Source organism: Onychostoma macrolepis, chromosome 19, assembly GCF_012432095.1.
Source record: "Onychostoma macrolepis isolate SWU-2019 chromosome 19, ASM1243209v1, whole genome shotgun sequence".
In the NCBI taxonomy this organism is placed as follows: domain Eukaryota; kingdom Metazoa; phylum Chordata; class Actinopteri; order Cypriniformes; family Cyprinidae; genus Onychostoma; species Onychostoma macrolepis.
In genome coordinates this window covers 4,808,132-4,952,310 of record NC_081173.1, presented here as the reverse complement: position 1 = coordinate 4,952,310, position 144,179 = coordinate 4,808,132, and the positions used below count along the sequence as shown (strand labels likewise).

General features: G+C 36.9%; 1 protein-coding gene across 1 annotated transcript; it reads right to left on the bottom strand.

Moving 5' to 3' along the window:
• Positions 1-66,543: 66,543 nt before the first annotated feature.
• On the bottom strand, positions 66,544-135,395 carry epb41a (erythrocyte membrane protein band 4.1a). The gene is given in 22 exon segments (XM_058752952.1): positions 66,544-68,883; positions 71,004-71,120; positions 71,394-71,474; positions 71,832-71,930; positions 73,359-73,487; positions 84,452-84,622; positions 89,164-89,226; positions 91,613-91,651; positions 92,895-92,969; positions 93,416-93,660; positions 97,817-97,992; positions 98,091-98,188; positions 98,685-98,837; positions 99,618-99,705; positions 99,927-100,145; positions 102,024-102,099; positions 102,208-102,250; positions 102,701-102,805; positions 104,635-104,730; positions 104,733-105,149; positions 111,015-111,406; positions 135,252-135,395. Coding segments are annotated over 20 exon segments (2,856 nt in total). The 5' UTR covers positions 111,399-111,406; positions 135,252-135,395; the 3' UTR covers positions 66,544-68,883; positions 71,004-71,021.
• Between the last annotated feature and the right edge of the window lie 8,784 nt (positions 135,396-144,179).

The window sequence follows — 144,179 nt, the reverse complement described above, 5'->3', positions numbered from 1 at the left end:
AACATATACAGAGGTTATCAGGAGCAGTGTTGGGGGTAAACTATGTAATGCAATTAGTTACCTTTTTAGGGAGTAACGCAATATTATAATGCATTACTGATTAGAAGTACACTACTGTTCAAAAGTTTGAGGTTGGTAAGATCTTTTTATGCTTCTGAAAGAAGGTGCTTTGCTCACCAAGGCTGCTTATAAAAACTGTAAAAATTACATTTACTGTACATCAAAATGGCAAATTAATCTATAATTTGTGTAATTACTATATAAACAGTCTACTCATCAGTTCGTTCATCACTCAGATTAACTCACATTATAGAATAATGCTGTTTACACAGGCAGTGTAAATGCTGTTAACATGAGCACCAAAATCAGCAGACAACACTGACATACTGCTTGTTTGTGAGGTGTGGACTGTGAGGATTTTTCTCCCTTTTTACACAGAGAGGGCCAAGAAAGCACAGCCGAATGGAAAGAAGTCAGTGGATTGGTTAAGGGCTACCCAGAGAAAAGAGTCGAGGGAGAGTTTGCTGTCAGTGTCTGAGAGATTGAACAGCTTCTGAAGAGCCTCTTGAGGGGGACGGTGGGGTGTTATGTTTTGGAGGAGTGAATCTAAAGACATGTGAGAGAGAAAAGACATATAATGAGACATGGGAGACTGACATGAATGACAGAACGAAGATAGTGAGCAGAAGGAACTAAGAGAGGCGAACGATAACCAGAGATGAGTTTTGATTGAGCGGGGATGAGAAACTTAAGGAAAGAAGCAAATTCAGTGACTACTGCAGGGTGCTATGTGGACATGTGGGTTGTGACTGAATAAAGCCCTATTCTAACATGCTGAGCTTGGCATCTATCATATACTTCCCACCCACTCGTGCTAAAGCAGAGCACAACCTTGAGGTGTGCTTTTACTTTCTTAAGCCTTTTAGATCACTGATTTCATTAATGGAAAAGTGAAGCACAGACAGAATCTGTCGCATGCTGTAGATTACAGAAAATGTCCAGAAGAAAATATGAATAATGTTTACAATAATGCACTTACAATAGTAGTCAATGGGGAAAAGTATTATGAGAAGCTAAGAGAATGTGAAGCATTAGTAACAGAATGAGATGAAGACAGTAAAATAAAACTGCGCTCATAACATAACATAAAATTCATGTACAATTATTATATTATGTGATATATTCATAATATTTTTAGTTATCCAGGCAGATAAACTCTTTAATTTGTTGTACTGCATGTTATATGAACTTGACACCTCTGACATTCAGTGTGTATTCTATTGTTACAACAGCTTGTACTTTCATTCTAAGTGCATTACCTATGATTTATGCTTGTTTTTACAAACCACCCATGAATAAGTAAAACTCTGATATAGCACCTTTCCAAACTGTTTACAGAGTGCTTTACAGAAGAATTACCATCCACGTGAATACATATGGCAGCAGAGAAAGTAAAACCGACAGAGAAAAGTATGAGAGTACATAAACTGACTGGATTTTTAAGGTGCAATCTGTAATTTGATGCTAATTTAAAAGTTTTTTTATTGTTGTTTTGGTGTACGCTCACATGAGATGAAGACTGTACTAATGATAGTTTTCTATAAAAATGTTGCAGTTCACCATGTGAATCTTCACGCTCACTGGCGGCTGCCTCTGATATTATATGTTATTATATGCTGATACGTCTCTGATGTTTATTAATTAGACAGTGGAACACACTTATTATCATTCTTTAGTGCTCAGTGTAGTTGTAAGACCAAAAAAGCAGAAGTGGTCCAAAGTCAGAAGAGAGAAATACAGACAAAGACAAAAACAAGTGTAAACATTGGTATGGCTTATACAAGGTGTAAAGATTTAGATTTAGATTTTTAGATTTAGAAGTGATGCCCAAACTGCTTCTTTTTTTCTGTTGTTTTAGTAAATCTGAGGTGTAGAGCTGGGTAGTAACTGATTATATGTAATCTGGATTACGTAATCAGGTTCCAAAAATGAATACTTGTAAAATGAAAAATAAATACTTGTAATTAGGTTGTTACATTTTTAAGTGAGAATAACATCATAGTACAGAGTCAGCTTTGCTGAAGGTGCTGAATGATCTTTTGTTAGCTGTGGATTAAGGTAATTCTGCAATTCTAGTACTCTTGGACATCAGTGTTGCTTTTGACACAACTGACCATGCTATTTTGCTTGAAAGGTTGAGCAATTGTGTAGGAATTCAGGGTACTGTATTGAAATGGTTTAAATCCTTTGTTTGTGTTAGAACATTTTCGGTGAAGGTTGGGAATTTTTCTTCCTCTTCTGTACCTCAGGGATCAATTTTGGGCCGCTTTTGTTTTCACTTTATTTGATCCCTTTAGGCCTACGTTTTTCAAAAGCATAACATTCCTTTACCATTTTTATGCCGATGACACACAGGTGTACCTTCCTTTGAATCATGGGGATAATTATGACATACTGTACATTCTCTATTGAAATGTCTAGTGGAGGGTAAGATGCTGACTGGCAGCCAATTTTCTAACATTAAATGACATTAAAGTCCTCTCTATCACACCTTCAATTAGTTCAAAATGCTCCTACCAGGCTTCTTACTGGAACTAGAAAGAGGGAACACATGTCACCTGCAGGCTATACCGGTGGTCAATGAGAATAAAGTGCAGATATGCTGTTCTGAAAGGATGTCGGGAACAGGATATTGTTAAACTGCTCGCTCCCGTTCAAATTACCGACCGCTGCCGCGTTTTATTCGGTAATTTAATCCCGTGTCGCAAGAAATCTGGTCGGTCCCGCGGATCACGCGGGAGAGCCGCGGGAATGCAGACCTCTACTGCACATGTGTTGTCAAACTGATGAAGATATTTTTTAATTTGCATGTGTTTTTTTTTTTTTGTTTTTTTTTTGTTTTTTGCAGTGGCTACTTGCACAGTGTAAATAGCGATAGAGGCTACTTGCACTTAGTGTAAATAGCAATAGATGCTATTTACACTAAGTGAAAATTTGCATATTTTCTTGGCAGCGGCTTGTCCCTGTTAAAAAAAAAAACAATAGAAGCCCAGGAGAAACCAACACAGAAATTCCAGTGGTTTCCATTAAAATACCATTATGAACCATTAGCTTTTTCCAGTAAAACCATTACAAAATTCCTTTTTGTAGTGTGTTTTGGGCATTTTTGCAAAATCCCACCAATAGAATCCATCACATACCAGTAGACACCATTATAGTTTCCATTCAAACCAATACAATTCCCATTATAACCATTAAAGTGTAAATAGCAATTCGATTCTATTTACACTAAGTGCAAATAGCATATTTTCTTAATGATAGATGCTATTTACACTAAGTGCAAATAGCATATTTTCTTAATGATAGATGCTATTTACACTAAGTGCAAATAGCGATGGATGCTATTTACCCTAAGTGCAAATAGCAATGGATTCTATTTATACTAAGTGAAAATAGCAGTATTTTTTAAAGATGTGCTTTAAACTAAGTGCAAATAGCTATAGATTCTATTTACACTGTTAAAATTAAAAAGATTTTCTGCTATTTATACTACTTATTGCAAATAGTGGCAGTTATCTGCACCTCAGTATTGCAGTACATTATAAAACAGTACGCAATAATAACGTATTGAGTGCAAATTATAGTTTTAATTCAAATTAGGCTATTGAACTCCTTCTGCTCTGCCGGACAAACAAGGATTTCTCTCTATGGAGGGAATTTTGTGCCAATATTCATCAAACAAATCCAGTGTTTTGCAAATAAACACAATCTGCTTTGCAAAGAAAACTCGTCTTTCAAACAAACGCAAACCGATTTGCAAATACAAAACTATTTGAGAGAAAATGCAGAGGTATGGACAAATATGTATTGTGTGTTATAACTGTGAGACTCATTTGCTATTTTATGAGGAAATGTGACTTGATTTTCTCACAAATGCGTGCAGTCGAATTTTCTCACATGTGTCCAAACAGATTTTCTCACAAATGCAATCCAAAAACGGCAGATGGCGCTGTTGGTCAATTTACGCTAGTCTCTCGAGACCCGAAACACCTTTTCAGGGAATACAGCAGACCAACATGAGTGGGAAACAGGTGAGTTTCTGTCTTACTATATCTATAATTAGCCATTTAGCCTAGGTGTTTTCACAAATTTCCCCACTACAAAGTTAGTGAAATTCACAATAAGTGCTGTAAAGTTGTTAACATGATTGTTTAGTTCAAAAATCAGTAGTGGCATGGTTAAACATTTAAGTAGGTAGTCTTTCCTTATAAAAAACTGATCCATTCTCTTTACCTCTTATCCTCTGTTGGATTGCGGGATATAGAATATATAGGCTACATATGTTGATACAATTGTTTAACATTCAAAACAATGCAGGGGTATAACAATAAATTGTGTCACAATATATAGTAATTTTAAATGCAAATGTATTATGGATAGCGACAATATTGTGTACCAAAAATGAAAGCTTAGACAATTTAATTTAGTATCAGATATAGTAATATCACCCAAGAGGTCATTAATTATTAACAAAAAAAAAAAAAAAAAAATTGAAAACAAATCATTATTTAGTGCAATATCTAAAACTTTTTAAATGTTATAACACTGTGCAATTATTTGTGTCCAAAATAATTATGTAATTTTGTAGCTAAGCAAAATGATGAATATTTCTCTTCTGGTGTCACTCTTGTCATGTGAATTGGGGAGAAGTTCACGCTGATATAATACTAAATTCAGCGTTTTAATAAATAGTGGTTTACCAGTATTTCAGAATGATTTTAACAATGGAATGATTAGAAAATAATCTTTGGGGTCGAAGGCCGTGGGTTTTGTCACGTTTTCATGATGACCACGAAAATAACTAAAAATACAGATACGAGTATTGCATAGTTTTAAACTGCAAATGTTCTACTTTTATTTGTGTATAGTCTTAATAACAACAGAACAATGTGCTTTTGTAAAATAAAGAAAACAAACAAACAGGGTGTGTTCTCTGCCGTCTTCTGGGAATTTTCTTCACTGGCACATTAATAAAACAACCTGAATCTCAGTGAAAATATGCCTCACATACATGATACATATATGTATAGAAAGCTTGACATCTCTACTTTTTGTTGAAAACAAATATTCTCTGATTAGGCCTATATAATCTGTATGAAAGTAAGGAGAGGGACAGTTTCTCCTGTAATGTGATCCCGCCTCACACTGAGCGCTCTGATCACATGTTAATGATCTGAGATCAACCAGATAAACATGTAGATGCCCCTGAAAAATGGCATCAAAATGTCAAGCTTCATCATAGAATTTAGCCTACTTTCTTTTTCTGTGCGTTGGATGATGGCACGCTACACGGGTGAAGACACACTCTGGACAGCGAGGACTCTTCTTGGAGTGACTCAGATGACGAACGTTTGCATTTTGAAGAGCCACTAATATAATTCCTGACAGTAGCCTTTTATTCTTAACTTCATGAGTTAAAATGTTGCTCGGCCATATATAAAAAGCTACATATTTTGAGTTGGGCTTTTCCAAACAGGCTATCGTCAGACTAAAATCTTCCAGTATTCAGAGTAAAATATTGGTTGAAATATGAAATATCTCCTTACAGGCCACTTTTAGTTTTAAATGTTGTACAAGGCATGTATATAAACTACTGTTTGCTATACGTACATAAACATAAATATGATAATAAACTATGATATCCCTTTTCTGCAAATACCATGGTATTTATTTAGTAAAACCATGGTTAATTTTCTAAAGGGATATCGATGTTTAGATAATATTTTGTATAGTTGAATCACAATAAAGCTCATCTGAACTTAAACTAGTTTGATTATAGTAGCCTATTTGTAATTAGTTTAGCCTACTCCTTTCAGTGGGTTCTCTATGTGTAGTTTTATACTTGTTTAAACTTTTACTGCAGAGGTAGCCTACAACATTTCTCTCCACTGTAGGCTATGTCACATCATATATAGCAGAATGACAATAAATCTTACTTGACCTCATGTAAAAATAAAATTCATTTTTCGCTATCCAAAATACATCTGCATTTTAGTATTACAATATATTGTGACAATTTATTGTTATACCTCTGCATTTTTTTGAATGTTGAACAATTGTATCAACATATGTAGCCTATATATATTCTATATCCTGCGATTCAACAGAGGATAAGAGGTACAGAGAATGGATCAGTTTTTATAGAGAAAGACTACCTACTTAAATGTTTAACCGTGTCACTACTGGTTTTTGAACTAAATCATGTTAACAACTTTACAGCACTTATGTATATTTGTATACATAACTTTACAGCACTTATGTACAACTTTGTAGTGGGGAGAATTTGTGAAAACACCTAGGCTAAATGGTTAATTGTAGATATAGTAAGACAGAAACTCACCTGTTTCCCACTCATGTTGGTCTGCTGTATTCCCTGAAAAGGTGTTTCGGGTCTCGAGAGACTAGCGTAAATTGACCAACAGCGCCATCTGCTGTTTTTGGATTGCATTTGTGAGAAAATCTGTTTGGACACATGTGAGAAAATCCGCCTGCACGCATTTGTGAGAAAATCAAGTCACATTTCGTCATAAAAAGGCAAATGAGTCTCACAGTTGTAACACACAATACATATTTGTCCATACCTCTGCATTTTCTCTCAAATAGAGTTTTGTATTTGCAAATCAGTTTGCGTTTGTTTGAAAGTCGAGTTTTTCTTTGCAAAGCAGATTGTGTTTATTTGCAAAACGCTGGATTTGTTTGATGAATATTGGCACAAAATTCGCTCCATAGAAATCGCGCGGCGGCCGGACATGCTTTTACATCAATGAGAGGTGGTGTACAGATGTAACAGTGATAAAGAAGATGTGCTGTTCAGATCTAGAAGTGCTCTTTTGCTTGTTCATTCTCATGAGTGTTTACATTCCACCGTAATCACATGTGAGCTCAGCTTTACAGAAACTAGCTGATCTGATCACAGACACAGAACAACAACACCCGGACTCTGTTTTAATCATTCTCTGAGACTTTAATAAAGCCAATCTCTCCTGTGAACTGCCAAAATACAGACAGCACATCACATGTCCCACCAGAGATAGTAATATATTGGATCACTGTTACACAGCAATAAAGGATGCATATCACTCTGTCCCACGGGCAGCTTTAGGACTCTCTGATCACTGTTTGGTTCATCTTATACCAACCTACAGGCAGAAACGGAAATCAGCTAAACCTGTTTTAAGGACTTTTAAAAGATGGACTAATGAAGCAGAGCGGACTTTACAAGCCTGTTTCTTTCTCACTTATTGGAGTGTTTTTGAAGCTGCTGCTGCAAATGATCTGGATGACCTCACAGAGACTGTAACATCTTATATCAGTTTCTGTGAGGATATGTGCATTCCTACCAGGACTCATTTAACCTACAACAATGACAAACCGTGGTTCACTGCAAAACTCAGACAGCTCCGTCAGGCCAAAGAAGATGCTTACAGGAAGGGGGACAAAGTCTTGTATAAATAGGCCAAATACACACTGGAAAAGGAGATCAGAGTGGCAAAGAGGAATTATTCTGAAAAAATAAGGATTCAGTTCTCTTCCAGTGACTCAGCATCAGTGTGGAAAGGTCTGAAAGAGATCACCAACTACAAGACACCATCCCCCAGCACTGTGGAGAATCAACAACTGGCAGACGATCTGTATGAGTTCTACTGCAGGTTTGAAAAAACACCCCACACCCGCTCTGAACACCTCTCCACACAACCATTAAGACCTCCAGCAACCCCCCTTTCCCCACACCTGCAATTCAGATCAGCGAAGATGAGGTGCGCCAGGTCTTCCGGAAGCAGAAAAGGAAAACAGCTCCAGGCCCAGATTGTGTTACACCAGTCTGTCTGAAATCCTGTGCTGACCAGCTGGCCCCCATCTTCACACAGATCTTCAACAGATCACTGGAGCTGTGCAAAGTCCCTTCATGCTTCATTTTAAAGAGGCGGCCACCTACAACAACCACACAGACCTGCAGGAGTACACTGAAACTGTGACTGCTTACATCCAAAAGTGCACTGATGATGTGACAGTCACCAAGACCATCACCACACGCGCCAACCAGAAGCCATGGATGACAGCAGAGGTTTGTGGGCTGCTAAAGACCAGAGATGAAGCATTCAGATCAGGAGATAAAGCAGCCCTCAAAACAGCAAGAGCCAATCTGTCCCGCAGCATCAAAAATGCAAAACGGTCATATGCTCAAAAAATCAACAATCACTTCACAGACAGCAGTGACACACGGAGCCTGTGGCAAGCTATTCAGACTATCACAGACTACAAGCCCCCGCCACAGGCCTGTGATGACGACACATCCCTCCCAGATACACTCAACCACTTTTACTCACGGTTTGAAATGCTGAATGACACACCTGCACAAAACTGCCCACACCTCCCAACGACCAGGCGCTCTGTCTGTCTCCAGCCGACGTAAGGAAGTCCCTATCTAGGATCAACCCACGCAAGGCTGCGGGTCCCGACAACATACCTGGCCGTGTACTGAAAGACTGCGCTGCACAGCTGACAGATGTCCTAACAGATATCTTCAACACCTCGCTGAGCCAGGCAGTCGTCCCCACATGTCTCAAATCCACAACAATCATACCGGTACCAAAGAAATCACCTGTGTCCTGTCTAAATGACTACCGTCCCATAGCACTGACTCAATCATAATGAAGTGCTTTGAGAGGTTAGTCATGCACAACATCAAAACCAGCCTCCCCAACACACTCGATCCGCTCCAGTTTGCATACCGTCCGAACCGCTCTACGGACGATGCAATTTCCTCCACTCTCCACCTGGCTCTTACCCACCTAGAAAATAAAGACTCTACGTTAGAATGCTGTTCATTGACTTCAGCTCAGCATTCAACACAATAATCCCACAACAGCTCATAAATAAACTCAACCTGCTGGGCCTTAACAATTCCCTCTGCAATTGGATCCTGGACTTTCTAACCAGAAGACCTCAGTCAGTCCGTGTCGGCCACAACACCTCGAGCACTACCACACTGAACACAGGTGCCCCACAAGGCTGTGTGCTCAGCCCACTGCTCTTCACGCTGCTGACCCACGACTGCACTGCCAAGTCCAGCTCCAACCACATCATCAAGTTCGCTGATGACACAACAGTGGTAGGCCTCATCAGCAACAACGATGAAACGCACTACAGAGAGGAAGTGGCACAGCTGGCTGAATGGTGTGGCACTAACAACCTGTCCCTCAATGTGAGTAAGACAAAGGAGGTTGTGATGGACTTCAGGAGAAACTCCGGTGATCACCCCCCACTGACCATCGACAGCTCGCCTGTGGAGAGAGTCAGCAGCACTAAATTCCTGGGGGTGCACATCACAGAGGATCTCACCTGGTCCACCAACACCATGTCACTCTCCAAGAAGGCACAACAGCGCCTACACTTCCTCCGCCGGCTGAAAAGAGCAAGTCTCCCTCCACCCATCCTCACCACTTTCTACAGGGGCACCATTGAGAGTGTGCTGACCAGCTGCATCACTGTCTGGTACGGGAACTGTACTGCAGCAGACCGCAAGACCCTACAACGGACAGTGAACACCGCTGCAAGGATCATCGGTGCCCCTCTCCCCTCCATCCTGGATATTTTCCTCACACGATGCTCCAGCAAAGCCAATAGTATCGTGAAGGACTCCACACACCCTCCCACAGTCTCTTCCAGCTCCTACCATCAGGAAGACGGTACCGGAGCATCAGAGCCCGCTCTGCCAGACTGCTCAACAGCTTTTTCCCCCAGGCTGTGAGAGCCCTGAACTCAAATCACCCCGCCCCTCTCTGAACCCCCATACAAACCCCCTACCTCCTGTAACATGTAACGTGCAATTCAAGTGTGCTACACACAGGTGAGTGGGCCTGTACAAACCACCTGTAGTAGCACACTCTCCTCCTCTATGCGCACTAGTCACTTTTCACACACACTGCTGTGTGTACACAAATCCACAAAAGAACTCCGTAATATATGTATGTTTACATGCTCATGCACTACAAATCATCCTGCACTGTTCCCCAGCCAGCTGCTTGAACTCAATGTTTCTCCTTGCACATGTACAGTACTTATCTGAAGCATTCGTATAGTTTGTATAGTTTGTATTTTTTAGTTTGTATAGGTACTTTTTTATAGATAGTATATTTATATTTATAGTCAAAATCTATCAGTAGGATAGTTGTGTATAGGTTTATATTGTCTTACTCCATTGTTGTATGCCTGTATTTATGTAGCACCGTGGTCCTGTGAGGCACGACATTTCGTTCCACTGTATGCCCCCGCATGTAGCGGAATGACAATAAAGCTCAACTTGACTTGACTTGACTTGATTACTGGACCCTTACTGAATCCTCTTCAGTTTGCATACAGAGCAAACAGGTCTGTGGACGACAAGTCAACATGGGACTGCATTATGTTCTGCAACATCTAGACAGACCAGGGACTTATGTGAGGATCCTGTTTGTGGACTTCAGCTCGGCCTTTAACACTATCATTCCAAACCTTCTCCTGCCCAAACTAACTCAGCTCTCCGTGCCCACCTCTGTCTGTACGTGGATCAACAGCTTCCTGACAGACAGGCAGCAGTTGGTGAGGCTGGGAAAATACACATCCAGCACCCGCATAATCAGCACTGGAGCTCCTCAGGGGTGTGATCTCTTGCCACAGCTATTCTCCCTCTACACCAACGACTGCACATCTAAAGACCCCTCTGTCAAGCTCCTGAAGTTTGCAGATGACACCACATTGATTGGCCTCATTCAGGATGGTGACCAGTCTGCTTACAGACAGGAGGTTAAGGAGCTGGCTGTCTGGTGCAGTCTTAACAGCCTGGAACTCAACACGCTCAAAACAGTGGATATGATCGTGGACTTCAGGAGAAACCCCCCTGCACTCCCCCCACTCACCATCATGAACAGCACTGTAACGACAGTGGAGTCATTCAGGGTCCTGGACACCACAATTTCTCAGGACCTGAAGTGGGACAATCCCATTGAGTCTGTAAGGATCCACCCGCCGGTCCAAAATGTGGAATCCAGCGGCCTGGTTGAAGGTATGTCTTATACGGTGCTTCTGCAAGAAATTATCTTAAATCATTAAAATTTCTGGTTCCCAATCAAAATCTGACTCCATGAATAATTTAATCTGACTCCAATTGTAGACGATTCTTTAATTTTTAATTTGTGTTCTTTAATTAAAAACTGGCCACAGCTATCGATCGTGTAATAGTTTAGATATTTGAATATTCTGGAAATCCCATACTTTCAATTATTCTTTCATTAGAGACCAGGTATCGCACAGGAATTACACTTCAGCCGATAGTGAATCTACGGACACAAACTCAGTTCTGAACTTACTCAGAGGGTGCAGAGTGGCTATAATACCTTTAAGCGAGCTGCGCCTGCATACTCATAACAAAAAGTGTATTTTTTCCTATAACCACGAGAGCTACACCGTGTTAAACCAGTGACAGTCAGAAATCCAAAGTCTCCTTCATGGAGCTCCCCATGGCTCATCCATTAGTGCTTTGGTGTGACCTGTCCTGAACACAGATTTGCGGAAATACCTCTACACATTAATCTACTTGAAAAAATTATTTCTAGAAAGTCCAGAATAAATCAAAATTAGTATTTTATTCTTGCCAGGCATAATCAAACAACAAGAAACAATAAAGAATAAATTCAATCAATCCAAAAGAGAATACACCAATTACAGGAAATTCATTAAAATTTGGTTACACAACTGACCAGCATGAAACACAAACCTAGAATTAAAATAAAATAATGTCAAAGAGTCAGCATACCTGGCAGATAGAGAGACACACGGTAATCGTGCGCGAAGTTCTGATTACAGATGCTTCCTTGAATGTTTCGCCAATCATCTTTAAATACTCAAATCAGAACAAAACAATCATAAATTTAACATAATAAAAGCTTCACAGGACCTTTTGCTGGGACATGAAATGACCTGAAGGCCCTATCTGACCTCGGGTATAAAAATAACAAAAGACCTTATCAGGGGCGCAACCCATACCATAAGAACAGAATTTCTCTCAGATTTGAGATCTTTATTTTTGGTCGGTTCTATTGATATGGGTCTGAGATCACATTTCCAATCGCACCGAGACTGTAAAATTGATACCAAACATGAAGAGTTTACACTCATGACTTCTGAAGATATAGTAAATATTTTATGTAAGAGTAGCAGCTTGAGTTCTTGGCATTTCTTTGTCAGCTTTCAGTGATCAGGATCATGTGCCCAGGGGGGAAAGGATGGGTGAATGGACTGATGAGCAAATGCTCTTTCTCTCAGATCTTCTTGTCTGATTAGAGAGTTTATTGTGTTGCGGCATGACATTTGCATTGTGAGAGTTCCTGAGTGTTTGGCTTCACGAGGAGATCAAAGCCTGATTAAAGAGTTTATTGTTTTGCGGCATGACATTTGCATTGAGAGAGTTTCTGAGTGACTGGCTTCACGAGGAGATCGAAGCCCCCCTACAAGTCCATTGTTAAAAAGGCCCAGCAGAGGTTGTACTTCCTTCGCCAGCTAAGGAAATTCAACCTGCCACAGGAGCTGCTGAAACAGTTCTACTCCACCATCATTGAATCCGTCCTATGCACTTCAATACCTGAGTCTGGTTCAGCTCAGCTACCAAATCTGACCTCAGAAGACTACAGAGGGTAGTCCGGACTGCTGAGCGAAGCATTGGTACAACCCTCCCTGGGTTCTTCTGTCACGAAAACAAATTCCTCGTATGTGTAAACATACCTGGCAACAAAAGCTCATTCTAATTCTGAATCTGATAAATGGATGCCACCTTATTGGGACAATAAAGCCCTCCCTACACCTACCCTAAACCTACCCGATACTTCATTTTCAACTTTTTGATTATTTCCTTAATTTTTATTGAAAATAAATGCCTTTCCAATGCAATATGAGATTTCAAAAGGGAAAAAAAGTTGATCGCGTCAAAAAGCACGCGCCTTACCAACTACGCGACTAAAACTGATGTTGAAAGAGTGTCTTTTTTCAGTGTTGACTATCTCAATCACACGTTGGTGGGCGGAGTTAGTGTAAATAGCCTTTGCAAACAAGGCAGGCTATTTGCCCTTAGTGTAAATAGACACTCCGTTTTTTGTTTTGTTTTGTTTTTTTTCATTTGAAGCGTGTTGAAATTTCTCGGCCACCATAATAATCAGAATACAGTTACTTTTTTGCTGATTACATAACATATTACTCACACAACAGCAATAAATTATTCATATTTGACTGATTCTCTCTAATTGTTCTTTTCATCTTTTAATTTACATTCTAAAGTAGTATACTGTATATATACGTTCAGAAGGTCCTCCAGTTTTGTGGCCACTTTCACTTCACAGGACTTTAATTGCTGGACTGGAGTGGTGTGGATTACTTCTGCATTACTGTGATATTTTGATCAGCTGTTTGGACTGACAGCACGCATTCTGACGGCACCCATTCACTGCAGAGGATCCATTGGTGAGCAAGTCGTGTAATGCTACATTTATACAAATCTGTGAACAAACAAACTCATCTACATCTTGAATGGCTTGAGAGTGAGCAAATTTGGGCGAACCATCCTTTAATCATCCTTTTTTTTTTTTCTTTACACAGGTAACATTCCAATAATTACTTTAAATTAGGGATGTGCAAAATTTTATATTTTCATAATAGGCTAGTTGATGAGCTGTCGGAACCACTAGTTATCTAGACGACCTTAATGAAAATCTGATTTAGTGTCATGCCCACCACACACCAGATGTCTTTACGAAGAAATCTAAGAGAAGACACATTGCATAGAGCTGCACAACACTAAACGAGCACTGCAGATTGACTTTTTCTAATACGTTCAAATGCATTTGATTAGCAGTTTAATCAGTCTGAATGGTCAGCCTGGCACTCGCTGCCGCCCAGTTGGCAGAGGGATTAAATCCAGAGCTGCGATATAAAGAGAAATGTGTTCTCTCAGTTAACGGCACATTGGTCTTATTATCTGAAAACCTAAAAACGTTTGTCTGCTGGGGAAGACAAGCAGGTGATGAATGGTGATTGTGTTTAATGCCATCTGGGGTCACAGAGAGCTATCACTGCGGTATTGCCAAGAACTGCATTGTCAACACAATATTACTAGAGATGGAAAGGGTGGCATGCAAGTGTTCAAATATTATGTGTCCTCCAGTGCTTTGGGAGAGCCATGACACAGGTATGTTGTTCCCTGCTTTACAGCAGCACATTTACACTTACAGCTGACATTATTCTTGTGTGAGACATAAACAGAGGCCTGTTGCAGTCATTTAGAACAGGAGGCTAAACACATCACATTAATATCAAACAGCCTTCAGCTGAAGCCTATTCCAGCAGTTCCAGGTACTAACATCTGTAATAGGTGCTGGGGCTTTCATTTATGTTAAAGGTTACTTTTGGTTACTTGTGTTTGTTACATATGTGTTTGGTACTAAAGCTTATTTCCACTGCAGGAATAATAATAAAATAAAAGGTAACTTTTTATCTCATCAGTTCAGACTTTTTTCTTGCAATTCTGAGTTTATATTTCACAGTCCAGTCTTTTTTTCCCCCATAATTGTGAGATATAAATGCTGAATACCTCTGAAATGTGAGATTTGTGACAAAAACTTTGAGAAATGGGTGAAAATTGTGAGATAAAAAGTCACAACTGCATTTTTTATTCAGTTGTTATAAAAAACAAACACAGATTTCAATATAATTTCAATATACAGTATAAAATCAGAAGTGATATAAACACTGAAAAAAGTCGCAATTGTACGATTTGTGACAAACTAACAATTTTGAGAAAAATAGTAAAAATTGTGGTATAAAAATTTGCATTTACAATTTTCTTTTTTTATTCTGTAGATGGAAAAAAAATAATTGCAAAATATACATTTAGAAGTGCGAGATAAACTCACAATTCTGTGGAAAAAGTCAAAATTGCGAAATAAAAATGTAATTACAATTTCTTTTAAATCCATGGCTGGGGAAAATAAATAAATAAACTCACAAGTGTGAGATACAAACTCACAATTCTGGTAAAACAAGTCAAAATTGTAAGTTTTGTATTGTTTTATAGCAATCTTGTATGTCATATATTTAAAAATATTTGTAATTACACATTTGTAAAGATAAAGATGCAATTTAGTACATTACATTTATCTATTGACTTTAAATGAAATATTGCATAACACACTTCAGTTAAAATTATATTTTTAATGATTTATTTTGTTTTGTTTTTTACAGTTAAAATTATAATTTTTCAAGTATATTACTTGAGCTTTAATATACTATAATAGACAACATAAAAGTGTACTTTTGTAGCTGTAATTTTGTGTACTTCTGTAGCATGACACAAGATTATTACACATGATATAAAATGTACTTTGAAGTTCACTTTAAAAAAAGAAAAAGTTTACTAAAATATGTTGAGAAGTAGTCATGAAAGTAAACTTAAGTGGCCTTTTATTTCATTCATATTATGTCTGCAAGTACTTTTTTTAAAATAAACTTTTTTTGTGCCGTAAAAGTGAACATTCAATACATTTACACACTTCTTTCTCACAAGAGTTATATTTTTCTTCACTATAGTTATAGGGTGGCTGCTTTCCCAAAAGTACAACCCCAATTCCCGAGAAGTTGGGACGTTTTATAAAATGCAATAAAATCAAGAATCTGTTATTTGTTTATTATCTTTAACTTTTATTTAATTGAAAAAAGTACAAAGAAAAGTTTTCCAAAGTTGTCACTGACCACTGTAAATGTATTTTGTAAATATGAACAAATCTTGTTTTTGACGGTTGCAACACATTCCAAACAAATTGGGATAGAGGCTAAATAAAAGTGAAAAGGTTATAGAATATCCACATTAAAATGTTTTGAAACAGTTCACAGTGAGCAGGTGAATTGGCAATAGGTCAAGGTATCATGTTTGTATGTAAAAGGAGCATTTCAGTCTCTGCAAGCAAAGCCGGATCATGGCTCATCACTTTGTGCCAAATTTCACAAGAGAAGTGTCAAACAAATCAAAAATCACATTTCGCAATGCAAAATTGCAAAGAATTTAGGTCTTTCACCAAGTACCATACATAATATTACGAAAGGATTCAGGAAATCCAGAGAAATCACAGTACATGTAGGGCAAGGCAGGAAACCTCAGGTGAATGTGCATGACCTTTGAGCCCATGAGAAACCGTCATGCTGCGGTGTTACATATAGCCACATGAGCTCAGGAGTACTTCAGAAAACCACTGTCATTTACCACAGTCTGCTGCTGCATCAAGAAATGCAACTTGAATATGTGTTATTCTAGGAGAAAGCTATACATCAGTTATTTGCAGCGATGCTGCCAGGTTCTCTGGGCCAGAGCTCATCTCAGATAGTCAAAAAGACAGTGGAAATGTGTGCTGTACTCCGATGTGTCCACATTCCAACTTGTTTCCGGGAAAAATGGATTTCGAGTTCTCAGTCCCAAAGACCAAAGGGACCATCCAGACTTTCATCAGTGACAGATGCAAAATCAAACGTCTGTCATGGTAAGGGGGTGCAGCAGAGCAAACAGCATGGGTGACTGTCATATGTGCAAAGGTACTATTGACATAGAGGCATATATTGGAATTGTACAGAGATATATACTGGTATACTGGTTATTAGATCAAGAAAATGCCAGCTCTCATTATGCATGTGCTACAACAGCGTGGTTTTGTAGAGACAGAGTGAATGTGTTAGACTGTCCTGCCTGCAGTCCAGATCTGTCTCCAATTGAAAATGTATGACCAGTCATGAAAAGGAGAATCAGACAACGACAATCACAGACTGCTGACCATCTGAAATCTTGTATCAAGCGAGACTGGATAAAAATTTTGCCTGCAAAACTTGAACAATTAGTATCCTCATTTCCCAAACAATGAAACATTGTAATTAAAAGGAAGGTTGATGTGACATAGTTAAACATGCCTCTTTCCCAACTTTTTTGGAGTGTGTTGCAGCCATCAAAATCAAAATTTGTTAATATTTACAAAATACATTTACGTTGGTACTTTGGAAATCTTTTCTTTGTACTTTTGTCAATTAAATAAAAGTTGAATGAGAATGAATAAATCACAGATTCTTGATTTCATTGCACTTAACAAAATGTCCCAACTTCTCTGGAATTGGGGTTGTACTAAAATAATCTTTAATGGAATTGTTTAGTAGTAGAATTGATATCAGAAGCACCACACCTTACACCAGCATTTTATAGGTAGGGCACTTGAAAGGGTCCAGTCTTTATCTCCTCAGCTTAAGCATGAAAAAGGATTTATACCAGACAATTGATTTATGATTTAACTGCATCCTCGAGCATTACTGCAAATCTCATCCCTTCAGCTACATCTTTGCACCCAGCCCATCAAAAAAATAAAAAAAAAATAAAAAAAAACTCCCCCTCTCTTTGCACTTTTCACACAGTGGGTCTGCCTGCCACGAATGCCAAATAGGACTGCAAGATCTCAGAGCCCCAGAGACAAACGCCACAGGAATCAGACAGCAGAAGCACTGAGGAGAGAGAGGTGTAGACCCTCAGCACAGGATGGGCAGGACCTCTTTGAAGACTTTTAATAGGCCTGCTTTGTGCGCTAGCTGCCAGTATCTGTCACACTGAGGCCAGATGTAGGAACACGCTTCCCTGACTCAGACTTCCTCTGTGTAGATCTCAGCACGCTGGTTAGTTGCCATCTTAGTTTCTTATAATCTACTACAGACAAAAGAAAAGAAAACCTTACCCTAAAACCAACATTTAAGTAGATTAACAACATAACCAACTCTAACCACCTGTAAACAAGATTAAAACTTGCTCCAGACTTGCTTGGTGATTTAAAAAAATCTATCACCCATAAATATTTTTAACAGCCAGAAAACAGTCTTTATTAATCAAATTAACACACAGGAGATAGCTGGAGGTTACAGAAACACAACCACATGAAACATAGACAGGATCGGACACAGACCAAAGAGAACAGAGGGTTTAAATACAGAGAACGGTAATTAACTGGAACTAATGACAGGTGAAAACTAATCCAAAACTAAAGATAGTAACACAAGCAAAATGGGAACAGGGAAAACCAAAATGCAAAGAAACTAAACAGACAGAGACGTGACTCACAAAGTGTCATAATGGTTTTGTTTTTTTATTTGAACAGTGTATCGTTTCAAAATTTGAAATGTTCATATTTTTCAAATGTTTTGTCATGTGATTACATTGTGATTTGAAAGCAGAATAAACAAGCTTTCCATTGATGTATGGTTTGTTAGGATCAGACAATATTTGGCCGAGATACAACTATTTGAAAATCTGGAATCTGAGGGTGCAAAAAATCTAAACATTGAGAAAATCGCCTTTAAAGTTGACTAAATGAAGTTCTTAGCAATTCATATTGCTAATCAAAAAATATGTTTTGATATATTTAAGGTAGGAAATTTACTAAATATCCTCGTGCAACATGATTAATTTCCTAATGATTTTTGGCATAAGAGAAAAATATGTAATATTGACCCATACGATGTATTGTTGGCAATTGCTACAATATACCTTTGACTTAAGACTGGTTTTGTGGTCCAGGGTCACACATATGTATTTGTAATTTTATTGGTCTGATATACTATGAGATGCATACACAACATTTTTAAGTGTGCCTTCCAGCAAGTGTTAAAAAATAAAATAATATGGTGTATTAAACATTGAAACATAAAAACACTTTCAGTTTGTTTTTCAATACATTTTTTGTCTTTGTATTTTCATTTTGGTGGCTTAAGTTGCTGCTTGAAATTTTAAATGAAAATTATTTGGCTTCCTATTTCTTATTCCTATATCTCTTTCACTGAGGTAAAGGTTATTAGCAGATGCATGACAGTCACTGAGCATTCCCTTAGGAGATTGTAATGTTTGAAATGTTTAAAACATTATTTCTCTGATATAAAAAAGTGGGTTAGAATATCCTTCTCTAAACTGATATTAGGCCTAATGACTAGCAGCTCTATTTTATATTTGTGCCAAGCAGCACATTTTTACTCGTTTTGGCACATGGAGGATGTTCATTTTGGAGCTGCTTGTAAATCACAAAGTAGTCACAGCAGAGTCCATTATCTGAAATGTTATATGATTTAGAGCTATAGCTCAAATTCTATATATTCATATATAATTGCTGAAAAAGAATGATCGCTGGGAGAAGTGAAGAAAAAAGCAAAAACCCTTTCTCTATGGCTAGAAATGTTATGCTCAGGTCATATAACAGCAAATTCTTAACTCTAGACAAAACAAAAGAAGATCAGACTTCCTGTAAGTCTCAGGACATCATATTTTAACAGAATAAGTTTAGGTCACAGTTCCAAGAGAATTCACATACTGTATTTACGTTTTGTATGTCATTTAAACAGTATAAATTTTACCCAGCAGACACTGTGCATAGATTTGTATATGTTCTAGAGAGAATATGAGTGGTTATTTCCAAAGCAAGACTTGCCACAATTATGCAAGAGCGTTGCATTAATTCTCCTCATCTAAAAAGCCCACCCCAAATCACTATATATGACTCGGGTCCCTCCATCAGTGCAAGTCTATAGGCACCAATTCTCACTATTAACTAGTAACTGGCATACCTATTATTAACATAGTGGCTGTTTATTAGTACTTATAAAGCACATATTCTGCATGGCCATATTCTACATCCCTAATCCCAATAAATTTAACAACTACCTTACTAACTATTAATAAGCAGAAAATTAGGAGTTTATTAAGGCAAAAGTCATAATTAATGGTTTATTAATGGAGTGAATTGGACCTTAAAATAAAGGTCCAATTCATTGTGACTGGATTTTCCACCAGTTTTATTATCATCCCCAATCATAATTCTGATTGCTTTTTAAAGTAATATGTGTCATTCATTGTTTGTATCACAAACAAAATCAAATGTGATGAGAGGAAACTTATTCTCAGTAATTTAAAGGGATCAATGTAAATTGCCATTATTTAGTCATCCTCATGTCATTCCAAACCTGGATGATTTCATTCTTCTGTGGAACACAAAAGAAGATATTTTGGTAACTATAGATTGCCTTTTTGTGTGTGAAAAAAAAAAAAATCCTCAAAATATCCTCTTTTATGTTCCACAGAAGAAAAAAAGCCACACAGGTTTGCAGCGACATGAGAGCAAGTCAATGATGACAGTTTCCATTTTTGGGTGAACTTTTTTTTTAAACAACAAGCAGGAAATATTAAGCTGAATAGACGGAAGTACAGTACTTCTCTGCTTTCATTACAGTACAAGACAAACTGTGAGGATTTATATAACAGTTCATTTTACTGTAAAAACAATACTCTTCACTTTTCACTGACTGCATGCCACATGAGCTGCTCACCAGGGTATTATTAGCGCTCTGTCTGCCATTCGTTAAATATGATTTCTGCTGATTCAGGCCATCAGCAGAGAAAGTGAAACATTCAATACCAGAAACACCTGACTTTCCACTTCTGCATGTAGCAAAAGTTTGACGCCTTCCTACAAATGTCTGGAATTCCAGCTGTTTTTGCATACAACGCACATACTCTATTAATGCATGTTTGACACAGGACCTAATGTGTTTCAGCTTGATAATGATCCTGCCAAACACGGGAGCAGTTACGGATTCCATAATGGAGTAGTGCAGGCACACATGGCATATTATTCAGTCTTGGTGGACAGATCTGTGATGCAGGAATAGCCTGAGACATACATGAGCAAGGCAGGAGAGACACTGAGCTTTGAAGAGAGGATAGGGAATACATTAACTGCTCAAAAATTTGGACTGAAAGAAAAAAACCTTTGGAGTTTGGGGAAAAAAGAAACAGAGTGGGATGAAAATGTGAAGGAATGTGTCAGGGGTTGATAAAATGAGACTTATCAGTGGTGCATTCCTCATCTGAGAGATAGAGGCCAGGGAAACATTAAGGAGATGAAACAAGAATATTTGCAGCTTACAGCCAGCTGGTTTCTTTTATTATTGTAGCTAGTGCTGGTTCACAGTTTGTAGTTAAAGGTGTTTGCAAGCATCGGTATTACTATTCCCATTTTAGGATTATGGATTTAAACAACCTCCCAACCCCTCATATTAAATTTTCATCTATAACTCGTCATGCAACGTTTATGCTACAGATATGAGTCATAACTCAAATGTTGTGGCTTGTTGGGGGGATATTATTACAATCAAACATCTTTCACCTTGGTGAATTATAAAACAGGTGAAAAAAATAGCCATAGACTTACAAGGAGGGGCCCAAGCCATATCAAAAGACCAGCATCCATTTTGCAACCAACCACAGCACTCTAGAAATGATATAGCAACCACTCAACTATGGTCGTAAGTACAGTTCTAACCAACTTACTGTAGCTCAGCAATTAAATAATTCCTGAAATCATTCTGTAGTTCCAAAAAATGCATGCAAACTTGTGTGGTTAGAAGCATAACAACACTTATTGTTAGTACAACTTAAAGACTTAAAGATCATGCTCTCGAGTACATGCATGCAGCAGATTCTACATCTTTCATTAAGAGTATGACGTAAGAGGGAACCCATGCATCACGATGGAATCAAACATCAAATAAGGCAAAACAACCAGTCCCAAAAATAGTAAAGTAGTCCTCAATTGCCATTTTTATTATTTTATAGCAGCATATGAGAAATTTGTTTGTTGAAAAGAGCTGCTGACTGACTGAACTGTATATATATATGTATATATATATATATATATATATATATACTGTATATATACACACAGGAGTAAAGTGTATGCCAATTACATACTACATAATAACATGACTAAAAAGAATGATTTTCTCTTTTTCATGCAAATTAACAGTTATCTGACATTAATTGTGATCTTGAATCATAGCAGAAGTTATTACTTCACCACCTCCATGATGATGGTTCAACAATCCTATATAATTGTACCAACATGGTTCAAGCAACGAAGGGGCATCAATGCTACTACTACAATGCATTGCGCTGTGATGGTTATGAAGCGAGTTTCCTTGTTGCGTGGGAAACACTGCTCTTACCAGCTGGCCTCTGCAACACCTACCCCTGAAACCTCACTCCCACCATGATTTCGAACCATCATAAACGCACCACTTTTTTGAGACCCTTCCATTGGTGTACCTAGTACAGTAGTTCGATACCTAAAGGGTAGGGGTGTAAATCGGATGGTTCGTCACGATACGGTATCGATTCTCATACCCAGCGATACGATATTTGCCAATACCCCCAAAAAATTCTACGATACGATTACGATTCGATACAGGAGTATATCGATCGATATTTCGATATTATGATATTATACAGGTCTACCTATTTTAAACAACCCTCTACATTTTTATTAACTCACAAATGCAACCAAAATATTTAACATGAACATTTATCAGAATGTTTTACATCCTGTATCTCAATTGGGACATTCACAACAAAAAATAGGCCTATACACTTTTTTTTTTTTTTTTTAAATAATAAAAAAAATAAACGATTGGAAAAACAATTTTGGCTGCTACTATGGGCTCAGTGCTAAAAGTCTTTTCTATATAGAAAAATCTGGTTATATTGGTTATCTGGAAAAAGTCTTTTCCAGATAACCAAATTACAAGCAATAGCAGAAAATAAATACAATAGAACAAAGACACAAGTTCAATAAACAGTGCTTTTCAGGTTTTTAGGTCAGTCTAAAATACATTTTCAGAAATATAATAATCAAATGTAAAATAACTACATAGTCTTCACTGTATAAATTAAATATAGATTAATCATTTTTGATGTTACAAAGGTTATTTAGTCAGGAGCAGTAAGCACTTGTATTTTTCTTTGACAGCATTAGATTTATTATTAGTTTGCTTTCACATTAAGAACAAAAGCACGGATTTAATATAGCTGTCACGAATCTGGTCTGCACTTCCATTCACCCTCCACCAGAGGTCACTCGCTCACCACATTGACTCACACCATACATAACACTGGACTCCATTTCCCATCATTCATTGCACTGATTGCACTAATCACACGCACACCTGATCCCACACCTTATATAAACCCTGGACTTTGTTTCCCTCACTGCCGAGTATTGTATGTGTTTACCGCTCCCCTTGCCGTAGCAACTCTACAGAGCCCGTGTTTCCTGGATTAACCCTTTCCGTGCCATTCCGTGTTTCTGTTCAGTTCCTGTATTGTCCTGCGTTTTTCACTCCCCTAGTGTCAGCTGCTTTACGGAACGTTTGTTATTTTCTAGTCTGTGTTCCCTGTATTTACACCTGTCTCACTGTTCGGACTCTGTTTATTCCCTTGCCTGGATTATAGCCTGTGTTCCCTGGATTATCTCTCTGCCTTGCCCACTGGATTCTGTTCGCTGATCGTCGACCTTCGCTTGCCCTAGGATTACTCTTTGTCTTGTCCCTGCCATACCTGTTTGCCATTGCTCGACCCTGCCTGTATTTATGACCATGCCTGTAAATAAAAGCTTGCACTTGGATCCGCACGTCTCATATCTCGTCAGCCCCATTACAGAATACTCGGCCACACGAGGATCCAGCGGCTTTTCTATAGAACCCTGTCCAGGTATCGACCTTTTTGACCAGCTGCTCGACCTGAGACAGGGGAATTCATCCATTGAGGATTACGTCACTCAATTCTGTGAGTTGTATTATAGGATACCCTTGGATGAGGTCGTGTTTAAGGACATTTTTCACTTTGGAGTAAATGAGCCCATTAAAAGTTTGATTGTTTGTTAAAAGACTTTATGGACTATGCTTTACTGTGTGCTAACTCTCTGTTTACTGTGGGTGTCGCAGAAGAGGAACGCGACACCGCGTCTACGACGGTAATGGCGGATGCACCAGAGCATGCTCACAAAATGGCGGCCACAACAACACCCGGTCAAGTCAAAGCTAATCTTCACGAGTCAAGCCGAGTCACAGCTGATCTTCATGAGTTAAGTCAAGTCACCGTTGATCGTCACGAGTCAAGGCAAGTCAAAGTTGATCTTAAAGAACCAAGTCAAGTCACAGTGGATTTTAAAGAACCAAGTCAAGTCACAGTTGGTCGTCATCAATCGAGTCACGTCTCAACTGACCTCCCAGAGTCTTGCCCCGTCTCAGCTCATCTCTCAGAATTGCTTCAAATCTCAGCTGATCTCCCAGAGTCACAGCAGCACGTCTCCGCTGCTCGTCCAGAGTCACAGCAGCACGTCACAGCTGTTGGTCCAGAGTCACAGCACGTCTCAGCTGACCGTCCAGAGTCAAATCACGTCTCAGCTGATCTCCTAGAGTCTCGTCACATTACAGCTAGTCATCCAGAGTCACGTCATGAGTCAAGTCACATCTCTGTTGATCTTCCAGAGTCACAGCCCGTCACGGCTGATCTTCCAGAGTCACAGCCCGTCACGGCTGACCTTCCAGAGTCACGTCACGTCCGGGCTGACACACCCAGATCATCAAGGTCAGTCTTCCACTATCCCAATTTGATGTCTAGTTTGAGGGATGTACCGCTGGTGTCTGCATGCACGGCTGGTATCCCCAAACCAACTCACTCTAATCCTCCTGTTATTATGCATATTCCCCTTTCCGAGGCACTTCCCCTGATGGGAGTCGCTTTGTGTTGCGTTTGGGCTGCGTACACCACCGCAGAATTGCCCGAGGTGGCGGCGCCCGCTGTAGCTTCTCCAGAGGTGGCGGTCCACGCTGCAGAACCTCCAGAAGCAGCGGGGCTCGCGTCGACCCCTTGTAGTATGGTGGTGGCACCCAGCAATGAACTCTCCCTGTGTCCTGAGTTTACTGCTGTAGAACCTCCAGAGGTGGCGGCAGCTGCTGCAGAACCTCAAGAGGTATCCATCGGTGAACTCTCGCTCTGTCCTGTCACGGCTATGGAGGCCGTCAATGAACTCTCGTCCTGTCCTGTCACGGCTATGGAGGCCGTCTACAACTCCTCGTCCTGTCCTGTCGCAGCCAGAAGGGCTGTCCCTGAACTCTCGTTCTGTCCTGTCACGGCTATGGAGGCCGTCAATGAACTCTCGTTCTGTCCTGTCACGGCTATGGAGGCCGTCAATGAACTCTCATTCTGTCCTGTCGCAGCCAAAAGGGCTGTCCCTGAACTCTCGTCCTGCCCTGTCACGGCTATGGAGGCCGCCTGTGAATTCTCTGCCTGTGCTGTCGCAGTCAGAAGGGCTGTCCCTGAACTATCTGTCATGGCTAAGAAGGCCATCTCTGAACTCTCGCCCCGATCTGACCCAGCCATGGTGGCTGACTGTGAACTGCCTACCTGCTCAGTTGCCACCATGGAAATTATTCATAGACTTCCCATGTTCCCTACCTCAGTCCTTGTGTATGTTCTTTCTCCTCCTTGTGTCTCAGTTTTCCCTAGGTCCCAGTCTCTGCTGTGGAATCCTGATCCGTCGTGGTGTGCTCCACCTGTTCCGTCTGCTCCGCCGTGGTGGTCTGCTATCTGGCTCTGGTGGTGTTCTGCTCCGTCCTGGCGGGCTCCTGCACTGTCTGCGCCGCTGTGGAGGTCTTCTGCCCCGTCTGCTCCGCCCTGGTGGGCACCAGTTCCGTCTGCTCTGCCCTGGTGGGTATCAGTCCTGTCGGCTCCGCCCTGGTGGGCTGCAGTCCCATCGGCTCCGCCCTGGTGGGCTTCAGTCCCGTCTGCGTCGCCCTGGTGGGCTCCTGTTCCATCCTGGTCTCCGCCTGGATTCTCTGTTTCGCCGGTTCTGCCTGGGTGTCCTGCTCTGCCTCAGTCCCCGGTCTTCTCACTCCCACGTGGACCTGGCCCTCCGTCCCTCCCCCTGTTCCGCCTCTACTCCACCACCCTCCTGGATTGGGTATGTTTGGAGCATCTGGAAGCCGCTCCTTGGAGGGGGGGTCTGCACTTCCATTCACCCTCCACCAGAGGTCACTTGCTTACCACATTGACTCACACCATACATAACACTGGACTCCATTTCCCATCATTCATTGCACTGATTGCACTAATCACACGCACACCTGATCCCACACCTTATATAAACCCTGGACTTTGTTTCCCTCACTGCCGAGTATTGTATGCGTTTAACGCTCCCCTAGCCATAGCAACTCTACAGAGCCTGTGTTTCCTGGATTAACCCTTTCCGTGCCATTCCGTGTTTCTGTTCAGTTCCTGTATTGTCCTGCGTTTTTCACTCCCCTAGTGTCAGCTGCTTTACGGAACGTTTGTTATTTTCTAGTCTGTGTTACCTGTATTTACACCTGTCTCACTGTTCGGACTCTGTTTATTCCCTTGCCTGGATTATAGCCTGTGTTCCCTGGATTATCTTTCTGCCTTGCCCACTGGATTCTGTTCGCTGATCGTCGACCTTCGCTTGCACTAGGATTACTCTTTGTCTTGTCCCTGCCATACCTGTTTGCCATTGCTCGACCCTGCCTGTATTTATGACCATGTCTGTAAATAAAAGCTTGCACTTGGATCCGCCCGTCTCATGTCTCGTCAGCCCCATTACAATAGCTTACTGATACACGTGTTTTCTTTCTCAATTGTTTACATTCAGACATATGCCTAACCGACTGTATTTACTTGGATATTCGCCAAAACGCGCATTTTGATGTAATTGTGTCTGTATTGATTCATCCACTGATTCATCATCAGATGTGTGCGAAAACTCAGCGCTCAACTGTTCAGCCAGTAATCCTGAGCCTCTTTTATGCTCGCCTTGTTCCTTCGGGCAGTCCTTATATTGAGTCCTGATACATGAGTTTGAAGGAGAACGCACGCGTTGGTGGTAATGCATAGACAGACATTATGTGAAAATATCTACCTGGTCTCATGGCATTTACGTACCTGGGTGCACTTTTTAGCATGACATGAAATACGTACCAATAAGTACATATCACTGCAGTTTCCAAAATAAATGAACATTTTCACACAAATTTACAGAGTTGCGATTAATAAAGCGTAATTTTCGCACAATTACTTGAAGAATATCATGCTATGACTTCAAAACAATATTAATATGCTGGGAGATTTGAAAACTGATGCTTTTGAACGTTAAAATCGCACACATCCAGCTTCATATCTATGGGTTTTCATACATGATAAGTTTGTTCGGTAGCTCATGGAGTACGGAGACGGACGGAGACAAGAAGCACCGGTTCGAGTGCTGTGTAACGGTTCGACAAAGCAGTTCAAATCTGCGTAAAAGGGCGTTCAAATAGCACAGTTGCATTAGCTAATACATTTTTATATCAGTTTTGCATTTGTTAACACTACCGGGTAGGTTTAGGGCTGGATTTGGTGTAGGGCATATTTCCAACACGATAGAGCATTAACCTTTAGCGACAGTCCCCGGATATTTGAATTCTGAACTGCCGCAATACGTATCTGTATTAACGTAATAAAACAAACAGCAATACGTACCAATATCTACATAATAAAAATGTACCAGGGTTCACATATTGCACCTGTGTTTTAGTGCCACTCAGTGGACATTTCTATTTGAAACTGCAGCGAAAGGTGCAGCAAGGTACATAGATTTATACTACAGATATCAATATTTTACACGTGGCATCGATGCATCGTATCGTTAGACATTGTGTCGATGTATCTATCGATCCATATCGATGAATCGTTACACCCCTACTAAAGGGTGGAGCTAGACTCACTGCTGAATGTTGATTGGTTGACAGAGTATTGTCACTTGTGTGTGCTACAAGGGGAATGAAGTGTCTCCTTCACTCGTTCCACCAGCTCATGTGTGTTGGGCTTGTTTACATCAGAGTGCACAAACACAAAAAATATATAAGTGCATTTTATAATTTTATATTTTCATACTCATACACTATGTTGCGCTTCCTTCTTTGTGCAAGAATGACATCGGTCACTACTTTCAGGCATACACTACCCCTATCAAGTAAGGGTCCTGTTGGTGTTGGAATTGCAAGCAGGTTCAGGGTATACTGTCCCAAATTGTACCGTACTGTACTGTACTGAACCGTATTGCTCGGTGGAAACAATCCTTTAGAAATCATCAGAACATCCCAGGTGTAGAAATCACCCAGAACAATCTAGAAAATGCTTAGTTACCACCTAGCAATTGCCTTGCAACCATCCAGAACAACCCTGTGAAACCACCTAGAAAACACCAAAGCATAGGCACCATAAACTGCCCAGGAAACACCCATAATCACCTTATAAACTCACCAGAAATGTCCTATTGATCTCCCAGAACAACCAAGCAATGCCTTAGTAGCAATCTAGAAATGTGAAAATCCTTAGTAATCATTCTCAACACTCTAGCATTGTGGCAGCAAGCTGAGCATATACAAAGAGCACTCACATATTCCCCAATAAATGTGAAAATCTGATTCCTCAAATGTTTCCCATATTGCCTTGAAAGTAAAAGCATTAAGGACATTCACCAGTCCCTCCAGGATTTCACGATTTTTTTGTGTGATTTTTGCGATCAAAATGACTGATTTTGTGGTGGTAATTTCCATAAATTTGTGACAAATTTGCGATTTTTTTCTTTTCTTTTAAATTATGATATCACATTTACCAGATTAACTCAAGTGAAGTCACCTTTATTTATATAGTGCTTTTAACAATACAGATTGTGTCAAAGCAGCTTTACAGTATCAAATAGGAAAATAGTGTGTCGGTAGTGCAGAAGGACAATAGTAAACACTCAATTTTCAGTTAAAGGTATTTCATTACTGAATTCAGTGATGTCATCATCCAGCTCAGTACAGTTCTAATAGTATTTGTGCAATCATGTAGACGATATCGCTGGAAATTAAGTGTCCCCATAGGGATTTTGAACCAGCTGGAGTTTATTAAACGTGCAGATTATGTATTGTGTTAGATGCACAATATTCACAAATGACAAACAAAATGCATAAAGCTGGTTTATTTTGGTCTCTTAGTCAATTCTGAAACATTTTAACTTTTAAAACAACCTTAGGACCCTTTTTCCACCTTACCTATGTAAACATTAAAAAATAAGTATTGTAGCTGTACATACTGCTTGTAAATCCAATTCATACATTTGGTATGGTCTCTTAATAAAATCTGATATATTGATATATCAGAATTTAATATAGATATATAAAAAATACAAAGGGAAAAAATTAAATAATTAAAAAACACTGCGTCGTCAGCGTTGGTATTGTATCAGACTTTACTGATCAGTGTGCACTTAATGCACTTAACATTATATGAAATTCAAGTTCAAATGGAGTTAACAAAGTTTTTGACCAGCGAATGTCGGAGATGGAGTCTCATTAGAACGGCTGTAACTGAGGCAGCAAGTGCATTGCAATATGCTTTCATCAACTTTTACAGGTTATATGACGTTTATTGTAGCTAGATGGGCGCTTAGTTTTTCTTGTTGTTTAATACACTTGCTCAGAATCTCAAATTAAGCGCTTATGCACAGGATATTTAAAACGTACATTGTATATTGGCTAGACGGCAAATAACCTCCCAGATAGCACACGTACGTCTGCAAGATGTCTGTTAAAGATCTTTTGATCTGGAAAGCATCTGCTGTCTATAAACGTCTGACAGACCTCTGTAAGATGTCAGTTTTACATACATTCTAAATCATAAACATCTTAAAGACATCTAATAGACGTCTATTTGACATCTAAAAGGAGACGTCCTATAGACGTATTGCAGATGAGCAAACACCCTAAAAAATACATCTTGCAGATGTAAATGCAGACGTCAAATAGACGTCTCAGAGATGTACGTGTGCTATCAGGGCTACTTCTTCTCCGCTCTTCAAGCACACAAAAACATAGCCTTTACAGACGTAGTGTTTGAGTAATTCAAACATCAGTTATTTATTTACCCTTTCATTGCGAAAAAGCCGAGATCTGTCTCCTCCAGGCTGTGCGCGGCGCGTCAATCTGAATGGAGGCGGGTGAAGTTACGAGGTCTCGCTGAGAGCTTGATGATCCTGGCGTTACGAAGTTTTACACGTGAACAACATCTGAATCCACGTAACGTAAAATAATTAAGTTAGATGATTATAATTTTATGTTATGTGAGGTCTTTTATTATTTTTTTGCGATTATTTTGCGGTTAAATAACGAATTATGCAGGATCACAAAAAAATGCGACATTTTTCTTATTTTGCATTGTATTCAGCAATCGCGGAATCGCGAAAAACTGGAGGGACTGATTCACAGAGACATGAATGAACATCCTGCACCAAATGTTCCGAATGTATTGTTAGATGTCAAAGGGTTATTCTGTCCTGAGAAGAAACCATCATTTGTGGTGTTGAATGCTTGTGTTGCAGTGTTCCACTCCTGAAATAAAACCATCTCTGGGCTTCATTCTCTTGTCTCGCTATAGCCTGTGTAACAGCACAATCTCAATGGAAGCCGTCTATAGCTGGATTGATTGCTGTGTGCATGATTGTGCAATCCTTCCAGAAGCTGTTTTGCACACAAAAGGCTAAGAACTATCGTCTGGCTTTTCTCTACATCCTCTTCTTTCCCCAGTCATGCGAGGTTGAAACGTCTGTACACTCAGTAAGAGGCCAGATAAGCCTTCCCATCAGCCCTCTCACCCCCCTCACCCATGTTGGGGAAGATTTTGTTGATGCAAAGTCAGAGCTCCCCATGGCACTTCCACACTGGCACGTTTCAAGCCCTGTGCTCGGGCAAAATATCAGTGACATTCTGCATTCATGCAGCTTTTGTTTTGTGGGTCCAAAACAGAAGGGCAAACATGTTCATGTGTAACCTATTTGTTGTTAACACGTGTTTATTTACATGAACTTACAGTAATGCAAATTTAACATGAGATGTGATTGCTTTATTTTAGCCCTGGGGCTCGGTTTATTTCCATGGAGGACTGACGCAACAGGAAATCACATGCGGAGATAGAAAAAATATCCTAGACTTTACTTCCTGTAAGCGATATGTAGGCAGGGTTCCGGATAACCCACAGAACCTGCCAGCAAATATATGCAACACATTCTTGTGAACACATTCATACACTCAAACATTCACGTTGGATTTATTATGGCAGTGTTTGACTGAATACTCCCTAAATTCTAAACTAAAATAATAAATAAATCTTGAACTCGTAAATTGTTTTAAACTTCATGGCAGGAGTGTTTTCCCTCAGTAATAACATACTAATTGCAGGGAAAATCCACTGAGAGCAAACTGGTTGTTTTTTTCGAGGGTTCAATGGTGGGAAACCAAGTGTGTCGGTGTGATTGAGGACAGACGCGGTGGGTGCAAAGTCAGTTTGTTTTAAATAAAAAATGAACATAATATATTCAAACAAGGAAAATAAAGTGTCCGTAGAGATGCAGTTACTGCAAGGGGGTGTGGCGTCCTTGCTTGGATATTGTGAAGGACAGGGATCGCTGGAAGGTTTTCTTTTGTCTTTTGAATAACATGCACTGATGAATACTGCACAATAAGACCAGAAATCCTTGAGTTAGCATGCAGTCCATTATCCAGTCCAGTCCATTTTCAATCCTGGTCCACCGCACATTTTATATGTCTCTCTTATCTGACACACTCAGTTCAGTTGATGGAGGTCTATATTAAATCAGGTGTATTAAATAAGGAAGACTTACAAAATATGCAGTGCTGTCGGTCCCTAGGACAAAAAGATTTAAACTAAATTAGTTTACTTATCCATACTGCTCCTCAGGCACAATAGTAAAGCTGCAAGTCGTCTTTAACTCCTCCTGTTATTTCTGCAGGACTTTGACTGAAGATTTGTACAGTATACATAGAGTCTCTAAACCAGAAGGTTGTAATAGACAGGTGTGAGTAACTTAACTATGGCTTTATATTTGATTTCAATGCACCTGTGGACATAAATATGCACCAAAAGCTGGAAATGTCAAAATTATTAGGAATGATTTCACACAAATGGCCCTGAGGGGCTGATAAAGTGCTTTGTAGAGCCAGTTAAACTCTGACTCACAGAATTCAGGCTGTTTGTATCAGCATATTGCCAAAAGAGCTCTTATATAACTCAAGCCGGCAAGCTTAAACATGCAAATTGCTGAAGCTTGCAAGATAATGTTGTCTCAAGGCCATGGGACCTTCAGAGACATAAAAGTTTACACAAATTCACTGTCCTTCCCTTTAAATTTGTAAAGTGAAAATAAATAGTTTGAACTTGTCAGATTGGCTCAACCACATTAATCTTCATAAAGCAATTATGCGAAGGTGGCAAATAATTGTATTTTCCCCCATTTGTCATATTTTCCATGTTCATACAGCCATCTATGATATTAGCGATGTGTAGTTGACTTCTGAAATGAGGTAAAGTCTCACCTTTGCATTTACTGTGGGCTTTTTTAGTCCAATGCAATTTCATATTCCATTTGATGTTTGCAAGTAATGCTTTTAAGTGTGTTAAGCCCAAAGTATACTCTGTGTTTTAACTCTTTCATTCAAACAAACAAACAAATAAATAAATGACAGTATTTTTGATCATTTTCACAAAACTTTCATGGCCCCCAGAATATTTTGTTAAAGAATATTTGAATAAAAAAATAAAAAATAAAAATAAACATTTTATTCTAGCTTCATGCATTCTTTATTTTTGTCAACATTTGACAAAGTGGGTGAGTTAAAAAAAGGGTTTTCTTTCAAATGAAGCCATTTTTTTTTTTTTTCATTTCCTCCATTGTATGTGTGCAGGGTAAACATTTGAATTTGAGTGTGAAAATTTAGGCGAAAATTCCCCCAAAAAACCCTGAGCTTCAGTGGTTAAATATTGCGTTGTTTTATGCATCTGCTTAAAATTGCATGTTTCTGCTTCTTCTTTGCGGTGTTTGATCTAGACATTCAGTACTCTTTCACAAGATGCGCAATAGTGCCTTCTACTGTATAATAGTGAAAACATGCAATGCTGGAAAATTCTGTCAATGGTGGGGAAAGAGTAAAGGTCGTTTCACACTGAGCGTAACGCAAAAAATTGAGGCAATTCGCCGACAAATGGAGTTACAAAAAAAAAATAAAAGTAATCCACTACAAATTACTAATTACTTGTTTAAAATTGTAATTTGATTACATTACTGATTACTGCATTTAAAAAGTAATCAGATTACTAATTACTTTACTTTGAAGTTAACTTTACTTTTCAAGTTATCAAACCTAAAAAATACACTACAAAGAGAAACTCATAGTTATTTCATTAATTTCATATTGACTGAAAAAAATACGTAAGTAGGCCTATTAGTTGTATACCATGATTCACTATGAATATCAACAAAACTTTTCTTTCTTTTTTTTTTTTTTTTTGGTTTTATAAAATAAAGAAAACAAATAGGGTGCGCTTTCTGCATTCTCAGTCTCTGTGAATATCTTCCTGAAACGAGTCACTAGAATGAACGAAAATGACATGAGAGATACAGTATATCTAATGAAAGCTTGAAGTGCCTATTATTAAATAAAGTAAATCATGTCGAAAACAAATATTCTCTGATAAAATAATCCGTATGAAACCAACGCGAGGTCCAGTCTTTCCCGTCTGAGCTCATAAGATATAAGATAATATATAAGATAATCATCCGCACGAAACCAAGCTTGAGACGCTCAAGTCACCTCTGTAGAAAGATTCAAGTTCATCTCGGCTACTTTTCGTTTTCGGAAGAAGATGCGGCTGTGAGGAATAAGCCTTGAATTGTGATGCCGATGCGGTTTAATCCAGCGGTTGATCTCATTCTGATGAGTCATTTATTTTTTTACTTTATTAGTGTTGCTGTGAAATAAACTTGGGTCCCACTTTATATTAGGTGGCCTTAACTAATATGTACTTACATTTGAATTAATCATTTGGTACAATGCACTTATTGTGTACATACATGTTTTTACATTGTACCTTATATTTTTTAAAATACCTATATGTAATTACATCTGTAATTAATTTCTGTAATTACATTTATAATTACACTGTTGACCCATCACTTACACCTTAACCCACTCTTAAACCTACCCATACCACCAAACCTGTCCCTAACCTTACCCATATCTCACCTCAATAGCACGAAAACATGTTTTTCAATACAATATGAACACAATAAGTAATTGTACTTATTTTTGTATGCAAGTACATAGTAGTTAAGGTCACCTAATATAAAGTGTGACCCAAACTTGTACACATTCACTTGTTGAACTTTTCCCAAACTATAATGCCAGACTAAAATATGTAGAGTGCAACATTTTAGCTCGCATTCTCCGGTGATTTAATAAAGGGCATACTGTTACAGTTTTTGATTTTTGCAAATGATTTTTTTGACATGACATGATTTTTACTTCGTTTTTTTAAAACACTGCATTTGTAACTTAAGTAACATCATTTTATTGACATAAGTAACTGTAATCAAATTACATAAATTTAAAATGTAACTCATTACTTCACTGCATTACCAGGAAAAGTAATTAGATTACAGTTACTGAGTAACGAGTTATACCCAACTCTGCCTGCTAATTCACGCCTGCACACTAGACTGTGGCATCGACCAACAACGCATTTTTCCTCAGATATGTATCTGGTATATGGATTTAACATGGTCCACTGCCCAACAGAATTAAATTAAGATAAAGTTTGGTTCTACACCAGAAAGACAAACTATCATGCTTACAAGAATGCATCTTAAAATATAATTAGAGTTACAATTAGCATCAAGCTACACTTGAAAATTTGTGATTATTAACATTTTTTTTTCTTAAAACCCACTTTAAACCATTATCGAGTGCTTGAAATAACTTCTGATTGTGATCTATAGTTGATTTTGATTCTCTAAAAGGTAGACATGCACTCTTTGTATGTTTTATAATGGATGAACGCTACACCTGCTTCTCATGAACATCCTTTTTCTTATAAAAACCATGAGCATATACAGAAAATATATCTTCATGATCTATTTGCTTTCATATTTCATGTGTAGAAAAATCTTCTCTCATTTTTTTTTTCATACGGAAGCACAGGAGCTTGACAGATCTAGAGTGAATGCGCTCTGACTCATATTACTCGCACACGTGGAAGAAAACGGACCACATAATTCAGTGGAGAATTAATAGAAATTATATTCTGCATAAAGAACATATGAGAATAAATCAGATACCAATGACTCTTTTTCGCACCACGAATGATCACACCTGGTTTGAATAGCCCCATAGGGATGTACTGTTTTGATTCAAAAGTGTTGTTGCGCCGAATTTTCACATTCAGTGAAAAGGCCTTTAAGTGTACATACAATCTGCGTGACATAAATTTTATCATTAACATTGTATTTGCACAGCCCGTTTTCTCTTGGTTGGTTGTATGCATGAACTAAGCGTTTGCATCAAAACTGTAACAGCAATTTCCTTTAGATCATGGCACAACTCAGCAAGCTTAAAAGAGACACTGAGATGCCAACACAGGAAGAACATGCAAACACAAACAGCCAGGACTCAAACCAGTGACCTTGTTGTGAGGTGACAGTGTTTCCCACTGAGCCTCCATGCTGCCCCAGAAATGAACTCTTCACACACTCTATAATCTCGTATTTTGTTTTCTCATCCATTTTTTGAAGAGACACTGCTTCCCTTGCCTCCTTGGAGAAAATGACTCAGCTCTGTATGCTGAAAAGACAATCCAGTGAGTCATACTGTAAGTCTCCCTGGTCACATAAATTCCGTTTGGTGTGCCATGATCACTGATTTTGGGCAGGCACAGACGATGCAATCAAAAGCAGATGGTGGCAGTGTTGGATATGTCTGTGATTGTTCCTATAGAGTGCAGTGGATGTATTTAGGGCATCTCTTAGTGGTCATACAGAGAGAGAAAATGAGTATAGTTACCACACACTGGTATAACATCTGCAGCTTATTAAACATCCTACACAATAGCTTTTGGGTGTGCTAGTGTTCACAAAGTTTCTGTTAAACTTTCCAGTCATGGCAATGCCTAATTGCTCTGAGTTTGTTGTGGAAATTAAGGTAAAATATATAGTAGTCTGTAAAAAAGCTGAATTTGAAAAACAGTATCGCTCAGCATAAACTCTTTATTATCCTAAAAAATGCAGAGGTACGTTTTATATATATATATATATATAACTCATAATATATCTTTAGGTGTTCTGTCCGGCATCATCCAAACCCACAATTCTGCACAGCTGAGCTGAGTTTGGCATTCGTCACCAGAGTCCTGAAGCTCAAAGCCGTGAGCGGCGGAAGACAGACTCTGTTCTCCTCCGGAGAATCACTGACTCACCCTGTCGCAAGGTGAAAAAAGCCAAATTCAGCCGACACTGCTGGTGAACGGAAGCTGAAAGCGCTAAGTGGGTGTTACTATGACCGCACAGGCTACACACGACTGTCTGAAACCATCAGTCATTCCTGAGGAGCCACCGCTTCAAATAGACATTTTATCTTACTACAACAATAGTTAGGGGGATTTATCGAGTAACACAAGCATAATATGTGCTGCATATTTACATTTACTGAAGGGCTTTTCACACTTGATATAGTTAACCCTGGATATTCTTAACCCCATCTTGCTTCACATTTAACACTGCTCATAATTTACCCAGGGATAACAATTAATCCAGTATATTAATGAGCTGACGTTTTCATACTGTACATTCCTAAACTGTGGATTAACATTCTTATTTGCATGTTGCCCCTGTTGAAAAAACAGCATATGCTGGTTAGGTTAGGTTAGGTTAGCAACTGTTTTGAGCTGGTTTAAGCTGGTCCTTAGTTGGTCTTTAGCTGGTCATGAGCTGGTTTAAACTGGTCCTAAGCAACTAGCACCTGCTCAGGACCAGCTCATAACCAGCTTAAATCAGCTCACAACTCCTAAGGCTTTTAAAAAGGTGCCTTTCAATGTGCAGTCTGTAGTGAAAGCTCCACCTACTGATGTCATAGTTTCCCTTGTTCAAGACCAATAATGTTTTGGGGGCCGGTTCAGAACCAGGATCTGGGCACTCGCCAATAGGATTTATTTTGAGTGGAAAAGCACAGCCCGGTTCCCAATTCTGCTCTGGCTCCAGCACCAGTCCCAGTGGAAAAGCAGTAATTGACTGCACAAATGCAGCATGTAACGTGTTTACACAAAGGCTTGAGCATTACGCATCCTCATATTATACTGTGTATTGCTGACTTTACTACAACCCAAATTCCGGAAATGTTGGGACGTTTTTTAAAATTTGAATAAAATGAAAACTAAAAGAATTAAGTGGGTGTTACATTAAGTATGTTTACAGAATTACTACAGGTCAGAATTAAGTATGTTTACATATGGCTTCCTTTTTGCATGATAGAGCTTTAGTTGTCATCTGCAGATGGCACAGAGGATTGTGTTTACCGACAGTGGTTTCTGGAAGTATTCCTGGGCCCATTTAGTAATGTCAATGGCAGAATCATGCCGATGAGTGATGCAGTGTCATCTGAGGGCCCAAAGACCACGGGCATCCAACAAAGGTCTTCGGCCTTGTCCCTTACACACAGAGATTTCTCCAGTTTCTCTGAATCTTTTGATGATGTTATGCACTATAGGTGATGAGATTTGCAAGGCCTTTGCAATTTGGCATTGAGGAACGTTGTTTTTAAAGTATTCCACAATCTTTTTACGCACTCTTTCACAGATTGGAGAGCCTCTGCCCATCTTTATTTCTGAGAGACTGTGCTTCTTTAAGACATCCCTTTTATAGCTAATCATGTTACAGACCTGATGTCAGTTAACTTAATTAGTTGCTAGATGTTCTCCCAGCTGAATCTTTTCAAAATGTCTTGCTTTTTCAGCCCTTTATTGCCACCCATGCCAACTTTTTTGAGACCTGTAGCAGTTATCAAATTTCAAATGAGCTCATTTAGTGGATAAAAGTGAAAAATGTATCCGTTCAAACATTTGTTATGTGCTCTATGTTCTATTGTGAATAAAATATTGGCTCATGTGATTTGAAAGTCTTTTAGTTTTCTTTTTATCCCAACATTTCCGGAATTCGGGTTGTATCAAAATTTCCAGAATGGACTTTTCAGATTATAAAGGTAAGAATGAAACCTCATCTTCACTTCAATTCAAGTGGATTCCATAACCATTTGACATTTTCCACTCAAATGTTAATACGACTGTTTATACAGGGCACAGTGTTTCCGTGACTGTCCAAAGCATGTGAATTTGAGGCAGACAATTGGGTATCTGTTGCTAAACATCTAGCCGTACCATTCTAACACTGTATTGTTTCATAAAGTACAAGTTTGGCAATGCAGTGTGGGGTTAACTGCTGCTAACCTTCTCCGGAACTAGGTTTCTTAACCCTGGCTAGAAAGCAGTGCTAACCCTGCTAAACTACAAGTGTGAAACATGCCTTTATTTGGGGTTAAAAGTGGGGTTTAGAATTAGGGCTGCACAATATATCGTATGCGATATTTAATGCGCATCTTGTCAGCGGCTCTGTGTAGTAAATGCTGCTCGATGTGAAACCACACACATGATGGAAATTACGGCTGATTACAGAACCGGCTTTACTGACAAGATGCACATTAAATATTGCATGCGATATATCGTGCAGCCCTATTTAGAATGGTGATAACCCAGAGTTCAGCTCAGTCTGAAAAGCCCTTGAAAGTTTTATGCATTTTGGTTTTGTTTTCGGAGCAGGAAAGCCTAGGATTCAAGGTCTTCTGTATCTCCACCCACTCATTAACTCTTTCAGTGATGCTCATGACAGTAACACACAGAATCACTTCGTGTTTGGCAATGAACAGTCACTCTGGAGAAGATTCCATTAATTATACAGTGAAATCATGTGCTGGTGCAACCCTTTTAAGACACTGGTGAGCGTTTTTGACTTTTACACATGAGGTCATGTGTTTAGGTCTTGACAAGACAGATCGAGCATCTCTCCTCACCAGCCCAAAGGGATTTCTCATTCATGTATCAGCAGTTCTAGCTCATATGCTGTCCCAGCCATGCAAGTCATGAGAGGAGAAAAGGCAATATTAAATACGCAGTTAAAAAAAGCTCATGAGCCCAGGAGACAAGATGGTAAGAAGTCATTAAGCAGAGGCTTGTATCCAAAGCAACTTACAGGAGAAATCTTCCATTGAGTAACCTACAGTATATCTTGTTTAATGGCGCAACAGTGTTATCCCACAGATCAACGTATGCACGAGTTCAACACTGCACTGGCTCCCTATTAAACATTGTATAGATTTTAAAATCTCGTTAATTACTTATAAAGCCCTGAATGGTTTAGGTCTTCAGTACTTGAGTGAACTCTTATCGCATTATAGTCATCCACTGCCACTGCGTTCTCAAAACTCTGGCCATTTGATAATACCTATAATATCAAAATCAACTGTGGGCGGCAGAACCTTTTCTTATTTAGCACCCAAACTCTGGAACAATCTACCTAACACCGTTCGAGAGGCAGACACACTCTGTCAGTTTAAATCTAGATTAAAGACCCATCTCTTTAACCTGGTGTACACATGACACACTAATACGCTTCTAATATTCAAATCCGTTAAAGGATTGTTAGGCTGCATTAATTAAGTCAACCAGAACAGGGAACACTTCCCATAACACCCGATGTACTTGTTACAGCGTAAGAAGAATGGCATCTACGCTAATATTAATCTGTTTATTTCACCGTAGCCATTCAATCCAGTCCGTATTCAGATCAGATGGTCGATCAGCACCTTGAGACGACCTCTGTTGACCCTGAACATCAACAGAGACCAGGACACCTAGATGAGCCCCAGGGACAGATCTCCAGTGAGGACTTCGTCACCTAGACGGCCATCGGGACAAGACCTCGGGAACCAGATGAGTCCTTTACACAATCTGACTTTGCTGCGGTTGGAATTGAACTGCGGGTTTTGTCTGGTCAGAGTAGAACTGTCCCCCCGACTGAGCCTGGTTTCTCCCAACGTTTTTTTTCTCCATTCTGTCACCGATGAAGTTTTGGTTCCTTGCTACTGGGCTGGCTTAGCTTAGTTGGGGACACTTATTTTCCAGCAATATCGTCGACTTTATTGCACAGATACCATTTAAACTGAACTGAGCTGGACGATGACATCATTGAATTCAATAATGAAATGCCTTTAACTGAAAATTGAGTGTTTAATCTTATCATTATACATTATTGACACACTATTTTCCTATTTTGATATTGGAAAGTTGCTTTGACACAATCTCTATTGTTAAAAGCGCTATATAAATAAAGGTGACTTGACTTGACTTGACTTGTTGGTTACCATCCCAGATCTTTAACCACAACACCACTTAAAAACAGTTGGCCGGACTTGATTTTATCGATCGGGGATTGAGTGGTTTGTTGTCTTTTGCTAATTGCTGCAGTCGTTTTATGTAAGTGACAGGTAAGTGAGAGGAGGGATTGATGCGTAATTGCCCAGCTATAAGGCTGCAACTTTGCCAATACCTTCAATGGAAAAAGAAGCTTTGGTAACACTTTAGATTAGAGAACACATTCACTATTAACTAAGATTTTTTTTCCCTTAATAAACTCGTAATTTGCTGCTTATTGACAGTAAGTAAACTAGTTGTTGTAAAAGTGATGTTTAGGTATGGGGTCGGGTTACAAGATCTAGAATATGGTAATGCAGAAAAAATAACTGCACATAATGTAAAAACGGCACATAATGTAATAAGTTTTACATTATTATTTTAATAAAATGTTCATAATGTAATAATTTTCTCAAAACGTAATAAAATCTTGAGCTCATAATGTAATAACAATTGTTAAATTTCATAATTGTAATAGGCTTTTTAAAAATAAAAACATCAGTGCTTCCAAAATTACATTGTAATGTACATTTCAACATCCATTGCTTGATTTCCATGCCCTTTTACATTGCTAAACCAAAGGGTAGAGCACAGTACCAGCTACAGTACGGATGCTCTCATGGCTCTCATTGTTTTTATTCAAGTATCAAAATATTCTGCTTTCCAGAATTCTGATGTTGTTAGAACACATCAGAGAAAGGGGAAACACACCTAAAAGTATGAATATGAATTATAAATGAGTATAATCGGTGTACGTATAATAAGAAGACATGTTAAATATAATTATAATAAACAGCTACAGTAATAGTATTATAGTGAAGAATAAGCCAAAGACAAGTTTTGTGTGTGTGTGTGTGTTATGTGAAGCAAGGCCGTTGGTTTGATTTAGACATTGGTGGGGAAATAAAGTATAAGCAGCCCAGTACTTACAAACTTCTAAAATATATATTTCCATTTAGAAATAATTTGTGTGTATGTGTATACTCAAACAAATTTATTCTAAAAGGACATACATATTTCTTTTTAGAATTAATATGTACATGAAAAGACTAAGCAAATATGTTCACATCTGAGATTCATTTTAGCATTTAGAATAACTAAACTATAGCTAAACTTTAGTGAGGGGACATTGTTCCTATAGCATCATGAAAAAAGCTTTTATTAAAATTCTGAATGCATTACTGATAGCCTAATGCATGCAAAGAGTGCTCCCTTTATAATTTCAGATGCACTGAGCCTGTCACTCATCTCAGTTCAATGGATGTGTCTGTGATTGGCTACACTGCTCAACGCTGCAAACGCTGTAAACAGAAACATCTGATGCTCTCCAGAGCGCAAATGCAAATATGAACAGAAGAGTTTGCCAAATATGTTATTATTACAGTTTTAACTAAGGGTGCTCTTGTTTATTTATTTTGTTTTAATTTTTTTTATTTTTTTAGTTTAGCTCCCTAAACTGGGCATGACACCATGCTTTCCGTCTAGATTTAAAATGGAATGTTACTTAAATATGGGAGCAGTTGGCAATCCTACTTTGCATGTTTTAAACACTTACAGTAGATTATGCTCTTACTTTGGCCATGCATTAAATGCACTCCCTTGAAAGAGCAGTTTTCTGACATATTTACTTTCATTTCTCAGGTAATGTCCGTGGCATGATGACAACGACAGTGGTTACATATAAATATATTTTAATTGTTTGATCAAAATTAAGGCATTGAAGGCATGCTCATTTTTATGAACAAATTTCCAAAATCTAATGTAGTAGATTGCATTATCTGCCTGAATATTTCTTTACAATAAAAGTTCACAATATAGCCTAATAAGCCTAATTTTATTTTAATGTTATAGCTTATTTTACATAAAACTATTATTATACTTTGTGGTCAAATTTATTATATTGAAAGATAATTATAATGTTGTAAACATTCATTTAAATTATGTGCTGGTATTACCTTATGAACTGTGATTACGTTATAAGTTGCCACAGTGTGTTCATAATGTAATACATTTCTCATACAATAACCTATTACATTATGTGAAAAATTATTACATTTAAAAATTATTATTACATTATGAGCTCAAGATTGTATTACGTTTTGAGAAAATTATTACATTATGAACATTTTATTACAATAATACTTATTACATTATGTGCAGTTATTACATTATGTGCAGCTACAGTCCACTTTAGACATTCTACTAACTATAAGTAACTTTGTAACTACATGTCAACTAATTCTCATTAATTTGCAACTACATGTCTACTAACTCTCAGTAGGGTAGGTTTAGGGTCAGTAGAATAAGTTGACATATACTTGCAAAATTTCTCACAGTAAGTGTGTTGTATGTTGTGGACCCATCAAAATAAAGTGTTAGAAGATATTAAGCAGACAGTAGTTACAAAGTTACTTACTGTTAGTGGAATGTCTAAAGTGGAATAAAGTGTTACCAAAAAATTGTTTTGTAAGTACTAATAAACAGCCAATATGCCATCAGTTCTACTGACTGGTCCATGCACTTTATGGAATTCTCATTCCGTATAAAATTCCTAATGAACCATAAACTCAGTGACGAACACATGTGCCAAATGTGATGACTTGTTAGTAAATCAAAACACATTAGTGGTATGCAATTTAACCCACAACCAGGTCATGACTTTCATGCAATGTCATCACTGAACATCATCATGACCTGTTTACAGAGACAATCCATCTGGATCGACCTGAAATTAAATGCCTTGTCAAGACCAAAATGGAAATGGTTATTCCTGCAGGGATCGAACCGCCTTCCTTCCAGTTTCCAGACCTTAGCTTTAACCACTACACCTCACCACCTCATATTTCATAGCACCAACACTCTTTTGCATTCATACAGCTCTCTTTTTTAGGAGAGCACCTCAATGTGTCTAAAGCATGTGCGTCAACCGCCAGACCTTTTTAATACAGTTTGAAGACTTTTTGAAAGCCTTTAAGCTGTATGACAAATTGAGCAGCAAGAGAAAAGCTAAATCTGCTATCTGGTTAAGTCTCAGTTGGCTCTGCTTAACCTGCAGCTACCGCTAATGAAAGGAATGTGGCATGCTGTAATTTTCAGCCCACTGGAGATTTCCTGTGAGTCAGGAAACAGCATAGCGCTGACGGTTAGAGAACATACTGCTGATTCAGAACACAAATCAGATTTCTATGGATTGCAAGTGTGAACGCCTGCATAATGGAGCAACAGCTGTTAAATGATGGACTCTTTGGTGAATAAACCAATCTTTAACTCGTTTAGGTTAATGAACAATGTATGTTATTCGTAAACCATATGTTTCAGTTCAGGTGATATTAATCAAGTCACTTTGAAAATCCGATTTGGCTTCACTTTAAATCTCAGGGGAACCGATAGATCATTTTGTTGACAAAAATATGAGCAATGCTGAGCAAAGGTTTTAGAAAGAAAAAGAGTTGGAATGGTCTTTTGAGTGCCAAAACGAATGTTTTATTTGCATAATCACAAATGGGTGATACTCGTCACTGGATATGGTATTGTGTGAAACTCAGACTACCATTATCTGGCATACTGTACCAGTCTGATCTCACAAGAATTTGTTGATATTCACATGCAATATTAAACGCACATTTTTGAGTACTTTCTGCTCGCTCCTGTATTGCTTCCTGTCATGTTCTGTCCTGTCTCCCACATTGCTTTCCCATATACTGTGTGCTGAAACATACAAGAAGGACATATGGGCAGCATCTAAAATACATTTACAAATGATCATCTATAGAAACAAGTTTATAAACAAGCTTTGGTAACACTTTAGAATAGGGAACACTTATTCACTATTAACCACGACTTTTCCCTCAATAAATTCCTAATTTGCTGCTTATTAATAGTTGGTAAGGTAGTTGTTAAATTTAGGTATTGGGTAGGATTAGGGATGTAGAATAAGGTCATGTAGAATAATGTAGAATTTTAAATCACGTTTGAGGGTGGATTTACTTGCCCAGGCATATAGGGTAACACTTTATTTTAAGGTCTCTTAACTAGTTGCTTATTAGCATGCATATTACTAAAATATTAGCCATTTATTAGTAGTAATTAAGCACATATCAATGCCTTATTCTACATCCCTAATCCTACCCAATACCTAAACTTAACAACTACCTTACTAACTATTAATAAGCAGCAAATTAGGAATTTATTGAGGGAAAAATCGTAGTTAATAGTGAATAAGTGTTCCCTATTCTAAAGTGTTACCACATATGGTTGAGAGGTAACACTTTATTTTAGGATATCTTAACTAGTTGCTTATTAGCATGCATAGTAGGCTACTAGAAATTAGCCATTTATTAGTAGTAATTAAGCACATATTAATGCCGGTTGAGCTAGTAGTTGATTGTACCTTGTTTTATTGTTGTTTTGTGTTTTAATTTTTTTAAAACACAAAAAAATGTTTTATAATATTTGAAATTCTGGTATTTAAGTTGTTGGAATGCTGTTTAAATGGAAAACAATTTGACCAACTCTAGTTGTTTTTAAATGTGTTGAACAAATAAACGAAAATGGACCTTAAAATAAAGAGACTAAATATGAAAATGGCACCAGAAATCACTGAACAGAATGAAACTGTATTGTAAAATTATGTAAATGTGATGGCGCTAAATACGTTAAATCTATTATTTCCATGAATTTAATACTTTATTAACCTAAAATAATTCATAAACATTCGTAAAATCTCTGAAGTTGTTCATACTGTATGTAAAATGCTTAAGTTTGCTGTCAATATGAGAATAATGTATGTTTCAGTGTCTATGCATGTGTATACAAAATGTGCTAGAACCACATTTCATGTATTAATGACTATGATCATATTGGGCATACTTAACTGAGAACATTTGTTCCACCACAGCAATCTAGACACCTTAACTGACTTATTAAAATTTGAAAGTGCACTTGACTGCAGAGCGCATCTGGATATATGCCTTACTGTAATTCTTTTCCCTGCTGATTATCATTTGATGAATTACTGTTGCCAAAATTTACAGAAACATTTAAAATAATAATAATAAAAAAAAAAAAATCCTGTCTATCACACCTATTTTACATAGAAATTAGCAGTGTTTGTTCTGAAAAAATCACACTGAAGCTATTTCAGTACTCATGGATCAGCCCTATTCCAACATTAAATTGTTGCTGGTTAGTGAATGAGATGCCAGTCTTTGCACTGAAAACCATGCAGAAAATTGGCGCAACTGTTCAGCAAATTCACCCCCTGCTCTGTAAGTTGTAGCCGCATGATGCAATCAGTAAGAAACGGAATAGCATACAAAGCAGAAAAAAAGCACTGGAATGAGAAGAAGGAGAGAGAGCTGAGATAAAAATAAATGGCACTACTGTTGGCGAAGGTCTGCGCGGACGATAATACTAACAATCTGCTGCAGAACACTGCCAATGTGTACAGGAAACACAGCGGAACTGCGCCGGGAGGGGGTGAGATGCATACGCACATACACACATATACACATATGATCGCTCCAACATCCAGAGAAAGACCAAAGAAAAATCAGACGAAACCTAAACAAATATTCATAAACAAAACTCAACACACAGTTCTAATTCCAAAAACACACTCTGAAAATAGACTTTTGAACATGAGGCCTCACAGACTTTCTGGTCTTGGCTGCTTTTACTGCACAGCTTTGTGGGTATTCAGCATGGTGGGAGCACATATCTGGATGTCTTTAGCAACAGATGCGACAGGACGGTTTAGGGAGCGTCTGGGTCACAGACGTCACACAAACACACCCACATGTACACACAGGACTGTGTGTGACTAGCAGAGAACTTGTGTTGCTGTGAATACAAACTAGCAGAGTGGTGCTTCATGGGAACCGTCACCAAGAGGAATCTTTTAAATCTTTTAGCGTTTGTTTGTGAACATCTGGATGCCAAGATCAGGAGCGTTTAGTGTCTTGCACCATAAAAATGCATCAAAAAAGAGAGCAGTTCTTTCATTTTGTCTTGAATTTTCCATGACAACTACACACCTCGATTAATAAGTGCTGTAAAAAGGTTGTTCATTATAAATTTATGATCCCACATGTTAACAAATTGAACAGTGCTATTATTACTATTACAGTACTATTAATTAATCTAATGCAATTAATTATTTGTTTTTGTTTTGTTTGTTTTTTTTCTCATCAGAATAAATTAACTCTTTCCCTTATTAATTCATTTATTTATTTAAAGTCGCCAGCCATCTCCATAATTTTTCAGAATTTTCATCATCAAAATTGTAATGGCCCCCAGAATATTTTGTTGTATGAATATCTTATCATGCAATATGTCAAAAGAAAGAACAGAGCATTTGCTTTAAAAAAATAAAATAAAATAAAATCTAGCTTCATGCATTATTTTTTTATCAACATTTGAATGTTGGGAAGTTTCACAAAAAAATAATAATAATTGGTAACACTAGAATAGAGAACACTAATTCACTATTAACTACGACTTTTCCCTCAATAAATTCCTTATTTGCTGCTTATTAATAGGTAGTTGTTAAGTTTAGGTATTGGGTAGGATTAGGGATGTAGAATAAGGTCATGTATAATAAGGCATTAATATGTGCTTAATAACTACTAATAAATGGCTAATATTCTTGTAATATGCATGCTAATAAGCAACTAATTAAGAGACCCTAAAATAAAGTGTTACCAAAAATTTTAAGCAAAAGCTGAGAAAATCATGTTTTTGTCAAAGACTACATCTAGATTGGATTCAGATTTATGATCAAAACATAGATGTAGTAGATTGAAGTCCATCAAAACCCCCAAAGCCTCACAGTTCTAAACCACTTTCTGGATCGAGATTGCATTTGCAGTTTTGATTTCTATACTGTTTAATGTTTGATGATTGCATTATTTTACATATGCATCTGCTTACATATGCAATCACTTGTTTCTGTTTCTTCTTCACTGTATTTTGATCCAGATATTCAGTACTATTTCAGAAGATGTGTAATAGCGCCCCTACCGTATAACAGTGGAATGTTATGACCTCAAACCACCAGATCCAGTTTGTATCCAGATAAGACGGTCACTGCAGTCACCCGGATCCAGTCTGTATCCAGCCCAGATGGTGGATCAGCACCTAGAGATGTCCTCTACAGCCCTGAACGTCAGCGGAGACAGGACAACTAGATGAGCCCCAGAGACAGATCCCTTCCGAAGACCTCATCATGTAGACGGCCATCGGGACAAGACCACAGGAACTAGATCCTCTGCACAATCTGGCTTTGTTGCAACCTAGAATTAAACTGCTGGTTTCGTCTGGCCAGAGTATTACAGAGCACACTATTTCGACACACTATTTCCCATTTTTAATACTGTAAAGCTACTTTGACACAATCTGCATTGTAAAAAGCGCTATATAAATAATGGTGACTTGACTTGACTTGACTTTGCAAGTACAAGAAAAACCAGCCCTGCTTGGCAGAAAAATTAACTTTTTTTTTATTTTTTTTAAATTTGTTTGTTTCTACAGTTGGACACAGAGACTTCAAGAGTTAGGTTCACCCCAAAATGAAAATTCTGTCATTTACTCACCCTCATGTTGTTCCAAACCCATAAGACTTTGGTTCATCTTTGAAACACAAAATAAGATATTTTAATGAAACCTGAGAGATTTCTGTTCATCCATTGAAAGTTCAGGTGACCAAAACTGAGAATATTCTAGAAGGTCGTAAAGTGTTTTAGAAGTATTCCATATTAATTGTTTGTTTTTTGTTTTTTGTTTTTTTGTGAAGAGATGAGATTATATATATATGATGAACAGATTTAATTTAGGCTTATATTCACATATAAACATATATAATACATACATAACTGAGACTTATCACAGCACTTACATATTATTGCTCTTTTGTTGGTTTTAATTGCTTCTATTGTCCTCATTTGTAATTCGCTTTGAATAAAAGTGTCTGCTAAATGCCTAAATGGAAATGGAAATGCTGGAAAATTCAATCAATGGCAGGGAAATATGTAATGCCAGTGCAACAAATAACAGGCTACAAAAGGGGGTTTTCGCAATGATGCCATAGAAGAACCATTTTTGGTTCCTCAAAGAACTGTTCAGTGAACAGAACTTTAAATAACCATTTGTTCTTCTTTAAATAATCTGAAGAATGTTTTCCGCTATAAAGAACCTTTTGTGCACTTGAAAGTTTTCATGGATGTTCTTCATAGAAGCATCGATGCCAATAAAGAACCTATATTTTTAAGAGTGTACATGAGCAGCTGGATCCAGTATATGACTACACTCAACTGTAATCATGACTTTGCAATGTCACAGTGCACAGTTACATCAGTGTTAATGATGGTGATCTATCAAACCTGGAAACAATGCTGGCAGCCTCAGCACGATCCTGCCCACAGGCCACAGTTGCACCTCAATGTTATTCCCATCTTGTAATAACATTTGTGTCTCTAGAAAAATACAGTGTATTAGAAGTCGCATGTCTGGAGAGGTTAATGACACACATGGGACTGAAGTGATGAGGTCTATGATGTGCCAGAAGTCAGGGTTGCTTTAGGAGAGGTCACCTTAAAGGCAGAGAGGCACTGAAGCAGATCGAGACCCACTGAGCCTTTTGAGCAATGACACTCACTCGCTCACTACTGTATAACCTTAACCAGACCACAAGCACACACAACATCATATGAACGACTCCTGAATGCCCGTGTGTCCTTCAGCACTGCTGGATGTCCATTACAGCTCTATTACATTGTTATAAAAAAGATATTAACATTACTCAGCTGTTGTTTGGATATGATGGAAAAATAAAGAATCTAAAATAATCTTAAACATGACAAAATCGCCATAACACCATATCCTAATCAGATGCAACACCAGGCTGCGGTATGCAATAAATGTTATCTTTTGCATGTTAATCAGAGTTTTTGGCCTAATCGGCTGTGACGGCAATATGCCGCAGTGAATTCTATTTTTGGAATGGTTTCTATTTCTGGATGCAAACTGTGTGTCCAATGACAATGAAAACCTTAGGTACTGATTATATGCATTCTAGTACTCTTAAAAAGGTTCAGTTTGGTCACACTTCTCACTATTAACTACAACTTTAATGTGTGCTTTATAAGTACTAATAAACAGTCAATTTGCTAGTTATAATAAGGGTCTTAATGAAAGTCTATAACATACTTTGGTTAAAATTTCTCAATGGTAGTGTAAAAAACACCTTTTTTTCCCCCTGTCAAAATCAGCTCTGTTTTCAGCAAGCCGTTTTTTAGTCCATGTTGCTTTAAATGCTAATGAGTCTGCTGACCCCGCCCCTCTCTTCCATGGAGTGACGAGCAGACTGTAAAATTCAGCCACGAAACTGGCTAACTAGCACATTACTAGGAAAGGCAATTTGCAAAGATTCATAAAAAACCCTTATACTCAATTCTTCTATAGATGAAGCTGGATCACGAATGATTCAAGCGAACATAGACACATTTAGGCAGATCGGGGATCGGCGCATTCCCTTCAAAGTAACGTTAATCCTCTGCGTCTTCAGCGGCTCAGATGTCGGGAGTAACTGACGACTGCTACGTACATTATTACATCCAACAACAGAACACCTCAATCGCTTAATCGGAGACATCTTGTCCTGCCCTGCACCGGAGTCGACACAATTGCGGACGGATGACAGCTCACTGAGGTCTTGTCAATCAACTATCGTGGAAGCGAGCTGTACAGAACTATGTCATTCTGACAGCAATCTCAGAACAGTCTGATTTGATAAAGGGGATTTTAAAATAGGGATTTAAAAAAAACACTAGGTGGATTTTTATCATTATAGGATGGATGTGTACACATACTTCCAACCCACATTTATGTTCAAACAACTTGTAAAGTGAATTTTGCATCCATTGACCCCTTTAATAGTTTTAGGGCTGTTGATTTAACTCATTCATTTAATTTGTTGGTTATAAAAAAATAACATGTTAAAAATGGTTAACGCTTTTAACGCACCCTACCGGGCCCAGACCTACATAAGTCAACTTACACTGATTGGCGGCGCCATATTGACTGTTTTTGAATGAATCTGCATTTTGGGTGAACCAATGAGTCAATGGCTGATTCATAAAGAGAGCCATTTACTTAATTCCCTAATGAATCAGCCGTTTGAACAAATTGATTGAAAGTGAAAGTTTGTGCTCTCCATTTAACCCATCCAAGTGCACACACACAGTAGTGAACACACACCCGGATTGAATGAATGATTCAATGACTTACTCTTTAAGATATTTACCACCATCTACTGGCAGTTTTTGTTTCTTATTTAGAGTACTGTTTATTTATTTATTTTTATTTTTTTTCATATCTCTATATCAGTAATAATAATAATAATAATAATAATAATATTAAAACAATTAAAAGGATAGTTCACCCCAAAATTTAAATTCTGTCACTATTTATTCACCAGAATGAAAATTAAAAATTAAAATATATTTTGGTTAGCATTGACTTCCATTGTATATATAAAAAAAATAAAAAAATACTGAGACAATTTTAAAATTATCTTCTTTGATGTTCCATGGTTTATGTTAGGATGTTGCAGCCTAAAAGTTTGTTTGATCATTTCTATGTTGAATCAAATACCTTTTTGTAGTGTTTATTTGATGTTTAAACAGAATAATGAATTTAAATTATAATTTGGGGAAAATTTCTCAGCCAAATTTGATGCGTGATTAATTTGCGATTAATTAATCAGCACATTGTTTAATTAATTTGATTAACATTTCTAATTGCTTGACATCCCTAATAGTTTAATAGTTAAAATGGTTGAATTTTTTCTAATTTGATTATTAATTATCCATTTCGCTCCACCCACACATTCTTCCGATTGACTTTGACTTGTGATGTGTTTTGTAGCTGAGTCTTGTCACTGGAATCTTATCGTATCATGTTTATTTAGGAGATGGTTTAATATAACTTGAACCATTTGCTTTTATAAGACACTGGCAACCACAATATAATATATAGACATCAAAGTCACTGAATAATTCATACAGTATAACTTCAAAATTAACAGCACCATTCTACTCAACTGGATTCTTTAAGTTAGCATTCATGTCCATAGCACAAACAGTGCTAGATGAGTTTAATAAGTTTTCTCATTAAAGAATCCTAAGTATCAGCAACATTCATGCTTGCAAACACCCCCAATAAACAAATAAATAAAAATAAACCAAAAAGTTGAAAGAGAATAAAGCTTAAGGCTCATAAGGCTTCACAAAAAACTTATGTAGTGCAATTACACAGTATCAGATAATTAGCATTGTATTACTGTTATAGCAGTGCTGGAATTAAATGTTAAATGAATGATGAAATTCACACATCTGTTATTGTTATAATTCAGCAAATTGTAATCTAGCGGTTGTTACCCAGCGGCCTCTGAGATACGAACTATGAATCTTGCAGTACTGGAGAATGCAGGTGCAGAGCCAGCACTCCTCATTACAGCGTCTGGAAAAGAGCTGTTTCTAAAACACCAACCAAAACATCTTTATGTGGCACAAAAGTCACATTTAAATAGTTTAAATATCAGCTATTGTCATCAACATAAAAGACTAGAGGAATTTTGCATTCAGCATTCAGACTCCCTAAGTGCTTTACATAAGCAAAAATGCCTCCTCACATTTCAAGCACTTGAAGTTATTAAATGTAATGAAAACACTTGACATCTAATAAATGGTCAGGCCCACACAAAATCTGCACACGCAGAACTCCACAGAAACACTTTCACATTCATATGAAAATTGAACATTTTACTTTGTTTAAATCCATTCCACTGAATTCAGATACAGATTTTTCCTCAAAACTATCAAAAAAGGTGGAAAGAAGAGATTGTGTCTAGGTCTGTATGTGACCAGTGAGCTCTCAACCGGGTCTCTGTGTTACAGTGGCTTCTCATGAAGGCCATGTGGCCATAGATAATGAGGACAGATCACCCCCGTAATGAACGGCAGCCACTGACCCCCGACTGAGCAAGAGTGATGGTGTGACACCAGATGAAACGAAGAGGGAAGTGAACAAGACTTAAACCCTTTCAGATGTGATTACTGTGGGAAACCACCTGTTCATTATCTCAGCTCTCTTTTTTCCTTTAGTTTGAAGTTTTATTTTGCCAAAGTTGGTTGTTGTTTAAGGCAGAACACATCAGAATTTCATGAGAAAACTATAAGAGGCTGATTGCGAATATGAATTTGTATGATGTGATATGTAAAATTTTTATGAAAAAAAAAATTAATAATAATAATTAGCAGAAAATTCCAACCCTAAACAAAATTGTGACCCTGGACCAAAAAAACAGTCATAAGGGTCAATTTTTTGAAACTGAGATTTATACATCATCTAAAAGCGGAACAAATAAGGTTTCCATTGATGTATGGTTTGTTAGGATAGGACAGTATTTGGCTGAGATACAACTACTTGAAAATCTGTAATCTGAGGGTGCAAAAACATCAATATATTGAGAAAATCGCCTTTAAAGTTGTCCAAATGAAGTTCTTAACAATGCATATTACTAATCAAAAATTAAGTTTTTATATATTTACGGTAGGAAATTTACAAAATATCTTCATGAAACATGATCTTTACTTAATATCCTAATGATTTTTGGCATAAAAGAAAAATCGATAATTTTGACCCATACAATGTATTGTTGGCTATTGCTACAAATATACCCATGCTACTTATGACTGGTTTTGTGGGCCAGGGTCACAAATGTCAGTGGGGTGTAAAGCAGACTGTATGAAAACCTACAAATAAGCAAATTTATATGAATTAGCCACCAACTCACCAAAATTTAAAAGTTGGGGCTTGTAAAAATGGTAAAAACCAATTCATCTGAGCCTTATCGAATGTGCATACTGAGTAATAATTACACAATTCTAAAGTACTATAATTTTAAAAGGTTTTTAATTTTTGTACATACTGTGCATATATAGGAAATATCAATTCACATGTATGATTTACTATTCTGGCACTACAAACTATTCTGGGGTGCGTTTCCCAAAAGCATCGTTGGCCAACTTACATTTGCATGACACAGCTCTCGACCTGTGGTTAGATGCATAGTTTCTTGTTATTAAGACAGACTTTTATGCGCTTGAGCACAATAAGCAAGCTAACATGCAGTACAATCTAAATCTTCCATTTTACCTAAATATATATACATTTTAATCTAGATATTTTTGCATGTCCTTGATAAGCACCGTTTTTGAAGAGTCCGCAAACCCTGGAGTATGACGTAAGAGGGAACTCGTGATGAATCAAACATCAAATAAAGGAAAATGACCCAGACAGCAAGCAGTGTCGGCCCAGATCTGGCCCACATCTGGCCCGCATGGATTTCATGAGGGGCAGATGTGGGCCGGATCTGGGCCAACACTATGTTGCTGTCTAGGGACAAAGAACAAAAAATTGTAAATTACTCATCAGGTGCCATGTTCAATACAGCAGCATCTCAGAGATCTTAAATCAGTTCATTTGCAGAAGTAATTACTCCACCACATGCATGTGACTTCATTAATAACGCCTCTATATTATTGAACTAATGCGGTTCAAACAACGGAGATGCAACCGTGTTCGGGAAACAGTTGTGACTAGCTAGTTCGTTTCCACATCAATGCATCGTATGGTGGTTGATCAGCATCAGCTATGGTGGACTTTAATAAAGCAAATCTCTCCCGTGAACTGCCAAAATACAGACAGCATGTTACATGTTCCACCAGAGACAGCAATATATTGGATCACAGCAATAAAGGATGCATATCACTCTATCCCACGGGCAGCTTTAGGACTCTATGTTTGGTTCATCTCATACCAACCTACAGGAAGAAACTGAAATCAGCTAAACCTGTATTAAGGACTGTAAAAAGATGGACCAATGAAGCAGAGCGGGATTTACAAGCCTGTTTCCACCTCACTGATTGGACTGTTTTTGAAGCTGCTCACAGAGACTGTAACATCATATATCAGTTTATGTGAGGATATGTGCATTCCTACCAGGACTCATTTAACCTACAACAATGACGAACCAAGGTTCACTGCAAAACTCAGACAGCTCCGTCAGGCCAAAGAAGATACTCGCCGGAATGGTGACAGATTCTTGTATAAACAGGCCAAATACACACTGGAAAAGGAGATCAGAGTGGCAAAGAGGAATTATTCTGGAAAGCTAAGGAACCAATTCTCTTCCAGTGATCCTGCTTCAGTGTGGAAAGGTCTGAAAGACATCACCAATTACAAGACACCATCCCCCAGCACTGTGGAGAATCAACTACTGGCAGATGATCTGAACGAGTTTTATTGCAGGTTTGAAAAAACACCATTCACACCTCCTGCAACCCAGCTCCATCCCCTCCCCCCTTCCCCTCCTGTACTGCAGATCAGTGAAGATGATGTGCGTCAGGTCTTCAGAAAGAGCAAGAGAAGGAAGGCACCAGGCCCAGATGGTTTGACACCAGCCTGTCTGAAAACCTGCGCTGACCAACTGGCCCCCATATTCACACAGATCTTCAACAGATCACTGTGCAAAGTCCCCTCATGCTTCAAACACTCCACCATCATCCCTGTCCCAAAGAAACACAAAATTACTGGATTTAATGACTACAGACCTGTGGCTCTAACGTCTGTGGCCATGAAATTATTTGAAAGACTGGTTTTGGCTTATCTGAAGGGCATCACTTATTTACGCCTATGCCTTACTGGACCCCCTGCAGTTTGCCTACAGAGCAAACAGGTCTGTAAACGATGCAGTCAACATGGGACTGCACTACATCCTGCAACATCTAGACAGACCAGGGACTTATGTGAGGATCCTGTTTGTAGACTTCAGCTCCGCTTTTAACACCATCATCCCATCACTCTTCCAGCCCAAATTAACTCAGCTAATTACTAATTAACTTACTGTTAATTTTAACAGTAAACCTCTGTTGTGCAGCACTTTGTTTGCCAAAAAATAAAAGGGTTTAATTTTCATTTGATTAGGATAAATTAAATTAATGTTTTATGCCTTCATCTGATTACCAGAAAAATTAAGAACATTTAATAGGGCTCTATTATTGTTTAAGAAAGGACCCTATACAAAAAAAGAATAGGTTTAAAATACAGGCCTGTGGGTCTTAATTTCTTTTTATTAATTCACCATTTGTAAATTGCGTTTACTGTTCATTTTTTAGAAATAGCAATAGCTTTTGTCTTAAAACTATATTCACTGAATGTAATCAAAAAATTTGAGAATCGAATCGAGAGCTTGCAAATCGAAATTGAATCGAATCGGGACATCTGAATCGATACCCAGCCCTTTGCCAAGTAAGACATGTTCCTGGATCAACATCTTTTCTTGATCCTGGATCAACATTTTTGTCCAAAAATATAGACTTAACCCAATCTCTACCCCTAAACCTAACCCTACCCATAATTTATTCTTAAAATCAGTGAGAAATGATAGCTGATTAACAAGGGTGTCGAAGCACCTAACCTTGATCATAAGCCTAAAATGTATATTTCCTGAAAAGTTATCCCTCAATTCTGATTGGTTGATTGGAATGACGTTCCAGGATCAACAAGGATGTTGATCCAGGAACATGTACTTGGTGAAATCACGCTTACATTTGCCAAAAATATAACTTTTTTATATTAAAGACAAACAAGCAAGCCCAGGCCAGATGACAAAAAGTAATGCAAAAGTAACGCAATTACTTACTGTTTAGGGAGTAACATAGTATTGTAATGCATTACTTTTAAAAGTAACTTTCCCCAACACTGTTTGAAAGACATTTCATTTTCCTACTACATATTACATTGTTATGCTAATCAATGCACAAAACAAACATGCATTATACAATGAACATTTACAGTCCCTTAATGTGAAACCACTTCAAAAATAGCCCTTCACCACTAGCCTATGCGATCAAAACCTACATGCATTTTAGATTCACATTTTTTAGTGTATTACCCATTTAGGCCCAAAAAACTGCATGTTTGGAATTCTAAAGAACTTTTGTGCCTGACAGGGTTGAAGTGCAATAAATTTAGGGAAAGACAGAGACAAGGACTGTAAACAGCACATCTTTAATGATATTGCAGATGTGAGCTTCAGTATGCAGAAAAGCGTCTCAAGGGCTCAGACTGCAGGTAGTGAGAGACGGAGAGAAAGCATTTCCGCTCATCTTCATCATTCCAACCAAATTGAACAGATTCCAGTGAAGTCAGTGTGAGTGGAAGGCAAATACAGGTGAGGTTCAGTAACAGAATTGGAAATCTATATCCTTCATACTCAGGTAAGTGCAGTTGAGCTCTACTGCAAAACCTAATGAGCTATCTGATGTCTACACAGGCAGCTATCAACACGGTATTTTATATAACTGTGCTATACCCAAAAATGATTATGTCAAGAGTGTATCTAAAAATAAGAAGTTTTGGAACAGGACTGAAACATATATGCTTGTATACCAATAATACAGTATTTTGTTCCTTGATTTCTGTAGCTTTATTAAATTAGACTGTAAAATGGATTTGTAAGACAGAATTTAGCACCTCCAGGCATGGTTTATTTCTCCACAGTGCTGTTGGTTGCTATTCAGACAGTATACTGTCTCCTCGTGTGTCTTCTGTCTGTGTTACTGCTGCAGGCACACTCAGTGAGGAGCAACTGACATTGAACAAGGACAGTTTTTTCATGGACCAAACACAGCCACCAGCAGTGCTGGGCAGCAACTGAAGTAACAACACTCACTCAGTTTACTTACACGTATAATTTATATTATATTGTTTAATGTTAGTACCTGTACATTTTTTAAACACAAAATAATTGTGGTTTGTGAGATTATTGACAAGAAAATCTATCTTTAATGAGATTTTTTTTCATTGGTGCTGCATTCTTTCTTTCATTTGCGAATTTCACTAAATGCAAAGGTGCATTTAGTAGTTTGGTGCTAATTTAAAGGGGTCATGAACTGCCTCTGTTTTTTATTTTGTACTGGTCTCTGAGGTCCATTTACAAGATTTTTTACAACACAAACCATCATCATTTAGAAGTAATAGGGTATTTTCTGTCCTGTATTGACCCCCCTCATCAGATCACTCTGTTTGAATAGGCGTGGCAGATTCTAGACTCGGAAGTAAACGCCCACTGCTATGATTGGCTAGCACTTGTGCATGATCGACAGCCTACATTCCTCATAGATGGACGGATTTAGGTTAAAATGCATAAATACTCAGTACATATCAAATGATCTGGTTAACAGACCAGTTATAAGTTATTAAGCAATAGTGATCACGTAATGAAAACAGTTATATATAGTCGCACAGCATCGTCTTTTAGTTTAAATCTTTCTGAAAGTCCTGCATCAAATTGTGCCTTGTTTGTAAACGAATCCGCAGTAAAAATTAAGTGAACAAAAGACAAAGTTCTTACTGACGTGGTCTGGATCTTCACTGGAAGTTGAAGCTCTCTCTCTCAGCTGGAAAGAGTGATTTGAATCTGATTTGAATCTAGTGAAGTGGATGATCAATGATCCTCTTCTCTTACAGACTGCTGGAATGCCTAACTTATTGTAGTGAATTGGATCATCCCCAATGAATTCTTTTTCACAGCATTGGGGGATCAATTCATTCTAGAGAATCAGTTCTTTAGTGCGCATAATTAGAAGCTTTGATTCATTCCAGTGAATCAGTTCATCCTCAGTGATTTTGCAGCATTGAACGGTTCAATCATTTCTGTGAATTGGTTTGTTCAGAAAAAACTGGTTCATTGGTTCGTTCTGATGATTTAATTTAAACTGAACAGACTTAATTCTCTATGTGCACTTTTCAGAATATTTAACTTCTTTTTGGTATGGTTTCAACTTGGTTAGACAAATTAAATTTATTCTAGTTTCTTGTGTGAATTTAGAGCAAACATCTGTCTATTCAAATAATATTTGTGTCAGCTGGATTAAATTAAATTAGTGACATTGCTGATTTGTAATTAAGAAGATATTGTCCCCTTAAGCAGCTTTAATTGTATTTAGCTACTTTTATTACTAGCATGTGTAACATACTCAATTTTAAAGTAAAACTACTGTTGTAAATACAATGTTTCTGTAGCTTGACCGGTAGAGCATTGAAGTAGCAATATTGTGTTTTCATTTCCAATGAACACACATACTGAATATGTTACAATTTCAGTTGTATTCTTTTTAGCACAACATTTACATTAAGTGTTTCAGAATTTAATTCTGATAAAGAATTTAACATACAGAAGGTTAAGAATGTATAGAATTTGGCTTTGGGGTTCTGTATCTATTATCTACAGCATGCAGACTGTAAAAATGTAACACTGTTACCTTTTTATAGTAATGTCCAGCCCGATCTCATGACAATTCGTATATATTTTACGAGGTGGCTAATTCGTACGACCTCACTTGTACAAATTCATACGTTTTTTTTTTGCGAAATTGTACGTATATTATGAGTTGCACAATTCGTATGAATTTGTACGAATGACCTACACCTAACCCCGCCCCTAAACCTACCCGTCACTGGGGTTTACGAGGAGGCTAATTAGTACAAATTCGTACGAATTAGCCAGCTCGTAAAATACGTACGAATTGGTCGTGAGATAGCATTGCAATGTCCAGTCTGACTGCATTTTCTGCAAGTTAAGGCCCGTTTTCATGGACTTTGATGTTAGTCATTTTACACCTGAATTTCTCCTTTGAGATAAAGTCTCTAAAGCCTTTCTCCTACTATATTTTGATTCCTGTATTTAAGATCAGTCACTCTAATTAGACCGTGTGTGTGTGTGTGTGTGACAGATACAGTGCAGTCACCTGAGCTCTTGAGAGGGTCTGTCAACATATGATGAGTAGATCATTACTGACTGTTGAATTGTTTCTGTTGGCTGGTGAGACCCAGGGGCCACTTCCATGTCATCGACTCCACAACAAAGTAAATCATCCACACATACATATAGCCTCATAAGCACCTCAATAAAACATTCTGTTATTCCTTCATCGTGAACAGGGAGAAATTAAAACTTCCCTTTCCTCGACCTTACAAACTGCACAGCAGGAAAACAAGAGGCAAATAAAACTTTAAATACTAAAGCCTTAGAACGAAAAAGGTTCAACAACAATGTATAGCCTACCATATATGGTAACACATTAGAATAAATAAGGTTCCAGTTAGCTAATGCATTAACTAACATTAACCAACAGTGAGCAATAGGCTACATTTATTACAGCATTTATTAATCTTTGGTAACATTAGTTCATAAAAATACTACTTAATGTTATCTAATGTCCATTAAATAATAATACAAAATACAACGTTTAATTTTAAAGCGACTATATGTCGATTATTTTTATTTATTTATTTATTTTTTTACTTTAAATATCAATTTCAAAATCATTCTGATGGTTCACTGACCTACAATAACTCGAATGGCTTCTGTTTCTTTCCCACGTCGGTTCTGGGTGTTTGCAAATTTGGTGAGCAGGTATGAAATTCGCGAAAAGGGAAAACTGCTTTACGGCAGCAATAAATGCACGTGCAATTATGACAGTGATATATTTACGACACTCACTTAACTGTAGGGACCTCCAAAGTCACAAAAAAATACACAAAATGTCATACAATTGCTTTAATAATGCATTAGCATTAAATTGCATTAGAATTAGTTTTCATTATTTTCATTGCAATTAATTAGTTTTCATTGTTAGGTCATGTTAACTAATGTAGTTAACTAATGTTAAGAAAGTAACTAATGGTAAATTGTTGCCAATAATGTTTATGTCTTGGAGACATATTCATCTAAATGATTGTCTATTGTATTTGCATTTTTGAGGTTTTGTCTTAAACCTCAATACCTTAAAAATAAATACTTAAATACTTTTAAATGTCAGTCGTTTTGTTTTACCGTTTTTACTGATCTGTTGGCACAGATATGTGAAGGTGTACTATTAAAAATACAAATGTTCTTTAAATCGACATCAGTAGTTTAATTTAGATTTTTTTAAGAGCCCCTTTTATCCTGAGATGTGTGTGTGTGTGTGTGTGTGTGTGTTAGTGTTTAAGCTTCTTTTCTCCTGCACTATGGGCTCATGTTCTGTATGAAACTAAAAGAGCTCAACTATTGTTACAAGCCTAAGAACAGTAATCTGCTAACTAATTTTTTAGTGTGAATAGAGAAAACTGCTGCAGTTTTTGTGCTGTTTTGTAGAAAGAAACCAAGGTCAGACTTTGGTAGGCTCATGATATATTCAGTACAATGTGTTTGTAATTGCCTGAATAATGAATGCGGAGTTTCTTATAGTAAAAGGCTTAAAGGGTCATGGCATACATTTTTATCAGTTCATTTTTCCTCTAAGGTCCACTTATAATGTTATATATACAATATCATTATTGATTTATTTTTTATTAGCATTTTCTGTCCCTCTAGTGCCATTTTGTTTTAAATCAATTGACCATTTGAATTTTACTGTACCTTTAAGGCTCCACCAGTTTTTGCAGTTTAGTTTCAGTAAATTATTTTTCTGGACTGTGGAGGAAGCTTTTATATAGCTACGTCAAGGTCTTTCATTTCAAAAGATCAATGAAAAGTCTTTTTAGTAGAAAATTCTTTTAAGTCAAACATTCTCAAATTTGTATTATAATGTAATTCAACCAAAGCAAACGGCGGTATTTATTTAAGCAGGCTGGCTGAGCACACACCGTTCTCTAGCTGTAGGGCAGGACTGACTTCATTGAGCAGGAAAACATCCCTAAACAGAACTGTTAATGTTTAAAGATGACGACAGTAAGAAAACCAGGCCCCTGAGTTGGCATTTCATTAAAATTTTATTTTGCACGCAATTTAGTTTCTAAAAAGAGGAAAAGCAAGGAGCGATTTTTATTTTATTTTATTTTTATTCTAGCATCATGCCTGTAATCAACACCTATTTTAAGGATAGATCATGAAAACATTTCACCAACAGTGTAAAATAAAAAGTCTGTAAAGACAGAATAGTCTCTCTGGAATGATTTCTCTTAGAAAATATGTTTTAAATCTAGCACAGAGAAGTTTCCTTTGGCCTCAGATTCTTTCAGTGTTTTGGATCCAAATTACAATATGCCAAGACAGGAGAAAACAATTTAAAGACTGTTAAACTGTTAAAGAGGACTTCGGTTGACCTTTTGTTCAAAAATTTTTTTTTTTTTTGGCATATCGACGTCCATCTTCAACTCCACTATTTTCACAAAGACAAATACGCTAGAACTCCTAAAAATCTGACACAATAAGAAATGTTTATTTCATGTTATATGGTAGACCTGCTCGGATTGTTCACATTCACAAAACCAGGTCCAAAAACAGTAAAATTCAGAAAACACATGCTTACTCGAGTAAAAAAAAACAAAAACAAAAAATCACTAGTGCCATTCTGGCTTGTAGGAAAACAGCCTCCCTTTCTATTTAAGTGCAAAAGATCCTAAAGTTAAAGCTGAAAAAAAAAAAAAAATCCTCTCGTGGACCCTTGGATATCACGTCTGGGCAGATTCACATATGGCAGACCAGCTGCTGTTGATATATAATAATCATTTTACTCAGTGCACTTATGAATATGAATTCAAGACCATGTGCTGCTGGCCTCACGGCTCATTTTGCAGCTCATGCTGGAAGCTTACATTATTTCATTACATTATTAATCGCTCCGATGGACTTCACCCATAGGCGATACACATGATGCTAACATTTCAAATATTCTGTGTAAAACAGCTGGAAATTCCTCTTACGAGCTCTGTACAAATAGCCAAACTCAAACCTTGACCGCCCAGATGTTTAGTCTCATGCATAGGCAATAACTGCATCCCAAATGACAACACTGTGATACACTATGCACTATGTACTCAACCATGTATGTATGAATTATATAAAGTTATTTTGTCATTAATAATCGGAGTCTGATACCCCTCCCCTTCGCGACGTATTTAAAGCTGCGAAGGTTGAGTGCATGGAGTGTTCAACATTCCACACTTCGTTTTTTTTGGTTATTTAAGTGCATCATCTGGGCATTTAAAGTGCATTTTTTCTTTTTGGAATTTTCAGTGTGAACACACTACTCTCACTGTTTATACTACAAAATGTCAAAGACTAGTGCATAAGTACGCGATTTGGGACGCACCTAATTACAATTCAATGTAGCATTCGTGTGGCATTCCCGTTCATCTCTATGGCAGTTGCTCTGCCGACGCAGGACTACCTGAAAGTTTAGATATGCCAATATGCATACTTTTCTTCATTTCTTTAAATTCATCACATGTCGTACTTCAGTAAGCAATTTTTGGAGTCCCAAACTCTTAATCCACTGCCCTGTTGAGTACTGGGGTGTGCTATCGCCCTAGCAATACATGTGAAGTATGAATTACTTTATGTTTTCAAAGTTTTGGCATTTTCACAATACCATTTTCAACTAAAAACTGAAAACTTTTTGAGTGTTTTGGTTGTTCATGTACACAACATTGGCGGTTTGGTGGCTTTAAAACGTACACTTATGAAAACGGTGTTCAAAGTTTTTGAAAAAGATAATGTTATCGTTTCCTTGTAAACTACAAAAAAAAAGTGAATTTGTGAAACCGGTGACATTATGCGCATATGTGTTCACTCTATAGGAATATGTATGTGTGCAGGTGTGAAGTCTTTACAAATCTCCATCTACTGGCCTGACATGAATAATACAACATTTTTAGTTTATTTTCGAAGTCTGTGTGAATAAGGATTATTTTGATAAAGATGCCATCTGTACACAGATCTTTTTAGTACATTGTTGTCGTGTAAACATACCCTAAGTATTCACATCTGCATTTATGATGTTGCGTAAAGTATGTATCTGATCTGGAAAAAAAACCTACAAAACACAATCTCACTGCAATTCATAACTATTTAAAGTTTTGGCGAATTGTTGGCTAATGTGTATGAATTCATCTCAGTCATATATTTTTTATGATCTGCCTACGCCCCACTGATAGTTAGGTTTAAGGGTGGAGCTTCATGCTTTTTTTCAAAAAATCATACATTTTCATATGATTTTAAAATTTTTTGCATACAATTTTTTTTTTTGCAATACCACATGAGATTGGGTTGGTACTACACTTTAAAGAAAAACTAAAATTTCTTTTAACATTCATAAGCATTCTAGGGATAAATCTAAGGGGGGTGTTTACATAAAACCATTTTTTAAACTAAAAACTTAAAACTTATGTGTTTGGGCTGTTCATTCATGTTGTTTTGGGAACCTGAAAATGCAAACTTTTAAAAATAGGTTTCAAAGTGCATGTTTTTGAAAATAATACAATTATCGTCTCCATGTAAACTACGAATACACAAATTTGTGAAAAACCGTGGCATCATGCACATGCATATTACTTGTTCAGTCTATAGGTATGTGTGCAGGCGGCGCATAGTGTTTCTTTACAAAGTGATATCGCCATCTACTGGCCTGGCATGTATAATACAGCATTTTTTGTCATTTTCGCAGATCTGTGTGAACAGTAAAGGCTTTGACAACATTGTTGTCTGTACGTGACATTTTCAAAAACGCAAAAAGTTAAATCTTCTGTTTTAGTACATCGTTGTCATGTAAACATATTCACATCTACATTTACTGTACAGTCTTGTATAAAATATGTATCTGGTCTCAGACTGATTGTAGGGAAAAAATTACAAAAAAATCTGCCTAAACTTCATGCTTTTTTCTAAAAATCATACATTTTCTTATTACTTTTCTTATGATTTACAATATCTCATGAGATTGGGCTGAGATATTGCCTGTCATCCATTGCTAACTGACCTAATTTACTGCAGGTGCCAGTGTTTAATCCATTTTTGTCGCGAGCTGATGTTTAGAGTAAGACAGCCTCAAATCCTATTGGTTGGTTGAACAAATAATGCTACAATGGTTGCGGCCCAGCCCTCTCTCTGACCTTTAACGCGATGCTAATTGGCAGCCAGAGATTAAACATTCAAAACATTCAGAGTATTCCCATAAATAACAGCTCCAAGAAAAACTAATTGCCTGGATAATTCCAGCTGACTTCAACTCACGAGTTACAGCGATGGAGCCTTTCTGACGCTCTTAAATATTCCTCCCTGATCCCTTCTGACAGACTGAAGAGAAACGCGCCAACAAGACGCTCTGGCTGACATGATCAGGACATTAATATGTGTGTGTGTACCATCTTTATATGATGTAAAGAGGATAATCTCAAGTGGTATAAGCAGATATCAAAGAAACATGAGACATTAAAGTTGTGTACTAATTTCCATTTATAATAAGCACTGTAATGTATGTACGGCACTGGTGATAATGAAAGTACATAGGGCCCAAAACTATGAGATAAAATAATAGGAATAAGTTGGATTTAAATGTGGAAATAAAAAGGAAAAGAGAACAAAGAAAGAATCTACTTGTAGTTTAATAATCAGATGTGACACTGACCATGTGAACGTCTTTTTACAAACTTGTGGAGATCAAGAGGGACAAAATATAATCGGACATACCAAATAAATTCACATTAATTTTATTTTTGTTTTTTAATATATATATAATATATATTTAGTGCTGTCAAACAATTAATCACAATTAATCGCATCCAAAATAAAAGTTTTTGTTTACGTAATATGTGTGTGTACTGTGTATATTTATTATGTATATATAAATACACACTCATACATTATATATATATTGAAAATATTTACATGTATATACATTATATATTTATATTCTTATATTTTATATTATATATAAGCATATTTAATATGTAAACAAGGTATTTTTCTTAAATATATACATGCATGTGTTTGTATTTATATATTAATAAATATACACAGTACATACATATATTATGTAAACAAAAACTTTTATCTTGGATGTGATAAATCGCGATTAATTGTTTGACAGCACACACACACACACACATATATATATATATATACATATATACAATTTCTGGATAAATCTGTTTTGTTTTGGACTAAAATTAACTAAAACAGAGCAATTTCATATTTCTTTCTCTCGTTTTCACTTTCCAAAAAAAGAATAGTAAATATAGTAAATAGTAAAGAATAGTAGATGTCTAAATGATGGATTATTTGCATTTTATGTTCCTTGTGCTGAATGATGGGAAATGTAGTTTTACATATTTGTATTGCTATTATGCCTCGTCATGTCACTTTCAGCATACAATGATTAGGTATGTGCTAAACAAATAGAACGTGACCAGAAAGAATCCTAAATGCAGTGTAATAAATTAATTCGAACACCCCATCTGTAGTGCCGCCCATTTTTAGGCAACTGAACCCGAAGCATATAGTGCATGATGCAAGTATGAAGCAAAGACAAGAAAATCTGCAACATTTCTCTCTTTTATTTAAAAGCAGAGCACTGTGATTTCCAGCTGAATTCATCTTCCAATTTTCAGTCAGATCTTGCTGATAAATCTGCTTTATTCTGGACTCTGTAGTGTCGTTCTGTGTTCACACCACCTGTGGCAGCTCATCTCAGCCTGTCTCCAGGGTTATGAGCGAATCCGCTGCAATCAAAGCCATTAACTGCAGCCTGCTTTCATCAAGCTAAACGCTGGTAATAAACCACGACCTGCGAGAAAAATGCAGCGCTCATTTGAGGAGAGCTAGGCCTGGGATATATGCATGTGAGCGCCTGCATGACAGAGCTGCGACTCTATGCAGAAAATAAAGTCATTTCTGGGTGACTATGTTTTTTTCTTTAATAACTACCAAAAATTATAAAATGGTGGCAACAGAGAACCATTAAATCAAATTTACATGAAGTAGACCACATTAACATCCCTTTAATACTTCTGTAATATGACTCATTTCTGTGAAACGGGGCATTAAAGGGGAAAAAATATTATTCAGGAAGTTTTAACTATTGGAAATTGATTGGATTGTATGAAATGGGTGTCGGTTTAATAAGAAGGACTGATGTCAACTGGAAAGGAAGTTATTTCGTTTTAACGAATGATTACTAACATGCACAAAGTAAACGTTCATAAAAAGACCTGAAACATGCATTAAGAAAGCAAAGAAGCTTGCGAATAACAAACACTCTTGAAACTGTGTGAAGAATGTGTCTAAGTTGGAGTTTATTCAGTGCATGGTGCTATATTGAACATTTGTCTTTTTTTTCAGTGATGGCAAAAGAAAAAGGGGTGTGATGAGAAGAAAGAGAACCTCTGAGGACAAACGTACGATTCGTTTCTTTTCTTCACCCCAGACTAGCATAGGAAAGGAGTGCCACAATGAAGAAAACAACACACTGAACGAACTACAACACCTCGGTCTCTGTACAGGATACTATTTGAACTATTATAAAAGCGTAACATTTTAAAATAGACATTTAAAAACTGGACGTACTGGATTCGTCAGTTTGACGTGGGGCAGTATGCTTTACGCCACCGGCAGTGTTGATGCACAATATAAAATCCTCAAATTCCCACTTTGATTTTCTAGAATTGAATTACCGCTCCAGAATTGTCTGTCGTGACCTTTAAAGTCAATCAGAGGCATTTGAACGTCTCAATGAATGACTGAGACTCGTTTTAATTTGCTGTAGAATCCGCCTGATCGGCACAATTAATTACCGTAATTGCTAATTAGCTCCATTCCTGGCTAATCGATTCCAATTCATCTAAAACCACTTCAGGTTGTGTGTGGATGCTCGTTTTGAAGGCTTTGCAGATCTGCGATAGACCTCATGGGTAAGAACATACTGCCCCCTCTAGTAGAAAAGTAGAAATATACTGAAAATGAGCAAAGTTATCCCTGCAAATCCCATTTAAAAACTGGCGGGAGCTGGTGTTTGGGATTCTGGATCTAATACAAAAACATCAAAGCTGCATTTAAGAGAGCAGGGCATCTAAAATGCAAAGCACACACAAAAACGAGAAACAAAACTGATGAAAATAAATAGAAATATCATAGAGTGTAGTTTCACTACAATACCCCACCCCATCTTCATCGGACCCCCAATCCATGATGACACAGGACAACGTTACCGACAAAACAAAAGAAAAAAATATACAAGCCTTCAACAAATATGCAAAGTAACTTTAAAACACAAGAGAACATCTGAAATTGCTCCAGCATTCTGAATGAAAATAACACATTGTTTTTACACCAAGAACAAAATAATACTTTCACATTTAAGAGGAACATAAAATATGGGACTTTACAACAGGATGGAGTTCTGGACTAAGAACAGTTCACCCAAAAATGAAAATTATGTCATTCACTCTCAATTTACTTGTTTTTCCAAACCTTTCTTTCTTCTGAGGAATTCAGATGTTTAGCAGAATGTTCAAGCTTCTCTTTCCATACAATGAAAGCAAAAAAAAAAGTTCCAAAAATGAGCACCATAAAAGTGTCAAAAACAGCAGTCGTGCCTCATGTACCATAATCCAGAGTCCTAGGACATCATATGATGGTTTTAAGGAACAATTGACATTTAATCACTGAATTCTACCCCTCCTCTGCAATGCTCAAATCTTATTTACATGTTCAAACATTACTGATGTTAAAGCTGTCAAATTTGAATGCATACGCCAAAAATGTATCAATTTTGTATGACTTTCTCTTGTGAAAGAAGATATTTTGAAGAATGTTGGTAATCAAACAGTTTTGGTGACTGTTGATTATCAACATCTTCTCAAAATATCGTTCAAAAAGGTAAGTCATTGAGTAACTGATGACAGAATTTTCTTTTTTGGGTGAATTATCTCCAAAGTCTTCCACTTTCTTGAAAAAGAGCAGTGTGGACATTCTGCTAAACTTCTCATTTTTGTTGAATGGAGAAAAGAAAATCCTAAACATAGCTTTTGCCTCACTAAATGACAAATCTGAATTTTGGGTGGGTGAACATCCCCTTTAAGTGTTTCAGATTATGACAGATAATCAACCAATTTCAAATAAATATTAAATCATAAAAATCAACAACAACAAAATGACACTTTAGAAAGTTCCCGCCGCCCAGTTGTTATAATGTGAACCATCCCTTTGGAATCCACCCAAAAAATACCGTATGAATTTGAGATAAAAAGCTGCTCTTTAGCCACTGTTTTAGAAAACGATTTTGTAACATGGTTCAGTCCGTCATGGAATGTCTTTGATGTGGTGGAGGTGTTGAGAAGTGGATGAGAACTGGTCTTTGAATTCTGCTTGTGGATGCTGGACTGGAGTAGCTGCTGGATGCTCAGTTTGCAGTATGAGTCGCTTGAGATCTGACAGATGTTTAGGGTCTGGAAAGTGGTGTCTCGGATGGCAATGGCTGGGTGGCACATGTGCTGCTACAGGAAGTGTTTGTCCGTGAGGGGAACTGGTGGGTTGATGGGAAGGGGCTGGTTGTGAGGGATCTTGCGTTGTTTTTTCACATTCATAAACCCGACTGGTCCCGTTTTTTTTCACCCTGCGTTGATGTGAGATCAAAGCTTAATCAACAATCATGCGAGACAAACAAAACAGGACAGCATTTCTGGTACAGCAAAAAGTAAACAATCCCACGGGTCACAGAATCAGTGATGAAAACCGGGATGGCCTGTGGCATGCCGACCTGAACGACATGGAAATAATGCTGGATGAGTGAAAGAAAGTGAAGTAAACATTGACGGGGCGAATGGGGTGAACTGGGTCTCTGCACGCACAACACAGGGCACTGTGGGAACAAACTAGCAGGGCAGCATTACCCATTATCCTCTGGGAGCTCTGTGTCTGTATACATACCACCCTGACAGCTGGTTAAACAGCACCAGACGCCCAGTGCCTCACACAAACACACTAAAAGGCCTTTACTTTCTGGACTTGTTTTTCATTTATATTACACATATTTCTGTAAGCCAAGTTCTATACAATCAAAACAACAGATCAAAAGCAGTCTAAAATCCAAACATTCTGCTGATTATTTATTTATTTTTTAACGTTTTAAATGTTAAATGTTTTGACATTTTTGGGGTCAGATAAATTATTCTGGAAATGAATTGTTGGTCTTTATCAGTGTTGTTCTTGTCAACTAAAAGTAAAACTGAAATAAATAAAATAAAATTTATTTTTAAACAAACAAAAAAAAAACTTAGCAATAAAAATAAATGTTAAAGTACTAAAATTACTGAAAATAAAAATTTAAATATATTTTTTGAACTTTTTGAAAGTAAAAAAGTAATAAAAAATACAAAATCACATAACAAAATTGTTAAAAAAGAAAACTTAAAATTTTTATTAAAAGCTAATTTAACATTTTTGTAAATACTATAATAGTGTATTTAAAAAAAAAAAAAACTAAAATAGCACTTCATCATGGCCCGTAAAATAAATGTATTACAATGTTTTATAGGTGGCATTAACAATGTCATCTAATTAATATGAGGTATCATCTAATAAATTGTAATATTAAATTAAATTCTGCATCCTCTTCGCCACCTCAATTGAAATTCTGGAGCTGAACTGGGCATGAACTACAAGCATGTATAACAGCTGTAAATATGGCAGTATAAGAGTGCTTTCTAAGGGACTGAGGTTTTTATTGGAGCACAGTTAATGGTGACAGTAAATCATACCGTTTAAGTGTCTGTGTCAAATTCTCTGAGATCCTATAGGACTTCTTTCTGTTGGTATGAGGTGTGCTATGGAGGGTTTCCATCGTCTTGCTTTATTTGCAATGGTAAGCTTGTAGTATTCCTCAATTTTTAAATTGAGGAATTTTTAAAATGTCAAATTTCAAAATTTTAAAAGGCAAAATCTCAGAAATGCTGCAATGGGTTTAATGTATCATGGGAGATGGTGTGGCTGCATGGCCCATGGGAGAAGAGATTTAAACATATGCCATAAACACATCAAACTCTAGTGCTATTAGTGAGCTACAGTAAGAGGTCTGATACCTCTGAGACTGAGACATTCACTACATGCAATAGTGAAAGGAAAGGCATGGTATGGGATGAAATCATAGATCTGAAATGTATATCCTAAAACAGAGGTCGGCAGTCTTTTTGACATAAAATCATCTTGAAATCACTCACAACCAAACACATTATCCTATGTGGAAAATAACTAAAATGAATTTCTACACATTTTTCAAAAATGATTTGAAAGAAGCATGCCTAAAGTTGTTTTTGCACTTTAAATAAAGTAAGAAATCCATAATAGTAGTTTTCCCACCTTATTTAAAGGGTAAAGAATAACACAATAACTGTTCATTAACTTCAGCATGTTTTTTTGTTTGTTTTTTTTGGGTATATTGAACATAATTTTTCAGGCTTTCGTCTTTTAGCCAACTGCACTTTCCAGCTCAGAATGCAGCACTTTCCTCTCGCTCCTTTCATTTTTCCAGTGTTTGGCTTCTCATATTGATCATAACTGAATAATGCTGAGTGATGACTAGAAAGCATTATCACAAGATGTTTTTTGGCATGCAGATCACTTCAATATTTCTAAAATAAAAAAGCATGTGCATATAATATTAATCTCTCAAGCTGTAATCGTTCATGTGCCGAAGCGGGTCTTATACTCAGTCAGGTTGTGCGGGAGGAAACTAACCTGTGTCTCATGCAAGAGTTAGTCAGGGGTGATCTCTGTTTCCTGATGCACCACCACTTTAGTCACAGACATGTCAGGGTGCTGCTCCTTCGCCTCCTTTATAGCCTGAGCAAGAGCCTGGAGAGCAGAGAGGACAGTACTTAAACCAGACCACTAAACGTAAACATTTGAAGTTTTGTGGCTTTGAATCCAAGCTTTGAGGTCTTATATATCTGTTATATATCAGATATATGCATTTCTTTCAAAAATAGACTAATACTGATGACATATTCTCCTTCTCAGAGCCTTTTGGACGTTTTTATCCTATAAACCCTGTCTATGAGAATGTCTGTAAAACATTCTGCGTCTACTGTGTGGCTGACATGATTATTAGCTGTAGGTGCATTTCACCTTATCATGGTCAATCTCAGTGTCTCCAGTGATCACGATTCTCTTCTCGATACGGGTCTCTGAGATCCCGCCTTTCACCGTCTGAGCAGAGAAAGGGAAGAGAACGAGAGAATGAGAGAGCCAGAAACACAGTGAAGCGAATATCTCATCTGTGCAGTATGGCACTTCACTAACTTTGCAAAATGGAAAGATGCTGTGGAATGGTGATATAAATTGTAATTAACGATGGCTTTATCTTATATACGCAGCCTCTTGGCACCATTGTTCCCTAACTTGCAGTGTGCAGTATATTGTATAGCTTTCTGCAAAAAATAGTTTTGCAGAAAGTGCTCGTCTTATTATTTTAAGTTTTACACTGTGCTTAAATAGGATCATTTAACATCAATCAGTTGTTCTTGAAGCAGCAGACACTGCAGGTTTAGGCGTAGCTTCATGTACCTTGGTGATCTGGGTGGTGGTGGTGGTGCTGACGGTCTCTGAGGTGATGGTCTGAGCACTCAACAGCATCCCAGACTCCTTCTCTGACAGCGCGTTGGGCTATTAGCAAACAAACACACGTGCTTAGAAACCTCTTCCATTACATCCCTCATTGATCACTTACATCCAAAGCCATTTCCTATGGAGCCCCAAAGGGGACACAGTGACGGGAAAAACATGAGATGGTACATTTACATTATAATTCAATGCTTTTGCATTTGCTTCTGGGTTCTCTTAAACAATGTTTTGAGTTTTCTCACAAAAGAACTGAAAAATATTTTTTTCTCCCACATTCTCAGAAAAAAAAGGTACAAAAGTGGGGTAGTATCCTTTCAAAAGCTACACCATTGTGCCTTATTTATCCCTAAAGGGTGCATGTAAAAACATTAAAGGTATATATTAGTACCTAAATGGTACATATTAGTACCTTTTACAAAGGCACTGCCCCGTTGGCAGCTTTTGTACCTTTATTTTTTGATAGTGCACATCATATTATTTCCATCAGCAGTTTTGCATTCACTAGCAGGAGGTTAAGTTTCTCGAGAGAGCATAAAAGTTCATTGGGGAAGCATTAAAATATAATAATACATTTACTGTTTTCACCATCACCATGTACCTTTAGGGTCTTTGTAATAATAATAAAAAAGCTTCCTACTTAAATAATCAGAAATGTATTGTTATATATTAATTCTGTCCAAAATCAAAATAAGTACTTTTTTTTTTTTTTTAATTGCCAATCTTTGGTTTGCCAAAAATAAATAAATATTAATTAATTTAAATAATAATAATAATCTTGTTTTATAAGTTTCGTATGCTAAAAGTGAATTAGTAGCACTTTTTTAATTATTGGACTTATTTTACAGTCCTGTTCCACCTGAACACTGGGTATGTACACTGTGAGTTTAGTGTAAGTGCACATGCAATACAATAGTGCAGCAAGCTTTGTATGCTATACGTAAGTGAATTCAGGCATTATAAAAATGGATGATTTTTCATCTGAAATCTGATATATTTTTGAAAAAATTGAAAAAAAAAAAAAGTCCTCATTATTACAGCAGTGGGACCTCTGGGATGCTGGTTAGAAACTCTGGCCTAAGGTTATACAGTAGAGCTCAAAGAGAGACAACTAATGGATCTTAATGATAAGTTAAACTCACACAGAAATGCACTGTGAAACTGACAGCACTGCAATAGATTACAACAAACACTAAACTCATACAGTGCAGAATAGGAAGTTATGAAAGCGATATATTCTGTTCTGAATACAGATGAGTGCCAATACATGCACTGTTAAATATCCAATATTCTAGATTATTACTATTATTAACAAAATGACTATTACTGGGGCATGTGGTTGTATGTATTGATGCCGATACATTTTACATCCCAGTGCATCCTAGTTCATTTTCCATTCCATGTGTGACATATTCAGTCAAACAATGGCACAGTGAAAGACTATCCAAAAATAATGTGAGTGACCGGGCTCACCTGTGCAGACTCGTATGTGATGGTCTTGGTCTCTGTATGCACAATCGGGATGTCCTTGGTGGTGATTTCGCTGCGGAGGGAGTTGGTGACATCAGAAATGGTGATCGTTTTCGTCTTCACCACAGGAGACTGTGAGAGGGGTCAAGAAAGGTCAGAAAGTGAGTAGAGAATTGCTTTTCTCACTACATTAACCTCCCCTCACACACATCAATAATCTCTAAACACCATCTGGAACCTTTGGCCGAGCCTTTGTACTGTAAGATTGATATTCTGTGCTGACTATATCAGAAAAAAAAAAGCTGCTAGACAAGAAAAAATGCTTAGCCTGGTGAGACTTTGAATGGTTGGCAAAAAAAAATAAAAAATACAGCCACTTCAGTGATTTCATATGTACTTTATCACCCTTTCCAATAAAAATAATATTCTTTTATGGTACATTATGGCACATTGACTGGTTTCTTAAACGTAAATGGTTTAAAATTGCCACCCAGCTGAGTTAATAATAAAATCAGAGAAAAGTGTGCTGAAATTAGTGCGGTCCAATTAATCAAACATCGCAATCACGATATCAACGACAGTAAAGCTACGATATTGCAATTATGATATTGAGTAATTCAGGAACACAGTTCTGGATTTGTAGTATAAGAAATAATTGCATGCTGTTGCTACACATAAAGTAAGTATATTAACATAAATTACAAGGAAAATAATTGAAAATGATGATTTCTGTCATAATCAGTCTCAGTTGGAATTAAATTATGCTTCACAGAAGTGCGTCCCAGTGGTAAAAAAAATACCAGGACGCTCCACAAACACTCCTCCTTTAAGAGTGAAGAGGACCTGAATGAAGCCTTCATCATGCCTAGAAGCCCACCGCTCTAATTGCCCACAATGCTCGGCTCAGATATGCAGATTACGCATTTCAAAACCATCACAAATTAGTATGGTTTTGCTTTTTAATATTTTATCTATAGGCACACAGCCAAAAAAGCTTTTGATTTAGGAACATTTGGCACATTGTAAGTCAAATATTATTTTCATCCAATAATGGCGACATCAGGTTGACAGATGATGATGGGAATGAACGCCGTAGCAAATTCAAGCCAAATCATGGGCTCACCATGTGGCGCTTTCAAAAGAACAGATCGGTGTGAAAACTCCCATCCGTCTGTAAGTCTCCTTTTACATAGTTATTATTGCACTCAAAATACAAATCATTAGGCGAAAGAGACCAAAGACTACCAAGAACTGAAGAGCTCAGAAACCAAAAACACTCAAGTATCCATGAACTCACCCTAATAAGATAATGGTGGGAAAAAAAGGCAAAGGCTGAAAAATCTAATTAGTCTGAGAATATGTACTTTTTTTGGAAAATGTTTTGGATTATATCCTTACCATCCAGGGAACCACAAAACCTCTTTTTAAGAAAGCGATGACATCTCCATAAGCTGTTTTCATACTGAATGGATTACATGCTCTTAGCACGACTGGGGAAAAATTAATTAATTATGAATATTTTGGAATATTAGACATACATTTTTCTGTCTTCTTACAGGCATCAATAAAGCAGTTGCAGTTTGTCTGGAAATAAAGATAATCTGGCTAAGAAATCAAGATATTGTGCTTATAAGATGACCATGACAAGAAAATAATTAAGAAAATCAGTTTTTGCAGTGGATACGGTGATCTCAGAGTCCACAATAAAACGATATTATAGGGAATTTCAGACATTTGAGCACAATGCAAACTGAAATGAACAGACTTTTATGTATATCTAAAAATATTTCACTAGATTTCAAGATGTTCTGTGAAAATGACTTCATAGGAAAGTTATTTTTAAAGTTTATTGATTGTACCTTGGATTGTCTTTATCGTGGAATGGACTTAGTCAGAGCAGATGTTATATATAATTTGAAACAAATCAAAACCAGGCTTTGAAATATATGAAACTAAAAATTACACAAAATCAGATGGTCTATGACAACCTACTGAACAAGAACGAATTGTACCCACTGACAGTGCCGTTCGCTAAAGAAATGATGCAAATGAGGTAACTGAACAAAATTTGCAATCGCCCACCGATTGCAACGATTCCGAATATTACGCTGCATCAAATCCACAATCTGCTACACTTTACTGGGACTGTCAAGCATCACTCCACCAGTGTGATCCAGACACCTCAAATTTGTGTCAAATTAAATATGCCATCTACTCAACAGTTCATAGAAGTGCAAAGGAGAACAAGAGATTTTTAAAGATAAATTACGCTACCCTAAATGCATATTAAATTAAAAATAAATAGATGAACATAAAAAACATTCTCTTCCTTATATCACTTTGCATTATGCTGTCACTCATGTAAGACACATTTAAAGCTGGCATGACAGTAGTACTGATGTTTTTGATGCATGCTAATATTCGTGTGGTGTGTAATAAAAGCCCTGATATGCTGATCCACTTAGGGCTGACACAACATAAATACTTTACAAAGAAGAAGATGGTATTACAGAAAATGTCCCTTTCATTATTCATCGGCTGGCAATGGAGGAGAGATTTATATCTGCAAAGAGAAGCAAAGTGCAATGTGTGCTGAAAGGTTGTCCAGAGAAATCCAGTGGTCACAGCGTGAAGATGTACGCAGCTAGCGAATAACATAAAAACTAAAAAAAGCTACAACTACATTTGCACATACTGAAGGAATTACAGTGTTTGCAAGGCAGCAAAAAAATTGTGTTTAAGTTTCAAATGAACAAAGGTTTTAGCCTTTGTTTGCGCATAACTGAAAGACCAATCACAAACCAGTAAACAAATAGATGCATAAAAAGGCCGCTCACAATTTAGCATGAAAATACTACGGTAACATCATCGTAAACAGTTATCGTTCAAATAGTTTGGCAACGTACACCACCATTCAAAAGTTTGGCATTGGTAATATTTTTTTTTAAATGTTTTTGAAAGAATTCTCTTATGCAAATTTATTTTTTATAAAAAAAAAAAAAAAAAAAAAAAAAAAACGTAATATTATAAAATATTATAACAATTTAAAATAACTGTTTTCTATTGTAATATATTGTAAAATGTAATTTATTTCTGTAATCAAAGCTGAATCTTCAGCATCATTACTCCAGTCTTCAGTGTCACATGATCCTTCAGAAATCATTCTAATATGCTGATTTGCTGCTTATTATCAGTGTTAAAAATAGTTGTGCTGCCTAATATTTTTGTGGAAATGTTTTTTTTTGTTTGTTTCTTTTTTCCAGGATTACTAGATTAATAAAAAGTTCAATACATTTACAATACAATTATGTAACAATGTAAATAACATATTTACTGTCACTTTTGATCTATGTAAAGAATCTTTGCTTAATATTGACACCAAACCTTTGAACGGTAGTGTAAGTCAATGGGACATTTCCGAATTAATTATTTTTTTTTTTTTTTTTAACAAAAACATCACTTAAACCTGAAATGATCTACAAGTCAAAGTTTTAAATGTAGTTTGTATGGTAAATGGTTTGCACTTAACTGCAGAAAATTAAGAAACATAAGAAGAAGAACAATTTAACTCAAACTCATCTTGCAAACACAGTAATAAACAACAACAAAGAGTTTTTAAATAAATTACTGAAACGATGCCTATTTTAAGAAGAGCTCAAAATTAAGAAAATCTGAAAACTCTGAAAAGTGAATGTGTTTGCTTTGATAAGTAAATCTTTACATCCTATTAAGATAACATAGTGCATCCAGGGTTTTTGTGTCACAGCACATAAATAGTTTCAAATTATTATTATTGAACTGTCAATCAACATTCACTCTGAAATGGTCAAAGTATTAAGAATCCAAGAGGGACAAACAGAAAAACAGGAAGGACCTCGTCCTCTCCCTCCTTATTGTCTCATAATCCAGATAAGCTCAGTCTGAGAGCAGCTGCTGCCTCCCTGATATCTATTTTATTTCGTCCACAGTCTCTCAAATGAAGACAAGCCACCAGAGCACCAGTGTCAGGACCAGCAGGCTGCTCAACAGGAAGGAGACGCGGGGGCGATGCAGTACCACTGGGTACAGCTGGCAGACACGGGCCGGTTCCTCTGTGGACATGGTTATGGAGACCTGGATGGCACGTCCCTGAGCCTCAATGTCTTTTTCTTCATTGCAATCATCATCATCATCTTCATCCTCCTCCATATGCTGCAGCAGCGGCAGGCCTCCTGGTGCGGGTGCCCACCTGACCCTTACCTGCTGTCGCCTGGACGTGCCTGCTGCACACTTCCATCTCTGCACAGGGCAACGGGACACCAAGAGAGACACAGAACAATGAACAGACATGTGGAGTGGGGAGAGACATGGGGAGAGATTGATGAGGGGTAGTGGAGATTTCTGGGTGGGTCCGAAGGGTCCAGGCTCAGGATCTGAGCTTAGAGTTTAAGCGGCCAAATGGATTGAAGCAAAGGCCTTATGGGTTTTTATGGTGTTGATGGACACCGGATTGATATTAAGATTGGCAGCAGACATTGTTTTGGCAGTGTAAATATCCGTCAGTGACAGAAAAACACCATAAAAACCGGCAGGGTTTGGGTGGGACGGGCCACTAAGCGAAATCCTCAGAGGATCAGATCAGTGGATGTGTCTGTCAGAGAACTAGACTCACAGTTTACTACATCCACAAAGAATAAACAATCATTGCTAACTAAGGTTCGGAATTGGTTCCATTTTTAATGTTTGTTTCTGCCAATGAATACTTTTAAATACTGAACAGAGAATATGAGTGAATCTGTAGCACCACAGCCAAAGAAACTGTTTTAGTTGAGAGTTCGTACCAATTCGTATGTATTTTACGAGGTGGCTAATTCGTAAAATAGCCAACTTAGTTGGCTAAGGGTGCTTTTGGGAAACACACCCCAGAGTGGTTGTTGACTTACGGTACTAGGACATTTACATCACAACGATATTAAAAAATGATAAGCTTTTCCATCGCATTTTTAAAAAAAAGATCCCAGTTCATACAGATCCATGAAAACAACTAAAAACGCTGTATTATTCATGCCAGGCCAGTAGTTGGCTACGTTACTTAAATCTGTGTTTCTGTAATTTACACAGAGACGATAATGGTATCATTTTGTGAAAATTAATGGCCACAGCACATAAAAAAGGTTTCAGTTGAAAATAGTGTTGTGTAAACATACTCCTAATCAAGTAATTACTTCTAGCATCTGAATTTTTAATTTAAACATGAGATGTGGATATTAATTCATGCCGTGTAGTTACAAAAAATGCTTTACGAAAGAGATTATTATAATAAACCATAATTTCATTTTAACTGTTTACGATTTTTGTTTAATCTATATTTAAGGCCAATTATTGGGAATTATTCCTGATAATTTAAAAATGAATCATTAATTGAATGGTTAAGAAACTGTTCGATAGAATCAAAACAAGCATCTTTCCATTCCTTACTAGGGCTGTCAAAAAAAATAATTCTAATTTTGAATAATCGTCGAATTTAAAATCCACATTCGAATGCAAAAACGTTGCATTCAGATTTTATGTGTGCATCAGGCTGCCTTATCAGTGGCACACAAGATGCGATGACGATGTAAGTTTCGTTGCATTTTAATGTTTTTCTTAGTCTATCCAGTTGAAGCCACTAGATGCGGTGCTGCTACATTGTTCATTCAAAATATTGCGGAAAATGAGAACATCAATGCAGAGAAGATGTTGTTTACGTCAAGCCGTTCACACAGAATGCATATTTATCACATTTTCTAGAGGGATATCATCTGTTGCACTCGCGTCTCGCACAAGAGAGCAGCATATTTAGAAAGCCATGGAAAATTTATGTAAGTTAATGGCGTTTTTTTCCCATCCCACTGCATCTCATGCTTTTAAATGAAAAAGTACTCTTAGTGATTGGTTTGCGGTCCTTTGTACTAAACTATGCATACATACATGATGCTGTTTTGTGTCTAATTGTTTAAGCAACTTAATTTATTATATATGGTTTATAAACATTAATTTAAACATTATGCACTTTTTTCAAAGATAGTCGTGTTATTTTATTGCTTTGAAGAAATGTGCATTAGTAATATTTTGCTCGATGCACCATCTTGCAGCCTCAGGAGAGAAGCCAAAAGCTTTTTTTCCCCCCTAGCTGAAATTATGCCTTTTAAATTTGAATATAAAATGAATATTTTGATAATATTTAAGTACAAATATTTTCAGTCATTTTGACAGCCCTATTCCTCACAATGTCCATGTCTAGAGCTAACACAGAAACGTTCAATGCTGGACATGTGCTTTTGAAATCTATTGAGAAACAAAACAGACACCGAGTTTTAAATACACTATATTGCCAAAAGTATTGGGTCACCCCCTTCTAATGAACAGGTTTTGACTATTTTAGTAATTTCCATGAGTACAAATCTTAATGTTTAAGCATATAATGATATTCTAGGGAGTTGTGTACTCCAAACAGTTTGGACAGGACCCTTTTCTATTCTAACATGACAATGCCTCTGTGTATAAGGCAAGGTTAAAAAAGAAATGATTGATTGAGTCAGTGTGGAAGAACTTGACTGATCTGCAGAAAGCCAAGTCCTGATCCAAGCTGAACACCTCTGGTGTGACTTTAAATGCAGATCTTGAGCCAAAAACTCTTTACCAAACACCAATGACTTGTACATACACTATATGGACAAACGTATTGGGACACCTCCTTCTTTAGAACAGAAAAAGGCACTTCCAAAACTGTGGCAACAAAGATGGAAACATAATTCATGTATTTAAAAATTGCATTTCCATCTCTGTTGCAACAGTTTTGGAAGTGTCTAAAATGACTGTACCTATATGTACAAGTCATTGGTGTTTGGTAAAGAGTTTTTGGCTCAAGATCTGCATTTAAAGTCACACCAGAGGTGTTCAGCTTGGATTAGGACTTGGCTTTCTGCAGATCAGTCAAGTTCTTCCACACTGACTCAATCAATCATTTCTTTTTGAACCTTGCCTTATACACAGAGGCATTGTCATGTTAGAATAGAAAAGGGTCCTGTCCAAACTGTTGCTTTAAAATTAGAAGCACACAATTCCCTAGAATATCATTATATGCTTAAACATTAAGATTTGTACTCATGGAAGTAGTCAAAACTGTTCATTAGAAGGGGGTGACCCAATACTTTTGGCAATATAGTGTACAAGTGCACGCTGTCTAGACAGAATTTGAGAGAATAAGAGAATTTGAATTGGAATTCATTTTGAATTGAAAGGAGTGTGTGATATGGCAGTTTAGTGTGTTCAGGTCTGAGACTGGTACATGATGTAATAGGCCTCAGCAGAGGAGGGCCGCGGGGTGAGAGAACGCGCCCCTCTCTGGGCGCTTCTAGACACTCGTGCTTGTGGAGAGGAGGAGGATCGAGGTGGAGATGGAGCTATGGATGAAAGTGGAGGAGGACAAGACTGCGATCCAGGACAAGACTTTTGCGAGGAGAGATGGAGGAGAGTAAACAAAGGGAAGGGAAGGAAAGGATGGACAACCAGTGAAGGACAGGAACAAGAGGAAAAAAGGGTGGAAAGACAATGAAATGAAGAGGAGGAGGCATCAGTTTCTTATTGTTTGCTTTTCCTAATTCCTTTTTTACTACTTTCTCCTTTTAGACCTACTTTGGTTGTCAATAAACTAACAGACTCATGCAGCATCATTATGCAGTTTACAACACACCATGCGATTCGCAGATCAAAGCAGAGGAAAGCCGGCGCTAGCCATTCATAGAGCAGCAGCAGTAGTAAAGGGGCGTGGCTTTGGGAGCGGGCGTGGTCAGGGGGTCTATAAAAGCCGCGGCATTGAGCAGATTCAGAGAGAGAGGAGATCTCCTACTCTGATTGGGCCATGGCCATAGCGTCCAGCGGCCATTTGCGCTTCTGCTTGTGTCGTTCTTTATCTACATAAAGAAACGTCAGTCTTTTCAGGTGCAGATGCTTCGCAGCCCTGGCAGTAATGACCAAATGAGAGTACATTTACCTCCGATATACCCCCCGCTACTCTGTGTACGGGTAGGAGAGGAGGCGTCTTCACCTGTGTGCACACATGCCCACACACACACAAATACACACTGAGAGTTTATAAAATAACTGCTTATTTAGATAACATGCTACATGTGTCAACGAGCAGCTAGATGCATTCTGTATCAGTGAAAAAAGAAAATGAATTTAATCCTTTAATAAAACTTTACCAAATGTAACAATTAAAATTGTTTGTACACGTTCTTTCTGGTATTATATAACTTCCTTTCTTCTGTGAAACAAAAAGGAGACAAGTAGAAGATACATTACTATCCTTTCTACTGTTTCCCACAGGGACTAAGAGCAACCAGCACAACTTTCCTTTGTATTCCATAGAAGAAAGAAAGCGGAGCTTGATTAGCATGAGTTGTTCTTATGATTCAGAATGATTTTAACAGGCTGACAGATTAAGCATTCAGATCCATGGGTGAAGTTCTGAAGTTGTCTAATTTTCTGCCTGTCACATCAAACAGACTGTGACTAGAAAATGCACCATACTGAGACTGTTACAACTTGGCTGATGTAAACCTTTCTCTAAAAATGTATGTTTATTGAAATTCATTGAAGTTATTATTAGCGAAAACTAAAACTATTAAAAAAATGTATTAGTTAATTGAAATAAAGGCTAAATAATTAAAAGTAAAACATAAATATTAGATTTTAAAAAAATAGAAAATTAAAGAAATGTTGCTCTGGCAACTAAATGTTTTTTGTTTTTTTTTAAGTTGAAGAACTAAAATTACTAGAACTAAGACTGAAATTAACAGATATAAAAAAAAAAAAAAAAACCTAATAAAAATTACAAAAACACATTATTATTCAAGATTATTAAATCTTAAACTAAAATTAAAATGAAAACGGAAAATATAAAAGTAAAAGCTAAATCAAGTAAATAATGTACAACCCAAATTCCGGAAATGTTGGGACGTTCAAACAAATCACATGAGCCAATATTTTATTCGCAATAGAACATAGAGAACATAACAAATGTTTAAACTTTATCCACTAAATGAGCTCATTTCAAATTTGATGCCTGCTACAGGTCTCAAAATAGTTGGCATGGTTTTCCATCATTTAAAATGGACTGTTTCAAAGTGGAAAAGTGTTCTATGGTCAGATGAGTCCAAATTTGACATTCTTGTTGGGAATCACGGACACCATGTCCTCCGGGCTAAAGAGGAGGGAGACCTTCCAGCGTGTTATCAGCATTCAGTTCAAAAGTCAGCATCTCTGATGGTATGGGGGTGCATAAGTGCATACGGTATGGGCAGCTTGCATGTTTTGGAAGGCACTATGAATGCTGAAAGGTATATAAAGGTTTTAGAGCAACATATGCTTCCCTCCAGACGACGTGTATTTCAGCGGGACAATGCAAAACCACATACTGCAGCTATTACAACAGCATGGCTTCGTTGCTAAATTAGCCTGCCTGCAGTCCAGATCTTACACCTATAGAGAACATTTGGCGAATCATTAAACGAAAAATACATCAAAGATGACCACGAAGCAGCTAGAAACCTATATCAGGCAAGAATGGGACCAAATTCCAACACTCCAGAAACTCATAACCTCGATGCCCAGACGTCTTCAAACTGTTTTGAAAGGAAGAGGAGATGCTACACATGCCCCCGTCCCAACTATTTTGAGACCTGTAGCAGGCATCAAATTTGAAATGAGCTCATTTTGTGCATAAAATTTAAAAATTTCTCAGTTTAAACATTTGTTATGTTATCTATGTTCTATTGTGACTAAAATATTGGCTCATCTGATTTGAAATTCTAAAAACGTCCCAACATTTCCGGAATTCGGGTTGTATAAATAAAGCTATAATAATAATAAAACTATAATACATAAATACAACTAAAATAAATCAGTTAATTATGAAAAATTTGAATATTTAATGATTATAAATTTACATAGGAAAAGACAGGCTAAGTTACATATAAAGTGACTTTTTTGAATGTGTCATTTCGAGGCTGGCAATTTATAAACACTTTGATGATACCACAGTAATACAAAGGAAACAGAAAATATACAGAAATTGGGGCTGTTTCTCAATTCCAAAACGCAAAGAATGGACTTGTGTTCTTGTGGAGACCGGTCTTACCAGGCTTCCTTGAAAGAACGAACTCGGAAGGACGCGAGAACACAGAAAGCGTCTTTGTGAGAACTGAGATGCGCTGTGTCCTTGCTGCTTAACTGACAGTCCCAGCAGATTATAAGGAGCGAGACAGCAGCACGCAATGCACAATAACATCACAAACAAATGCCATAACGCTTTTAAAACGTTCATTTCATTTTATTATAGACAATATTTTCATATTTTATTGCATGTATTTGTGAAAATTATTAGGCTATGTATAATGTTACATATTTTTTTAATATGCCAATAAAAAGTACGAAAGACTTTCTCACTCAACAAAATGACAAATGTTTTCTTACACAAGCCGTCACGTATTTGCGGCTTCCGTACGTCGTCCGCCCGCAGCGTCTTCTGAGATTTCTAACGGTTCGATTCTCTCAAGTCTGCATTCGATGCGTCCTCGATTTCAAGAACACATCCGGGCACTTTCATGTGTCCTCTTTATTTGCGTTCTCGAGTATTGGAATTGAACTTCGATGGTTAATAATGACGTAGAGCGAGAAACAGCCAATGTTTCAGCAGTCACTGAAAACAGCACTGAAATCCACCCAAAAGTTCAAAACAGAGATAACTCAGAAAAGAAAGCATAATATACCCATTGTTCATTGATATCTAATTTACTCACAACTAACAAACTCTGAGTATCCTTCAACGATTTGATGCCACTTTTTGCAAACTTTGGAAAAACCAGTCACTAGTTCTTCCCCAAAAGTCATCATTGTATTGACATGAAACCCTGTCGACATGCTACGCAGCTAAACACCAGTGGATGGCCAAAGTTACCTCCATTTCATGAAGCCAGCAATCTATCATCATGACTTTTCCAGTCTTTAAGAAAAAGGCATACAAAGGCTCTAAAATCCAAGAGTGAAGTGTAACCTTTAACCCCAGTACTCACGTCGGGCTGCATCTGGCCGTTGATGCTGGCGGTCCGGAAGGGCGAGTGGGTGGACAGACGCTTGTCCCACTCGCTGGGCCTGGTTTCGGGCACCGACTCCATGAAGCTTCGCTTGAGTTCGCTGATACTGGTGTGATGACGCATGATTTCTGTCTGTGTCTTTTCCACGTCCTGAGAGAGAAAGAGAGGTCCAGGCAGAGAGAAAGCATACCAAAAAGGTCAAAAGAAAAAAAAATGAGGATAGCAGAAGAGAAATTTGGGAACCGATAGCAAAATTGAGATAAAAAGAGAGAGCACAGGAAGATGAAGGACAGATGAAGAAATTAAGAGAGGGGAAATAACCCAATGAAGACATCTCATTAGTAAGATGATCTGACATGAATCACTGTTTTACCCCAAACTATCTCAGGGGTGTCATCTAGGGTTGGGAATCAAGTATTTGTACTGCATAATTTCAAGATGTTTGGTTCCGTTAATAATTCTTGAATGTCAAAAGATCCCATCTAGAGTTGGTTGTGTGGTTGTAGTCTAAATTGAACATGAGCTACACTCTCATATAAAAATAAATATAAATATCAAAAATAAAGATTCCAAAAGAGAGTTTTTGCAGTGATTCCACAGAAGAACAATTTGAGGTTCCTCAAAGAACCTTCAGTGAACAGTTCTTAAAAGAACCTTCTAAAGAACCTTTTTCCACTTAAAAGAACCTTTTGTGCAATTGAAAGGTTCCATGGATGGTTCTTCACCATAGGTGACAATAAAGAATGTTTATTTTTAAGAGTGTACAAAAAATAATACAACAACAATAACTAGACAACACATTCATATTGCATTGTCCTTGCTGGTTGCACATAACATCAAAAACATCAAGTACAATGTAACCAGTGTAGGTGTGAATGACTCAACCAGTTATTTTTAATGAATCAGCCAAAAAACTCTCAAATCAGTCTTAAACTCATGGGTTTATAATGGGTTTGAACTCACCGAACAATTCACTTACTGAATTGTTATAGTACATTTTATATAGTTAAAGGAACCAAAATCATTATATTTCCTGTGATCCCCATCCCTAGTCACATTATTTTCAGTCGAGTGAATGACACACACAAAGCCATTCAACAGATCGGCCATTGGCCACCAAGACACAGGTCTCTTCTTTCCACTTTCACCGTCTTCTAACTGCATGTTCCTCTTTTTTCATCACCTGCAGCCTGATTTGTCTCCCATCATCTCGGCTCAGTGGCATCGGGTAATCAGCTATGCTCAGACACTGTGAGGCTATGCATATTCAAGTCGGAGAGGAGGCTTTGTGATTGCCCAAAACAAATGATCCATGTGTGCACAGACAGATTGTGATTAATGAGCTCGAAAGAGAGACAGATCAGCTGATCTTTATTCACATAACTACAGACTTTGGAAATAAAACAGATCTGTGTCTTGGTGCCCAACAGAACATCTGCGAGAACGAAACACTCTCATGACAAACCATCCCTCATCATCTACATCAGACTTCAGACTGACAGCTGACACTTAAAAATAAACAATGCCAAGATTTGTCTGTCTCCTTAATTTTTGACCTAATCCTTTTAAAGGGATAGTTCACCCAAAAATGAAAATTATGCCATCAATTACTCACCCTCATGTCGTTTACAAATCCTCTGATTGTAAACAAGGTGCAGTGCTTTCTTTTCTTTGCAAACAAAAAGTATTCTCGCAGCTTCATAACATTACAGTTGAACCACTGACGTCACATGGACTATTTTAACAATGTCCTTACTACCTTTCTGGGCCTTGAACCTAGTAGTACCCTTGCTGTCTATGCAGGGCCAGAAAGCTCTAGGATTTCATCAAAAAATATCTTCATTTGTGTTTTGAAGATGAACGAAGGTCTTACAGGTTTGGAACGACACGAGGGTGAGTAATTAATGACAGAATTTTCATTTTTGGGTGTACTATCCCTTTAAGCATCATTCAAGTTACAAGCAACAAGTGTGTTTAAGATCACAGGTTAGTAGGTTGAAACTTCTATGTGGCAAACTAATAAATGAAAAGCATTGTGGTATAGTTAAGACACTAAGGATTTGTTCCAAACTCTAGTGAGCTGCTAAGCTAGACATTTTAAAGTGGAAATGAAACATTTATTAGAAAACCATCTTATTTTCCAAATTTCTACCTAGCTATCTAGCTAGCGAGCCACCATGTTGGAGCGTCATTGCTATCTACGTAGTGGGGTTGGTTAGCTCAGATAAAAACAAATAGAGCATATAACTTGCGCAACTTAAAGTATTCTCCTCTACACATGTACATGACAAAGTTTGAAATCTTTGACCAGTGTCTGCGCTTTTACTTTCCAAAAGGTATAAGGGATAAAAATATATCTGTACTCGTTTAAACTAGAGTTGTGTTGGTATCTTTTATTACCCTCATAAAAGCGCTCGTCAAACAGGCATCTATTGTTGTTAAATCACAGCTAGCGTTGCCACCTTGTGGACCAAATAATTTACGGTGAATGCGCGAGTTGAGTGTACAGATTATGTACGGTTAGAAAAATCTTGCTGCATATGTACTCTACAATGCTAATGATAAAATTCACATCACACGCACTGTACACCTAGCCTAGCATACATGGAAAAAACTAAGTATATATTCGGCTATAGACGGCAACATTATTCTGCCTCCACAGATACCTTGTTTGGCAGAATTGTAAGGTAACATGATTGTATGTATCATTTCCAAAAAAAGCAATCCAGAAATGCATTGCAATAAGGTTTTCAATATGTATTAAAGCATTGTGTCTATAGCTTAGCAACATGCTAATATTAGCTCTATAAAATGCAATTTAATCAATTTAAGCACTATTTTGTATGTTTTTGCTGGAGTTTACTTAAAAAGCTAATCTGGCAAGCAGCTCACTACGGTTTGTGAAAAATAAATAAAAATAGAATTTCTGTTTTTAAATCATTAATTAAACTCTTCTAAATGCTAATTTGTTGTTAGGAGGAGAGAGATGAGGTGGTGATCATGTGAGCACTTCAGAAGTTTTACCATTAGATAAACTGTTCAAGCTCCAGTGTGAACAAAGCCTGGGCTGAGACATGGGTCAAATGACTAGATTCTGATCTCTACACAAGCTGTTCCAAAGACTGGTCTATATCAATGCAAAACTAGTGTACTAAATAAATCATATGCTGTTATAATTCACTGCAGCATATGATGGATATTTGACCCATGTCTTCTGATTTATGAAACAAAGCAGAATGCAAAACAGTGCTTGGCTCAAACACCAACAGCAATCTTAAACACTTAATATAATGACAGTGTATGTGATGGACACGTAGTGTTATATATGAGGTTTGGTTAGATACAGAGGTCACAGGGTTAAAGAAGAGGTCAGTGGGTAGATGAAGGGGTTAATGTCACAGAATCCATCTGGTTTTCAGACTCATTATCAGACTCATCAGACCTCACAACAGTGGAAACAGCCTTTGTAGTAACTATGTAAATATATGACTGGGACAGGCTGTACAGATTGTGTACTGTGTAACACTACAAATCAGTAATATAATAATCATGTGATCTAGTAACAAATAACACAATAAAAACGTGCATTAGCCAGCTAAATGTACAGCCAATGATTATATATCTGTCTAAACAGTAGACTTCAGTATATTTATGGGCTTGTCACAGTATGTTTAACCCTGGGTAAACATGTTTTTTGACCCAGGATTTTTTGTAGTGCTAAACTCCAATCTCTGGTGCCAAACAGCATGAAACAATGTGGTGCTAGAAAGTTACAGCAAGCAGTTTAGCAATTAAAAACCAGTTGTAAACTAAACAACTATTCCCTGATTAAATATCCATGCGCTTCGTACAGCTGTTTTGTTTAGTTTCAGTGTCCCAAGGAAAGCATTAAAAATGTCAAATGGTGACAGAAAACAGGTTATCTAGACATAAGAGACTGCATTATTGCTATTTTTGTACATTAGCCGATTCATGTGGTGACAATTTCACAAGTGGACAGTTCTGTACACATGCTTTTCTTGTCCAATCAATATTTTGAGCTGTTTAGCCATCTACAACATCAATTTGTAGGCCAAACCAGACGGCTAATTCTAGAAATTTGACTACCCAGGATTAATTTAATAATGTGAAAATTGTGAACAGAAAACAATTGTTGTTATAATTGGGTTATTCATTTCAAGTGTGAAAAGCCCATTAGAAATATTTAGAAAAAGTAGAACAGAACAGGCATAGAGTCTACTGTAAAAATTAAACAAAAGGCATTCGTGCTAAGAGCCTAACATGCTCTAAAAGGCATCTAACGTTGCTTCAATAAAATAATATTTACACAAAATTGTACTCATTAAAAGCTTTTTTATGCGATCCAACTACAGGCTACATTTTTGGATCGGCTCAATTTTGCATAAAATAAAAAAAAACATTTAATATAAAAGAAGCAAAAAAAATCCCAATCATATATTTAATAAAGTAGTGCTAAGCAAACAGAGAATAAATAGAAGTGAGTACTTGCATTACAGTTAGTGAGGTAAATAGTGCATGCCAAGCCTTTAGGGTTAAGCTACAAAACAAACCAAAACACAAAAGAGAGAGTGCGGTGAGAAGAATGAAGAAAGAAACAAGATGAAACAGAATCTCATGCAGTGATACATGCAGCGGCAAAAACAAGACATTTCCAGAGTTTCCATACAAACCTCCAACATTAAATTGCTATGTCTGATATAAATAGTTTCACCCTCAATTTTCTTAGCTCTTTTCTGTGAAGAACAGGAAAAAATAGAGTTGGCAGTGTTTTGAACGTAGAGAAAGTCGTGAAATGATTCTTGGGTCATTTTTAAAGTTTGCTCTGCAGTTGCATTCAGTGTGTGGGGACGTTGAGGGATGGAGACAAATCAAATATGGATGAACCGCAGCAGCCGCAGCTAGATAGAGAGGAGAGGTCAGAGGTCAGGGGTGACTGCGAGGTCAGGGATAATTGTGCAACGGGTAGAGTTATGAAAGTGTAATGAGGTATCAGTTTAAAATTAAACTTCTCTTTGCCGTTATTGGTGAAACACTGTGTATTTGCTGTGCAGCTCTCTGGTGTTATCAAAACAGCATCCTGACCCAGCAACACTGGCTTAACCTGTGTAAATCCTGTCTTTTTTGTAAGCTGTATATCATTGACTTCATCCATAATTTTGTGATAATCTTTAAAACCACACTACCAGTCAAAAGTTTGGACATATGTGACTGAATATTCATTTCTGGTGGTCTTAGAAAGCTTTTGATCTAGTGAAAAAAGAAGTGTGCTTATTGTATTGAATGTGCATTTGTAGTGTATTTCAAATCTCAATATATTTCAGTATATTAAAAAAAATAAAAAAATAAATAAAAAACACTAAAAATGAAATAAAAGACCACCTAAGTGTCCTCTCATATGTTTCTTAACACAATTAAGTGCAATTTTTAAAAGTGACATATGCAATGTATTGTGTGTTATAGCTTTATCTAGCAAATGGTTCTGTGTAAAAACAGTAGCCAATCATGTATAGTCTAGGTTTGAAAGGTGTTGCAACTGGTTTTGAGAATGACACACTGCGTGTGCTGTCAGGCGAGAGCACATCTTTAGAGAGCCTATCTACCTTAGAGAAGAGACCCATTGCTCTGCTTTCTTCTTTTCTGCCAATATTACCATTGCAAAAGCATCCAACTACACAAAAAGATCAACAACACTTTAGACACTCGCAAACTGAGGAGGCATTCACCTCTTCCCTCCCACATCCTCCCTAATGGCTGACAACTTTGCCCATTTTTCACAGATACAGTAACAATCAGCAGCAGGCAATTCTCAACACAACAAACAAACTAACAAACACCCACGACTCACATGCAAATCTCTATTCTCCTCTTATGAAGGCAGAGGTCTCTAAAGTTCTCCTCTCCAACCATCCTACCACCATTCCCATTGATCCAATTCCCTCCCATCTTTTATATGCCATCTCTCCTACATTTTAAGCTGCACTCACATCCATCATAAATGCATCACTACGCACTGGCACTCTTCCCAACACATTCAAGCCGACTTGTGCAACCGACACTAAATACCAGACCACCTGCAGACTAGTCTCTCTTCCAATTCACTGCGAAAAACACTTGAGTAAGATGTTTTCTTCTTTCTTCCCACATAACAAGCTGCTGGACAGCAAATCAGTGAGGATTTGACTTGATTGACTTGATTACAAAGTGGACATTCAACAGATATAGCCTTGACTGAAGCCTTTTTGGGTGGAAAGGACATAATCCGTCCTCATTTGGTTGAATTGTATGCTGCCTTTGACACGGTCTCTTTTCTAACCTCTCCAACTTGGGCATCATAAAAAAGCGGAGAGATGCTCCTAAGGCCTACCTTACAGGTCGATTCTTCAGGGGATCATGAGCTATCAACTAACCATAGGGGTACCGCAGGGTTCAGTGCTTGGCCCCTTCTCCTTTTCAATATATACATATATACTACTGGGATCATCCAGGATGTGTGTGTGTTTTTTTTTTTTGTGTTTTTTTTAGGAAAACAGGCATGTCCAGACCTCTAACTGGTAGTGTATATAAAGTGCAAACATCTCACTGACTTTGTTCTGCAGTTCTGTAATACATTATCAGCATGTTTCAGTTGAGAGATCTAAAGTTTTGAACAAGCTTTAAATTACTTCTCTAAATGTCTATAAATCGAAAGTTATTATTTATCTCAGTTCGTTTTAAAGTTGGAGTAACTCAGGTTTGCAGCAAGAGAACACAGTTTATCTTCTAAAAACGATTTTGTCTGTGTAAAAGACAGCACATGACAGGGGACAATGCATGCTAGAGTAAATGCCACAATAACAATGCAAAAGTTCATCTGAACTTCACTCATAATGAACACTTTCCTCATTCCATAAACCTCAGTTTGTACTGACTCACTGTCGCTGCCTGAATAGGTTCATATCTGACAGCTACAGTGCTGTCTGGTACAGCCAAACTCATACAAGTGCAAGCAAGATACAGCCAAAGCAGATGAGAAAACAACAATAAAATGATCTTTTTGTTGTAAAACATGGGCAGTGAGGAGATAATGAGTACAATGGCATCGTCCTCATGCTGCGATACCCGTACGGAACGAGCTCTGACCTTCCTCATGCGCACCATCTCTGTGTCCGCCCGTGGCGACTGTTCAGACCCCAGAGGGGAAGGAAGAGAGCATGTAAGTCTTTATGAAACAAGCTACTTTGCTACTCACTTACCAGTGAAAAAAGCATGATTCACAATGGTTTTGATTTATTTACAGCTGTTCATGTATGTCTTATAGTATGTAATATTGTCAGAATGCACTAATATATAGTTTAACACAAATATCTTCTGATGATCTATTATTGTAAGTCATATTACTGCTTTTGCAATTGATCCTTCACTAAGCCCCACCTTAACATTTCAGACCAATGCGACACTACATTTTTACATTTTACATTTATGCATTTGGCTGACACTTTTATCCAAAGCGACTCACATTGTATTTAAGGTACAAGTCTCTTATGCTCTCCAAGGCTACATTTATATGATCAAAAATACAGTAAAAACAACAATACAGTGAAATATTATTACAATCTAAAATAACAGTTTTCAGTATATTTAAAAATTAAATTTATTCCTGTGATGCAAAGCTGAATTTTCAGCAGCCATTACTCCAGTCTTCAGTGTCACATGATCTTTCAGAAATGCTCATTTGCTAGTCAATTATTAATAAAGTTTCTTATTATCAATGTTGGAAACATTTTGTGCTGCTTCATATTTTTGTGGATTTTTTTTTATTTGTCTTTACTCTTGTGTCTTGACAAATAAAAAGAAAAAATTAATTTCTATTTTTTTTAAACCAGACTTACCCTAAACTTTTAAGTGGTAGTGTATCAAAAAAAAAAATTAAGCAGCAATATTGATAACATTGATCAACATCGATAATAATCATAAATGTTTCTTAAGCATCAAATCAGCTTATCTGAATGATTTCTGAAGGATCATGTGGCACAGAATACTGGAAGAATAAATATATTTTCAATTTTACTGTCTTTGCTGTATTTTTGATCAAATAAATGCAGCCTTAATGAGCATGAAGAGATTTCTTAAGACACTGAACAATCGTAATTATTGCAAACTTTTAAACAGTGTATGTGTAACAAGGTATATTAATGTTAATAACCTAACATACTTCTTTTACATATATAGAAGACTGTAGTTGTGGGAGATTTTGTAAAACTTGGCTGAGCGAGAAAAAGTAATCAAAAGAGGTGAAGCTTAGTGATGGGCCAACTGTGTAAAATGTTTTTGCATATAATAACAGTCTTAATGAAGGTGGCCACTAGGGTAAATCACAGTTGTACATGCTCTTATGATATTGGCTGAAATCATGAGCACAAACCTGGCTCTTTCTCTCCCCATTGGTGGCCGTCACCACCGGGGCATCACGGTGCCGCCGTTCTCGCCGGGCTACCGTCTGCAGCAGCACAGAGAGAGTACACATACTCCTACTGTCTCATACAAACCTAAATATCATGGCTGTCTTGCATTTGTGGTCATTTTGTTGCTAATTTGCGCTGTTTTTTTATGTCGACCTTGGTGAGAATAAGCCGTATTGCTATATGAGCACTTAGTCCAACAAATCAAAAGTCAGGTAGAAGTCTGTGCTGCAGGTTTATAAAAATAGGTTCATCCTTAAACATTTGCTTAAATTGTGTTTGTTTCCAGTGCATTTAGCTGTACTAACACATAAAATAGGGGGGAAATGTAGACACTAAAATGATCTAAAACAAAATATAATTTTGTTTAAACAAAGAATAAATAGTATAAATTATGATTTAAAATATATTTCCATTAATTTCACATTGAAAAGCTATAGTATATATATTTGAGTGTTATTTAGCACATTTGTGTGTGTCATACCTTGATTTCAGGTGTGCCCTCTGCTTTGGTGCTGTGTTTTCTGGAGCCATCTGTCACATGGGCCTCTGCCTTCACCTCACTCTTCCTCTCAGTGGAGCGTGGACGGCCCGTGGGCGTGGACATCTCTTTACGGTCAGTGCGGGCGGCAGATGCTACTGGGGAAGGAGCCATGTCGCCTGGGGAGATGGGAGACATGATGGGAGCGCTGACGGGACGGGCGTTCTTATCCGGGGTCGAGACCATGGCTGTCAGACGTATGGGACAGAGGACAAAGAAAAAAAACTATCACACTTAAATCATGGACTATAAATAAATATTCACTTTAAAATACTGTAGACAATGTCAATGCAACTCTGAGAAACATGGTTCAATTGTAAGGCCATCAAACACAGTAATACACATTTCTTGGTCTTACTGTGATTATTTTAGGATAATGCAATCCTAAACCAGTTGCAAAAAGCAACTCTCACTGACACTACCCTTGTGAAAAAAAACATACTTAAGTAAGAATGTATGATAAACTAAAATGTGACACTGGATGACAAAACCAGTCTTAAGTGTCAATTTTTCAAAATTGAGATTTATACATTACCTGAAAGCTGAATAAATAAGCTTTCCATTGAAAACTATTTGAAAATCTGGAATCTGAGGGTGCAAAAAAATCCAAATATTGAGAAAATCGCCTTTAAAGTTGTCCAAATGAAGTTCTTAGCAATGCATATTACTAATCAAAAATTAAGTTTTTATACATTTACGGTAAGAAATTTACAAAATATCTTCATGGAACATGATCTTTACTTAATGTCCTAATGATTTATGGCATAAAAGAAACATGGATAATTTTGACCCATACAATGTATTTTTGGCTATTGCTACAAATATACCCCAGCGACTTAAGACTGGTTTTGTGGTCCAAGGTCATAAAATATCTGTCATTTCTATTGAAATTTGTGTGTATGTACAGAAAATATATTATATGTGACCCTGGACCACAAAACCAGTCATAAGGGTAAATTCTTTTGAAATTGAGATTTATACATCATCTGAAAGCTATATAAATAATGGAATGCATGGTTTGTTAGGATCGGACAATATTTGGCTGAGATACAACTACTTTAAAATCTGGAATCTGAGGGTGTAAAAAAATCAAAATGTTGAGAAAACACCTTTAAAGTTGTCCAAATTAAGTCCTTAGTTGTTACTAATCAAAAATGAAGTTTTTATAGATTTACGGTAGGAAATTTACAAAATATCTTCATGGAACATGTTCTTAATATCCTAATGATTTTTGGCATAAAAGAAAAATCTGATAATTTTGATCCATACAATGTATTTTTGGCTATTGCTACAAATATACCCGTGCTACTTACGACTGGTTTTGTGGTCCAGGGTCACATATATTAACTTAAATGTTATATTGAAAAACACACAACAATTAAAATTATAATCAAGTTCTTTACATAAGCTTTATTAATTAGTTCACTTTTTAAAAATGTACTTAAGCGTGTTAAGAAACATAGTCATGAAAGTGTGTCTCTTTAAGTTAACTTTTAAGATTTAAAGTACACTACAAGTGCAAATTCAATACATTCAATCCTTTTTTTTCACAAGGGAAAGTTAAAAAAAAGTCTATTGAGTCATCTCAAAATGTAAAAATATCTCCAGGATCATGTAAACACAGTAACAAATGCTGTTGTTTTTTGTAAGAGCTGAATGTCAGGAGGAAAGAAGATCAAGCTGAGGGGATAAATCTCCTCCTGGTCAGATGGGTTTCAGAAAGAGTGCAACCCAGGAGCACAAACCAATAAACCTGAACTGTTTCCTTCCGTGATATATATATTTTAGTTTCGGCTCTAGGACCTTCGTGTCTTTTGAACTGATCAAGCTCCTGTCAGACTGTGGGAGATGCTCTGGGATATTACTGACCTGCCAATCAAAGACAACTCCAACAAACACAAGAACTGCTTAGGTACTCTGAATCTCACTCTGCATGGACTTTAATGTCTTCACAGGTGCACTCTGGGAGTTGAGATCCACAAAAATGAACAATACCAAACTTAAAAGCCTCAGGAAGCAACTTTTCAATCAAACTACTAATCAAAACAGCAATCTGTCTCGCTTTTCCTTCTACAAGCATTTCAGAGAGGGCCGTTTGCTGATTGCATCAACTGACTATGTAGGATTCATGGAGTTTTTATGTAAATAACCTACAGTCTGCAGAAAGTAATTAAATCTGTGTCCGTGTTCTACCTGAGGGCTGAATGGTTAAATTATCAGTGGGTTAACCAGGGTTGTTTTTCTGGATCGCACCCCTGCTGTGATTTCTCTCCCATAGTGAGTTCACCTGCACTGCTTAAAGCAAGCAAGGTTTATTTATACCACAAGAAATCACCTCCACTTTACCTCAGAGACACTCTGGCTCCGTTCCAAACTCTAGTGAGCTGTCACTGTCCACAGAGGCTGCTGCCTTAATCGAAATGCAACCCCAAGAGACGGATTTGGAACGCTCTCCATAGGTACCAACGCTGAACAGCTGTTTCCAATTCATTTGGTTTTTTTTTATGTTTAAAATTCAAATAATGTAAATATTTCTTGAAATAGTTCATTAATGATAACACTTTATTTTAAGGATCAATCGTCACTATTAACTAGATGCTTATTAGCATGCATATTACTAGAATACTGGCTGTTTATTAGTACTTATAAAGCATATATTCATACCTTATTCTGCATGACCATGTTTTAGATCCCTTAATCCACCCCATACCCAAACTTAACAACTACCTTACTAACTATTAATAAGCAGCAAATTAGGAGCTTATTGAGGGAAAAGTCGTAGTTAATAGTGAATAAGTGTCCCTATTCTAAAGTGTTACCTAAATACTTTCTAGTACTGAATAAAATCTATCATTTAAAATCCAATGCTTCTTGACTAGCCTTGTAAAAAAATGTTGTTTAATTGTATTGAATGTGTATGTTACATTATAAAAATAAAAGGCCACTTAAGTGCACTTAAAGAGAGACACTTTCCTGGCTATGTTTCTTAACACACTTAAGCACACTTAAATCGTTGAGTTTTTATAATAATGTCAGTCAAATTAAATCACTGTGTTTTAATCTATTGCTTAGTTTGATGTGTTGACTGAGTAAAATACTTGATTATAACTGATTTAACTAATTTAAAAAAAAAAAAAAAAAACAACTAATTTTAATTGTAGTGTGTTATTCAATATTACATGTAAAGTTAGTATATTTTAAATGTACTAAATTGCAATTTCAACATTACAATATATACATGAAATACAAGTTTTAATAGAAATGTCTAGAAAAGTATATTTAGTTTATCGTAAATGCTTGTCAGTATATTAAGCAGTTCACATATTTACAACAGACGTGCATTTGAAAGTACATATAGACATGTACCTACTTAAGTTCAGCTAATTGCATTTAATAAAATACATTTTTATTTATTTGCAGTTAATATGCAATTAAGTGTGCAAACACATTACATAATACATTCAGTTCACATTTAAGTTTATTCTTTTAAAATACAGTATTTCTGACAAGTGCTTTTGATTTTAAGAAGGGAAAAGTGTGTTAAACCCATATATTTTCACAAGGGTCTGTATTGTGGGATTTTTTTTTTTTTTTTTTTCATTAAGTGTGAAATGCTGTTTTGGAATTGAGCCAAATGGAGGCATCCTATAGAGCAGCATGAGTGTGAAATGGACTTGACACACAGTTTGAGTCACATTTCAGAAATACACTACTGTCAACATGACTTAACATTTCAGGCACAAAATGGCCAGCAGGGGTCAAAACCCATGCTTGAGGCCTGAGAAAGCTGTCCAGCATCAGGTTGTTAGTGAGTAGAGCAGCCTGAATGCTGTGTCTCTATCTGTCCTTCTGCCCAAAGCCAGCAGAGACAAATGACTTGTGCTCACAGCTCAAATAAAAACAGATGCTTGCAGCACAACTTACATAAAGAGTCTGAACCTCCCCTTGGCAAGTGCATTAGAGAACTGGAGAAACGGAGATTGAAAGAGAAAATAGGATCCCAAACAGAGCAAAAGTGAGTGTCAGACTTGTGATCGAACTCCCTGAGGTGACTGGCAGTGATTGGCCAGAATCCAGCAGCTTATCTGCCTCTGTTTTCAACCTAACCAGCTGTATCCGTACACAATCAGAACAGACTAAAGTAAATGGCAAAAAGAAAGGGAAAAGGGTAAGACTTCATTTTGATAGTCCACTTTAAACATTCTGCTGACTTTAAGTAACTCTGCAACTACATGTCAGCTTATTCTACTAACCCTAACCTACTAATACTATGTAGTTGCAAAGTTACTCATAGTTAGTAGAATGTCTAAAGTGGACTATCAAAGTAAAGGAGAATAAACACACCTCCATCTAAGCTGCGAGACGCCCTCTTACTGGCGGAACGCTGGAAATGTGGAGCGGGTCTGTCGATCATGGAGCTGGCCTGACGGGTCTGGGCTTGAGTTCGGCCGCTGTAGCGGAACTTCGATCCCAGAGCCAGGAACTTCCTGGGAGTGGTGGCCGCTTCTGTGGACGTCAACCTGAGACCACAGATTTCACGACTCTTCAAAATGTACTTGAACTCATGAATTCACAAAAACAGTCACTAAAGCTGTGATGTGTTGTTTGATATTCATACCTGAAGAATGTGTGATGCTCCACACACACTTTCCACAGTTTCTTGGCGGCCTTGTAATTAGGCAGTTTAAAGCCAATGGCGCTTTCGTAATGTTCCAGCTGAAACATACAGCACAACAAAGGCTGACTGTGCATATGGGTGATTCTCATGAGCACAAAAATCATTATGAAATACCATTCTGAATCGAACAAAAAAGATCTTTAGTGAGTATATCTTGCACATAAAGATCATAAAAAAGATGTTCTCTGTATTTTTTAGTTATCATTTAATAAAAACAACCCAACTGCAGTTTGATTTATATTAATTGGAATGCAAATATATATATATATATATATATATATATATATATATATATATATATATATATATGTGTGTATGTGTGTTTGATAACATTTTATTTAAAAGAATAGTAATGAGCTATAAAAATGTTTAAAATGCAAAAATAATTTTTAAATGGTAATAATTGAAAAATTATTAATAAATTATTAAAAATAAAACTATAAATAATTCTAAAATAACATTTTAAAATTAAAAGAAAATAAAACGTAACGTGACCTGAATAAATTCAGTATTTCTAAGGCTGTGTACACTTACATCAGATGGCCGTATCTTGATGAAGAAACTGCTGCGTTTGTAGGAGACTTTGAGAACCTTTGGCCAGGGGAATCGATTAATCCTCAGCTTATCCTTATACACCATCAGGCCACTGGAGCAAACACCCAGCATTATATCCACTCCGTCCAGATCCTGACAGAAAGAGAATAGTAAAGGTATAATATAATATAATCTTTTGACTTTAACGAGTTGAGGTATTAAGACACACTGTATAAACAAAAATCTTGCAATCACAAAACTGCACCACTAGGGGGCGTCCTTGCTTCTCTTGAAGTGAATCCATAATTTATTTAAATCCATGGCTTGATGCAAACAGATTGACCTGGTTTCAGCTACCAAATCTGAGCAGTGACAGGACATGCAATACTTTTATCACAAGCACTCCTGTGAGATGAAGGACATTTCAGTCTAACCAATGTTTTTATGACAGCTCAGATTGATGATTTCACATAAAGAATGCAGTGGTTTAATCAGTGCCAGGGAAAGTCACATTGTACAGTATTTTAAGTCACAGCATGCCTCAGTAAATGGAGACTTCATGTATTTATGTCATGTAAATGTATTTATTATTATTATTATCCAATCAAAAACCAAAGTTATTGTAAAAAAAAAAAAAATATATATATATATATATATATATATATATATATATATATATATATATAAATTACCAATAAATACAAAACCAACTTCATGTAAAGTATTTAAACAAAATAGGTTTTATGCCATTTTGAAATGTATTTCATTTTTTTTTTTTTTAAACATTGCAAACCTCATAAACATACAATAACACAATTAATTTAATAGTTAGTATGGCAATTTTCTGAAGGTTAACCATTTTATTTATTTGTTTGTTTGTTTTATTATTATTTATTGTATTTATGAAAAGTATCTCCAGTTGATCTACTGTACCTTTGCCTGGTGGAGATCAACCCCATACATGGCCAGTTTTTTAGCATTCTCCAGGAACATCATATCAGCCTGAGCCGGACTCATAGATCTGTAGAAAAAATACATAAATAAATAAATAACTATTCAGAGTCATAACAACATACCTTGCTACAGAAAAGGAAAGTGCAAATACTAAATAGTTTAATGCTAACCTCTTGTAAATGTGCATTTATTTCAACTGCGTTAACAAATATTTCCCAAGCATCCATTTATGATAAGAATATATGTGCGTAAATCATCAGCGCACCAGTAAGAAGCAGTCATGATCACCTGTATGTGCGGTGAAGCTCCATGACTTTCTCCTCCAGCTCCTTGGTCTGTCCTGGGATGAGCTGGAGCTCCTTGGCATAGTCGGTGCCGTGAACCTCGGGGTCGTACTCGCCCAGCTCAGACTGCAGGGCATAAGATCCCAGCAGGGCCAGGGTCACGAAAGAGCAGGGCAAGCGGCCGTTCTTGATGTCCTTCCGCAGCTGCAAACACAAGTAGTACCTGCAGAGCGCAAAGACTTTCATATAAGCTCAAAAACTCAAAGACATTATGTGCCAAGTTATCACATGTTACAAGTTGGGACAATATGTTGTTGCAAAACATACATGCACAGGAGTCCAGAACTGCAACCATGACAACAGCAGTAAAGTGACGTCAGCGCGCCACTGTGATTATTCAGGGTGAAAGGGCTTTTGTAATTTATGAGTGTGATAATGAAACTGGCTAGAGAATTGCATGCTCACTTGGTAGGAAACAGCAGGAGGCTCTCCATTTTATTAATGATTTGATCTGGCAAGTATCAGAGATTAGTTTTAAAATTAGTGAGTGAGCAAGCGAGAGAGAGAGAGAGAGAGAGACAACTACTATCATATGTGACCCTGGACCACAAAACCAGTCTTAAGTCGCTGGGGTATATTTGTAGCAATAGCCAAAAATACACTGTATGGGTCAAAATGATCCATGTTTCTTTTATGCCAAAAATCATTAGGATATTAAGTAAAGATCATGTTCCATGAACATATTTTGTACATTTCTTACCATAAATATATCAAAACTTCATTTTTTATTAGTAATATGCATTGCTAAGAACTTCATTTGGACAACTTTAAAGGCGATTTTCTCAATATTTAGATTTTTTTGCACCCTCAGATTCCAGATATTCAAATAGTTGTATCTCAAATTTTTTATTGCCCTATCCTAACAAACCATGCATCAATGGAAAGCTTATTCGGCTTTCAGATGATTTTGAAAAATTTACACTTAAGACTGGTTTTGGTGGTCCAGGGTCACTGATGGGAACTGGATATCAGTGACAATTGTGAGGAATTGAATTCTTCTGGTTCTGATTCCAATTGTAAATTCACAAAATTCACTTTTTTTTGTGGCACTTGTAAATCAAGTAGCAGTGCCACTGCTGAATGCACATTTGGGTTTTCCACTTGCTTTGGTGGAACAAGGGCTGTTACTCGGATGTCCTGCTGCTAGGGCTGCACGATATCAGAAAACTTCTACTATGATTGAGATGATTTTGTATGGCAATGCATCTGCATATAAAAATCTGAAATGGTTTCAATACTCTGAAAATGTATGAAGCACCCTTTCAGGACTGAACAAAAATAATCTTTACATAAATCGAAGTAAAAAATAAAATAAAATAAAAATCCGCATTTATACTATTGGCCCATTCAATATGACAATAAATATGACTTTTTTTTTAGTGAAAAGTGTTAAAATATTAAGCAAATATATTGCAAGTTGTAAGTAAAATCAAGTATTTAATAAAAGTATTTTTTACAATGCTAATATTTACGTTTTCATTTCATTTTTCTCACAATGGCTCAGTTTACAGTAAATGAACACAGTGTTAAGCTTCATTCCTGTCAGTGATGTGTAGGATTATAGCTTTATAGAAATAAAATCTATTTCGAAAAATGGCTTAGTGTGACTATGAAATCACGAAGGCTGCAATTTAATTATATAAACATGCACTGTGTATTTAAGGGTAAAGCACGGCACTGTGTTCATTTACACACAAGCAGCTCGTGACGTGGTGTTTCAGCATCTCAGTCTCAGATCTCAGTAAATTAACTTCACTCTAAAACACACATATAGCAGCACATATACTTATTTAATAAAATCATAGCCTTTGCAATTTAATAATTCCACTAAGCCACATCACAAAATCTAATATATTTCAATGCGGCTATAATCCTAGACATTAGGAACAGGAAACATTAAGGAGAGACAGAGGGGTGGGTGAATGCAAAGGTCAATGAAAAGGTCAAATCGTCTGGCCAAAGCTCCAGAAAGATTGTCATGTGTGAGTGGATAGTCTGCATATTATATATATATATATATAATAAAGAAAGATCTGTTCACCTGGTGATGTCTTCTGATAGCTGGGCTGGATCAGGCGGGTAGAACTTCACATTGAATGTGAAATCGTACTCGGTGCCTAAATAAATGCAAACATGATTTAAAACAGGAACAACAGAAAATTAGACACTAACTTTCTGACAGTTATTTTATGTCAAAGAGATGAACACTCTTTGATGTGACTCACCTTGTACTTGCCGTCTGATCTCCTTCGTGAAGTCCAGCCATGTCTAAAAGACACATAAAGCTTTAACTAAAGGCCTGTTAACACTCTAAAGTCTGCCCATTTAAATGCCCAAGCTCTTTTGGGCGGATTCTGATTGGCTGTCAGTGTTTTTATCATTTATCAGTTAAAAAAAAATTGTTCTGAAAGTGATTTCAGTTATATAATTCCTCTGTGTCGTTATTGCTACAACTGTGGTGTGGATTTATTAATTTTATTCTTATAGAATTACAGTAGAATAATTATTAAACTTCATAAAATGGGGTTTTATAATAATAGTAAAGAAAATTGTTTAAATAATTTAAAAAGAAAACATCCATTATTTCTATTTTGACTAGAATTCCACTCCAAAAGCGAAGAAACATGAAGAAAACATGCTGTGTCAAGAAAAAAAAAAAAACTGCCACCCACAGTTAATATTAAGAGAGCGAGAGTGAGTGCTAACAGATTGAGGCACCTTTATGGTTGGCGTCTCCCATATGACCAGACCGTAATAGTCCTTCTCTAACAGGTTCAGGTGGTCGCACACTTTTGCAAACAGCTCCTGGCCTTTGGCATGTTTCTGAAACAAAGAAATGTAGTTAAAACACAGAAGCCCCTTTTTGGATGAGTACAATTTAAGTATTTTAGTCAGACAACAACTGTAGTCCTTATATAGCAACTTGTTAGCGACAAGCATTAAAGCATGACTTCTAGACTTATGAGATACCACTGTGTGTAATTTATTTTGTAGAACAAAACATGAGTCAAAGACATTTCTGAAGGAACTCATGGCTTGAAATTATCTTTAAAGTTTTAGGTCTATGAATTGAGCAGCTCTATTAGCAAGTGATATTATGTATGGTGTAGCATACTACTATAATATGTTTCTGTTCCTTCAGTGTATAGTATGGAAACCCATTTCTGTCACACAAGAAAAAATAATGCTTTGGTAAATCAAAAAATTGGCAAATATCAATATTATGCGATAAAAAGTTACAATTATGAGATACTAAGTTATTATTGAGAGATAGGGCAACATTATGAGATACTAAGTCATAATTATGGGGGGGGAAAAGGTCAAAATTATTACATAATCGGAATTAACAATAAAGTCATAATCATGAAAGTAAGTCAGAATTATGAGATAAAAAGTAAAAATGACAAAAACAATTGATATGATATAAATAGTTGATTGAAATAATGACAAAGGCTATAATTATGTCAGAAAGACAAAATTATAAGATAAAATGTCATAGCTATGACAGTAAATCAAAATTATGACAAAATTATGACAAATTTGTAACTTTTTTTAAGCATTTATCTCATAATCATGATGTGAGTATGGAATAAAAAGGGGAAATTATGAGATACTAAGTCATAATAGAGAGGTAAGCCAAAATTATGAAAACAAAGTCATCATTACGAGATAAAAGTTATTAAATTATTACGCAAGTTGCAATTATCAGTCAAGTCCTAATCATGACTAATCAGTAAGTCATAATTATGAGATAAAAAGGCAAAATGACAAAAGGCAAAAACTAACAACCAATTGACAAAAAGTCATAATTATGTAATGATTATATAATCATGACTCAATTGAAAATTATGAGATACTATGTCATAACAATGTTTTTTCTCATGTTGCTGAAATGTGCTTCCATAATAGAATGCATATTGTGCACAGTAAGCACATTTTCTGTATGCATGGAATACCCAGATTCTATAGTACACAACAGAGCACATTGTGCTGGGTACTGTATCCCACAATGCAATGTGTATGACTTCACTTTCCAGGGTGAATGAACCAGAAGTTATTAGGGACATGATGTTTTCGATTAATTACTATTGTGGGACTGCCAAAGATTAAGACATTTTTACTAGATGACAACTAGTTCACATGCAAAGTAGCGAGGTCATGTGACAACAAAGTGGAACATGGAATTATGCAGACGGTTTCTCCTATTATTTTTGAAGTATACAGTTCATGTTCTATAAAAACAGTTGCCTTGTATTCCATTCTGAACATAGAGCTTAGCTCGCTACATGCTAACAGCAGAATTAGCTGTGAATGTAAAGCGAGACTTGTGGGTCAAGTTGCTGCTAATAAGGATGTTCTGTTTCACTTAGGATGCTGTCTCCGTAGATAGCAGACATCGAGTCTGCTCAGTCGGTTTCAGACAAGAGCCACACAGTACGATGGCAACAAAAACAGGCCAAAGTGTCAGATCAGCAGAAATAGTCTCTCGGTAGTCTGAGAGTTAATTAGCAAAGGAAGTAAAAGCCCTTGAGCAACGCTTGAGTTTCAGACTCGCTCTCATGGGACTAGACAACGATACGCCGCATTTGATAAGCAACAAAAGCGGCGGTTGTATGTGTGTGTGTGTGTGTGTGTGTGCATATGTCGCTTACTTCCAGCTCACACTCAAAGAGAGTATCATCCAGCAGCTTGACTTTGCAGTGCATGATCCTGGGGCGGCGAGATGCTTTCTGCTTCTTCCCTCCTCCTCCTCCTCCTCCTCCTCCTCCTCCTCTTCCACCGCGTTCTCCTCCTGTTTCTCTTCCTCTTTTTCTCCTTCCTCCTTTACCTCTGTTTCTGCCGCACCTGCGTCTTCCAGCTTGGCCTCTTCATCTACTTTCTCTTTTTCCTTCTCACGCTCCTTGTCTTTCTCTCCCTCCTCTCCTTTGGCCTTGTCCTCGTTTTTCTTCTCCTTCTTCTCTTTTTTCTCCTTCTTCTCTTTCTTCTCCGCTTTCTCTTTTTTCTCTGGCTTCTCCTTTTTCTCCGGCTTCTCCTTATCTGCTTTCTCTTTCTTCTCCTTCTCCTTCTTCTCCTTCTTTTCCTTCTTCTCCTTCTTCTCCCCCTTCTCCCCCTTTTCTGCCTTGCCGGACTCCAGCTCGGCGTCTTCCTTCTGATCTGCTATGATTTGCTGGAGGAAGACAAATAGGTTAAAAATCCAAAGTTTAGATTATTACACAATTAATTCACTGGAGGAAGACAAATTTGTATCTTTTTTAGAACCAAGGTTTCTTACAGAATGATTCTTTTAGGGTTTTTGAAAGTAGGCCAACTTGATTGCCAATAACCAATAATTTTGTATAAACATAAGCTAAAAGCCATTTTTTGCAGTCTCTGATGATACTAGCATTGATTATAAAAAATTTCACAAATGTATCATAATGGTCTAAGCAGACCACCTCGTTCCTCAAGCTGCTACAAAGTAAAACAAAATTCCAAATCAACACCCTGTTCCTTATGCGTCATTTCTGTATACCACCACATTGTTTTCATTTTTTATCCTGAGCTTGTCACAATGTATTCTGGGATCGCCAGTGTCACTTAGGACACAGCATACTTATATACTGTAAATTTTGGAAGAACCTTCAAACTGGTTTCATGAGAGTTCATAATTTGTACAGGATGGTGAAATGACAACAAGAACCTCTAAAAATGTAACCTTTGTAAATGAAAATACCCATATCAGATCTATACAGGTGGTGCTGGGGAGGTGGAGGGTTTCTGTATCAAACTATTTAAATGTTCAGCAGCCTTAATTTTTTAAGTTGAGTTATATTGATTTTTTTTTTTTTTTCAGTGGGCCAAATGCATAAATGTTAATTCACACCCAGTGTGTTGCTTCCTCCTCCACATCCAAATGTTTAAAACACATAATCGTTTATGCGTTTCTATCACCTTAAAGGGTTAGTTCACCCAAAAATGAAAATTAGCTCATGTTTTACTCACCCTCAAAGAATCCTAGGTGTATATGACTTTCTTCTTTCGGACGAATCCAATCGTAGTTATATAAAAAATTTTCCTTGCTCTTCCAAGTGTTAGAATGGGAGTAGGCAGGTGTTTTTGTTCAACAGTCCAAAAGTACTCAAATAAAGCACACGCATCCATAATAAAATGTGCCTCACACAACTCCGGGGGGGTGAATAAAGGCCTCCTGTAGCAAATCGATGTGTTTTTGTAAGAAAAATATCCATATTTAAAATTTTATAAATACTTTTTTCTCACTTCCGCTATCTGTCATACATGGAAGCAGTTCCGGAGGATGACGTAGGACATATATATCGCGCACGCGCCGGTGAGATATGCTAGTCTCACAAGTTTGTTTACAGGAGCAAAGGAAGCAAAGTTTCCTTACTTTAGCAAAGGAAAACCAGTCTTGGCTTATATCTAAATCCTCCTACATTCTTCTTTAAAAATCCTTGTTTTTGGCTTCTAATTCGTGACTGGCTTTTTGTTTTGTTCTCTCCTCTGTGCTTCCACGTTCGTCAATAATCACGCAATGCCGACGTCCTACGTCATCCACCGGAACGGCTTCCGCCTACAACAGTTAGCAGAAGTGAGAAAAAATATTTTTCTTACAAAAAAGAATAGATTCGCTACAGGAGGCCTTTATTCACCCCCCGGAGTCATGTGAGGCATGTTTTATTATGGATGCGCGCGCTTTATGTGACTACTTTTGGACTGTTGAACGAAAACACCCACCTACTCCCATTCCAATGTTTGGAAGAGCAAGAAAAATTTCTTAATATAACTCCGATTGGATTCGTCTGAAAGAAGAAACCCATATACACCTAGGAAGCTTTGAGGGTGAGTAAAACATGGGCTAATTTTCATTTTTGGGTGAACTAACCCTTTAATGCACATTTTGACTTAGTAAAAAAAAAAACGTCCTTAAGTTGGCATGGAATTAAAATTCATGCTATTTTATAAAAATCCATGTTATGGAACTTTTTATGAACAATTAATTTGTGCATTTGTTTCATTTTTAATCAAAATGACACAATTGATAGACTTTTCTCTGGTGCCGTATGCAGGACTTCTCCGATCATTTACTCCACTTACACTAGGGCTGGGTGATTTTTTCACAAAAAATCCGATTTACGATTTAAATCGATTCCCCCCCCCCCATACTTAAAATCAATCTGCAGATGACAAAGAAATTGTTCAAAACAAGTTTTAACATTATTTTGTTTTGATTTTCCCTTCTGGGATTTGATCTGGATTTCCCCCTTGGGGTTAAAGTGCAATCAGAAACAACAAGCCAAAGAGACAAGATGGCAGGCTCTGCCATTGTAAACAGTGAAAATGTAACATAACATAACATATAACATAAAATGTAACATAAAACATAAAATTATGTGACCCTTTTTGATAAGTTTTCTTTAAACACAAGTTTAACATCTTGCTATTCAGTAGATAGGAGGTAGTTCTGATAAATTATGTGACGATGACATCGTGGGGGTTAGGGGGTGTGCCCAAAGCGTAAATTCAGAAAGGCACGGAAAACGAATAACAATTGCTAACGGTTGCCTGTTACAGTTACATTACAGTACATAAAATGTCACTTACCACATAAACAGAGTAAGGAGAGAAGAAATATACATTTTCCTCCCATCTTGTATTTATTCAAGTCAATGTCATGGACGTAAGGGCAGAGCAAGTTTAAATATCTTTCTAGTCTATATTTCCATCTTGTAATCCCGCTGTTTTGGGTATTTAAAAAAATAAATAAATAATTTGTAATAGAGCAGACACTGACTGTTGTTCATGTATTTATGACCTCATTTGGCGAGACGGCAGACGCTGAAAACACTGCGCGCTTCAGTATGTGTAGTAAACGAAACTGCGCGTCTGTGCATTCATTCATAAGGAGACACGCAGGATTCATATTTAAATGGTATTTTTGCAGCTTAACATTTACAGATACCAGTTCATATCGCGATTTGATTTAAGTGTAATGACTTACTTTTGATTTATTCATCCAAACTTTGACAAATTCAATGACATTCCGCGTTATACAGTACATTCTTTTTTTATAACTAGATTCCGAGATTCCGTCCGCGTTTTCTGCTTTCAAGCCCTGATCGCACCGCAACGCTCACGACCGGTGTAGACACGGTGTGAGTTTTTTTATGGGTTATGTTATAGCCCTGCTTGTTTTTTAAAATGTTTTTATGAAATCTCTGTATTGCTCATATCATCGTATTATTTACTGGCATGCGAGCCAAAAATTAAAGCTTGGCGAGCCGCATGAGTCTCGTGAGCCGCGCAACACTGCTTTAAGGGATCCGCATTCCGCAGTACACGTCATCTTTGCGAACACGTTGGGATGCGGCGGATTGCGGGGGGATCACAAAACCCTAACTAAACTCTAATATGGCAAACGCGCGTGGGGAGGGCTGAGCCCATTCGGGACTACAGGAGCGTCGGTGCCGGCGGATGTTAAAGAGAAAACCGATTTTCATTCAAACAAATCGACGTGAATCGATTTATCGCCCAGCCCTAACTTACACCCGCCCCTGCAAGCTCACGTTCATCTGCCTCCACTTTTGAGTGCAACGTCCACATCTCACAATGCAATCAACAACCAATGCATATAGAATCAAGTCTATTTTTTTATTTTAAAGGGGTCATCGGATGCCCATTTTCCACAAGTTGATATGATTCTTTAGGGTCTTCATGAAAAGTCTATAACATGCTTTGGTTAGAATTTCTCAATGGTAGTGTAAAACCTGTGAAAAACAGCTCTGTTTACAGCAACCCGTTATGGTGTATTTCCCTTTAAATGCTAATGAGCTCTGCTGACCCCGCCCCTCTCTTCCATGGGGTGATGTGCAGTTCTCTGTGAGACTGTAAACTTTAGCTGCATTCATTGTGAAACCTGCTAATTAGCACATTATTAGGAAAGACGACTTGCAAAATTCATTAAAAAAAATATGACAGCTGATGACAGCTCACTCAGGGCGGGTCTAAAGTAAAACGCTACTGTCAATCGACAATCGTGTGACGTCACACAGACAGGCATCTGAGAACGGCTTGATTTTAGAAAGGGGTCATGAGGGGTCATCATTTTTTGATGATCTAGCCCTTTAAAATGCTTCATATTCAAGAGAAAAGAGAGCAGAATTAATAATGAAAAGCTAGCATTGGGGGGAAAAAAAGCTGACGCATTTTGACAGCAGTCAGCAATGCCTAAAATACCAGTCGTTCAGTATGAACAGCCTCTCAGAATGCTTTTAGTGTACTGTGCTGCTGGAGCAGATGAGAGCTGCACAGAGAAGGTTTTAACACGCAACCTTTGACCATAACTCAGTGTGTGAATGTGAGATGTGTGAAGCCCCACAGTTCAGTTGCTTTTGCACAGACATCCCTTGCTACATACAAACAGTGTGAACATCCAGTTGTCACCCTGAGGTTAAACATGTCAGTACAGTTACTCTGATTTTTTCAAAAGTCTTGGAGATGCTTTACTGTTTTGCTTCAGAAGACTTCGAATTTAGAAGTGAGGAACACTTTTGTCCAAAAAGGTGATGTTTAATTAGCACTTCTCTAATGGCACATTGTGACTGTTTCATTTAATGCAAACAAAATGGATAAACTACAACAGACTAACATGTCAGCTTTGTTGATGGTAGGGCTGATTTAACAATATAAATTTAACGATTTTAATGGATCTTCATTTTGATAAACAGAGATATTTTTGTCTATGCTATTTTCAGTTGATGCCTGAACAAAACATCACTAAAATTATGTGATATGAATGAACATTAGAAGGTATCGTGACTTATGTAATCACTCAATCGGTGTTTCAACTGCAAAATGTCAATAAAACAGCTTGAAAACAACACTTAACATTACATTTACCTCAGGAAAGCATTGAATTTCCATAAAATCATTAGTCAGCTGGGGGAAAAAAAACATCTCTAGAGAGGAGCATTTTGTTAAATATATGCACAATAGACCAATTCAATGCAGTGATGTCATTGACCCATAAACATTTCCTGCTTGTCGTCAAACTACTTCAAAACGGTAGCAGGAGGCAATTAAGTAACCACTAACCTTAAAACGGCTGTCATAACGTGTTTTTATCAAAATAAGGATTTTTTTCTGGGATGCTCAGAAGTTATAGAAATTAAAAATGGAAATGCGTTAGGACTGTTGCGTTAGATAGTTACTTTTTACATCCCTCAAAATGGTCTATATTACATTTAGATTCAATTCTTCAAGTTTTTACGAAAGCCACCATTTAAATGCTTATATTTCAACAACAAATTAGAAACATAAGTATATCATTAAAAAAGTTAATAGAAAAAATGCAATTTAAATGCTTATATGCAACTCAGATTTGAGTGTCGATTGTTAAATAAATATGATTCATTACATGATTAGTAAATCATTTTTGGTTTTAATTTTCAGCCAAATGAAAACTTTAATTTCATTTCCAGTAAAAAATTTATTTCAGTGCATCACTACTTTTATGTTGTTTTTGTCCTTTTCATATATTTTATATATCATTATATATATATATATATATATATATATATATATATATATATAGTTTTGTATATCATACATCAATAATTATATAATTATTCTTTATATGGTGTCATTTACTTATTTGTTAAACATCTGGAACAGGTATGATGTCAAATTCAACAAATGTGCCATAATCACATTTAATGAAACTAATGAATCAAGGCATTAACTTTTGCTCTTCACGTCACTCTTGACGAGATGTGCTGGAATAACAGCAAAAATTATCACCTGTAATTTTGGTATAATCAGATACCAAAATTGGCAAAATGATGAGATACATTTTACTAAGGATTCTCTTAAATAGAAAGATATCACTGAAGAAAATATAACAGTTAGTTTGGATCACATGTGTCTTAAATACCAAAACATTACAAAATAGCCTTGACATCACTGAATTTCTGTCAGAGTTGAATCTTAAATCTGGCTCTAGTTTTAGTACCATTAATCTGTTTCTCTTTCTCACCTGGTTTTCAGCACTGCTGATTGAGTGCTGGTCTAGAGCAACATCGCCCTCTATGCGCAGTTCTGGCTCAGGGTCCGCTATGGGAGCTTTGGGCTCGTCCTTGTCCCGGGCCCTCTCCGTCTCCACCCCCTCACCGTCCGAGCACTGTGAGCGGCGCTTCAGGAAGGAGGAGAAGAGGCGGGAGAGGCCACGGCCAGCGGAGGTGCGCTGGCGCGGCTTCAGTTGCTGTTCCTCCTCCGAGCCCCCGGGGGGCGGCGAGGTGCCGGAGGGGCTGTCCTGAGCGGTGTCAGCGGGGCCTGGCTCCTGTGCAGCGGGGTCCTTGTCTTCCTGCTGCTGCTCACACACCTGCTTCTTATGAACGCTCTCCGCCTCGTCTGTGGTCATGGCAGTCGCTGCAGGAAGAGACGGTTCGGTTAAAGTCACGTATTTTTACAGCACTGTTGAAAGTGTCCGGATGGTATACTATTTTCAGTGGATTTCCAAAGTATTTCCCTCCTAATACACACTTGAAAATGTGTGCATGGAATAAGAAGTAAGTGCGTAAGACTGTCTCAGGTAAGGTCTGAAAAAAAAAACAAAGCTCAGTGCCCTTAACCCACACTAAATCCACACTATCTCTAAGATCACTTCGTTTTTGAGGTTAAGTGCATTTCATCATTCATCAGCTTCAAGAACTCATGTGGCCTGAAGTCACGAGAATTCAAGGAAAATGTTTAGATAGTAGATAAGTGGATGTTTGGTAGCAAATCATGAGAATTTGAGGAAAACTATACTAACTATTAGGGGTGTGTGATATCTGCGATAATATCGTAATTGTTGTTAACGATGTGCGATTTGACATTATCGAGTATATCGGAAAAAAAAACAAAGAAAAAAAAAACACACCTACAGAGTGCACGCTTACATTATTAAAATCTAGCAGGTTAGACTAGAGCATGTGCGCATTTAGAGTGCGTTCTTTTACTGCATGATTCAGTCTATTAAAATACATTTAAAATTATTACAACATTCAAAATATGGGGGCAGAAAATGTATATATTTATATAATTTCATATAGTTAATCAATATCACATGCAGAGTACCATTTTTCTCTCCAAAAATCAGCATGATTACAAATGTGATATTGACTTTATACAAAGTTAATATTAAGAGACTTATGTTTCAGACACCATATTGCCTATTTTTGTTCTATTTCGCCAACAAAAATTCCAAACACAGCCACAGCGCTGTTTTGCGTCTCTGATAAACAAGACGGCGTTTCGTTCTTGAATGAATCAACCATTTAAATGATTCGGTTCAATCGCAACGACTCACTTATTAACAGTGACTTGCTGCCACCTACTGGCGGTTTTAATTTCACATTTAAAGTATCTTTTTTTAAATAATTTCAAATAACAGTATTCAACTTTTTATGTTTAAAATATCAAAACCTTATTTATGCATTTGTAACTGCAGGTTAAATCATGTTCTGCACTAAACAGTAGTGTGTAAATACATCTAAATGCTACTTCAGATGCAGCTTCTGTGTTTCCTCTGCATCGCAAAGATGAATTTTGTTGATACTGATTTCATTTGCTTGGTAACAGCCCAATTGTCTTATTATTCTAATTGACTGATTAAATGTAAGAATTTGACTCAAAAGATGATGCACACTTTTATTAAAAAATGGCTTTATAAAGGTAAAAATGCCCATAAAAGGTAAAAATCTATTTAAACTTATTGAAAAATTTCTTTCACTGCTGTGAACCGACCACCACACAGAATAAGAAGAATATAAAAAAACTTGGAGTCAGCTGTCCACAGTAGTCCTTAAGATGCCAGCACAATAACACATAACAAAATCAGTCTAATTATCGGTAACAATAAAATCCCAGAAAATATCGAGATATCTTTTTTTTTTTTGTCAATATCGCACACCCCTACTAACTATACTAACTAAACTATACTAAAACTATACAACTATACATAATATATTCATTTGCATTATACATATAATTACATGTATTAATTTGGGAGCAAAACATAAGAATTTAAGGAATATTTCACAGTGTAAGTTAAACTATTAGAAACTACATATAATTTGGTAGTAAAGTGTGAGAATTCAAAGAATATTTCACAGTGTAAATTAAACTGTTAGATATTACATACAATTTGGTTGTAAAATGTGAGAATTTGAGGAAATATGTATAGTGTAAGTTACATTAATTAGTTATTACATATAATTTAGGAGCAAAACATGAGATTCTGAGGAAAACTTTACAGTCTAAGTAAAATGAATCATGTAATTTGATTAAAAAAAAGAATTCAAGTAAAACAAGAATGAAGAAAACTTTAATGTGTAAGTTAATTTAGATATTGCATACATGAGAATTCGAGAAAAAACTTTACAGTGTAGATTAAATTAATTTATATTTTACATACAGTATAATTTGGGTAGTAAAACGAGAATTTGAGTAAAAACTATACAGCGTAAGTTAAATTAAGTAGTTATGACATATGACATATGGCCCAATGTGTTCGTCCACACTTCTTAGGTGAATATTGCTCAAAATCTTTAGCACGTGTGACTTTTTTTTTTAATGCCAAGGAATGTGCAAACAAATCCAGCAAGACAATGATGTTACATTTTTGGCCAATGTGTTGTAAACATCTCTAAGACCCTGCACCGCTGCCTCTTCAGGACATGGCGCCCCTGGCCATGAGCCCAATTGCCCATATGGATACTCAGACCCTGTGCTTGACATGTTCATGACAGTTCATCAGAGATATGTTGATGTCCGATTAATGAGCGTCTCGGTGAATAATTTCAATTTTGGACTGTTCTGTTCAGCCCACAAAGCTGTCAGTTAACTACAGATGTAAAATAGTGTATAGCCTTCTATTATAATTCTTTATGGTGCTGTGTGTCTTTTTGAAGCCTAAAAGCTTATTGCAATTGCATTTCTTCAGAATATCATGTTTTATGTTGCACAGAAGAAAGAAAGTGCCTAAAGGGAATGGATTTTTTTTTTCAATCACTCCTGCAATCTAGGTGTAAGAGAAAGATTGTGTTGAGAGGACCAAACACAAATATGAGTTCAGCAAAGACAAGCTGAGAGCATTGCCACACAACATCTCCACTGAACCCTGAAGAGTGTTAACAACACAAAACAACAACTGAATGAACCTCACACACTCGCTCTCTTACACACAAGCAGCAAACATGTGATAAAGTAAATCTTATGTGCCTTTTAATAATGCAACAGTCTATTTTAAAATAATCAGTCAAGCCATATCCAATTATGACAAGTTCACACTTTCAGTGTTAAATGTAATTACACAGAAATCACACACAAACCACTTCAAGGCTGATGACATCACAGCAGATGTACACACTAAAGCATTATGGGTAGGTGGTCTTTAAAGTACCTATTCAGCTTGACCTGTGTTGCCCAGGCAACAGTGAATTGCCTGAGGTCAGCTGTGTCAGCGTGCACTCACACATGCAGCGACGAGGCTTGAGCTCACCAGTAGTGAACTTAGTCTTCAATCTGATTACAACTCTTTACTAAATAATGCAATCAATACATCATGAAATCTGATATTTGATTTTGAATAACAATTCTGAAAATGACTAGTTCTGTAGTTTATCTATTAGCATTCTAATTTTTGTATTAATGTATGCAGTACTTTAAACATCTTTTAATTTAGCAGCATGGCTGCCTTCTCTTCCATACTAAAACAACTACAGAGCCCATACTGATAGTACACGTACATCTCGGAGACGTCTATGTGACGTCTACATCTGCAAGACATATTTTTTAGGGTGTTTGTTCATCTGCAATACGTCTATAGGATATGTCAAATAGACGTCTATTAGATGTCTTTAAGATGTTTATGATTTAGAATGTATGTAAAACTGACATCTGAAAGCCAGATCAAGAGATCTTTAACAGACATCTTGCAGACATACGTGTGCTATCTGGGTAGTGATGAAAAAAATATATTTCATTGCTTTTGTGTTCTCTTCCATAGAGGTTGTGTTCTTCGAGAAATTTTTGTGTTCACTCGCTAAACTTTTGAATTCTCTCGCAAACCTGATCAAGAAAATAATATTGTAACATCGTATTGTTACAATATTACAATGCTGGCACTCCCACCAGCTCCATTCCCACGGCTCTCGACCCCGCCCTGCTGGCCACAAATATGAGACTTTATTTCAATGCTTTTGATATTTCAATACTTTTGAAAGTGAACAAAAGGTTTCTCAGGGGAACAATACTTTGGCAAGAGAATGCAATAGTTTTGAGAGCGAACGCAAAGGTTCTCAGAGGAAAACACTGCTTTTGCAATAGGGCCTAATACTTTCGTGAGTGAACGTAAACGTTTTGTTTCTCGGTAAATGTTTATCAGGGGAATGAAATACTTTTGCGAGAGAATGCAATAGTTTTTGCGCAATTAATTTTGTGATATGGTGCAATATTGTTGTCAGCGAATGTAAATGTTTTTTGAGCGAATACAAGGTTTGCGAGCAAATGCAAATGAACACAAAGTTTCTCAGGGGAACACATTACTATTACATTACATTTACACTGCAAACATTTTGTGAGCCAACGTAAATGTTTTATAAGTGAATGCAAAGTTTATGAACGCAAAAGTTTATTGTTGACTGACATGATCACAAAGGTACGGTCACGTTAGAGAAATCACAGCAAGATTTAGCAAGCAAAAAAAGGTCCGCTGTATCTTCTTAATAGCATAGCTACTGAAGAACCACCACTCACACAGAAGTCACTTTCAAACCAAGCAGGTTTTTGTTGCTCAATGCAATGAATTAACGTTACCAACCTGAAAATGAGCGAAACGTGCATCTTTAAGGGCAAAATCCAGTCAAGATTTCACAATCTTGAATTTCTCGTGAGGGTGAAATATTTCCTCATGCAGATTTCACATGAGGTTTAAACTGATCAAGTGAATTTGTCACGCTGACCAACAGAAATCTGCTTGGTTTGAAAGTGACTTCTGTGTTTCATATATCTCTACAATACTGGAATTTTTTTCCCATGAAAAACGATAAAATAGGGCCTTTCGGTGCGGTGCGCGGGAACCTTTTCATAGTACCTGAACTAACTGTGGAACTACCCACTTTTTGCCGTGTTCACACCACAGGAACTTGGAACTAGGATTGGTTTTAGTTCTAGGAACTCTGTTTGGAGGAACTAAATTAGCTTCTACTTCAGAGTAGGGTCTAAAACAGTTCTATAGGAACTATCCGTGACGTAAGTGTACGCTGACTGGCCAAACGCACGCGGAACACCAGCTACTTGGCATTTTTAAAAAGCCATGTATACATATTTACTCCACGAACATGGAAAACAGCGATAACGGCATTTACCTGTTGTCTGCAGTGTTGTGTTCTTTTCTCAGCTTCGATGATATGTAACACTGCAAGTTGCCATAAAAAATGTAGTTTCTTAGCCCAACTTTTTGCTCATGCAATCGCGTAAATTATGCGTTTACATTCCTCCGTTATCACAAAACCCACGACATACAACAAAGATGTTTTGTTGTAAACATCCTCCCGTCCTCCATTCACCGGTTGTTGCCGTTTGTTAATGCCACGCAAAAAAACATCGCTGTCGGCCGCTTCAGAGTTCCTGCTGCGAATGCAACCCTGCTGGCTAGTTCCTAGAACTAATTTCCCAGAACTACGCGGTGCGAAAGCCCCAATGCAGTATGACTGCACTACTATATTATACAAGGATCTCATTGTATATATTTTGCTGGTGTGTCCTCTCTGTACACGTCAATGTCGCCCTTGACAAACACAAGAAGCTAATCACACGGCTACTGGAAACCAGCTGCACCTGAATTGCATCAAAGGAAAATCACTCAGACTACAAAGAACATAATCTCACCAAACAAGCTCTCATGCTGTTCTATTGTCCCGTACAGATTCAGACTAAACTGAGCGGCTTCCTTATCGATTCCCGACTCAACAAATCATCTGTCCCATCCTCCAGACTAGGAGGATGTCCCTTCTCCATTGTCCCCTCTATCCCCCACCTGTACAAAAGCTAAAACAAAGTCCCCCTCCATGCTAATATTGCATTGAAATTTGGGTCTGTGACTCGTCATTTCAACTAGGCCTACTTCAACATTATTTCTGCCTAGATTAATGGGGATGACAATTAATAAAATGATTGATTATTAAGTTGTCATTCTAGTTGACAGCACACAGACAAGTAAATGCTTACAGGCTCAAATAGCTCCCTGTTGAATCATCTAGTCCACACACACACACACACACACACAGGTCTGCTATTCAGCCGTCGTTCTTTCTCATTCACTTGTAAAGCAATTACAAAGCCTCATTATGAGGGTCCAAGTTTAAGCAGATGCAGTCTCTTGAGGGCAGACTGGACTAAAGACCATCCCATTCATGCAGAACGGCTGCTTCTGTTTGAGTCAGAGTGTTTATTCAACTAATCTGGCACTAAGATGCATTTAACCTCCCTCTCACAACAAATATCACTTTATTCTCAATAAATCAACAGGTCAAGGAACTTTCCTTGTCATTTAATGTGTGTGAGTCAGGTTTTGAAATGTCCCCACAAGCACAGTAATGAACTGAAATCACTCACATCATGTGGATCAGCCAACAGTCCTCATGAGGAAAACAAATACAGAGTTCTGGCATGAAACTCTAGATGGCGCAGTCCGATAGGTCCAACTCATTATTATATCATTATTATACGACACAGCTGATTGGTTCTCTCCTGTATCGGTAGTAGGGGTGGGTGCTATACCGGTATTAACGTGACTACCAGTATTATGTTGTGCCATGACATGGATTTTGCTATACCGTGGATACCGTTACATATTCATGGATTTCATTGGATGGACAGACAGATTTTTTCCCCCGCGGTCGTTACTGCGTCATCAGAGAGAGAGATGCCCCGCTTGATCGGACATAAATCAGAACCAGATAGTTTTTGCTCCAAACACACGATCAGCTCTTCGGAACTGCACACAAACTGTATTACAATAATTTCCCAAAATGTCATTTGTGTGGTAATATTACTAAGTCTGTAAACGGCCGTTAACTCAGGACAGAGACACAGAACTAGGGGTCGACCGATATGTGTTTTTCAGGGCCGATGCCGATACCGATTATTACAGCCCAAGTGGACCGATACCCGATATTTTTAACCGATATATTATGTCTGATGTAAAAATGAATATTAATGTCAAAATTAAGAATAACAAGGGCTCTGACAAAAACTGCCTTCCCTGGTGTTGATTGCACTTCTTACTCTTGTCATCCTCCATGCATCCATCTACAATAAGGGTAATATAAAGAGAGAGTTAAAAGTGGGGCCACTGCACGCTTCATGATTAAGCCTATGAATACTGTACTACAGCTAAACAGCTTGGGGAAATGTAAGTATTTGGCTTCAATAATTTACATGTTAGAAATGTATGTGGAATAGCATAACCTCTCATAATTATAATATAATAAGTGTAAATAATTTAATTGTCTTCATAGCTCCATTGTAGAAGTTGTGAAGAAGACTGTAACTATTTTAATTAAACTATAACACTAATAGCCTGTTATAGGCACACTTGGTTCAATAGCCTATTGAAATGTCAAAATTTATGTCGTCCTAATCTTGGCCTTTGTGACAGTCTCTTAATCTTAGCCTATGTGACAGTAATTTCGATTAGTTTTAATTTACAGTGCAGTGCAAATGAATCCATAAAACATTAATTTCAGTTATCTTTTAATCAAATGAGAGTTAAACTCAATTTTGTGGCAAACAAATCTGTTTACCATTAAAATTAAAACATGGAAGAAATAGCGTATTGTGTGATTATTCTTTTAAACAAAAGTTGTTGTTGTTGTAGTAGTAGATAAATCTAACTTTTATTTTGACGGGTTGCCATGAGGACCTCTTATGTGATATGACGATCGTTTTACTCAAATGAAACGGTCAAATGCTCATGAAGTAACTGTCAGAGCAGTTCTGGGGATGTTGTTCATGTATTTATGTCCTCATTTAGTGAGGCGGCAGATGCTGAAAACACCCATGACGTCGCGCACTTCAGTGTGTGTGTGTGTATAATCAAAACCGCGCGTCTGTGCCATTCACATATACAGAGAATTCATATTTAAATAAGTCTTTTTGCAGCTTAGTATTTACAGATACTAGTCCATAGCGCGAGTCAATTTAACTGACCTACTTTTGATTAATTCATCCAAACTTTGACGAACTCCGTGCGCAGTAAATTCCCTTTATATGACTGGCTTCCGCGATTCCGTCTGCGTTTTCCTATCGCGGAAACCATAAATAGATAATATTGAGGTGTTTTGCAACTTCAGTGTAGTGGATTGTGATTTATTGCAACTTGAGCAAGGTCTGCTGCTGCCTTTGAGAGACAACTGATGCGTGATCACTGAAACTGTAGCAAGCGCTTTCAGTGTTAGAGTGCCTTGGTCTTCCACATTGATTGGTCTGAATCGTGACTCCCAACAAATCAGATGCGCAGTGGGCGGAGACTGCTCGAGGCCACAGAGTGGTGAGTTCTGACAGGCTGCATCAGAGCCAAATACCGCGTTTCAAAATTAAATAATTTTATCGGCACATCGGTTTTAAAAACGACCGATACCGATAATCATAAAAATGAGTAATATCGGCGCCGATAATCGGCCAGGCCGATAATCGGTCGACCCCTACACAGAACACGGACAAAAAGAGAGAAAATACTGTAGCAGGCAGCGCAAGATCACTGATCACAATGGTCGAAATATAGGAAGAAAAATATAAATAATGAATTGGGGGCAGGGGTTAATATGAATGATTATCTGAAGGGAACTCTCTTCAGAAAACTTTAGATGGCATTTTCTCTTTCTCTTACCTCCGTGTTCATAAGCGCAGCAGCAGCTTTATTTACAGAGGTAACCAAAAGAACGTTAAATTGAGGACATAAGCGCCATCTGCTGTCAGAGAGTGATTTTGCATTTGCTGTTTTTCTTTTGCGCAGGTGTGTTATGTAGCATAATTTCACACATTTAAAGTCAGACCATTCTATTTTTGCCTTAGATCTTGAAATCATGTTTTTTTTTCTAGTTACAGTATATAAGGTTAAAATACATATTTTGTCTGTCATTTAACTAAGGTCTACTAAAATGTGATTCCAATTTTTTTTTCATATATCGCGATATAATATCGATATCGTCTGGACAATGGAAAATATTGTGATATGAATTTTAGCTCATTTGGCCCACCCCTAATCAGTAGCCAATTTAGCTCGCTGCTCAACATTCAAATATATGACTAGTGTTTGCTGTAGCAGTTCGCAGCGTGCTTCAGAAACCCTCCACCTTCCCCAGCTCCACCTGTATAGATCTGCTACGGGGTGATCATGTATGCTATATGGGGGTTATTTCATGTATGTTATATTTGCAGCAGCAGTATTTCTTACATGCTCACAGCAGCATGTTGTGGATGTATTGGCAGTAGCAAGTCTCGGTACTCCGCCAAGACCAAATACATTAACATTGTCATGTAGGCCATATTACCATGCAAATTACTCAGAGAGGTGTCATGAACTTAGGGTAAAAGTATTGTTACAGTGCTGGTAGTTTATGTATATGAACAGCATGTACTCTTTCTCTGTGCTACGTGCACCAAGATATCCCCAATTATTTATCAGCAAAAGTAAAATGTGTAATCCAGCGAACTTTTGACAGTTTCATGGCTTTTGCAAAAACTACAGACCATACTTTCACATTTTTGTATCCTTGCTCACATACGGCTGTTTATTCTAGCTTCATGCATTATTTTATATCAACATTTGAATGTGGGTACGTTTCATAAAAACAGCAACATTTTGAACAAAAAGCTGAAAAAATCATGTTTTTGTTGAATCATGTTCAAAGACGAGGTCAGATTCAGATCGATAATCAAAACATAGATGGAGTCAATCACTTCCACCAACTCCCCCAAAGCTTTACAGTGCTACAACACTTCCTGGGACGACATTTCATTAACATTAGGCAATGTTAAGTAACGTTAGGCAGGTTTGATTATGCTGTTTGTTTGATGTTTGGTGATTGCGTTATTTTACATATGCATCTGCTTACATACGCAATCGCTTTTCACTAGCTAGGACCACGCCACAAACGAGCTATGAAATAGTTAGTAGAACAGAGTGTTGGGGAGGAGTAGAAAGAGGATGAATGGGATGATGGTCAGGTTGATCAGGGCATCTAGAATTGATGGCTCAGAGAGACTCAGGGTGGGGTACCGTCTCGATCATATAGTTAGGCCATACAATTAGGACCCCCCCCGATACAACCTGAAAGAAAGAGAATGTGGGATAAGGTTGGCTGAATGGATGAGAAAGGGAGGGAAGGGTGGGTTCAAGAGAAAGAGGCAAATTAAACCGTTCTGAAATTAAACCAAACAGGAAGTGAACTTCTCAACTTCTCCATTTATCTACTTAAAGTCCTCAACAACCAAACTCCCCACCCAGCATCTGCTCGACTGAACCATTCAGCTGCACAAACACATACAATAAAAGATGCAAAGAGTGTGACTTTCAGTGCCTTTCTATTTCGCCGAAGATTCTCACTTTAAAGAACTTGATCTACCTGCACACATCTGTACAACAGTAACCTTACAGCAAACTCACACACACACACACGGGGATCTGCGAAACTCTCAGAACCAGCCCATGTTTCCGCTGACCTGAAAGTCAAATTATGACACACGCTGAAACCTGCCCACAAACAGTTTCTGTTTACTGTTTATGTTACTAGATGAAAACATGATATTTGTAAGTAAAACAGGGTCAATCCATGTCAAATCAAACAAATTTCAGAAACTTCCCCATAACATTTTTTATGATCAAAGATGAGCATAAATTGCAATGAAAGGACAGAATGATTAAATGTGCAATGAATATTTACTGAGTAATCCACTATTTTGTAGACAGGGATCAAAATATAATTTTCACTTGATATTTGGAGGGGGAAAATGACTTTAGAAAGATGGCAGCATCTTCATTTAATTGTTACACAGAGAGAGGTAATGTAGGTCTATTAGTAAAATCTGTTGACTTTAGCAATCTCTGTTCTTTATATGCCAAAGGTGACAGTTAGTATCAGTTGTATGCAAAGTGGCCCACATTTGGTTTTTGATCAGCAATTTACTCCTGTAGCCACATTTAAGTCCCAGTATATCTGGAAATGAACAATATAAAGCCTTAAACATGAACGCACCAAAACGAAACTTTGTGAAGAATCAGAATCTAAAAGGATTTTAAGATATATTTAATACTTCTTGAGTTACAGCCATGCAAACCTCAGGGAAAAATGAAAAGTGTCTATTGGCATATAATGCAACAAAGATTGCTAAAGTCAACAGATTTTACTAAAAGACCTACCAATCTCTGTCTGAAAATAAACATAATGCTGCCATCTTTCTAAATAAATTTTGACCCACATGTAATTCGACTCCAAATCTCAAGTGAAAAAATACAAAATAGTGGATTAGTCACTAAATATATATCCTTGAGATTTAATATTTTGACTTTCTTCTTCATTTGTGTATTACTTATCACCAGAAAAATATCAAAACAACAATTGTACTTGTTGGGTTGACCCGGAATGACCCTATAATTCTATTTGAGATGAACAGGGTAAATAATGAGAAAAAAAAAGTTTCTTTTTTCTTTAATTTGTGTGTTATTCTCTGTAAAGCACTTTGGTCAACCTCGGTTGTGTTTAAATGTGCTCTATAAATATAAACGTTGTGGTTGTAAATAAAGTGGCTAGAGTCTGTGTGTAATGTGACAACAGTAATGTGGTTTCTGTCAACTGAACACAACTTTGGGTGCTTCCTGTCTGAATAACTTGCTTTATAATGATGGGAGTGATCTAGTTTTGTTTTGCGTCAGCTCCTGATTTGAGACCAGCAGGTGCAGAGCCCATTTTCCCGTCCCAGAACTGTCTTGTATTCGGCGCTGTGTCTGTGGGAATGGGGTATAATTCAGTCCATCTCATTCTGCTGGCCCGGAGGAACAGGTGAGCAGGTTGTGTGGATTTCTGGAAGCATCCTGTCACATAATTTGGCCCGTCTGCCATTACAGCAAACAAACATGAGCCTCTTTTCCTCACAGGCCATCCAATATCTCACTCACATCAACATCATCCTTTCTACAGACGCTGTCACACTGCTAATATCCTGTTCACTGCCAGTATGAGGCCTGTCTACATGCATTTGTGTTTTACAATGCTTTTGTAGAGCTGCTATTAATGGTGCGGGGTGGAGGAAGGAGGGGCCGAGGGTGTGACGGCACGGATTTACTGAGACAACAATGACTGAAACAAACACACCGAACTGAGACAGAGACGCATTAGACATGCTGAAGTCCTGAACCCTGCCTGATCATCAGACAACAACACCAATGCTGAGTCCACATCAGGACATCAGTCAGCCACAAAACAACAACAACAACAAAAACTGTCAGGAAAAAAACAAAAACGGTCAATGTTCAAAAAACAAGTAGTAAAAAAAATGATAGTATATAAATAAAAACATGACATTAATGTACATAATAAAAAAGACATACAAATAAATAAACCAGTGACAGAAAAAAAAAAAAAGTTATAATAAATGTAATAAAAACATAAATATATTAATCATGAATGAATGAATGCTAGTAATGGTAATATATATATATTTTTTTTACATATTTAAACAAGTAAATAATAGATATTACAAATACTCCACTGTGTGTATGTAAGTATGTATGAATTAATGAATAAATAAATAAATAAATGCTAGAAACTGTAGTAAAATAATTAAATAAATACTGACAGAAACAAATGTGCTAGTTTATATCATTAAATAAATAAATAAATAAATAAATACATACATGTAATGGTAAAGCTGTTTTACTATTTTCACAAGCAACTGTTACATTTTCAAAACTGTTAATACTAATATCACTACAGATCATCAAAAGTGCAGGGTTTTTTTTCAAACATTTCAGTGTATTTTCAATCGTACTAGTACAATACACACGATCACAAAGTATCCTTTTCACTACACAAAATAAGTGTTTCATCAATATAAATATTACCAAATTCACAGTAACTGCTTTTCATAAAGCTCTTACTATCAAACTTTTCATTTGTATTTCTTCTTATTCAGGTTAATACATGTTTTCTATTATTTAATATAACTCATCTTAATTGTTAATTAGTGAATCATTTGGAGCATCTATAGATATCTAGATACACACTATATTGCCAAAAGTATTGGGTCACCCCCCTCTAATGAACAGGTTTTACTACTTTAGTAATTTCCACGAGTACAGATCTTAATGTTTAAGCATATAATGATATTTTAGGGAGTTGTGTACTCCAAACAGTTTGGACAGGACCCTTTTCTCTTCTAACATGACAATGCCTCTGTGTATAAGGCAAGGTTCAAAAAGAAATGATTGATTGAGTCAGTGTGGAAGAACTTGACTGATCTGCAGAAAGCCAAGTCCTGATCCAAGCTGAACACCTCTGGTGTGACTTTAAATGCAGATCTTGAGCCAAAAAACTCTTTAACGAACACCAATTTGTATTTGATTATGTATTTGATGCCATCTGTCTCCCTTCTTCTGATACAAATAAATAAATGTTTGTAACATCTAATCAGCATATTTAAATAAACATTTAATAACAAAGTAACGATTATTACTCCACTGTACAAACACTTTTTCTATAAATTAATTAATATTTTAGTATTGATAATAATAGATAAAATACATACTTAACAGAACAGTAAATGACTATTACGAACACTCCACTGTAAAAACTCTCTGTAGCTCTGCTTTTGTTTGGATCCTCTGGCCGCTAACACCACTGCACTGACACTAATCCACTCTCTACAGTCCCCTCCCCCTCCACACACACACACACACACACACACACACTTCTCCATCTCCCTGCTGCATCTGCCATCCATCAATGCATCACACAGCTCTCGTATGCAAATAACATCACTTATAACTCTTTCAAAATACACACTCCCCATGAACCAAAACACACTTTTATCCTATTATTGCCATTGGACACCCGCAACTTTATCTAATTACAGCTCTCTAAATTACACACACACACACACAACATCATCCTCAACACTGCCCACGCACAACATCATCCCTTTACAGTTCACCTAAATGCACAGGTACACACACACATACACTCCAGCATCCTCTTATGCATCAAGTGCAGATACACACACACACACACACACACACATCCAATTATATCCGACTGCAACACTTTCAGTGTATTACAGTCGACTGCGCTCAGATGACAGCAGGAAACACTCATGTCCTCAACAACACATCTGTGTATAGTTGCTGAAACCATCTTCCTTATCTTACACACACACACACACACTGTGCAGTGGTGACAGATGGTGTGTGGGGGGTGTTTTGGCCTTTCAGAGACCGTGAAAAGTGGACATATGCGAGACCCTTCGCCTCTGACCTGTCCGACACCCTTCACAGAGGAGCACACTCAAATTATTGACTCAGATCATCCACAAAAACCAAAGATCAGATTACACCGACACATCAATACTCTTTATCTTCACACACTTATCTTCACACTAGTCCTGCTTTTTCTGGAAGAGAAACAGGTTGGGCTGTATAGCTAAAATAAGATATACCTCAATATTCTTCAACCTTTTGTTTATATTATATATATATATATTGAAGGAGAGGATGAAGTGGATGTCGATCTGACCATATCCTTCCTTCTGATATTAATTATGATATTAATATTTCTTGTGTGATTATTAATCAAGTTATTGATCAGTATTTAACCTCCCAGATTGTTTGATGATTGACAAGTAGTAGAGCCATCTATATTCGTATAGATTGAAGTGTGCATATATCCTTTTTAGAAGTGGTCAGAGTAAAAGGTGTGAACACATGCTGAGTGTATTCTTTCCTTAGGGTCACAAGGCCATGCTAAGGGGGTCAGGATGACCTACCATCTACGTGAGCTACGAGTGACGAAGAGAGCTGTGACATTTAGATGTTCGATTAAAACAGATATTAGAGAATCCTGTTCTATCCTGTATTTATTTTCTACAAGATTGATGGCTGCATAGTATGTGTGTAACCAACCATACTGATAAGATGCTCGCTAGAAGCTAGAAAACCTTGAGATGCAGATAAGGGCTCTGTGTGTGTGTGTGTGTGTGTGTGTGTCTGCATCTATTCTCTGTGTTAGATGAGAAGACTGTCTCCTGCCGCCATCCTGGTCCGAGCTGAGGTGTCTTCTTCTTCATTGCTGACGCCTACAGTAATCATTTGGAGATATGCTTGAAGTGCTTGCGTCCATATGTGGAAATTGTCTAAGTTTATCTAGGTTTTGGAACCAATCAGGATTTTGCTGACTTGTGCATTGATGCAATTAGCAACCTCTGTCAGGGTATAATTGTTGAGGATTTTGAATTGCAAGCAGAGTGGCCTACGAACTCCATCGCGAGTGTTGAAGCTGACTTCTGCCTGAAACTGCAAACTACGTTCTTCAGAAAATTTTCTTTAATTTATTGCATCTCTGACTCCTGGTCTTTGTTCATCATACCTGGTCCTTGGGTTTTAACTGTTATTCCACAACAATATATATATATATATATATATATTTATTCAATAACTATCACATTTCTTTTACTCAACCAAGTAGCACATCAGTCAATGTTGGCAGCATTATCAGTCTGTCTTATAGGTCTATTGCGCTTAGAGAAAAAGCTAAAAAAGCTGTCACTGGTTCAGTACCTTATGTACCACAGTTGGCAGTTGACAGTTACCTTATGTACAAATATGTACCATTTAGGTACTAATATGTACTTTAAAGGTATGCACCCTTTAGGAGTAAATAAGGTACAAAGGTGTGGTACTGCCCCAGTGACAGCTTTTGTCCTTTTTTTTTGAGCAGAACAAATGATGATGACTGACTAGGGATGCAGCGATTAACCAGTTTTACAATTAACCGCGCTTTAAAACCTCACGGTTAATTAATCGTAAAGGCTCTGCTACACCGAGTGTTTCTGTTGCACGGAATGGAACTGTTGAAACTTGCGCAAAACGAAAACAAAGTTACACTAGCGGTGCACCATCTTAAAATGCCGTGCTTATCAGAGACATGGAGGCTACTAGATTAACTATGACAGAGGAACCAAACAGCGATCCTTTATTTCCACCAGAGAAATGACTGAAGTCGATAGTGTCCTCCTAAATGTTTGTGTGGGCAGATATTTTCTCAGGCCATATGTAAAATCAGATGAATAAAGATTATTAAAATGAATAAGTATGGATGACAGTTGATTTCAATAATAGTTTGTTTATTCCCCTCATTAGTAACGGTGCCCTCTGTGGGATAAAGTTAATATTAGTCTTATATTTTATCATCATTTTATATTTAGATTTATCATCCCTGTTATAGTATTATTCATAAGTCAATTTATTCTTTCCAAGTTCTGTACCTCAGGTCCAAAAGAAATGTAGAAAGAATATACAAAATGAAAACACCAAATACATTTGTGATCTATTTCCATTTGTTATTTTCAAAAGGGAAATACTGACATGGATGTTTACAGAGCAGAGGTCACGTTTTTTAATTCCAATAGGAGAGATGTACCTTTTTTGTGCTGTATTATTGGTTACAGCGTTATTTCTGTTTCAAAAGGTAGCAATCAATAACACTTTAATATCTAAAGAGTGTTTGTGATTTTATGTTGTGAAATGAATACATGCATAATAATCGTAATAATCGTGTAACCGTGATTATTCCTCAGACTATAATCATACCAACAAAATCTATAATCGTTGCATCCCTATGACTGACAAAGCATTGTTTTAAAGGTGTCATATGATGTTGCTAAAAAGAACATTATTTTGTGTATTCGGTGTAATGCAATGTGGTTTAAGGTTCAAAAAACACATTATTTTCCACATACTGTACATCATTGTTGCTCCGCCTTTCTGAAACGCGCCAATTTTTACAAAGTTCATCGTTCTGACAAGCGAGGCGTGCTCTGATTGGCCAGCTATCGAGTGCGTTGTGATTGGCTGAATACCTCAAGCGTGTGACGGAACTGTTACGCCCCTTACCATGTTGTGATGCCGTGTCGACAAGAATAAAACAATAAAACCAACTATAAACGAGGCATTTGTTGCATTCAGTGAGGACATAATTACTGATTATAATGACTCATACGGTCTTTTTACGCATTGCGCCGCGTAAACATAACACCATGTCTGCATTTGTGATCTTGAAACGCCAATCAAGCACTACTCTACACAGCTCAAAACTCGCGTTAGAATAGTCAGTAGCAAATTCTTTAAATATCGAAATGTACTTACAGGCTGTGAATCAGAAGCACCAGACTGTCCTTGCGACGTTGAAATTGCCTCACTTTATAGTGTTCACATCACAGCCATTCATAGTGTTCACATTGACACACTACTCTCTCCCAGGAACAGGAAATAGTCCTCCGTAAAATGCGCTGCACACACTCAAATATTTGCATTGTACTGTTCTGGAACAGTGTTGTAAACACAACTTAACCACTGATTTCTAGTTGTGTACTCATTTGGAAGGCCAAACAAAGTACTTTCGCTTTCACAATAAAACACAGCGTCTCCACGACATGGCACCAGCGGCAGCAACAACACTACAGCTAGAATAAAAGTTACACCTTCTTTCTTTTTGCGTATACCTTTGGGCGGTGTTATGCAAATCTTCCCACACTGTGACATAGACATGTGGGGGCGTGTTTGAATGAGCCGTTTTAGGAAGACGTGACAGAGTCTTAACTTTTATAAAGAATATCTCTTTGGGTTTGAGACTTTAATCTTTGCAACTTTACAGATCTTATCTATGCACAAACAGCTTGCAACACTCCAAAGACAAAGGAAAACAGGAAATCACATCATATGACCCCTTTAAAGTTCAGTATGTGTTTATTCAGTAGTACAGCATCACTGTAATTAATTAAAACAGAGCATCATTAAACATCTATACTATATTTGTGTTTATTTACAAACATCAAGCTAATAAGGGGATTTATGTGGAAATGTTCCAGGAAGCACAGATCGGTTTTTCAAAAACAAGATGTGTAAAAGCAGAAGTATTATACAGTCAGAGAGCAGACTCACACATCTCAGTCCAGCACACTGATGCTGTGTGCCATCAGGACTCAATAATAAGAACAGCCTGATGGCTTCTGGCCAACTGACCAAACTGACACTTGCTCTTTTGGGCCATTTCTGCCCAGTGACACTACAGTCTATACCTTGTCATGCAAACTTAAAAATGAGGTTTCCTTGATACATTAATATTTAATTTAGGGCTGGTAATTTAACACGCTAATTAGATTAATTAATTACGGTGAAAAATAACATGTTAAAATTATTAATGCATTTGACGCACTTGCCCCGCCCCCAACCTATGTGGGTCATCTGACATTTAATACAGTTGATTGATGACAAATATTACATCATTCCAAGTTTCCTGATTCTAGTTTAGTCTTGTTCATAGTCTGGTTACCTGAGTCTTGTATTCTAGTCTGTTTATCTCGTCCTGTCTGTCTGCTACCTGCCCTGAAATTATAGTCTGTCTTGGATTATCTCTTTGTATTGCCGTTTCGGACTCTGTATGCCCCTCGTCTGGACTATTGTCTGTCTGTTTGGATTATTCATTTGCCTCGCCCCCTGGATTATGTTCGCCATCGATTGACCCTCGCCTGTTTACTGGACTACTCTTGTGTCTTGTCCACAATATACCTGTTTGCCAATTTCTGACTCTTTCCTGTTTCGTGACCACATCTTTAAATAAAAGCTTGCATATCCGCACGCCTCTCGTCCCTGTCGCCTCGTTACAACATCAAAGTACCACGAGAGCGATTCAAAAGCATAAGGAGATGTCTGCTCTCTATAGCTCTTGTGGTACTTTGATGTCACACACCGATCGGTCTGATGGTGACGATCCGCTTCGAGTCGAACAAGCCTAATGATTCAATGGACCATTCATAAAGAACCATTTACTTCACTCCTGAATGAATCTGCCATTTGAACGAATCAAATGAATGAATAAATGACTTGATGACTTAATCATTAAGACATTTACCACCACCTACTGGATGTTTTAGTTTATTATTTAGAGTATCATTTCATTAAATAAATAATTTCTTATTTCCACAGTAATAATAATAAAATTAATAAAATAATATAGTTCACCCACCCAAAAATGACAATTGTGTCATCATTTACTCACCCTCGTGGTCCAAAAGAGTAATAAATTTTATCAAACAAAATATTTTTTGCTGAAGCTACTTTTTGTAATGTCTGTTTGATGCTTTACACACCAATGACTTTAAATTATCTTTTGGGAGTAATTTCTCAGCCAAATTTGATGTGCGATTAATTAGATTAATTAATCACCACATCATGTAATTAATTAGATTAAAACTTTTAATTGCTTACCAGCCATAATTTAATTATAGACAATATATAAACTGGAAGCTCCCGGAAGCTACTGGAAGCTCCTGACACCAAGACAAATTCCTGGTGAGTGTAAACACACTTGGCAATAAAGCTTTCTAATTCTGAATAAAGCTCTTTCTAAACATCTTTTTCCAACAGTTTCCAGCAAACACACTACCATTTAAATGTTTGGGGTCAGTAACATTTTTTTAAAGAACTTAATACTTTCATTCCGCAAGGATGCATTAAATTGATCAAAAATGACAGTAAAGACAATAGATAATGTTTTTAAAGACTTCTATTTCAAATACATGCTGTTCTTTTCTTTTCAACATCAATAATAATAAATGTTTCTTGAGCAGCAAATCATCATATTAGAATGGTTTCTGAAGGATCATGTGACACTGAAGACTGGAGTAATGATGCTGAAAATTCAACTTTGATCACAGCAATAAATTACATGTTAAAATGTATTAAAATAGAAAACAGTTGTTTAGTTGTTAGTGCTTTACTGTTTTTTTTTTTGTTTGTTTTTTTTGCTTGTTTTTTTTTTTAGCAAATAAATACAGCCCTAAAAACAGTAGTGTGATTTCACATGCAGGAAAATGCAAAACTGAAGCACATTTTATATAGTTTGCAAGGCAACTATATTGAACTCATATTTGAGATTCAAGCATAACTGCGCTGTTCAAGACAGTGAGTGTTTATGACATATTTATTACTGGTTATTTATAACATTTGTTAAGTAAAAGAGCAGAACAAGATTTTTTTTTTTTGCTAAACATCTTTCCATCAGAAATTTTAAAAATAATTTTATAGAATGCACTCAACAACAGTATTTCTAGCTTATTAAACAATTTAGCATAATTAGAAAATGCATATTCACTATTAAAATTTCCATGATTTTTTTAGGACTGAGAAAGGAAGGTGAGGAGAGAGTGAACTGAGAGAATATGATAAGTGCTGATCTCTGGTTAAATCCACAGGAACAACAGCTCCAGCTCTGGAATGCTGCTCTGTGATTGGCTGGCAGGAGCGGGAACTGCTGATTGGGCATAAAAACGGGAAGCGGGAACCCCACAGGAGCAGGTGTGACAGTACACCCAACACAAACACATTCACGCCTGCAGCCACACAAAACACACACTTTCACTTCAGGACTGAGTGGTATGAACAAAATCACAAATTTTATATCACAATATACATACTGTATGTGTGAACAACACAAACTCATTGTATTGCATCAGATCATTTGAAATTTAGTGCACGAGTCTTGTTTTTTGGCTTGACAGCCCCAGTCCCCATCCACTTTCATTGTATGGGAAAGAGCAACGTGAACATTCTCCCAAATATCTGATTTTGTGTTCATCTCAAGAAAAATACAGGATTTGATGTGAGCATTTTTCAGTTGAACTATTTCTTTAAAACACATATGCATACAATTTTGATTGGACGGATGCGCAACAAAAATCCCTTCCTCTGGGTGCATCATCTTTGTATTTGTTTCTTCCGCTGTGTTTACCGTCAGTCACACCTAGCACTGACGAGACAACAACAGAGGCACTTTAGGGTTTCGGTGACAATAAACGATGGGAAGATAGAGTAAACAGAGTAGTGGAAAGCCTAAGTGCTGTGTGCTTTTGTAACTGGATGCAGAAAGTGAGCTTAAGACTGGAAAGCGGCTTTAAAATTAATCGGGGTCCTGTGTGGGATTAGAGAGAAACGCTCTCTCTCTCTCTCTCTCTCTCTAATGTAGGGAGAACAAGCATCTGGATCTCGCTGTCAGTTGTTCTTGCTCTCACTGTCATGTTGGTCTGCATCTTTAGACACCCGGTTTCTGCTCACCCTGTGCTCAAGGACAGGAGCCAGCTGTGAGTGACCCAGAAAACTCTTGCCTGAGCAATCTCGATTTACATAGACAACAGAAACACGGAACGTGGAGGGATTTTTTTCTGATGTTAAAATCCTTTTTCGTATTCCAGTTTAATGCACTGAGACTATAAGTAAGCTATTAACAGGCTGACATTGTGAATACATTTACATACTCTTTAAAACTTTCAGTTGAACTAATTCATCTTTTTAAAATATCTTTTTAAAGTACATTTTTTAATGAAACAAACCTAGATAATGTAATTGAAGCATTAATTGAACTTGACTGCGCCTGCTCCGAGTTAATGTGCAGAGTTGTTTAATCCCATACAATAAATAAATAAATGTTGGCCAAAAACGCATTTCGAATATATGCTAATTATATTTTGTAAATAACACTGCTTACACAAATACATTTTTCAAATTTAAAATATCTTGTAAAATGCAAAAATATATTACAAAATATCTCATGGGACAAAAATGCATCCAATACATCCAAAAAAAAAAAAAAATGTTCCAAAAAAATTGTAAAATACAATGCAAATGCAAAGCATTTTTTATTATATATATATATATTTATATTAATATATACTTAGATATAGGCCTAGCCTATTTAATAAATAAATAAATCAAATATAAGCTACTTGAAATGTAAAACCATGTTTTAGCAGTATATGGTTGGCCATTTTTGTATATTTTGTAATATATATTCAAATATATATATATATATTGGCCAGAAGGGATATTTACAGATACTTGGACATGAAGACTGAAGCTCTATGGAAAAACCCGCTGCAGCCTGATTATAATTCACAAGTAAACCTAAGCAACCAGATCACATTTTGAGCAATCACTCTCATATTTTCTTAAAAGTCATAATCTAGTTGTTTTTGTAATTCCATTTGGTGCCACTAATGGTGCCAAAATTGCACACTTCACCGTTTGAGAGCCTCTGGATTTAATACACAAGCATTCAGTCAGAGAAAGGTCCGATAAACCAAATTAAGATGCCAATTTTCTGCAAACCACCGATGGACAGACCAAATTAACAAAATTGAGAGGTTCCTCTTGGGACAACCAAAGGGTAAGTGGCTGGGGCCGTAAAACACACACACACACAGGGGCTCAGGAGGATGAACTCAGAACAATCAAACCAATCAATGACCACATGGTCGCACAGGCCGCCACAGTGCACCTGATCTCCATGGACACCAAACGGATGGGGGCAGTCGCTCGAGACGGCGGGAACAAAACAGACAACAGAAGAAAGAAAAGAAGAACTACCAAAAAACATGAACATGAATCAAAATTGACTAAGAAACTTGAATTATGAGAACAAGATGTTACTTAGCAGATCAATGAGAAAGAGAAAGCATAACAGAACCGTTAAACTGCAATACGTTTAACACCCAGGGTCCCAAACAATAACGCTTCTACTATTAACACTTCAGGTGTGGTGGGCTTATGAACTCTCACAATTCATAATTCTACAAAGAATTTCTCATTTCAACAGAGCTGAACCCTGATAGTGTGCTAAACATCCTTCTGATCTGAAATGCAGAAGTTCTGTGCAGAAGTTGAAGGGCTATCAAGAACAAACAAACACCGGAAAGACCTTAAGGAACCGTAACTGTACTCACTTCATGGACACTTGCACTAGTATAACCAGACATACTCCTGAGTGCTTTTGCTGCACAACAGAATGATAGCAAAGAGCATGCAAAGTACATGCATATTCAGAAAATCACATCAGAGACAATACTGTTTAATCAAAAGGAAAAGGCATTTTTTTATTACACATCTCATGAGAAAGGCTTACCTCACTTCAATTTAGAAATGGGGGTTGATTGCATAACATTTCTGAATGGGCACAGACTGAGGCCAAAGCACAGAAACAATAAACTGAAGGTAGCTATTATAGTAACATGGCCTCTGGGTTTGAAATGCAATGCAAAGTCTCCAGGCCTCACTGCATGTGATTTGTTGACTTCAAAACTGTGGGAGACTGATGCATCAAAAGGTTGTTTTATTTTACTGTAGACCACAGATCTGCACTGTATAAAGTGAAACTGTGCAAAATATGATCTGACATTTAAACATATATTTTGTTGGTGCAGCCAGATTTATTCTGCAGTATTAAATAATACAGAATAAAACAAGTTGTCACCATTTGAAGCACGTTTTACCTGACAAACCATTTTACAGCGAACAAAGAAAGAAAGATAAAGATAGATAGCTAACTTGAGCGCCTTTTAATTTGATGTTAGATCTAATTATCTACCCCTATTAAACCGAGTTACAACCGTATTACGCACATCAAGCTTTAGTAATAATCACTGAAATAGCAATGCAACATTGTTTATAGTAAATACACCTGTCTGAAGTAAACATGCGCTTTATTCTCTCACAGCCTCACGGGACAATTTCCCACGACACGACCCAGCGGACATAAAACTGCACAGAAATGATACATTTCGCGACTAAATAGTGATATTTTAAATCAAAGCGCTTAAGTATGAAAACAGTAGCCTGTGCTGAGTGTTATTAACTATCACATCCATGTGAGGTGCGCACAGAGCACCGAAACAACACAATAAATCAGAGAGCTCGCCAAACGACTAGAACTTAAAGGCTTTTGTAGTTTTTTGACAGCTGTCCATCAAAAAGCGTTGATATTGAGGGTCATAATGGATGAGCAGGTGCAAGTGAATGAATGTCTGAAAATGGCGCCGAATGTGAAAAAAAAAAAAAAAAATGTCAACAGATTCCCGTCCTCGCGAGCATCACACAATACATAATCCAGCAGCAAGATTGCCCTCTTACCTTTCCCTTTAATTCATCAACGAGGAGAAATAATCCACTACAAGATCTCCACAAACCGCTTTCCCACAGATTTCACACAACAAGCAAACCCATGTACAAAATTATCCAAGCTATTTTAAAACGGTGTTTAGATTCTAGTAAAAAAGGGGGGGCTAGCTATGCAATGAGCCAGGCGTATTTGGAAAGGCGACCAATGGGAGACGAGCAGAGGTAGGAATGAGCCAATCAGACGCGAGATCACTCAGCTTCGGTGCCTGCGCTAAGGCTGTAGCAGCATCGTAACCAAGGAGACTTAGAAACGGGATCAACCGGATTCGTTTTGTAACTGTTTCGTTTCAGATGCTACTTTGTTTCCAGAATAGGTATAACTGACTGAACACCTTTTCATCAGCTTTTTACACAGCTGCCTGTCCCCTAAATAAAACAAAAGGTTTTCAGGGGGAAAGTGTTATCAGAATTCATTTCATCATTTCATCTCAGTAACATCCGATAAAGGTTTTGCTGCTTTTGTGAACTTGTTCTGCTAGTGGAAAAAAATTTATTCAATTTTATTTATTTTATTTTTGTATTCTTTGTGTCCGTTTTATTTTATTACCATTTCTTTTAAAGAAAAAAAAATGTAATTATCGCCACAAATCTCGGATATAAACTGCATAATTCAGGTTCAGTTATGAGGTGTCTCCTGCCATTAATGGACATCTAATGTCTCCATTGGATTGTAGTAAATCTCAGCGTTTTGTCAAACCACACAATAATTATGACTGGAGGGTTGGGTGTGTTCCCTCTGCCCTCAAAATACTCCATCATCCATCACTACTAGTAAATAATGCATGATGGTGCCGCCCAAGCGACTGCACAAACAGAAAGTGCATGTGCACTTTTATTTGTTTTGGTGTGGAAGTAAATTCTAAGCATTCGGCAAACAGTCTTAAAAATAAAGGTTCTTTAGTGGCATTGATGCTTCCATGAAGAACCTTTGGAATTTTTAGAATACGTTTTTTAGAATATTAATATGTTCTTCACACTAAGAAATAAAAAAAATAGTTCTTTTTAGAACGGTTCACTAAAAGGTTCTTTAGGGATCCAAAAACAGGAGAAAACCCACTTTTGGAACTTTTATTTTTATGAGTAAAGAAAAAAATCACTTAAAACTTAAAATATTAATGGTTTTATAACCTGAGAGGACCTCGAGGGACGTCATAAAGCTTTGTCCTTTTTAAAAAAAACACAACTGTATCTTTTATAAGAGGCTGGTTTGATTGATAATTAATAGTATATGGATCTCTGTCTGTCACATTCTGATCTCCTGTGGTTTCCTGCGTCAGGAGAATTGGCCCTTCCCTTCACTAATTTAAAGGGCAGGTGTTTTGCCATCCATCTGCTAAAACAAAATGACAGCACCAACCAGACAGTCACAGTCCCCAGAGATGGGCGCGACAGAGGGAGACAGTCCCACCCCACCCCGCCCCGTCCTTCCAGAACCTTCTGCATCTCCTCCCCCGCATCTTCTCCATTAACATCTGTGGTAGTGGCACCAGCTGGGCAACAAAGCCCTAATTACTGCTCTGTCAAGCACCCCATCATTAGTCAAATACCTCTAACCTGACAGGCCATCGGAGGATGAATAATGTCACGTCAGACGCGCGCACACTAATATGGGCCAGAGATCGTTAGTGCAGTCAAAAATCGTCAGCAGTACACTGGCTGTGTTTCAAACGCAACCCATTTCTGAGCATCACAGGATGTCTAGAGACTTCAGTCAAAGCATGACCTCTACATATAGTAATGAAGATAAACTGCATGCATGGTCTGTCAGAAGCTGGAATAATACAGATTTTGTTGTTGTTTTTCAAGAAAAGTCTATTATGCTCAACAAGGCTGCATTTATTTGATCAAAATAAAGAAAGAAATCAGTTCAAATACACAGTCTTCAGTGTCACGTGATCCTTCAGAAATCATTCTAATGTGCTGATTTGCTGATCATTTATTATTGGTGCTCAATTATATTATCAAAACAGCTGCTTAATAAATGAAAATTCAATGAACAACATTTGTTTGAAATAGAGCTCTTATGTAATTATAAATGTCGTTACCGTCAATTTTGAGCAATTCAGTCTGTTCTTGTTGAATAAAAGTATGAATTTCCTTTTTTTTTTTAAGTTTGATGCAGCAGCAACATTGACAACATTGATCAGCAATGATAATAATCAGAAATGTTTCTTGAGCAGCAAATCAGAATATTAGAATGATTTCTGAAGGATCATGTGACACTAAAGACTGGAGTAACGATGCTGAAAATTGCTTATTTAAAAAAACATTACAAAAATTATTACTACGGATTATTAACTGGCAGTGTAAGTAGAAATAAGAAGAAAATGACAAGAAACATATTAATGTAATGCTATTTTTGTTGCCACTCAATGAGGCAAGATATAACAGTAAGACAATAACTGAATATACAGTTTAACAGCTGGGCAAAATAAAATAAAATACATTTAATACATACATACAAACATTTTATTTATTAAAGGCCACATTTTAATTATATATATATATATATATATATATATATATATATATATTAATATATGATTAATCGCATCCAAAATAAAAGTTATTTATTTATTTTTTTTGTTTTGTTTTGATTACATATACTTTTTTTTGTTGTTGTTAAAAAAGACTGATATGATGAAAACCACTGTACTTGCTCTCTTCCTCTGGGTGTTTTTGAGTTTCACTGTTTCCTCCTGGGATGAATATTTTTTTGTTTGTTTGGTGTTTGGCATGTTGTTAATCCAGAGCTCAAGCCAGTGGCCACCTGTTCCTCCATTTTTCCTCATCTGACTCTCTGCTGACATCTGCTGACAGCGTGTAGAAGCACATGACTGCTAATATGTGGTCCTTTTATTCTCTGGGTCACAAAATGAAGCAAATAAAGTATGATATCCTGAGACCCGGAAAAAATTAAAAATAAATAAAAAAAATAAAAGTTTTGTGAATTTAGTATTTTTTCATGTCATTACATTGTTTAGAGCATAAGACATTTTTTTGAAAAATAACAATTTTGAAAAAATATATATTTTTATTCATGTTATGCTATGTCCTCGGTAGAGGACACCGGGACTAAAAATAAAATAATAATAATAATAAAATAAAAAGACATGAATGAACATGCATAGGCAAAAACAATTGATTTTTTATTTTTTTTAATCACCAATACATTTTTAGGTTTCAGGTTTCATGTATAAAGATGCTATGAAAGATATAAGAGAATGATTTAATACACCATTTTTCTTTATGCAGAATGTGTGTAAAATGGCCATAAGCGGGTTTTACAGGCTTAAACAGGTTATCTATAAATTGTATCTAATTTGCATATTAATGTGTTTTTGGGGCAACGTAATGAAAAAAGAAGTAATAATTGTCAAGTTCAGATTGAAATCTAATTTATTTCCCTATTCATTTGTTGTGTCTCCCAACATGCGTAATAAACATGCTTTTAGTCCCGGTGTCCTCAGCTAAGGACATGTATAAAATCAATGTCCTGTTTCGTAACAGAAAGTCATATATTGATTTGAAACCCCATAACATTTTCCTGAGATGTTGATTTAGGGCAAACAGTTTAAAAATGAGTCAGATTTAAATGATAATTACAAAATATTATCATATTTCCATAAGAGTGTTACATTTGATCACTAAATTAATGTCAGCCATTTTTAAAGACCAAGGAAAGGGAGTGAAACATCCAATCATTTGGTATCTCTGAGAAGCCCTGAATGTGCTCTGTACAGGACATCCAGACTTAAAACTGTGGCATGTATAGTCTCAGAGAAATTCACTGAAATATAATGTCCTCATATGAGGATGCAAGGTCTCATATCCTGCATGAGAAAAAACGCTATTCTATGCATTCCTAAGAAAATGAAACAAAGTGTTCGATATGTGTTTTAATGAGCATAAAACTACTAGGCTATACAATTATTAAGTTCTCGCATTAAAATGGTATAAATTGTGAAGAGAGAGGCTAGAATTAAGCTGGTGTTAAATGTGCTAAATAAAAAAATAATAAAAAAAACTGATTACTGTTTGAAATGAAGGCTGAAATAAAATCAGTAGGCTATTTTATCTATTTTTGTTCCCATTTAGTTCTTAAAATGAATTGTTTCAGTTTTGGTTTGGGTCTGCTGTAGCCTTTATTGCTGTGGTCTTGAAGGAACTTGCCTTTGATTTAGCATTTGGATAAATGATAAATGATGGCGAAAGTTATTATTATTTAATTAAAATAAATTTTATAATGTCAGTAAAAAATAACAACTATGGGTATTGGCGAACATTCAAATACCACGGCTTCCTAACACCCCGATTAACTTATTCACTTGTAAAATAAGGCCTCGAGTGTATTTAATATACTGATTTACCATGTCACTAACGCTCTGAAGAAAACATGTAAATGCTGAATCATTGAAAGTGGGCAGTATTTACAGTAATTTAATCTTAAAAGCCTTAAATCAATTTCATTTAAATATAAATTAATTTCTGGAAGCTGTTTCCTAAGCAGGGTTTTGTAAAAGATCTCTTTGAACTCTGTTTATCTATCAATTGTTCCCGTTTCCCAGCATCTGTCAGTGTCTGAACCCTGTGAAAGGCTTTTATAGTGAAGTGTCTCTTCCTCAGCCTGAGGTTTTGTGTTTCAGGCCTCATCTCTGACAGCACAGATACACTGATCTGATTCCATCTGATATTCGTACTTTCTGAATCACTGTTTTAAAAACAATTTTAGGATTTTCTTAACCAAATCTTACTCTTAACAGCCAAAAATGATGAAATCGGTGCAGAAGAGAGCATACATTTCTTCTTTCATGCTGCTTTACACACTCTGTATTTAGCGCAGGGAAGACTGATACTGTACCTCACTGCATTAAACAAAATGTGAGTTCAATGACGGAAGCCTACTGTAACATGCAGCAATGAAAGACTGGTTTTTGTTCTGCTGAGTTTTGCAGATCTCAATATAAAGATTAGAAGTAAAATGACAGACTCACCACAAATCACACCGGACCATTTCCAACGATATCAGCAGCCAATGAAGGATGACCCAGTTCAGTTGTGAAACAGAAAAAAGAGAGGTAGAGAAAACATATCAGAAATACATTTGAAAACCGATATAGCCTAACATAAAAAAAGCATACTTAGTTCATGTTATTATTATTATTATCATTATTTATCTGCCACTTAGTAAAAATTGACATGTCAACTCATTCCAAAAATAAATATAAATATAAAATAAATAATAATAATAATAATATTCGGCCTGCATTTTTGGTAAAAATTATTAAAATATTAAGTTTGATTTCAAATACATTTTTGTTTACTTTTGTATGAAAAAGCATTAATTCCAGTCATTATTGATTTACTATTATGATTTTCCAAAATAATTTTACTCACAATTCATACACCATAACATATTTTGAGTTTGGCATAACTAGTATATTTATCATAAAAAAATACCCATGGAGCTTTAATATTTTATTAATTGACTTTATTAATTGACTTTCCTATGTCTAGAAATCGCACTTTTAAAATAAGGAATTCAATGAGCGTTTAAACAGCTGCTAAAAATAATAAACAAATATTTGTATGAAACAAATTCATCATAAAAATTGTTTTAACTTCAATTCGTTGTTAAAATAGAGTCATCTATCCATAACAATACTTTTCTCTATAGTGGAATAGTCGTCTCATCTGAATCAGGAGAGAAATCTGCACAGATCAAACACTAAACAAATATGTGGGTGGATTTTGATGTGAGAGGACAACAAGAGATGGACTTTTTCACCAGAGGAAGCGTTATTATGGATTATGGACTCATATTTTATCTATAAGCGACGGTTTAAAGTTAAAAAATGTCTTTATTTATTTATTTATATGTTTGTTTCTTACAAACATGCAGCTTTTCACTTCACAAGTCATTATCTGATGGACTGGAGTGGTGTGGATTACTTGTGGATGATTGTAATTGTTACGAATCCGCCATCAGAAGTCGCTCTTCCATCATATTGACTCTCACACCACACAGACTACACAGTTACATGTCACTCCGGACTACAGTTCCCATCATCCATTGCACTGACACAGCTGAATGCACTGATCACACAGTTGTCACCAATCACACGCTCACCTGAGAGCTATTACACACTCTATTTAATACCCACTCAGATCTGTTCAGATCGCCGAGTATTGTCTAGCGTATATCACTTGTCTAGCGATAGCTACTCTACGGAGCCATCCCACGCTTGCCCTCGGATTACTCTTGTGCCATGTCCATGCCATACTCGTTTGCTGTTATTTGACCCTGCCTGTGTTTTTACCATGTTTCATAATAAAACCTTGCAATTGGATCCGCTTGCCTCACATCTCGTGGACTCCATTACAGTGATATTTGTATCGGCTGTTTGGAATCTCATTCTGACGGCACCCATTCACTGCAGAGGATCCATTGGTGAGCAAGTGATGGAATAATACATTTCTCCAAATCTGTTCTCATGAGGAAAAAAAAAAACTCCTCTACATCTACATATATTTTCATTTTTGTGTGAACTATTCCTCTTGGGTGAAGTCATCTTGAGGCTCTCTTATAGAAGTTTGTTGCATCTGAGCATCACTGCACTAAACCATTACAAAGGCGTGAGCCAATTTAAAGTGTGGTCAATCACACTAAAGAGAAGAATGTAAGAGGGACTTTTATGTTTCCTTCCCAGTGCTACTTTAAACCCAGTCAACTTTGACAGTTCTTTCTACCTCAGCAAACTGAAAAAATAGGAGACAGAAAAGAGCGAGTGAATATGAGCTAGCTCTCTATAAATACTTTCTCTTGCTCTTATCACTCACTAGTAATGTTCAATATTTAATGTTGCCCAGAATGAAACCAAACTCCCATTAAGCTGAAGACAGGTGTCTCGTGTTTCATTATCCCGATGCTGCTCTTCTCCACAGCCTTTCTTGCTCCCCTGAATTACATTTCCAAAAGATAATGAAGAACATGACTTGGTCACAAGAGGACGGTATGGATACCAGGTCGAAGGTTTTTCGAGAAAAATGACTCATCTTTAACTCTGCTCCTCACACAAAGCTATTGTATGGCTCTTCAGAGGACTTTCATTATAGTACACAAAACACATGGACTATTCCATGATCATTTTATGTTGCTTTTCATACTTTTTGGAGCCTAACAGCTACCTGTCACTCTATGCTTTTGTTATATGGATAATACTGCTAAACACTTTCAAATGCGAATTGTGTTTTTATTTTATGTGGTAATTGCCACAGCATGCCAATAGAGCTTAATATGTACATAAATGGAATATTTTTTTAACCTCATTCCAAACAAACAAGGATGAGTTTGTATCCACTTTCTGACACTTGTGAGTGCTGACAAAAGTGCAATAGTCTGCAATACTGCTTAAAGTATTATATAACATATCAGTGAAAGCATCAGTGCAGAGCCAGGGCTGATAACACTTGTGAAAATGAAGTGTGCTTAGTTGAATGAGCACTTGTAGAATACTTTGAATCTTAAAAGTGCATTTTTTTTTTCTGAACTTATTAACAAAATAAAAGGCCACTTAAGTGTATTTAAAGAGTTCACTTCCATGACTATGTTTCTTAACATGCTTATAGACTTTTTAAAATGTACTTTGAAATAATGTCAAGGTTTTACTTTTTAAAGGTTTTACTATTAAACTGCAACTTCATCATTACAAATGTGTAATTACATATACTATTTAAATACATGATGTACAAGTTTTAGTAGAAATGACATTAAAGAGTAATTTAGTTCATCATAAATACTTGTCAGTAAATTCAGCAGTACACTTTAATCATATTCCAATGACAACAGAATAATTATGAAATTACATAAAGATGAACTTAAGTCCTACTTAAGTGGAAAAAAATATTACTCCTCAACTAAAGTTCAAGTTTCAACTAATTGCACTGAACATAAATGTAAACTATGAAGCATTTTTTTTCATTTAATTGTAAATAACATGCTATTAACGCTTTGAAAACGTTAAAACAAGTTTGCAAGTATATTCTATCACACTTAAAACACTCAAATGCTGATTCAGATGGTGATTTAATGCTGATCACCAAAACATGTCAGTGATTTTTAATCACAGGTGTACTAGTTCATCCTTAAATAAAAATGATGCATAGTTCATTCACCCTCATGTAATTCTACATCTGTATGGCTTTCTGAAAAGTAGAAATGGTAACACTTTACAATAAGGTTCATTAGTTAACAGTAGTTAACAACATTAGTTAACATGAACTAAGAATGAACAATACTACTACAGCATCCTAAGATTATTCATCTTAATGCTATTTTCAGCATTTACTAATGCATTATTAAAATCACAAGTTGTGTTTGTTAACATTAGTTAATGCACTGTGAACTAACGTGAACTAACAATGAACGATTGTATTTTTATTAACTAACGTTAACAAAGATGAATAAACACTGTAATAAATGCATTGTTCATTGTTTGTTCATGTTAGTTAATACATTAACTAATGTTAACAAATGACACCTTATTGTAAAGTGTTACCGAAGAAATTTAAATGTCTGTTTTTTTGCTTTTTTAATTTTCATACAATATAAGTCATAAAAAATCTTATTTTGTCAGGAGGAAAAAAAAGTCAGACAGACAAATTATGACAGATTTTTCATCATTAAACAAAAAAGCAGCATATCTTTTATTTTAATTATTTACATGATTTAGATAATGATTAATTTTGTTAAATAAAATCCTATTGGTCTAACATAATGACATTGAAACTCTATTCTAATCTATTCCAAAAACTCTTTCAAAGAACCAGAAACTGTCACAGAAACATTAATACATTAATCCTATAAATCCATACACAGAA